The following is a 144,179-nucleotide window of genomic DNA, read 5'->3' as shown; positions in this document are numbered from 1 at the left end:
CGAATTTCAGGCACCGGGCCTCTAGAAAAAAAATAAATGATCAGAATGATTAAAAAGCAGGTACCTAAGTGGCAGAGACATATTTGTTTTGAACTATGTTTCACTCTTTACTATCTGTATAAACTTGGAGAGTCTATTATATTTTTAAGTATCATCTATAAAGTGGAGAAAATAATGGTTCTTGTTTAATAGGATTTTTATGAGAATTAGAGGAGACAGCTCAAATAATATGCGTAGGGCAGCAAGTGTTTATAAGACTTCAGTAAGTGCTGGTGGTTATCCCTGCCTCTGCACATCAGATATAACCTCAACCAAGTGAAATGAAGCATTATAATTTAAAATATTTTTCAATTATATTTTATCATATATTTTATATTTAACACAATATGGGCTATTCTGTATGACTAATTTTTAAATTTATTTGTTCAATTTCAGAATATGAACTTTTTATATAAATCATTATTCTTAACCCTTTGCACTCGCTTGCTTTTTTCTCGATTCCTTTATTCGAATGCTAACCATGTCGAGTCACACTCAACATTCGAGTGCAAAAGGTTAAAAATCATTTTTATGTCTCCTTTAAATTTAGATTTATTGGGAAGACACTGGTTAATAGGATCATATAGGTTTCAAGTGTACATTTCTATGATACAAGACCTATATATTGCACTATATCCCCAGCACCCAAAGTCAAACCATCTTCTGTCACCATATATTAGTCCCTCTTCCCCCTCTGCATCCCCCTTCTTCTTGGTAACCATCACATTACTGTCTGTGTTCATGAATTTCAGTTTTATAACCCACATATGAGTAAAATCATATGGTTCTTAGCTTTTTCTGACTTATTTCACTAACATAATATTCCCAAGGTCCATCCATGTTGTCACAGTGGCAGTATTTCATCCTTTCTTATGGCTGAGTAGTATTCCATTGTATATATATTCTACATCTTTATCCAATCCTCTATCAAAGGACACTTTAGTTAACTCCATATCTTGGCTACCATGAATAATGCTGCAATGTTTTCTCATTGATGCTTTCATTTGAATGATTCTAGTGAGTATAAACATTCTTATATACATATTAGCCATTTGAATTTTCTCTTTTGTAAAGAGTTCCTATAGGCAAGTAGGAGATCTTTGCTTATTTTCTATGCAAGAATTTATGTTTTCCTTATTGTTCTATAATAGTTATTAAATATAAAAAACATCTAGAGTTTACATTTAATTAATTTTATGCTGTTTATTAACATATTTTATTTCTAATATACCCAATCTATCAACATATTATTGAGGTTTTTCATCAATTGGTTTATAATTTTAATGTTCCCTTATATCCAAAAGCCTTTCAATTGAGCCTTCAACTGGTTGCCACATTAAATTATCTACATTTAAAATTATTTTAAGAAAGCAATTTATTTTTTGTGTTTTATTTAATACGGGGATCAACTTCAATTTTCCCTTTAGCCAACAAATTGTTCAACCCATTATTGGCTGAATGCTCATTTTTCTACTCTCTTATTTATGATAACACTTTCATAAATTAGAAATTAATTTTAAAACTATTTTCTTTAATCATATAAATTTGGTAAATACAGTTAGTAACAACAACAAAAAAATTAAAATAAGATTACCAGTCAAAACCCATAGGCCTATTTTGTTAAGAAATACCATATACAGGCAGTCCTCGGGTTACGTTGGACTCAACTTAAGTTGTTTCATGGTTACATTGACATTTCCCATTTATTTATTAAAAAAAGTTCCGTCATTTTGACGTATGTACATATGTACTTTATGTTTTTTATTATTTATTTACCACAAGTAAAGGTCAGGAATTGTTATCTTTCTTTTAAATTTTTTTTACTGTTTCACTTCATTACTGCGGTGTATGTGCTCCATGTGAGTGACGTAGGTGCTTATGTAGGTGGGTTCCGACTTACGGCGAAAATCGCGTTAGGTCGCACAGTAGGAATGGATCTCCGAAGTAACCCGAGGACCTACTGTAATATAGTAGATATTTAAGCCTTTCGTTTTTTATTGGACAAATATTTGTTTTTCTCCTAATCTGTGAGTTGGATCGCTACAAACTGAAAATTCAAGGCTTATCTCTATATATAAAACCTAACCCTAATCCTACCCCTAACCCTAACCCTAACTCTAACCCTTGGTAAATTTTAATTGTTATTGACAACTATGTATACATCCTAAGCTCACTTCAGTAGAATGGAGACTATGGAGGCAATTGCACACAGTAGAAATTTTCCCTATGGTTCACAATTATGGAAACACCTGCTCCCTCCTACCCCCCAAAAAAAAAACAAAAAAAACACACAAAAACACTTTCTGTTGATTCACTATGATAATTCATGAGACTCAAGGGCCCTCCACATATTTTCATCCTTGCCAGAAAATAGGGTAATGACTTTCAAGTGACTGCAGAGGGAAGCAGGAATGAACTCACTCAAAAAATACCTCTTACAATGATTGTTTAGAAAGAAACACTGCTTGTGGTGAACACCTGTGCCACTTGACTTTACAACAATGTTGTGTCCTACTGAAACACTGTCTTCAGGAGTTGCAAAGTGGAACTGTGAGCCTGCTAGGAGACTGAGAGCAGCTTCTGTGATTGAAATGGTTTTCTACGGTTCTAGGGAATTATTTTCTCTATAAGTGTACATACTGTTTTCTTATCACAAATCACAATGAAAAGTCCATGCTCAGATTATTTAATGTGACAACACAAGAAATAAAGTTTCACACGTTTATCAAAATCCCAAATATGTTAAACCCCATGAAAAATGCATCATAAGTTTTTGCTTATGTATATTAGGTTTCTGGACCATGAAAATTCTAATCTCAGGGATAAATAATCTTCAGAATTTAATAAAATATTGTTTGTATGTTGTTTATAGATGGGCTTTACCTCTATGAACAAGTTTGCTACTATTATTCCTAGTTTATTGAGAGGTTTCTCATGCACAGATGTGAAATTTTGTTAAATGATTTTTCTGCATTTATTGAAATAATCATGTGAATTTTCTCCTTTTTGTTAATAGGCGAATTATGCTTTTTCATTATCTAATGTTCAACCAACCTTGAATTCCTTCAGTACACCCTACACCCTCTTACATATACTGTATATTTATATTTGATTCAAAACACACACTTTTAAAAATAAAAATGTTTATCTCAGTCCATCTGTAATTAAACTGAAAATATTTGTGTCTCTAATCATGAGTAGTATTGATCTGTAATTCTATTTTTAATGTATCTTTATAATATCTTTGTCAGGTTTTTGGTATTATTGCTATGTTGGCCTTTTAATGCAATTGGTCAATAAATTTCATTTATTTATGAAAACAGCTCTACAGGATTGAATGCTATATTCTATATATGATTTATAAAATTCATCATGAAAAATACTTCAGCCTAGGATTTTATTTTGGGGAATGTTTTACTTAATAAATACAATGTGATTAATTGATAAAAGATATTATTATCTTTATTTCCCCTTTCTTTAAACTTTATTTTTATTGTTGACACTATTATAGATACCCCCATGTCCCTCCACTTTGCCCACTTCCACCCAGCCCCTAACCCCCCTTCCTCCTGGACATCACTTCCTGTTTTCTGTGTATATATGGGTTATGCATATATGTTCTTTGGTTAGTATCATGTCAGTTTTGATAAGCTGTATTTTCATATGTCTGTTTCACCTAATTTACCAAATTTATTAGTATATATTTTCTAATTGTATTTACTAATTATTTTTTTAATGTTGATATGATCTGGAGTTAGAATGCCATTTTCTCTCTGGAATCATGGTGATCTTTGTTTTTTCTTTCTCTCTTTTTTTCCCTTGGTGTGCCAGTCTAAAGAACTGTCATTTTTGTTAGACTTTGCACAGACCAATTTTTTCCTTTACTAATTTTATGTTTATTTGTTTTTTTGTACTTTACATTTTTACCATTCCACCACCCCCCTCATCCCCCCTCTCCCCCCCGCCCTTCTACCTACTTTGGATATCCTTTTCTTTTCTTTAGTCCAGCTTCTTCAGATCACTGATTTCAGATATTCTTATTTTTTAATATTATTATGTAAAGGATATATTTGCTTGTAAGTGTTGCTTTACAGCAGGGGTGGTGCAGGCCTTATCATTTAGTCTGGCCCTGCCAAGGCATTAGGGGTGAGTTAATTAAATATTTGACCAACAATAGCAGGCTAATTTTAAGTTGATAATTTTGTATGCCCACAAATCCCATAAATAAAGAAGTGATGTGCAAATTAACCCTCACACCCTCACAAGATGGCTGCCTATGACCAGGCTGGCAGGGGGGTTAGTGAGGAACAGCCAAACGACTGAACAAGCAGGCTGTGTGGGGTGACCACGCTGGCAGGGGGGTTAGTGAGGGATGACCAGACCGGCAGGGGGGCAGTTGGGGGCAACCAGGCCGGCAGCGGGGGGCGCAGTTAGGGGCTACCAGGCAGGCAGGCAGGTGAGTGATTAGGAGCCAGCAGTCCAGGATTGTGAGAGGGATGTCTGACTGCAGGTTTAGGCCCGATCCCAGTGATCAGGCCAAACCAGTAGTTGGAAGTCCCCCGAGGGGTCCTGGATTGGAGAGGGTGCAGGCTGGGCTGAGGGGACCCGCCCCCCCCCCCCATGCATGAATTTAATGCACCGGGCCTCTAGTGATGTTATAAATATCCAAATGGCCATTGGCAGAAAAAATGTTCCCCACCCCTACTTTACTGCAATGTACAACATTCTGATGAGTTTAATTTATTGTGATTCAGATCAACAAATTCTCTATTTTCTTTTGTGATCTTTATCTTTGACACATTATTTATTTCTACATATTTAGCATTTTCCCACCTATCTCATAATTATTGGATTCTAATTTTATTAAATTTTAGTAAGAGAATACATGCTTTATGACTTGGATTCTTTAGAATTTACTAGGACTTGACTTATGATTATAACATGGTCTGTCTTGGTGAATGTACTATACATATAAAAATAATGTATATTCATTAGTTGTATGTACAGTTCAATAAATATCAATTAGTTCATGAGATTGATTGTGCTGTTTAGATTTTTTATAGATTTTTTTGTCTAGTAATATCAATCAATTGCTATGATAAGGGTATTAAAATCTTCAACTATATTATGATTGTGGAATTGTCTATTTCTGCCTTTACTTTACTTTTGCTTCATGTACTTTTAGTCTCTATTAATTAGTTAATACACATTGGTAATTGTGATATATTCCTGATGAACTCCCCCTTTTGTTATTATGGAATGTCCATATTTGTCTATAGTAACACTCTGATATGAAGTTAGTTTAACTGCTATTAAAATAGGAACATCACCCTTCTCTTGCTTCCTCTTTTCAGGTTATAACTTTTTCCCCTCTAATAGGCTGAATTGTGTACCCCCAAAAATCCATATGTTGAAGTTCTAGCCTCCAATACCTAAAATATGACCTTATATTGAAAAAGGACTATTGAGGATATAATAAGTAGAGAGGAGGTCATGCTGGAGTAGTGTGGACCACTAATCCAGTAAGACTGGTGTCCTTATAAGGGGAGAATTTGGGCACAAGCAAGCATGTAGGGAGAATACAATGTGAACTTCAAGGTGGCTATCTATAAGCCAAGGTAAGAGGAGGTAAACAGATATTTCCCTCACAGCCCTTGAAAGAACCCAACTGCCAACACCGTGATTTTGTACTTCCAGCCACTAGAATTGTGAGACAATACATTTTTGTTGTTTTGCTACCCAGTACATGGTACATTGTTAAAGCAGCCCTAGTACACTAATACACCATCTTTGCCATCCAAAGTATCTACGTTTTATATTTAAAGCAAAGATCTCTCTTTTTTAAATCTATTCTTTCAATCTCCTGCTTTAATTTAACTGTTACAATACTCGGATTTGGTCTAACATACTTATTTCTATTGGTTCTCTCTGTGTTTTGCTTTTTTATTATGACTTTGTTTTCTGTTAGTTTTTCTATTATTTGGATATTTTTAATATCCCATTTTAATTTATTTTTTGGCTTTTGGGTTATATTTATTATTCAATTAGCTGTCGCTCTATGGATTTTAATATGCATTCCTAATTACCCACATTCTGGTCAGAGCTAATATTATACCACTTCATATAAAATTTAAAAAACTTAAAAAATGTAGGTCCCTCTATATCCTCTGCTAATCTTTGTTACTATTGTCACATGTCACATCTCATACACTGACAACTCCACCATAATAAAGTTTTTATTTGTGTTTAATCACGTATATTTTAAAGATTAGAAAACAAACAGATATCTGTATTAACCCAGCTATTTACAATTTCTGCTGTTCTTCCTGAACTGAAAAAGATTCAAGTCTCCTGATGTCACTTCCCTTCAGCCTGAACATTGCCTATGGAACAGGTATTGCCTATGGAACAGGTATTGCCTATGGAACAGGTATTGTAGCAACAATTTCTCTTTATTTTCCTCCATCTGAGAATGTCTTTATTTTTATTTCAAGCCTAAAGAATTTCATCTATTGTTTAAATTTTCCAATTAAATTATTTTCTTTCAGAATTTCAAAGATATCCTCTATAATTTCTCCCTAGTGTATAGGTTGTTTTTTAATAGGTATTTTATTTTACTTTTTTACCTTATTTTTATTGTTGACACTATTACAGATGTCCACATTTTCTCTCAATTTTCCCACCTCCACCCAGCCATCACTCCTCCTCCCATCCTGGCCATCACCTCACTGTTGTCTGTGTCTATGAGTTGTATTTTCAATAATTCCTTTTTAATTTTGATTTTCAGTAGTTTCATTACAATGTATTTAGGCATAGTCTTCTTTAAATTTATCCTGTCTGGTGTTTTTTGAGATTTACAAGCAGTGAAGCTTTGTTTTTCCCTGAAATTGAGATTTTTTGCCCATTATTCCCTTAAATACTTCTTTGACCCAATCTTCTTCCCCCCTCCTCTGATAACTCCCATTATTTATATCTAAAACTTTTGCTAATATCTAAAATTTTGGTAATTTTTCTCCTGTGTGAACATTTCAAAATGAATATTTCCCCTTTTTCTCTCTTCAAGTTCACTGATTTCGTCCCTTTGTCATCTCCATCTTCTTACTTTTCTATTAAGGGAGTTTTTAACCTCATATGTAATAGATATTTTTGTTCTAAAACTTTTACTTGGTTCTTTATGTAAATGATATGCACCACAGATGTCAAGTACTGTCAAAAGTTTTGAAAAGTGTTGATATTAGTTTTTATATGAAATCAACTCAATTCAATTCAGACCATAAACTTTATCTCAGTTCATAAATTAGTCTGCTCAAGATGACATACAGAACACCATGGACTGGGCAAATTAAACAACAGAAATTTCTTTCCTAGTTGCCTGGGAAGTCTAAAGTCAAGGTGCCGGCCAATTTGGTGTCTAGCATCATCGCTCTTTCTGGCTTGCAGATGGTTGCTTCCTCCCTAAGTTTTCATATGGCCTTTCCTAGGTCTAAGCACAGGGAGTGAGGGTGAGAGCAAACTTTTTGATGTCTGTTATTATTAGGGCACGAATACCATCTTAAAGTTTCCACTTCTGTGACCTCTTGTAACCCTAATTATTTCCCAAAAGTGTTGTCTCCAAATACCCCATTGGAGGTTTTGGGGGTATAACTAACACTTAGTCCATTCCATTCTATTCCTTTCCCAAAAAACCCATATACTTATCATGTAAAATAAATATTCATTCTATCCCAATAATCGCAAATTTTTTAATTCCTTCCAATATCATCTCTAAAGTGTAAAGTCCAAAGTTTCATTTAAATTCCATCTAAATCAGGTATGGGGAACCTTGAAGTATGATTCATCCTGAGGCTCAAAGTAAACAGGTGGAATGTTTTTTCATTAATTCTCAAGAGTTTAATTTGTGAACAAACAAACAAAAAAAGTACATGTGCTAGATAAAACATTGTCCTGGGGATGCCTTCATTATTCAAAAATTATAATTAAGCCTGTTATTTAAATGAGATAATGTGGGCATTTTTAATTTGACCGTAAGGGTCTAAATCAAAATAAATACTTCGTGAAACTTTTATAAATGCATCTTTAAGTATATATTTATAACATATATATGTATATATAAATATATGTGAATAATGCATAAGTAATTACTATGAAAGTATATTAAATAGTAGAAATTATGTAAATATATACAAATAATAGGAAGTAAAGAGATCAGTGCAGCCCTAGCAAACAGTTTGATTGCAACTCTGTGCAAGTACTTGCCCCAGAACCACTCAGTTAAGCTACTTCCAGATTTCTAACTCATAGAAACAGTAAGATTTTAAATATTTGTTGTTTTAAGCCATGAAATATGCTGTAATTTGTTACACAAGACAAAATAACCAGGATTTCCTCTATGTAATAAAGGACATTTATGAGAAGCATACAAGTAATAGCATGCCTACTGGAGAAAATTGAATGTTTCCCCCTACATGAGAAAAAAAGTAAGCCTGACTGGCTCTCACCATTTCTATTCAACTAGAGTTTACAATCAGTGCAATAAGGTATGGAAAAGAAGGAAGAAGTCAAACTATATTGGCAGTTTTAATTTTCTATGTAGAAAATGCTACAGAACATTTAAAGACACCAGTAGACTCAGTGAGTTTAACAAGGTTGAAGGATACAAGATCAATCTATAAAAGTAAGTTATATTTCTATTACTAGCAATGAACAAGTTTCAGTTGACATTTAAAAAATATATGAAATATTCAGGGATGAATGTGACACAAAATATGCATACTGGTCCACTGAAAACTACAAAATATTGCTGAGAGAATTTAAGTGGAGAGATATAGAGTGTTCAAGGATTGAAAAACTTAGTATTGTTACGATACTGATAAGTTGTTAATTCGCCCCAAATTAATCTATAAATGCAATGGTTTCCCAGTCAAAAATCCCAGCAGATTTGTTTTGTAGTGATTAAAATGCTGATTCTAAAAAAAGTCATATGTAAATGCAAAGAACCTAGAATATATAAAACAGCTTGGTAAAAGACGAATAATGCTGGAAGATTTCACTACGCAGCTCCAGAGCTACCAAATTGTGTGTAATGAAAGTTCTCCCCCATTGGCCCCTGTCCAAATCCCTAACACATAGAGTCCTGAGATAGAATAAAACAATTCCTGCTTTAAGAGACTAACTTTTGATGTAGGTTATTCAAATAGGTAATTGGGGGGAAAAAAGGCTTTCATTGAATTTGGCAAGAGAGAAAGAAGAAGAAAGTACTGATTTTTAATTTAGCAGGACACTGGAATTACTCTTATGTGGATACCTGTGTTCCACCCCCTAGTTTCTGATTTAATTGTTAAGCATAGCCTGGGCATCAAGAAGTTTAAAAGTATTTGCAATGATTCTACTAATTAGGCCAAATTTATAACCACTACTATAGAGCATATTAATTCCTCAACTTTAAAGCGAAATGAAAATGTAAATTTTATTATTTTATTTTGATAACCAGAGAATACAGATTACATGATATCCTGGAAAAACTAATTGGAGATATATTTGAAAATCACCAAAAAACATACTTTTTATAGAAAAGAGTAGAAAAGTAAGAAAGGAAAAAGCATAAATATGCAACTAAACTAAAATCAAATCTATCAGTTAAAACAAATAAAGTATTCTCAGAAAATGATTTTGTTTAACAATAAGGATTCTTGCAACAATGATTAAAAGGAAAATATATCAAAGAAATATCAGCATATATTTTTCTCAGGCAAATGAAGATAAACAGAAAAAAGTCAACATTAATTTTTAACAATCTAGAAAACTGACTAAACACCAAAAAGATTTATTTATAACAAGTTTATAAAAAAATGAAATATTGCTCACTAAATTATAAAGAATAAACAGACACCTGTATATGTCCCTGATATGTAGATAAAAATTAAATAAGAATAAATAATTTGAATATTAGGGCTATCAAGTTTAAATTCATAGATTAAACTTTAGATCCTGATTAATTCAATTTGCTCTCATAAATCTCATTCCAGATATGTTGAAGTCATTTTGAAACTTTAGTTATATTCCACATCCTATCAACCACCAAGTACAGTGAATTCTACAACCCGAGCATCTCTCAAAATCTCTCTTCACTTTACAATTATTTGGCCCTGTGTGCCCCCACCACAATCAGCTCTCCAGTGGAACCACTTACTTACTGCCTTTGTCTCCCTGGGCCCTCCACACTTTGACTTGCCCCTAAATGAAATACTCTCCTCAATGAAGCCAAGGTATTTTAAAAATGCAAGTCCTGCACTATCATTTCACTGCCATATTTCTGTGATGTAGTAAAAGACAGAAACATGCTTATAAGTACAATTTTTACAAATGTGGTTTTTAGTCTTGAAAAAAAATGGTTACATTTTCATGCAATTTTAAAAAATAGGCACCAGGAGATAATATAAAATCACGATGGGAAGCCCCTGAGGGCACCTCAAAGAAATAAGCAGTCATTCTCTAAAACAGCTTGTAGCATTGATTTGATATTGAGCTGATGCTGCACATTGTCTTGTCTGAATACACAACTCTAAGGTAGGAAGCAGCAAGTTTATGGTTCTGCCCAATGCATTGCATGTCTGTAAAAGTGTAAGATTTGAATGAGGGAAAATGTCTTCTACAAAAAACGTGAATAAACACTGATGTTTGAGCTTGAGTGTTTATCCATTTAACATACACACACACAATAAATGCATTAAATGTTCTGAACACCATTCTGTGGTGAATAAGATATTTGTTCTTGCCCTTATGGGATGTACAGTCTAGGGTTAAAGGTTGTATATAAATAATTATACTTAGGCTTTATTCTCAGCTATATTCTCTTCTAATGAAACTGCTACATAAGAAAACTTACTATTACTGTACTAGAGGCCCGGTGCACAAAATTCCATGCACTGTGTATTGGGGGAGAAGGGGTTCCCCCTCAGCCCAGCCTGTGCCCTTTGGCAGTCCAGGAGCCCTTGGGGGATGTCCGACTGACAGCTTAGGCCTGCTCCTGGAACAGCTGTCAGCCGGCTTGTGGCTGAGCAGAGCTCCCCCTGTGGGAGCGCACTGACCACCAGTGGGCAGCTCCTGTGTTGAGCATCTGCCCCCCAGTGGTCAGTGCATGTCATAGAGACCGGTCATTCCAGGTCTTTCCACCTTTAGGGTCAATTTGCATATTACCCTTTTATTATATAGGATTTGTTGATGATGGCTAGGTGGGGCCAAAGTATTCTGGACTTTTACAGAAAGATGATATAATCACCCCTTCCCTGGACTTAGTATAACTGTTATATTTCTACATTTGATCCTGTGGTGATGTGTCTCATGGTACCATTATAATGGAAAATATACTTAAATGTAAAATTACAAAAAAGCAAGCCTCATTTCAATTATTTCCAAAAGAAATTACACAGAAGTTTAGAATTAGGAGGGGTATCCATAAATTATGTTTTCCTACTTTCATGAAGAGAAGCCCAGAGAAGTAAAATTACTTGTCCAAGGTCACTCAGTATTTACTGAGCACCTACCAAGCAAGGGTCTCTATAGAAAGGTTACAAGCTCAATGAGACCCGTTCTGTGACTTCAGGGAGATTAAAATGCAGTTTAAAGGATAAATCAAGTAAACAAATCATTTTAACAAACTGGGGGTTGAATAATAAACACATAGCTTATTACCACTCTAAACATAGGACCTTTGTTATTCAGTGGGAGTATGACAATTACATAAGATAAACTACATAAAAGTGCCTGAAATAGTAGGTAATTATGAAATGTTTCCCATTAAAGTTATTAATTGCTATGTAGTCATTAAAAGATAAAAAACAACAACAATAAAGTCTTAGTAAAAGAGAGTACATCAAAGGAGCAGGTGCCTATACATTTTAAGTGAAATGCAGAGTTGAGTTTATTCTTCAGATAATTAAGTAGGGAAACATATAAATCTAAGTGACCTGGTCCATTTCCCTGCCTTTGAGGCCGTGGTTTCCTTCATAATGGAGCCTCAAAGCGCCAGCCTTCACTGTTTACTGATTCAGTGGATGGACAGCGCCTGAGCTGCCACAGTAATGCGCTGATTGCTATTTGCTTCTAGAAATAAATGTGGCTTAACTAGGCTTTATTTATTGATTAGCTGGAATGGGCCCAGACTGCCAATGAAATCTGTAGGAGAAAACCACGGAGGCCTGATTTCAGGAATGGGGTTTTTTAACAATGCCCCTCTCGGTGTATTAATGCTGAAATAAGTTGTCCAATGCTAGGAGTACCTTGTGATATTCCTTTCACTTTTGTTCAAACCACACAAGAAGAGAGCAAATAGTACTTGATGCTAAACAAATGCATGCAGCAAACCCTCCCACAACGTTGGAAGCATAGGAAATGATGCCGCCGATAGTAAATTGCCTGAGATGTACACAAACTGACAAGGGTTCCAACATCAGTGGTGATACTGAATCATTTTCTCTCTAATGCAGGATCTCCACCCCAGATCTTCACTTTGTATGGTTATTTGCTATAGGGCCACTGTCAGCTTTAGAGCAGGACTGCTTATAAAACTGCTGTGAGCCACGCAGCCACTGCTGCTTCCAAAACTGGAAAACATAATTGAGGAATTTTGTTCAGAGGAAGAACTGTAGCTTTGCTCAAAATAAAGAACAATCCAATGTCAGGAAACATGACAGCTCTCTCTATATATTAAACTCTCTTGAATGGGCCACAGACAAAACAATATTGATAATAATGTTTAATATCTGCTATATAATGAGAATTTTCTAAGTGTGAAAAGTTTATATCACTTATTTCTCATTCTTACTCAATGCTGTGAAGTAGGTACAATTATTCCAATGTTATACATGAGAAAACTAAGACATGTACGGAAGACAACCAATGGATGTCCTCTCTCACATCAATGTTTCTCTCTCTTGCTCCCTTCCCCTCTCTCTAAAAAAATCAATAAGCATACCCTTGGGTGAGAATTAAAAATTTATGAATATGCAACATGGATACATGTACATTTTTATGGATAGATGAATATGTAGAACTTACATGTGCTCATAAACATAGTCTCTCCCACTTCATGATGAAGAAAGTGAATTTAAGGTCTCAAATTTATCTCTACCATAAACACATTTTTTTTTAAATATAAGGTTTGTCATGTATACCATTCCATTTTTTTCTCCTGTAAAAGTCACCCATGATTAGGAAGTCTGAGACTAAAGCTGAAAAGCAAAATTTGCTTTTTTTTTAGAGGCAATTAAGTTAACACCTGGCTGTTAATCATAGCCCTAGGCTCACTTATTCTACTGAAAGATATTTCCTCTTCTTCAGATTTCCCATGTCACAAAGCAGGAATCAGGTTTGCTAAAATCCACAACTAATTCCAGAGCATAACAGAACTATTTTATCATAAAAGATATATAACATTGCCTAACACATAACAACAACAAAAACAACTTTTTTTCCCCAAACCTCACCCAAGAATATGTTTTTAATTGATTTTATAGAGAAAAGAAGGGTAGAGGGCAACAGAAAGAGAGAAACATCAGTGTGAGAGAGAGACATCAATCAGTTGCCTAGACCTGGGATTGAAGAGGGACCATTTGGTGCACAGTACGCCGCTCTTAACTAACTGAGCCACACCAGCCAGGACAACAAACTAACTCTTTACTTCCGCTTTAATGCAAAGATACATATAAATAATATTTATATTTGAAAGCTGTGATAAGCAATTACCTTACTTAAGCAAACTAAACTTGTATCTCAACTCTAGGCTTATGATTTTTAGCATTGCAAATCTTGGCTATTGTAAACAAAACTGCAATGAACATAGAAGTGCATGTATTTTTTTAAATTAGTTTCATATTGCCCCTGGGTCCGGGTGAGGCCATGTGTCCCTGGATCCAGGTGAGGCTGGGTCCCGGGTCCGGGTGAGGCCTCGCGCACCCAGGTCTGGGTGAGGCCACGCGCCCCTAGGTCTGGGAGAGGCCACGCGCCCCTGGGTCCGGGTGAGGCCATGTGTCCCTGGATCCGGGTGAGGCCTCGCGCACCTAGTCCCGGGTGAGGCCACGTGCCCCTGGGTCTGGGAGAGGCCACACGCCCCCGGGTCCGGGTGAGGCCATGTGTCCCTGGATCCAGGTGAGGCCTTGCGCACCTAGGTCCGGGTGAGGCCACGCGACCCTGGGTCTGGGAGAGGCCATGCGCCCCCGGGTCCAGGTGAGGCCATGTGTCCCTGGATCCGGGTGAGGCTGTGTCCCAGGTCCGGGTGAGGCCACGCGACCCTGGGTCTGGGAGAGGCCACGCGCCCCTGGGTCCGGGTGAGGCCATGTGTCCCTGGATCCGGTTGAGGCCTCGCGCACCTAGGTCCTGGTGAGGCCACGCGCCCCTGGGTCTGGGAGAGGCCACGCGCCCCTGTACCCGGGTGTGGCTGGGTCCCTGGGCCCGGGTGAGGCCACGCGCCCCTGGGTCCAGGTGAGGCCTTGCGCCCCTGGTCCCGGGTGAGGCTGGGTCCCTGGGCCCGGGTAAGGCCACGCGCCCCTGGGTCCGGATGAGACCACGCGCCACTGGACCCGGATGAGGCTGGGTCCCTGGGCCCGGGTGAGGCCATGTGCCCCTGGGTCCGGGTGAGGCCTTGCACCCCTGGGTACGGGTGAAGCCGGATCCTGGGTCCGGGTGAAGCCGTGTGCCCCTGGATCCATCCGGGTGAGGCTGGGTCCCGGGCCCGGGTGAGGCCACGCGCCCCTTGGGTCTGGGTGAGGCCACGTGCCCCTTAGTCCGGGTGAAGCCGTGCCCCTGGGTCCGGCCGAGACCAAACCAGAGGGAGTCGGACCTCTGTTACCACCATTTGTCCACCATCCAGAGCTGAGGGGTCAGCGCTGACATGTACACATAAGGAACTGGTGGACATTGAAATTGGGTCTCAAAAGAACTGTTGGTCCAGAAAGAAACTCACTACAGACTGATTCATTTGCCTGTCAGCATAACTATTATTGCTCGTCTCACATTCAGTTCTTATAAGTATATATCTAGTGACATATGATCTCGCTCATCTAGGGGAAATGATGAACAACATAGACTGAGGAACAAGAACAGAACCAGAAACAAGGAGGCATCGATCGGACTATCGGGCCTCAGAGGGAGGATAGGGGAGGTTGGGAGGAGGGGGGAGAGATCAACCAAAGGACTTGTGTGCATGCATATGAGCCTATCCAATGGTTAAGTTCAACAGGGGGTTGGGGCATCCGTGGGGAGGGGTGTGGGATGGGAATGGGGGGATGAGGACAAATATGTGACACCTTAATCAATAAAGAAATTTAAAAAAAAATAAAATAAAAAATAAAAAAAATAAATAAATAAATTAGTTTCATATTTCTCTGGTTATATTTCCAGAAGTGGAATCACTGGGTTATAAGGCAGTTTCTTTTTTAATTTTTTTGAGGTAACACCGTGCTGCTTTCCACAGTGGCTACACCAATCTGCATTCCCACCAACAGTGCGCAAGGGTGCCCTTTTCTTCACATCTTAGTCAGCACTTGTTTCCTGATTTATTGATGACAGCCATTCTGACAGGTGTTAGGCAATATCTCATTGTGGTTTTAATTTGCATTTCTCTGATGATTAGTGACATTGAGCATCTCTTCATATGTCTATTGACCATCTGTATGTCCTCTTTGGGAACGTGAAGAGGGGATAAATGGTGACAGAAGGAGACAATTTCAGGTGGTGAACATACAATATGCAGATGATGTAGAGTATTATAGAATTGTATGCCTGAAGCCTATATAATTTTATTAATCAATGTCACCCCAATAAATTAAACAAAAAATTTAAAAAATGTTAGCATTTCATTGACCCCAACATAGCACATGGTGATTTTTTTAATATAAAAATTTTGGATTTATAAATTTATAAAACTAGACTAGAAATATTGCTATGATTTCAGATTTTTCTCTCTCCTTTATTCTTCTATTCTTTCTGTCACAAAATCCAATAGTAAGGATTTCAATAACATACTAGTATATCACTTCTTTGCCTCAGAGCTAAAAGGAAATTTAGAAAAATATTACAATACAGACATCCTGGTTCAAAAACTTGGGATATTCCTGGGTGAAATCTAAAACCAGACCAAGGACACAGAGGGCATGGAAACATTGAATACAGAGGCAGGCCACTCTAGATTGGGAGGTGGTAGTCCTCAGCATGAACCAAGACAGGCTCTTTGTACAGAAAAGCTACTGGAAATGGCTTGGGTGGACCTAAAAGTTGGATGGGGTAGGGTCTCAGGAAATCACCAGGGTGGGGCAAACAATGTGAGCCTGCAGGTTGATGGAGACTCAGATATGGTGTCCACCTGTGCCTGCAGGGGAAGGCTTAGCAAAAGAACAATGGCTTCTTCCAGAAATTCTGTCTGGAGAAGCTGCCTTTCCAGTCCTCACTGGATAATTCCATTCCTCCCGTGTGTGTCTCTGGCACCTTTCGAGCTGCCACCCAGCAGTGGATTTAAGAGTGAATGAGTCCGAGTCTGTGTGAGGACCCTTTAAGAGGAATGCCTGGGACTCCAGTAGCCCTCCGCCACACTCAGCCACAATCCCTGCTGGCTTTTACAACCAGAAGTTATGGGGGCTTCTTTCACCAGCACTGGAACCCTGGGCTGGAGCTGGGACCCCTTCACTCCTCAGAGGGACCTCCACAGCCCAGATATCATTCCCAATTTTAACGGCCACCCATGGGTGTCGGACCAGGCCATTTTCTGAATTTCCATCCCTCCTACCAGTCTCTTCTTTATATCCTTAGTTATAGGACTTCTGTTCAGCTAAATTTTAGGTAGCTATGTATGATGGTTGTTCTGTAGTTTAGTTGTAATTTTAATGTGGTTGTGGTAGGAGGTGAGCACATCATTTACCTAATACACTATCTTGACTGGAAGCCCTAAAATCTCTCAAACAAGCAGCATCTGGCCTTTATATACCCCATACCTCTTGCTAAGTGGCCTCAGGCCGGGCACTAGTGCAGCCAACCTTGGTTTGCAACTTGGCCTATCCTGGGCATCTCCAAGCCCAGCACAAGTAGCAGAAATCTGAAAACTGCTCAGTAGTTCATGCTGGTTGGCTCCTGGAAGAACACAGGTGGTGGCTGACCTTGACCTGAACCTCCTGAGAGAAAAACTTCAGACCATATCAGAAGCATATGCTCAAGGGGCAGACTCAGCATGCATCAGAGCCCCTCTGAAGTAAGTCCTACTCCCTGGGGTCAGCTCCTGCACAGCAGGTCCTCCTAGGTGGCCTTGGCTAGTCTTTGCAGCTGATTGGCCTGGGGGAAAATACCTCCCTTTGATGTGCCAAAAGCAATCAAGGCTCAACTACAATAGGAGAGTACACAAAGCTGAACTGGGGAAGAGAAGTGCAGGGAGGAGCACCTAGAGAATCTAGATAAAGTGACTAAGGGGGTTGCACTACTGGGCCCTAGAGAACACCTACTACAAAACGCCACTCTACCAAGACTGGGAGGCATAGCAGCTCTACCAAATACACAAAAACAAACAGGGATACAGCAAAAAATAAAATAGAGAGAGAGAGAGAGAGAGAGAGAGAGAGAGAGAGAGAGAGAGAGAGAGAAACATATCCCAAATGAAGGAATAGGAACAAAACTCTAGTTAAAAAAAAATAACTTGACATAATTGAGACAAGCAATGTACAAGATGCAGAGTTCAAATGCTGGTTATAAGAATGCTCAATGAGCTCAATAAGAACTTCAACAAAGAGATAGAAATGATAAAAATGGAGTTAGAAAATATAAAAAAGAACCAGTCAGAAATGAAGAATACAATAACTGAAATGAAGACTACAATTGTAGGGAATCAACATTAAGAAAGATGAGGCAGAGAATAAAAGCAGTGATTTGGAAGATAAGGAAGCAGAAAACACCCAATCAGAACTGCAAAAAGTAAAAAAGAATTTTAAAAAATGAGGATAATATAAAGAGTCTCTGGGACAACTTCAAACATACCAACATACACATCATGGGGATGCCCGGCGGAACAGAGAGAGAGCAAGGAATTAAAAACCTCTTTGGGGAAAAAAAAAATGATGGAAAACGTCTCAGATTGGTAGGTGGTAGGTTTAACAAGCAAGGGAACTTTCAAAAAAGGCTTGTCTTAACTGGCTGCAAGACAAGTAGATCTCTGCACCTGCTTGCCAGAATTTTAAGTTTATAGAGTCCTTAATGAGGTTCAGTCATGTGCACAATCCAGGTGGTCTCAGCACACATTACTCTCTCAAGGCTGTGTCCTTGAAAATAGCTCCAACTATGGGAATGGTAGCTGGAAAGTTCATTCCAAGGACAGGGGAGGGGATGAGGACCTTCTGATTATCTAGGTTCAGCTTATTGTTCACCCGATGGTCACGTTCTCTTAATGACAAGACATAGTTTTTAAGATGAGCTAAGTGTCCAAGAAAACAAATGGCTTCCTCTAGAACACACTACCATGTCAGAGGAGAGCCAGGGCTCTAAGCCAAATAAATCTTCTGCTCCCAACTTATTCATATCGTGACGTCTCATACAGTCATGTTTCCTTCTCTACTTACAGCCATCATCTTAAACTAAAATAAATGCTTAAACCTCACTTTCAAACATCCAGATGGTCTGCCTAACTGCACACTATCCTTCCCTATACTTATTTCCCCCTATTATATTACTTCCTTACTATAGAATTGGCTTCTCTGTTTACAGTCTCAAGATTCTCTATAATCTTGCCCCAAACTTATTTCCCTCTATTCTCTAGTTTCCTCCATCTTGTACTAAATATTCTCTTACAAAAGAACTATATCATGTATGATTTCACATTGTATTGACTATCTTTTATCCCAAATTCTGGAAGTACTAGCCATTATTATAACATACAAGAGGCCTGGTGCACGACATTCGTGCACTGGGGGATGCGGAGTCCCTCAGCCCGGCCTGTGTCCTCTCGCAGTCCAGGACCCCTCGGGGGATGTCCGCCTGCTGGCTTACAGGAGTGGGCCTAAGCCGGCAGGCGAACATTCCCCAAGGGGTCCTTAGAGCTGCCACAGAGGTGAGAGAGGCTCCCGCCACTGCCCCTGCACTTGCCAGCCATGAGCCTGGCTTCTGGCTCAGCGGTGCTCCACCTGTGGGAGTGCACTGACCACCAGGGGGCAGCTCCTGCATTGAGCATCTGCCCCTGGTGGTCAGTGCATGTCATAGCAACCGGTCATTCTGCGGTTCGGTCTATTTGCACATTACATTAGCCTTTTATTATATAGGATGTTAATTCCTATTCCTTCTATATCTTCTATATTCAAGCTTTATTTATGTGGAAACTAACAAAGCAGAAAAAAAGGAGTTTCCAGAATATATAATACAACCAACAAACCTGAAGAGGAAGGAAGGAAGAAAGGAAGAGGGGAAGAAGAGAAGAAGGAAGGGAGGTGGGGAGGAGGTGAGGAAGGGAGGAAGAAAGGATGGAAGACCATGGTGAGTGTGTGAGTGTGTGTGTGTGTGTGTGTGTAAGAAAGAAAAAGAGAGACTTAGTCCCAACCAATAGAATTCCAGTCCCAGACAGTTCAAATATACTCTGCTCCTTGTTAATGTCAATGAAATTGTCTTGTTGATATAATAACTCAAATCTCCCTTAATCCATATTTAAGCAAGTTGCATTGGTTTATTTCCTTGCAACCCCAAACTGCTCATCTATATGCCTCTCTGTGCAATAAAAACTACATCTGAGGAGTATGATTTTCTGTCTTATATTCCTAGCTAATTCTGTTATTTAGATGGATGTCCAGTCCAATGACTCCTAACATTTCTTGGAAATATACTTGTTTACAGCTAGTCCACTACTCCATCCATCCTTTTTATCACACCTTACCTCTCTGTAGTTAATAAAAAGAAAATAAATAGAAAGGCAAGAAAAATATTACATAGCTTGGTATCCATTTTAATTTCTGAGAAAAATATTTTATATTATCCAAAATAATTAAATTATAATCACTGAAATAGTTTTTTAAAACAATAGAGGATTATTTCACATCAGTTGTTAAAGCATTTAAAATAGCAAGTTTAATTGCTGTGAACTCATGGATTTAGAAGCAGTATCCATCACATTAGATATTAGTCATTTTGGATGTTTCTTTATAAATACTACTAGAGGCCCGGTGCACGAAATTCATGCACGGGGGTGGGGGGGTGTCCCTCATCCCAGCCTGCATCATCTCCAATCTGGGACCCCTCGAGGGATGTCTGACTGCCCGTTTAGGCCCGATCCTGGTGGGATTGGGGCTAAACGGGCAGTCGGACAACCCTCTCACAATCTAGGACTGCTGGCTCCCAACTGCTCGCCTGCCTGCCTTCCTGATTGCCTCTAACTGCTTCTGCCTGCCAGCCTGATCACTCCCTAACCACTCCCATGCCAGCCTGATTGATGTCTAACTGCTCCCCTGCCAGCCTGTTTGCCCCCAATTTCCCTCCTCTGCTGGCCTGGTCACCCCTAACTGCCCTCCCCTGCAGGCTTGATTGCCCCCAACTGCCCTCCCTTGCAGGCCTGGTCCCTCCCAACTGCCCTCCTCTGCTGGCCATCTTGTGGTGGCCATCTTGTGTCCACATGGGGGCAGATCTTTGACCACATGGGGGCAGACATCTTGTGTGTTGGAGTGATGGTCAATCTGCATATTATTCTTTTATTAGATAGGATAGAGGCCTGGTGCATGGGTGGGGGCCAGCTGGTTTGCCCTGAAGGGTGTCCCAGATCAGGGTGGGGGTTCCCTTGGGGTGTGGGTTGGCCTGGGTGAGGGGCTTGTGGTGGTTTGCAGGCCGGCCACGCCCCCTGGTGACCCAAGCGGAGGTCCTGGTACCTGGAATTTATTTATCTTCTAGAATTGAAACTTTGTAGCCTGGAGCAGAGCCAAGCCTCCTGCTTGCTCGGTGGTGGCAGCCATTTCTGTTGGAATTTATGTATCTTCTACAATTGAAACTTTGTAGCCTTAAGTGGAGGCCTGGGCCAGTCAGGGTGTGCGGAAAGCTTAGCTTCCTCCATTGCCAGGGAAATCCAAGCCTCTCTCCTGCTCTCTGTGACCGCAGGCATCTTGGTTGGGGTTAATTTGCATACTTTCTCTGATTGGCTGGTGGGCGTGGCGTGGCTGGTGGGTGTAGCCGGAGTGATGGTTAATTTGCATATTACTCTTTTATTAGATAGTATGTCAGTGGTATAATAACACTAGTTTCCAGAATACTGTTATTAAAACTTGGCTCCAATAAATATGCCAATGTCATTTGAACAGAAAAAAAAAATCATGGAATGGAAAATTATATGAGAGACACTTGCAGATAACACATTGGATATCAGTCTGTGTGTGGGAGTGATGTTGATAGATGTAGATACACCTGTGTGTGTATGCATGTATAATGTGTGAGCATACACTTGTGCTCACATTCACAAACATACACACAATTTCATCGGCATTATGACTTCTTACTCCTATTATTTCAAAAAGGTTAGGCTCAATTCACAACTAAAAACAAATGCAAACCTCCAACTATGTCATCTTTTTATTAAAATTTGTTGTGTGAAGAAATGAACTTATTAGTGAAACTGTCAGTCCCCCTTCACCCAACTCTCAGATATCAGTGAAAGTTGCCTATCTGCTGATATGTCAAGGTGATATAAAATCATGTTCTATTGACAGCAGCTCTTTGGGGGATTTTAGCTAACAGATAAACAGTCTTTATTTCCCAATAAATTGATCATATGTAAGAGAATTCTTTTCTGCCATGAATCAAAGCAGATATGCTTTGTTTTCATCATCACAATCACCACCATTATCATCCTTATCATCAGTCACATATATAGATATAGCTCTCTATTCTTTAGAAAGGGTTTTCACCTATTTTTTTTTCAGAAGAGTGATATAACAATGCATTTACATGAAGCAGAAAGAACTAGAGCATTTTTCTTACAAATCCCTAGACAAAACTCCCATTTTGATTATAGACAGACTTACACCTGCACTTGTAATTACCTTGGGGATTTAAGATCCATCATATTTCTAAGAAATTGAATATACACAGAGTAAGCATAAAACAAACATTGATAGTGAACAACTTAATCCTCTTAAAAAGGAATTTAAACACATCTCCCTTTCTCGGTGCTCCTGCCATGGCATCTGCTATTCCCTGCACCTTGTTAGTCTGGAACATTTATTTAGTCACAGGCATCATTTACTCTATAAAGCCTTTACTGAGCTTAATTCTAGACTCATCCATGACTGTCCCCAGGGAAATAGAGCCTCCATTCATGTTCACAGTTCATGGTGAAGATGCAATTCCTATAGCACATATGACATTGTTTCTCAATAATTTATTTGCTTAACTGTCTCCCTTGCTAGTCAACGAGGATTCTTGAGGCGAGGGACTAAATGTTTTTAACCCCGGAATCTTCAGGCATGAAACACAGAACATGGCCCATGGTAAGACACTCTTAATGTTAATTTCCTTTCTTCTTAATTACTTGACAGTTGAGTTCTTAAAGGATATACCAATGATCCTAAAAGTAATTTCATCCCCTAGAAGCCTCCAGGAAACTCATTCAGAAGGACAGAGCAAGAACTGTGACATCATCATACTTTCAACTGGCATACAGCATTCTGGCTAAATCTCAGAGGCTAGAAACAGTGGTAAAGTGGAGGCTTTGCATCCACATCTGTATCCTGAGTCCTCAAGGTTTATGAACTGTGCACTGACCACTCCACCTGCCTGTTGAAATATTCTTGTCGTGTTAGATAAAGTGAACACAAGGTCAGCCCTTTAAACCAAGGTGTAGACGGCAAATATAGCTCTAAACTGGGAGCCAGTAAACCTGGGAACTAGTCCTGGCTTCATAGTTAACCAGCTTCATGACTCAAAGAAACTCATATTCCCTGCAACATTAAGTTCCTTCTTAGAATTAAAAAGGTTGTGAGCAGATCACCTCTGAAAATCCTTCCAGCTCTAAGCATTATTCAAGGGTCTATAAAGCCAGTGAGGTTGGTTAGACCAAAAGAGGCCTGAGCAAGTGGTTCACACTGGTTTAGATAATAGGGAGGCAGGAGTCCATGGGCAGACGCATGGCAGCTGCTATTTCAGACTCCTCCTGGCTTCTACAACCCCAGCTGTGCAAACCTCTGCAGTGTTAACCCTCCATTACTAGTGCTAGAGGCTTCATTGAAGTTTTTTTGGCTTTTGAGTTAATATCCATTCTCACTATGATAAGCCCAGTCTTCCTAACCAAAATATTGCCTCTTGATTTTAGTGTTTAATTTTTCTTTACTCAGACATTAAGATCGTTTAAGATTGCTGCCAAAGTACAAATACATAGTATGAAATATACCATTTTATTTTCCACATACCTAGTGTCATGATTATTCATAGACTAAGAGGAAATGTTTAACCTTATGTTTTCCATTTTTGTTCATATATATATAATATAAGCTTATGGTTTAAAACTAAGTGAGTCTACTTCCCATTAAGCCTTTTAAAGCCCCCATCACGTTCTCCTTCCCAAAACAACATTGTTGTCCATTTCTTGTATATCATTCCAAAGACTTTTGACACAAATAGTGGGGTTTTGTTTTTCACAAATTATATCATGCTATGTACATTATTATGCATTTGGCATAGTTTTACTAAACATTACATTTTAGACATCAGTACATATAGATATATCTTTGTAACAGCTATATAGTGTTTCACTGAGTAGCACTCTAGATGTGAAATTAGGATGTTTCTCATCTTTATCATTTAAAACATGCCATGATGATTAAGCTTCCTCTTATATCAGTTCTGACATGAGCCAGTATATTTATTAAATGTTACTAGAATAAGACTTGCTGAATGAAAATATATGTGCCTTTTAAATTTTGATAAATTTAGTATATTTCTCTCCATAAATTCATATCAATCTACACTTCAACAAGAAATATATGAATGGGGCTGTTTCTCCATCCCACATCAGAACTTGATGCTAGCAAACTTTCCAATCAATGTGCTTTCACTTGTAAATTTTCTTATTAGTGAAGTTGAACATTTTTCACATGTTCCAGAAATCTATTTATAAATCCATTTTTGTAAATTAGTTTTGTGCATACTTTGCTCATTTTTAATTGGGCAATTCATTTTATTCCTTACTCACATAGAGTTCTCTACAAATAAAAAAATAATGTGATAAAAATGTAGTGCTGCATTTTCTATATGGTTTTCTTGATCTGTTAGTCCATGTGCTAGTAACACACTGTTTTTATTATTATGGTTTTATAATTAGTTTAAATATATAGAAAGATCAATCTCTCACAAACTCTTTATTTTATATAATTTTAACTATACTTGTTTAATTACTTATTATGAATTATAGAAGCAGTTTGCTTTGACCTAAAATATATTCCTTTTTGTATTGTTAATAGAATCATACTAAATATGTGTTCCATCACTAAGTGGTACTGACTCATGTTCCCAGGAAAAGAAAATTAAGTTAGAATTCATCTAAAACTGCCAAAAGGAATGCAACAAATCATCCACTTAGTTCAAAGACACATGAGCCTTTTAATCAAAGAGAAGGATTGATTTGTGACAGAATTTCAATACTCACAAAACATGTACCTGTCATTATCTGGTTCAGAAATTCATCTGAACATGAGCTGCTGTGTTGATGTGCAGGCAGTAGTGTTCTTCTAATTATTATTTCTTACATGGGATCAAATTCTTTCTTTTTTATAATGACTTGATTTTGAGGAAGCATACATGAGGTTCACTCCTATGTATTTTTTTTTTTAACAGAAATGGGTCTTCAGCAAGCCAGAATAAACAGAGATATATTACTACCTCAACTCTAGGAAGTCACTCCCAAGTCACAAAAAGCTGCCCAAAAGCATTACTAGTAAGTACTCAAGGCAAGGCTGAGTTCCCAGCACTGACAGAGCCCTCAGTTAGGATACTGCATGATTCAGCTTACAGAATCCAGGTCAGTGCTGCTGTTCTCCAGGCTTCTCCGGCAGTGAGACTTTAAATATAGTACTTAAAACAGGTCTGTCTTTTCACTTAGATTTAAAGAGACTAAGCATAATGGTAAAAAAAATCAGGATCCGGGAAAAAACCTAATGCACAATCATTTTCTTTAGGAAAATTGTAGAAATTATTTAAATTAGTGTGGTTGAATTGTACTCTCCATGAGTTGCTATTAGGGAAGTGTGTATATGTGAAGGGCAATATTTAAAGATTTCTTAAAATGATAACAACTATTACTTTTTATTGGCTGTCTACCCTGTGAAAGAACCTGGGCTTTGAGTCAGTCAAATCTGCCTTGAAGATGAACTGTTCCTGCAGCTGGGTGGCTAAGGGCCATTTTCTGAATTTCTCTGAGATTTATTCTTTCTTAACAGGGCACAGTAATGCCTTTCTTGGCTGGTTATTGGGAGATCAAAGAGATAATGTATGCAGATCATGTATGTCTGACAGTACAAGGCATGTAGTAGGTACTCACTTTGTGCTCATTACTGACCCCCTCTTAGGTCCCATACTTATTCTATAATGGCTGTTTGTGTTCTTTTTGTATTCCTGCTAGACTTCAAGTTTTCTGAGACAAAGACTACATTTTTAATAATATTTCTTCCTCACCAGTTTGTAAGTGAACTTGGTAGGCAAAAGTAGATTTACAGTTGTTCATATGGCAAATTATACAATCTTATATAATAAAAGGCTAATATGCAAAGAGACTGAACAGTGGAACAACCAAACTGGTCGCTATGACATGTGCTGGCCACCACGGAGCATGCGCGGAACATGGCAGGTGTCGGCCGCAGCGGGTTAGTGTAGCAGGTGCGCGGGGGCACCAGACCAAGGCAGGGCACTGGTCACTGTCATCAGGGAGAATCTCTGGTGGTTACTGAAAATTCTTTGCTCCCACGCACTGTGGTCCCACCCAGTGCTCGCACCCACTGCCAGTGCCCGGCGCCAGCCCCGATTGCTCAGCGCCATCAGCAGGTACGAGCAGTAGCTGCCGGCTCCGATGGCCCCTCCAGGCTTCTCCACTTCCCCCTACTCCTGAGGGGAGATTGGGGCCGGCAGCCGCCACTTGCACCCACTGCCGGTGCCTGGCTCTGGTCCCGATCTCTTGGTGCCATCAGCGGGTGTGAGTGGCGGCTGCAGGCCCTGATTGCCTCTGAAGGCTTCTCCACCTCCCCCTGTTCCTGAGGGGTGATTGGGGCAGCAGCTGCTGCTCACACCCACTGCTGGCACTGACCCCAATTGCTCTGCGCCTTCAGCGGGTCTGAGTGGGGGGGGTTGGGGGGGGAAGAGCTGTTAGCATATGGGAGCAGCAGTGGTGGGAGCAGGGCTGCCAGAAGACAGGAGACCAGGGGCCGTGGCACGTGGCAGGAAGGGCCGGGCAGGGGCTCAGAGGATGGGCCGAGACCCGCCCCTGTGCCTACCGTAGCCTCGCGGCCCACAGTTCCTTTCAAGGTTCATGAATTTGTGCACTGGGCCCCTAGTTAATAAATAATAATGCAAGAATAAACTGTTTTGCATACTCACAACTGTAAATCTACTTTTGCCCACCCTGTATTTACTGGAAGGAAATGGGAAAGGCAAAATCTTCTGATTCACAGCTGCTGCTAAAGAACACTGACAAAGTGAGAATGGGCTTTAATCAGTAATTGCCCTTCATGGACAAAACTTAGTTGCACTGAGTACAGTAGAAAGCATAGATGTGAAGGGTACCTCATCAATATCCTTTTTTCAGATATGTTACCAGGATAACATGAAAAACCATTTGTAAAATGCCTACCTCGGTATTTGGCACATCATAGGCCCTTAATAATAGGTAAGTGTTTGTCTCTCTTCAGAGAAGGCATCATGTCTACCTCTACACCAGTGTCTTTGGTTCTATTTATCCATGGGAAATAAATATCACTCCCTCTTTCTAAAGTAGACCTTATATCACTTTCTGGAAACGGCTTTGCGAGGAGCTTTTTTTCCCCAAAAATTCCATCTCACTTAACTCCAGAGTATGGGCTGAGGTGTATCTGTGGTAAAAGGTCAACACTTTGAATCTCTGCCCCAGCCTGTTTGCTGTGTGACTTTAGATAAGTCCCTTTGTCTCCCTGTATCTCAGACAGGACACTTCTGCCTTCCCATACTCTAAAATCTGAAGTCTTATGGCGCTTGTGTTATTCATCATTTCATGCATGCTAATTTTGTTTCATGATTATTCTGCTTCTCCAATGTCAGTTTCTGGGTCATATTTACCGGAATGTGTCCTTCACAATGCCAAGCTGATGGACACTTCAAAAGTAGTAGTTGCTGATTGATTTAAGTGAGAAAAAGAGCAACTCTAACCAAGTTTGGCTTTGTGTGGAATGCAATACCTCTACTGGTTGCCTTGGGTTAGAGGTGTCAGTCCCAACATCATGAAAAATAAACCTGAATGGGGATCGTAGAGCCCAGAGAATCTTATGCATGGATAGTGAAGAACAGGCATTTGGAATCCTCATTCTGGGACTTCTAGGGAAAATAAGAGATGCAAAGAGAAGTCTTTTGGAACCTCTGGAAACTGGACTCCAAGAACAAGCTTTGCCTCAGCATTTCACTAGCTTCATGAGTTGATCAAGTCATATCACTTCCCTGATGCCCATATTCCATACACATAAAGGGCATAATTACGGGTCTTTTTGTTTGGCAACAATAAAAAAGAAAATGTGTAGAAAACATATCCTAAAGTTGTAAATTACAATATAAACTTAAGGTGTTATATGACTTCTCAGTCCAAGGTTAGTATTTACCCAGAACATGGGTACTGAAAATACCCACTAGGGTGAAAATTGCAACCCCAGTAATGATGTAGATATTAATATACCAAAATAAAAAAAAATAACTTTGCAGAAAGCACTTAATAAAACATGTATATTATATCATAAATATTTTAGGGTGAAATAATTTACCATACTATTTTATGGGGGAAAACATGCTTAATAGTTTGCAGCTGACATTGTGAAAGTGGATTTCAGGTTTAGCTAATGCTAATTACGGAAAAAATAACCAAATGAACTGCATTGTACATTTCCATGCTTGAGAGAAAGCCGCAAGAGCATTATTTCTTTTCAGAGTGACAGTTTCTTGGGACCTAAATGAACACACTTAAATACATATGAGCATCTGTATGTGCACACATGCACACATACACACACACACACACACACAAGCACAGAAAATTGAGCAATGTCAAGGAATTACAGACTTTCTAACTTTGAAGGTAAGAATGCCCTTAAAGTTTTCAAAAACAACCTCTGTATTTCTTTGGATAAAGAAAGCCCAAGCTTTGAGCAAAACTGTCACAATTAAGGAAAATCTGGGTATGAGGTGGGCTCTGCCTCAGTAATCTCCGGCTGGGAGGGGTTGTGGGCCAGGATTAAATGAAAACTTAGCACCCAGAAAATAAAACTTGTTGTTACAGAGTAGTGGAGCCTCGCTTACTGGGTCAGAAGCCTAGGTCGAGTACAAGTTCTTGTCTCTCTAGTAAGCAAAGCAAGTATCAATCTCCTATGCTCCAATCGAGGCAGAACAGTATTTTCAGGTGGTCTTTTTAATAACTATTCCATTCAACAAAGATTTATCAAGTGACGACAGCAGATAACATGGTGAAGAAAAAAAGACATAGCCTTGCTCTCAGTGGAAGAAATGAACACAAAATACATAATCACACAAACAAATGTGTAAATGCAAACAAGATAGTTTTCATGAAAGGAAGTTAATTCCATGACAACGTATGTGTATGTTGGGGCAGGATTCAGATAAGACTTTTAGAGGAAAACACTCCTAAGCGAAGCTCCTGAATTAGTGCCCACGAGGGAAGGAGCAGTGCTATTGCTGCAGGCGGGATATACAAGTGGGGGCCTCCACTGTTTGTGGAGTTTTTGGGGTGCAGCTGAAATAAGAATATTCTGAAGCCCCCATGGGAGGATGAGAGGTGGTAGAAGATTTTACTGATGTAGAGTTACATTCATCGGGTTGCAATGTCCCGTTTCCCTTGATGCCAGTCCTGAGAGAGAGGCAGCTGGCAGTTCAGCAAAGCCAGAAACGAGGCCAGTGTCCAGAGTTTCCATTCCATGTGGCTGCCAGGTCTGGTTCAGCATTCAGGCCACATCGAAGTCCACTAGCTCCTGCAACGGGAGTCCCAATAGGGCCTGGTGCCCTGGAGCCAAGAGAGAGGGGCTGCTTTGTCTATAAGTTTACATGTTTAGATTTCACTCTTGCAGTGGCCAGGCCCATCCTGGCCAAGTTTCCTGCTTCCAGGCATGGCTGATGGGCAACCATTTTCCCATGTCACTCAGACCTTACTAGGCATGTGTCTAAATTGCCTTTGTCCAGCCTCTTCCCCCATCAATGAGCGGGGGAACAGACTTGGACAGTGTTGAAATGTAGCTTTTTGGCAAAGCTGTATAAGTGGCATGTCTATATCCCTTTTAGTCCGTTCCCGTTAAATAATAAGCAGGTTATTACAACGGTATCACTAATACAAATATTAGTGGCCAACCTTACATAAAGTCATTACAGATATTCCTGTGTAGGAAGCCTTTTTCATCTTACCTAAGCACTTAGCATGCACTGTGGTTCTACCTCTGCAGTATAGGTGCATCGGCAAAAGTAGCACACATTTCTTTTTCCCTCTTCATAATATCATTATGAAGATTCATTCTTGCCTTAAATCTTAGCCACCTCAGCATACAATTTTTTTTTTCTTTCCTTAGTAAATCAAGAACTTCAGCTGTTCCCTTTAAGGAAGCACTTTATGGCTCTTCTTCGGCATATCCAAATGGCCAGGATCACTACTCTTGCACTTTGGGGCCATTATTAAGTAAAAAAGCGTTTCTTGGCATAAGCACTGTGATACCACAACAGTCAGTCTAATAACCATGATGGCTACTAACTGACTAATGGGCAGGTAGTGTATACAGCTTGGATACGCTGGATAAAGGACTGATTCGTGCCCAGGGTGGGACAGAGCAGGATGTTGAAGGATTTCATCATTATAGTCAGAACAAATATGCAATTTAAAACTTTTGAATTGTTTATTTCTTAAACTCTTCATTTAATATTTTCGGATGAGGTTGGCTCTGGTAACTGAAAGTACAGACAGTGAATCTGAGGATAAAGTGGGGAATGGTGTATTTGGTCTTCATCCCCATTTCTGGCACAGAGTTAACGACCCCTGAAATTTTCTAAGTGATTCAAGTTATAAAGGTGTCTTTTTTTTTTAAAATCCTCACATGAGGATATTTTTTCCATTGCTTTTCAGAGAGAGTAGAAGGGAGGGAGGGAGGGAGGGAGGAGGGAGGGAGGGAGGGAGGGAGGAACATGGATGTGAGAGAGACAGATGGACTGGTTGCCTCTCACAGGCTCCTTAGCATAATACTCTCCAGGTCCCTCCATGCTATCTTAAAGGGTAAGAGTTCCTTTTTACTGTAGCATAATATTTCATGGTATAAATATACCACAGATTTTTTATCCATTCATCTATTGAGGGGCACTTGGGCTGTTTCCAGAGCTTGGCTATTGTAAATTGTGCTGCTCTGAACATAAGGATGTATATATTCTTTCTGTTTGGTGTTTTGGGATTCTAAGGATATATTCCTAGAAGTGGAATCACTGGGTCAAACGGCAGTTCCAATTTTAAGTGTTTTTTAACCTTATTTTATAACTGATTTTATCCAAAGTATATATACCTACATTTCTAAGTTTAAAAATTTCATATGTGATATTTAGGTTCTTTGTACATCTGGGGTTTGCCTTTGCAAATAAATGGGTCTATTTATAACAATGGAGTGACTGAGATCTAATTTAACCTTTTTTCCCATTTTTATAATCATTTTTAGTTTAATTCATTGAAAAATATTTCCTTTCTATACTAATCTTCCAAGCCATCTCTCTCTTCCACCAAACTGAATGATATGTGAGTCTGGTTTTGGACTTACCTTTTCTTTGGTCACTTTTTTCTATTCTTCTGCTTATCTTCAGAAATATCCCAGGTAGTCTTAAACTTTAATCTCCATATAAATTTTATCATCATCTCATCAAGGTCCATGAAACACCCAGTTAGGGCAAAATCAATTTGGGAAAAACTGGAATCTTTATGATTCTAGATATTTTATTCAATGAACATGTATATTTCCTCATTTATTTAGGTATCTGTTAATATCTCAATAAAAGTTTATATGTTTTCCTGTAGAAATCTTGAATATCTTGTTAAATTTGTTCTCATATATTTGATATTCAAAGAAGTCTTGGTATATGTTTAATCCTGTAATTAACATGGAGTGCAGATATCTCTTTGACATAGTGGATTTCATTTCCTTCAGGTATATGCACAATAGTGGAATTGCTGGATCATATAGTTCTATTTTTAATTTTTTGAGGAAACTTCCTAATGGCTGTGCTAATTTACAATTCCACCAACATTACATAAAAATTCCCTTTTCTCCACATCCTAGCCAACACTTGGTTTCTGTCTTTTTATGATAACTACTAGAGGCCCGGTGCACAAAAATTCATGCACTGGGGAGGGGAGGATCCCTCAGCCTGGCCTGCCCCCTCTCACAGTCCTGGAGCCCTCAGGAAATGTCCTATTGATGGCTTAGGCCTGCTCCCCTCTGCGGGAGGCGACCAGACAGATCAGGGGAAGGCGCCACCCCCATCACCCCGCTGCTGCTGCCACTGCCAGCCCCTGCAGCTGCTGGCCCTCCTCAGCTCTAGCAGCCACGGCAGCTTTGTCCAGAAGGACATCAGGAAGACTTCCAGTCTATCCAGTCTAATTAGCATATTACCCTTTTACTAGTATAGATTCTAAGAGGCAGAAGGTGATAGCTCAGTGTGGTTTTGATTTGCATTTCCCTAAAGATTAGTGATGTTAAGCACCTTTACATGCACCTGTTGGCCATTAGTATGTCTTTTTTGGAAAAATGTCCATGCAGGTCCTTTGTCCATTTTCAAATTGGATTATTCATTTATTTTTGCTATCAAGTTGTATGAATTCTTTATATGTTTTGGATATTAGCTCCTTATGGGATATATGATTTTTTCCCCATCCTGTAGATTGTATTTTTATTTTATTGGTGGTTTCCTTTGCTGTGGCAAAGCCTTTTAATTTGATGTAGTCCCACTCGTTTTTTTGTTTGTTTGTTTTGTTTTGTTTTTTACTGCTTGTGCTCTAGGTATCATATCCAAAAATTCATTGTGAAGATCCTTGTCAAAGAGATGTTTTTCTGTTTTCTTCTGGGAGTTTTATGGTTTTAGGTCTTACATTTAAGCCTTTAATCCATTTCAAGCTAATTTTTCTTAGTGATGTAAGATAGGGATATAGTTTTATTTTTTTACATTTGAATATCTAATTTTCCCAGTATCATTTATTGAAGAGACAGCCTTTTCCGTATTGAGTATTCTTATCTCTTTTGGCAAATATTTCCTCATTTATTTACTTACTTTTCCTGTTATTTTGAGAATAATAATTACTCTTTAAGAACAAGGTCCTTGATGTGATTTTCACTTTTTTAGTCTCAGCATCAATGTAGAAAGAGCTTAATCATATTGTTGAATGAATGAATGATATATCCAACCACTAGAAGGCTTCCCAGGTAACTCAAATCAAACTAGCACTGCTCTCATAACACTCTTTCTTTTTAATTATCTAACATCATATTTGCTAAATTACATTGAGATTATCTGTTGCTGTAAATATATATCTTACTAGACTGTACATATATTGAATATAAGGCCAAGTCTTAGTCACCCATATCTCCAAAACACCTATTCATTCATTGGTTTATTTAACAAACACTTCTTGGGTTCCTATTATGTGCCTAACAATTCTCATGGCAAAATAATGCAACCATGAAGTCTAATTATAATTGCTCTCATGCAACTTACATTTTCTAATGGAGAAAAACAAGTTATCTAAGCAAGAAATTTAAAAACCACAATAAGAATATTTTTTACTTCATTTGCCGAAACCGGTTTGGCTCAGTGGATAGAGCGTCGGCCTGCGGACTGAGGGGACCCAGGTTCGATTCCGGTCAAGGGCATGTGCCTTGGTTGCGGGCACATCCCCAGTCAGGGGGTGTGCAGGAGGCAGCTGATCGATGTTTCTCTCTCATTGATGTTTCTGACTCTCTGTTCCTCTCCCTTCCTCTCTGTAAAAAAAACAAACAAAAAAAAGAATATTTTTTACCTCATTCATGTCACTTAGAGAACACTGAGTATAAGTCTGTCAAACTTCTTAAACCCTAAAGAACTGGGGAAGTAAGGAATTGGCCAAAGCTATGGAGGTTATATAACGAATCTCCCTTAAGTATTTACAGTGGTCATCAATTGACCAGTTAAAGACGAAGGGAAGTGAGATTGTTAAGGACTAGGAATGAGGTCATCTAAGAACTAAGGATAAAACAAAAGATAAAAGTAAAAGCTCAGTCAAAATGCACAATAGAATGTGATCCTTTCAGGGGACTCAGCAAAGGTCAAAGTGTAAAGAGATGAGGAATATAACCTGGCTTTAAAGTAGTGACTCTGCCTTTAAAGAGAGACAAAGGAGTAAGTCAAACAATAAAGTGTAGATAGAAGACAAAGTTGGGTTCCCTGAACCTGGGGAAGATAACTCTAGAGGACAGGGAAAATAAATACATGGAACATAAAAGCAGATAGAAGAAAATATACGGGAGGCCAGGAGCAGTGTGAGTAGGCAATATAAATCTGCCGTTTTGAGAATTCTGGTGGGGACTCAAGTGAAGAATCAGTGTGGTTTCTGTGGCTTTTCTGAGATGGAATCTTGAAAATATTGCCGAAGGACAAAGAAAAAGCAAGTAAAACATGGTTAATTGGCATAAAACAACACTGCAGAGTAAATTTCCAGTCTGTCACTAATTTTTCACAGGACTCTAACAACCAAAATCTTCTTTAATCAGAAATCATACCACTAAAATCCAATGACCAATGTTATCACTATGCAACTGGAAAAGTTAAGTTAGTCTGTCAAAGATCATTTATCAGCTCAGTATTTCCCAGAATATTTGTTCATTTATTGGTGACTTTCTGTATCCTCTTTCCACTTGAAAAACATAACATGGTTTTACATTAAATATAATTTACAACAAAATCAACTAATTTAATTAAGAAAGAAATACAAAAATAAGCAATTATAGAAAAAAAAAGAAAATATATTAGATCAAAAATTCTAGACTAAGGGAGCTACTGAAAATTACAGTTGGTTGGAATAGGAGGGATAAAATGCACCATAAGAAGAAAAATTACCAAGTCAAAATTAACCTTGAAAATCTCTTAAATTACTCCCAGATGACTACAACCTGGATTCTTGGAAGCTCAAGTGCAGTCTTTATTTTTGTCTTCCTTAGCCTCTGATTTCATTGACCATCTTAGCTCAAAATCCTTTTCTTATAACCCACTTACATCATCTACTCACGTCAATAATTATACAAACACCAATAGCTCCTTTACATTCAGCCCCTTTCTCACCTCCTTTACTCTGATCCTGCCATTCATGTCCTCACTTCCATTCTTACACAATTAGATTCTGCAATTCATTTTATAATCACTCCCTGAGAAAATAAAATATAGCACTTATTCTATGCACATATGTTCTACTATTACATCAATGTGTATATGTGTATGTTTGCTTTGGAATATACAATTTGGGACATACATGTTATTATTATCACTATGACCAAGCACATAAAATGACCATTGGCCTCCCTATCTGAGTCCTGCTCTTCATTTCTAGGTGATTTTAATTGTTTTTGAACTTCTAACCATTATATTTTTCAGAACTAGATATCTTTAGAGCTCTTAGATATTTTTCCCCTTTTATCATACCTCAAAATGAAGAGGGAAAATAGGGCATGATTTTTAAATAAGCATTTCAATTTGAGGAAACAATTAGGAAAGTTCACAGAAGCATGAGGACTAAGGTGTATTGAGGAAATTAATGACACAGTGATATACGTGGCCACATCAATTCCTTTATGTAGGGATCCACATCCTCTGGTTCTATTCAGAGTTTGGCATTAAGTCATACAGATTCATTTTATCTCATAAAATAGACTTAAGGACTAACTGATTATTATTATTGTAAATGAACTTAAATTTCACTCAATAATAGGAAAACAATTAAAATACTTGCTAACCAAATAATGTATCCTATTAAGTGACAAAAGTGTCTGCCTCACATACTCCCTTAATATAGCCTTAATGATTTAAGGAGAAATGTATCAAGAAAATAGAAACAAGAAAGAAATGAGTTGGAGAATAAAATGAGTAATAAGAATTGTTATTCCTTTACTAGAATTGTGAATTCTTTAACTATCATTCACCTTCAGTGATATTTAATTCTTTTCAGATCAAATAATAAATTGGTAAAATCAGTTCTGTTTAATTAATTTTCCCTCTGGTTTTAATTTCAGTTAAAATTGAACAGCATTTAATTGTTTATTCTACTTAATCATTGACATTTCAGTAAATCACCAATTGGAGTATGAAGACACAGTCCAAGGAGCAATGAATAGCTCTCTCCCAGTAGGTGAGTTTTGAATCTAAAAAACAGAGATTGACTCACAAATCAGTTATATTTTTACATATATGCACCTAGTGCTATTTAAGAAAGACTATAACTCCTTCAGTAATTATTTAAAGCATCATGCATCAAAAAAAGGAAGCCAAGTTATTTATTCTACAAAAATACTTCTGGTAAACACAAAACTGTAAAACTACGAGCTGTTCATTCCCTCATTAAATCATGATATAGTCTGGCATTTTTGTTTTTCAAGTTGCAAAGTTGATATCACTTGCCAATGCCTCTGTCAGTGAGACATTTCTAACAGCTCTCACTTTTATTTCAGAAATTCATCCTTCTAATTTATATCATAAACTGCTCTCTTCAGTATATAAACCCTACTACCTGCCCTTTTTAGTATATAACTAACTCCAACAGCCATATATTTTCGTTGATCATATTTTTAAACCCTGTGCTTTGAAATCCTTTGGTTTATATTTCAACTATTAAAATTCATAATAAAAATAAATTAGAACAATAGAAACAAAATAAACCTTCGCACTGCTCCTTCCCTCAATACTCCACCTAACACAGAGGATTTTTATGGTCTTTAAAGAAATGTTCCTAAATTTAAAAATCAGCAGCAATAATAAGAAATTTTCAAGCGCTTTTAAAATTCTTTAAGATTGGGCACACAATATATTGTAAAGGTATAGCTTTTCTTGATGTAGATAACCAGAAACATAGTAAATTGATTCAGATTATTTTGGAGTTATGTTGAACTTTTCGATATACTAGAGTGAACTAAAACTAAAAATTATGTTAAAGCCAACATATTTTAGAAAACCTTAACATAGTCTCTTGTTCTTAAGAGGTTCATATCTTCTCCTTGCTCTCAGTGTATGTATCATCTAAAGTCGTATTTCGATATACCAACGTAGTGTTTTGTTTTAATGAGTTACGATTTTCTATCAAGAAATTTTGCATAAAAATCTGGATTTTAAATATCTTTTTAAATATAATAAATTTGATCACATGGGTTCTGCATTCCTATGTGATAACAACTGAGGACTCTGACGGGCAGCTGTTCCCTTTAGAAAAGCCAAGTACTGTCCTGAACCCACTCTGCCCACAGACCCGACACTTTCACTTACTTGACTTGCCATCCCAGGCATTCACACTGTGACCCCATAATAAGGCTTTTAGTCCAGATAGGAATGCTCTCTGCTTTCCTTCTCTCTCCAGGTTGTGAGGTGGCTTTCAAGCATCTCTGTCTGCCTTAGAAAGAACTGGCATGGGCAAATTAGGGATAACTTCTCAGTAGATTCTAGGGATACAATCTTCTCTCTCTCTCTCTCTCTCTCTCTCTCTCTCTCTCTCTCTCTCTCTCTCTCTCTCTCTCTCTCTCTCTCTCTCTCTCTCTCTCCCCTCCCATACATTTCAAAATATTTGCCTTTAGTTGCCATTGAAGCCATTGAAATCAGATATAGGTGTAGACTTGGGGAAAAATTCTAAGCATGATCTGGTTCAATATAATTCATACTATGTTTTGGAGAGGAAATCTTCATTATATGGAGTGTGTGTTTTTTTCTAGCCTTGATCTCTATATATGTATGGTATATCTTTTCTAGGATGACATATAGATGATGGTAGAACAAGATTCAGATTCTATGTCCAAGCCAAACAGCACCATTCCAATGAAATTTAAAGTAATTAAAGTCAGGCAATTTATGTAGATATATGCAAGTAATAATTATACATATGACTTATGGTGATAATTAAAATTGTACATTATTAATATACACTCCTTTATCAGAATACTAAAAGAGAGACTTTGTTCTTTCAACCTTTCTTAAGAGAATAGTAAGTCAGTATGCAAATACCGTAAGTGCTGAGTGGAATAGAATATCATTTTCATCTTAGACATTGAGTAAGTAACCAAGATTTATACTAAAACAAAAAAGAAGAATACAAAAGTTCTACGGCAGAGCATTTGAAAGTAATGCTGAGAAAAGGTTAATTTAAAGAGGGAAAAGAACTGGCATATGATGTGCTACACAGTTCCATGGTTCACATCTCATTTAATCACCACACTACACCTAAGAGGGAACATATGGTCTCTGTTGTAGAGATGCACAGAAAGATTCAGTGATTAATCTATGGTAATACAGCCAGTAAGTCGGAAAATGAAATGCAAACATGACTATGTGACTCAACTGCGCTCTTTTTCCCATTACTATACTACAATGGAGTAATTAAGTGGCATCATTACGAGAGGTTTTTCTTAAAATTGAGTGAACTTAGGAAAGCTGCACATGAATTACTTTATTTACTCGTGTTTTCTCTCATTTATATGACAACAGACATTATTTTTAATTTTTAAAGTGCACTGAATAAACTTGAGAAAATGCATATATACTCTAATAGCCTTGAGGAAATTGGTCTATTTCTGCTTACCTGACACTCAGAAAAGAAGAATGACATACTGCTAACAGAACAAAAATGGGAACTTAAGTTCTCAGATTTGCTTTGAAAAGTACTTTCCATTAAATTGTTATCTTTGAAATCATGAGCACATTTTATGTTTTGATTAGAAGCTATCCCAGAAAGATCAGACTAGGTATAGTTAGAATGAAAAGATTGTCCAGGAAAAGATGAGTTTTTACAAAGACTCAAAATTGTTTTCTGTAATTAAACATATAAATATTGGAACAATTTGTTATATTGATTGTTTCATATTGTAATTCTGAACAATGTAGCTCCTTAAGAGGAACTTATTTGAAATCTGAGAGCTTTTGTTTGTGAAAAAAGATTATTAATTGAAGCCTTGATTACTAATCTAAGTTATAGATATAATTCACTAGTTTTAGAATCAAACAAAATATTTTAGGCAAGGAGAAAAAATATGAAATAATAAAATAAATGTGTATGTAGGCAAAGGAGAAATGGGAAGGATTACTAAGAGATTCATGGATAATTACTCCAGGCACTAAGGCATAGTAAAGGGAAAGATAGCGTGCATTTAAAGAAGAAAGAGAAAAGCTGTCATCCCAAATTAGAAAATAAACTTGATATTTTTCTCCATTTTTACATTGTTAAAACATAGGTTTTCTCTTTCTCCTTACAGCAATGAAAACAGAGAAGAGAATGGCTGTGCCATTAAAAAACTATCCAAAATTTGGAAATAGGGTAAAATCAGATGTGCCCTTTCAAGTGTTATCTAACTCTACCCAAAGGTCATAGTGCTTTGTAGAAAAGGGTAACTTTACTTGACTTACTGTGTACTGTTTAAGGCCCAGACACTATAGCATAAGATATTTGACTTTAGAAGATTGGTTAATTGCAGGTAATTTTTATCTGATACAGGTATAAATGATTTATATCTGATAAAAGATACCCCCCACACACATTTTAATATATTGCCTGGAGGATACTGATCTAATGCTCTCATATTAGAAGTGTCTCCAACTTCCTTCTCGTACTGTCCTCTTCATGAACCCTTATGTAAAATTCTGCTAAAACCCATCTTATTTAGACCAAAACAATTTTTTAAATATATTTTATTGATTTTTTACAGAGAGGAAGGGAGAGAGAGAGATAGTTAGAAACATCAATGAGAGAAAAACATTGATCAGCTGCCGCCTGCACACCTCCTACTGGGGTTGTGCCCACATCCCAGGTGCATGCCCTTGACCAGAATCGAACCTGGGACCTTTCAGTCCACAGTCTGATGCTCTATCCACTGAGCCAAACTGGTTTGAGCTAGACCAAAACAATTTTTTAATTTTTTTTATTATTAAGAAACCCAATCTCCAATTTTTAGAGAAAGCAGGTATTGCTTCTTGCAGATGTTGGACTTTTTGCAAGGTGATAGGATTGTGAGCTAAGCTGAGCTTTCAGACTTTAAGGAGGAAACCAATTGAAAGATCAAATAAAAACTATAGATACAACTATACAAGAAGACTATGCGGCAAGCACAGAAAAGGGCATATATCAATGAAGCTTGACTATTCCAAAAGTGGTGATATCTTACTTGTCTACTGAAGAAGGAGTAGAAATTAGCCAAGCACTCAGAATTCTAGGCTGTGGAAAGATGGTGAAGAAAATAGTACCAGAACTACTTACTCGTCCAGAGAACAGAGCATAGAAAAGGATGCCTTGAAAATGCTTGGAGTAGCTGAGATGAGAAAGACAGTGCAGCATCAAATTCTAAAGAGCTGTACGTCCCAAGTAAAGACATGGAACTGTGAAGCTCACAGAGGATCTCACACAGCCACCTGTTGTGAACACGTCTTGATTTCAGAATGTGCACTCTGAAAGGCCAGATACGAGGATAAAGTATTATAGGAAAGTGAGAGTAGAGGTCAGGAGACCAATGAGGAGACGGCCACAGTATTTCAAGAGAAATGAAGGAGCCTGACCTGGAAGATTGTGGACAGTTGCTTCAAAGATATTTATGAATTATAAACAGGAGTTCCACTGCCAATTGGAGAAATTAAGGGAAGTACTAGCTGACTCATATGCTTCTGTAGGTACACTTACCAAGTTAAAAAGTATACAAGGTAAAGAATGCTTGGTGTGCTAATTTTCCATTGCTGTGCAAAAAAAAAATTAGTACTGTTTAGGACCTGAACACAGCCCAAATGCATTAGCTCACAGTTTCCGTGGGGCAGGAATCTGGCCTATGTACCTGGGCCCTCTGCTCAGGACCTCACAAGGCTAACCTTAAAGTGCCTGCTAGCTGTATCCTCATCCTGAAGCCTGACTAGGAAAGAATCCACTTATAATCTCCCTCAGGTTGTTGGCAGAATTCCTTCTCTCGTGGCCCCATGACGGAGGTCTCAGTGTCCTGGCTAGCCCACAGCGGAAGGGTGCTCTGAGCAGGTGGAGCAGTTTAAAGTCAGCAAGAGGGCGTCTGCTGCTGCTGAGGCCTTGAACCCCTCACTCCTTCTAACATGCAATGAAGTCAGGCTCACCCAGAATAGTCTCCTCGTGATTAACTCAATTGATTATGGAACTAAATTATATGTGCAAAACGCCTTCTACAATACAAAGTAACACGATTACAGGACTGATATTTCATAATATTCACACACTCCACTCATCCTGAAAAGGAGGGGATCTTGCAGGATATTAACACCAAAAGGCAGGAATCTTGGAAGGCATCTCAAAATTCTGCCTCTTTCATTGGGGAGGAAGACTGAGTGGTAATTAAAGCCTTATCAGAAGATGTAATTGCCCAGGAAGAAAGAAAATAAGAAATGCGGCACAGACAGGTTTGAACATAGGGAGAGAAGAATTCATGTTAGGGAGAGACGTAATTTCATCAGTCCAAAGGCACGTTTTGAGCATTCATCATATAAAATTTGCATCCATAGGAACTTTCTATTCTATCCATCTTTATAAAAATAATGTAAGTCTCAAGGAAGATGTCTAACAAAGACAATATAAAAAGAAAATAAAGTGCTATCCTCATTTCAAATTGCAAGGGCCCTTACACTTTTCACTTTAAAGGAGGCTCTTTGCTAACACTCTCATCATTGTTTTTACATTCTGCTGGAGCTGCTCCAAGCTTCCCACATTGAGCTGAAGTCGTGAGACCCACAACTGTCATAACAGTACAATACGGGCCGGCCTGATGGCTGCTAAGTATAGAGAATCGTCTCACAGTTTCCACGGACAATTCTATTTATACAGCCTGGCATCTCAATCTCATTTTAAACCACAGTAACAAATTGCATTTATTAACCTGCCTTCCCTGCTTTTCTAAACGTCTCTTCACCATTATTTTTATAATAATCCCATTGCTTCCATCAGCATTTCCATTACTGAAAATATTTACTGAAGCAGTGGCTCTGAAATTACACTTCACAGGGGTCAATTCCTTATGGGACCATTGGACTAAGAAAGATCTCAGAGGTCATATCGAGCATCCTCTTGTGTCCAAGCAACCCCCCTACACAAAGAAAACTATCCTACTCCAGAAGTCTCTCCCAGAAAGGAAATTCCGCAGTCCTTCTTTCAGCAACTTATTTCTGTGTCTAATTACCCCTGCAATTAGGGACTTCTTGTTCTAGTCTCTCTGGACATGTAGAACAGCTGGTAACCACACTCCTTATAATGGCTGTTAATAAATCTGCCCACTTTTCTTAAGTCACCTTCATTATCTCTCTTCCAGAACAAATGCATTCTATATTTAGTAGTCAATTTCATATACCTTCAACATTCAAGGGGCAGGCTTTTAGCAAATTTAGAAATGATGCCAAATTTCCTAATTTCCTGTACATTTAAAGGAAAGAAACACATTTATAAGACAAATTAAGACAACACAAAGACTGTGCAAACCAATTGTTTGCCTAATTGTGTCTTTCTAGAGCTCAAGTACATAAGGTCATATTCACAAACCATGCAAGGAAAACAATAAATAGATAATTACTGGTTCCCATCAGCTCCTCATCTCAGATGCTAACTATGTTCACTTCTTTTTTAGAGTCCACCACCTTCAAAGGATCTGGATTGCAGACAAATATGGTCAATGTGACACTGGAACTTAGTAATTCTCTTCTGCTTCATTTAGTCTTCTGATTGAATAAGTTGAAATGTTACTATCTCAAGCTGGTCTAGAAAATATATATTTGAATCACTATACTTTCATAACACTCCTCTGTCTACTGTCAATTTCCATCATTTTTATGCTCTCAATTTCTATCAATATTGCAACTTTTCCCATACAATACATATTATAGCCTATGACACCAAGTCTCCATACAAGCTGTTAAATTGATAGCAACATCTGAGTATGAACTTCTTACTATTTTTTGGTTTGTTATCAACACTGTCCAATTGATTTTTTTTTCTTTCAACTAATTCTAAGCAAGATAGTGAACTACTAAAGTTCAGTCCCCCATGGTTCTAATTATCTAATCAGAGACTGACTATTTTCATCAATATTGAGACAGAGAACAAAACTCAGTATAAATAATATTGTGCTTAGATACAGGCACTGGAATGGGATCAGGTTTCTAAGTTTCAAATACTTCTTTAAAAATAGAAAGTTACATATTTTGAAGCAGGCCATATATTTAGAGGTAAGTTGTTTTAGTTGCCCTTTTCTTTTCGTTGTTTTTTTTTCCATTATTTTGCACATCCCTGAATAGTAATGTGTGAACAGTGAACTCCACTTAATTTTACTCTCCTTTGAATTGTTTATTAAAATATTAGCCTATTTTCTTGAGTTATTGCTCATCTGATTAACTTATAAGAGCTTTATGTGTGTGCCATCTACTGTATATGGCAATTATGTTTCCAAACTCTTTCAATTGTCCATGATTATGTTTATGGCATCTTGTCCCATACAAACTTTAAATCTTATACTACCAAACATGTATATTTTTCTTACAGACTTTGAAAGTCTATTTGGTTAAGAAATATCATTTCATTAGTAGGTGGTGCACGCAGTTCTTTAGATTTTCTTCCAACTTAGTCATTATATTAGGAGAAAATATATATCTCTTCAGAATTTAGGTTTGAACATGGAGTGAAATAGGGACATAATTTTATTTTTCCAATGGATACTCATTTCTTAAATAAGCCATCATTGACCCATTTATTTGAAATATTATCTACATCATGCATAAAATATTCAAAGATATCAAACTTATTTCTGAAGTCTCTATTGTGCTGCATAATTTTGGGTTTTGTTGTTTGTTTTTGTTGCTATTACTGATTCCCATGCCAATATATCATTAATGTGTCTATGGTGCCTTTATCAAATTTTCCTATATTAGGCAAAGCAAATCCCCTCCCATTTCTTCTTTTTGATTTGTGTAAGTTTCTTGGTTGTTCCTGAGTGTTCTTCCATGTGAATTTTAAAATCATTCTATCCATGTCAAAGATGACACATATCCCACAGAGAATCTTATGTTTATTAATTGGCAGGTAACTAAATTTATATGTTACTTTTTAAGAGAATTGAGATTTAAAAATCCCCAACATTGTTTTATTGTTTTTCAATAAAATTATTTCATTTCATTCTTGTATCCTTTTCATTTCATTTATCCTTAAATTTATGTAGTCTTTGTTACTATTATAAATAGATTTTTTTTTCTCATCTCCTTTTTCTTGTTTTTTTTTTGTTTTTTGTTTTTTGTTTTTTTTTACTTAATTGAAAAAAACAGCCTTAATTTTTATATATTCTTGTTGTGCCTCATCATACTAGAAATTTCTTTCTTTCTCTCCTTCTCCTTCTCCTTCCCCTTCTCCTTCTCCTTCTCCTTCTCCTTCCCCTTCTCCTTCTCCTTCTCCTTCTCCTTCTCCTTCTCCTTCTCCTTCTCCTTCTCCTTCTCCTTCTCCTTCTCCTTCTCCTTCTCCTTCTTTTTTTTTGTTAATCCTCACATGAGGATATTTTTGATACATGCTCTTGACTGGAATCAAACCCACAACCCTTCGGTGTGCAGGCTGGCACTCTAACCACTTAGCAATAACAGCCAGGGCTGGAAAGTTCTTTATTAACTCAAAATTATTTTAAACTAGACTCTCTTGGATTTTCTAGGTATAAAATATATCAGGAAAAGAGATCACTTTACTTTGTCTCAGTTTTTCTTCCTTAAAATGGGGGTAATGGGGGAATAAAGTACATAAAACATTTGGAAAATGGCCTTGTATACTAGTCCTTAATAACTTTTAGCTATTAATGGTAATACTAGGCATTCCTTAATTATTTTAGTTAAAATGGCTTAAGTGTATTTCTGTATACAAGGATATTTCTATTGCCATTTGCTTTTCTCCTTTTTAGCTAGATGCAGAAAGCCTGTACTCTTTTCTTTTAAACTTGTTTTGCATGTCAGTGTCCTAAAGAAGAAGGAAAGCAATTGTCTAGAGTTGAGATATAGTTTCAAATAATAATTTAATATCCCTACAATTTTGTGCAACTTAAGCTCCAAACCATAAGCTTTTCTTTCATGAATACAAAATGGGGCTAACTGCACCTCCTAATCCTGAATCATGTGTAGATTAAATTAGATCATGACCACACAGTACTAAGTACCATTTCTGGTATAAAGTAGATGTTCAGTTAATATAAGCCTTCCTTTTCCCCTCATTTACACATTTTCACTATCTCAAGAAAGTCTTTTATACATGACCTTCAAATGACCAATAGAAATACTGTGTTGTCTTTTATTACCAGCACTTAACTGTCACTATCAACCTTTATTAGACTGATTTTTAAAAATATATTTTTATTGATTTCAGAGAGGAAGGAAGAGGAAGAGAGATATATAAACATCAATGATGAGAGAGAATCATTGATAGGCTGCCTCCTGCATGCCCCCTACTGGGGATCAAGCCCACAATCCGGGCATGTTCCCTTGACTGGATTCGAACCTGAGACCCTTCAGTCCATAGGTCGATGCTCTATCCACTGAGCAAACTAGCTAGGGCTATCTGTCTGATTGAAAACAAACAAGACCCTTGTGTTCTATTACCTTAATGTGTCCCTATATGTAGTTCCTGTAACAGGTCACAAAAATATGAACAGGGCTTTTACAGATCATTTAGAATGAAAATATCTATTCAAAAATATAATAGCTAAGATTTGGAAACAGCCTAAGTGCCCATCAGATGAGTGGATTAAAAAACTGTGGTACATCTACACAATGGAATAGTTCTGCTATAAAAAAGAAAGAACTCTTAGCATTCACAACAGCATGGATGGACCTGGAGAGCATTAGGCTAAGCGAAATAAGCCAGTTACTGTAGAGAAAGATAAATATCACATGATCTCACTCATTTGTGGAATATAATGAACAACATAAAGTGATGAACAAAAATAGATCCAGAGACAGAGAAACATTGAACAGACCATCAAACCTCAGAGGGAAGGCAGGGGAGGGGGGATAAAAGATCAACCAAAGGACTTGTATGCATACATGTAAGCATAGCCAATGGACACAGACACTAGGGGGGTGAGGGTATGTGCTTGGCGGGGGCCGCTAGCCCGGGAGAAGTTAATGGGGGGAAAAGGAGACATATGTAATACTATATACAATACTTTAAACCAGTGATGGCGAACCTATGACACACATGTCAGCACTGACACGTGTAGCCATTTCTGATGACACGTGGCCGCTGAGGCAGCCGCATGCCGAGGATGAAACATTTGCTGCTCCTGAGGACGAAACATTTGCGAAATAATGTTTTTCCCTCAAAGTGACACACTACCCAAGTTATGCTCAGTTTTATGGCGAAGTTTGACACACCAAGCTCAAAAGGTTGCCCATCACTGCTTTAAACAATAAAGAATTTAAAAAAACTTTTAACAATGGTGGTACCAATATTTTTGTAATAAAATGATTTCAGCATTTAATATTCAAGTTTCCAAGATCTCATGTTTGCCCATTTAGGATGAATACTTACATAATTTATTTTTTTAATTATGTATATTATATAAAATTGTTCATTCATCAAAAGCTCAAAGGTAAATGGAAACCAGAGTGTCAGAGTTAGCATTTTTTAACTAAGCATCTCTACCCCATACATAGAGTAGGATTACTATCACTAAATCATCCTGACTCTGGAACATGTATGAACTGCAAACTAAGGAGGTAAGCAACTTTGGTTAATTAGAATCAATAGTATCATCCTTTAAGCAAACAATATTGATTGCATAACACTCAGGGCAGCCTTTTGAAATAATATGTTCTTTAAGTTTTTCCCTTGAAAAAAGTATGGCAGGGGCAAGTATACTTTGACAAGGGTGATTCCCTTTCTACTCCTCCCAATATAGTAGCATTTTACATTTCTAAAGTCAGAACTGGAGAGATTTCCAAACACTTGCTCTATGACTTTTGGTAACACAATATATGTGGTTAAAGTTTCTTTTAAACTGACACAGAAGCCTCTTCATGGGGAAGAGAAAAAGAGCATTGGCTTGTCATGAAAAGCTTTAATTATTCTGGCTAAAGCTGAAAAATACGATGAAGATAATCCATTATTACAGAACTCAATATTTTTAGTAAAATTTTTCTTCAATTATCTAAAATTTTTATTAAAAACTATTATTTCCATCAGAATGTCCCACTATATTATAAGCTCCATGAAGGTAGGAACTGAGTCCACCTTCCTCACTATGGTTTACCTTTTGCTGAACACATGCTTGAGACAAAGTAGGCATGCAACAAATATTAGTGGGATAACGAGTGTCCCATCGGACTTATGTGGACAGCCATAGGAGCCAAGAATCACGTGTCAACAAAAATGTTTAATGTCCTGCTGCCCATGCCCACATTTTACTTGACTACACAGAATTTATAAGAATCACACCTATTGCTTTATCAGTCTACCTTTACCAGTCTACCTTTTCAGCATTCTCACCTTCAGAAAATCTTTCCTTACATATAATCCCAATGTCGTATGGTATAGTTTTACGTTTATCTCATTCTGTTGTGTAAGCAATGGAACTGGACAATAGCTTGGCATTAAACCCATATCTATTTGAAGACCATTAATATAAAATTACCTTAGAGAAGAAGTTACTAAGAGGTGTTCAATATGTTATATTTCTTTGAAATACTAGGTGTATTGGTTAATAATAGCGGATTTTGTAATCAAAGAAAACACGATAATTTCAAGAGAAACATCAAAAGTGCTTTATTCAACGTAATGCCCATCGCTAGCTACAAATTTCCCCATCTTTCAGGTAATTTGTGGATACTGTCCCAATAGGATTTTTCTTGTTTTGAGGTAAAACATTCAGAAACCTGATTTTCCACTTCTTCATATGTTTTGAAGTGCTGCTCAGAAAGTGCATGCGCCAACGATCAGAACAAGTGGTAATCTGAAGGAGCAAGGTCTGGTGAATACAGCAGGTGGGTTAATACTTCCCAGGCAAGATCTTTTAACGTGTCTTTAATTGGTTTTGAAGTGTGTGATAATGCCTCATCATGAAGCAAAATTACTTTGCAGTGTCTTCTGGAACATTCTGGTCATTTCATGATGAAAGCAAGGTTCAGATAGATTATTTGTTGTTGGTAGTGATCAGTATTAATGGTTTCACCTGGTTTTAGAAGCTCATAATACACCACACCTTCCTGAACCCACCAAACGCAGAGCATTGTCTTCTTTCTGAAGCGATTTGGCCTTGCAGTCGATGTTGATGGTTGACTTGGATCAACCCATGATTTTGTGCGTTTGGGATTCTCAGAATAAATCCACTTTTCATTGCCAGTCACAATTCAATGCAAAAAAGACTTTCTTGCGTGCCATTGAAGCAACATTTTACTGATGACTTTTTGGTTTTCCATTTGTCTTTCCTTCAGTTGATGAGGCACCCATTTTCCTTCCTTTAAAATCGTTCCCATTGCTTGTAAACGATCAGAAATTGTTTGCTGAGCAACATTCAACCTCTCTGCAAGTTGCTTTTGAGTTTGACACGCATCTTCATCCAATAATGCTTGTAATTGTTGGTCCTCAAACTTTTTTCGGTTGACCTGGACATCTTTGTCTTTCACATCGAAATAATCACTTTTAAAGCATTTAAACCAGTGTTCACAGGTATCTTGAGATGAAACATGTTCACCATAAGCTTCCTGAAGTATTCAGGAGCACTTTTCTTCAAAATAATGAATTAAAACTTCCCGCAAATGCTCTTTTTTTCTGGCATGAAATTCGACATCTTTAAGTGTAAAAATATCTATGATGTTAACACCATCAGAAAATTTGACACATGAAGTTTCGAAGCTTGTTGTCAATACAACAAAATAGTATACATATCAAATAGCATATATATATATATATATATATATATATATATATATATATATGTATATATGTATGTGTGTGTGTGTGTGTGTGTGTGTGTGTGTAAGTCCATATATTGAAAACAATTTGCATTATTAACTAGTATACCTAGTAAATGAGAAATTATAAGTGTATAAAAAATGCAAGAACATTTTAAGAGCACATGTTCTTTTTAATGGATAAAATTATTCCAGATCCTTTATCATTTCCATGGCAATTGTTTGAAATAAGCCTTCAATTGATTGTAATTGAATGCTAGTTTTGAATTGACTCTGGAACATGTACTGTGAGAAAATTCAAAGAAATAGAAGATAAGTAGCAAAGTCCAGCAGTTACAGGATTTCAGGGTCAAACAAACCAAGACAACCTAACAAACTTTGATAATTGCAAAGTATATGACTTTGGGCAAGACATTTGACTTCACCAAGGTTTGTATTCTTCATTTATAAAATGAAGATGCTGAGAGCATACACATCACTGGTCTGTTGTAAGGATTAATTGGGATAGTATATTAACAGTGGTTAGAATAATGCTGGTGTATTGTAAATCTTAGCTACTTTTTATTCACTCTGCTTCTCCTCGAAAAGCTTGAGGACAGAACCCTGGTATACTGCTCCTCAGATCACTGATGTTTCTATTACAACTCTGAGGTTATTATGCAACCACTCATTCCATTCTATTCCATAAAACTACTACTAGCAATTCTTTTGAATGGTAGCTTATCATATATTAGCAGGGAAACACATGTGAGAGCTATTTGTGGCACTTTACGTTAAAGTGACCAGTTCAGTACCAAAGTAAGCAGATGTAGCTGGGAATTGGGGCTGTGCCAGGCTTGGAGTTCTGATATTATAGGTAGGTGGCTGGTTAGTGGATACAGCATACGCAACACTGCACACCTAGGTTGTTTGGGCCCTCAGCTGCCTTCAGAGTGCAAGAGGTACAGGTAGCAGTATCATGAGATCTTCTTTACCCTCCAACTTGACAAATGAGAAAGCAATGCGTATACATCATCTCTTAATACTAAGGGAATTGGGTAAGAAACCATAGCATGGTATGGTAAGTGCAGGAGTTTACAAGACACCGTGCTAAGGTCTTTGCCGGAATTAGGCCTCCAGACAAAATTATTCCATTTGAACTACTGAACCAAGATCCCAAATTCCAAGATCTAATAGACCCATTAATCCCACATGGATTTAGGATGAAGGACATTGCCTTTGGTTACTCTCCAAATAAAGGCATCGTCAGGAGCTGAACAGAGATAATCAATGATGCCAGAAAGCATAGTACCATGCCCCTGCTGCAAACAAGACAAGGGAAGTGGCAGGACTTGACATGGTATTTGTAGCAGAAATCAAGGCTCCCTTGAGATTACTCCTGTAAAAGAGTGTATTTTTTAATCAAAGAGAGATATACCTGCTATTTTGTGGGGAAGAAAGAATGCAGAAAACTCGCACTCCAGCACTATTTCATGTTTACTCATGAAAAAAATGCTTTTCTTGCCCATAAAACGAGATTCATATCTAACAATGCAATATTCAAAAGCCAAGTCATACCTCAGCTCAATAAACTGAGACTTCGGTATCCTGGATTTTATTTCTGAGATCTTCCTACTAGGTAATTTTCTATGCCTCTTCTCAAGTGTCCATACTAATAATAGTTCTAGAAAGCTGAATTTTATGATTGCAAAACCAAAGGTTGAAATGCTAGTATTCTAGCATTCTGATGACAAAAGTATTCTGATTTTTAGTGATGTATGTTGATATATGCTTTGAAACTATATTCAAAAAGTTTTATGATTTGTGGCATCTGATTTTTATTGGGATCCCTACAACAGGAAATGCTCACAGAGAAGGAGAGTTTCAGCTCATAGAACATTGAGTTCATAACACATCCATAGAAAACTCTACCTAGCATGCAACCCAGGAAAGAAAGCCAGTCTATGCCCTCACAAAAAGTGTCCTTCCCCACCACCATGGCAGTCCCGGTTTCAGACCTGCCAAATGGCAAGTTCTCAAGATTACAGTGAACACAGCATGGTGTCCCAAGTTTCAGACCCTTCTCATCACTGATGGATTTATACCATTGTAAATGCCATAAAAGAAAAAGCTTTGAACTCTTGTTATTGCAGAAGAGAACAAAAGAGCCACTGAAGACTATTCAAAGATAAAGTGTTTTCTGAATTCTCTCTCAAGGACCACAAATCTTTCTAAGAAGCAGATCTATATACAGTGAGCATCACAGGAACAATAAAGGAAAAACATGATCAGCAGTAATCTCTACTAATGTCCTAGTCTGCATCTGGTTGAAGGCCTGTTAACCTGGAGATAAAGGTTTTTGCCTTTATTTTCAGAAGTGAAATATTGTTCAAGAATTGCTTCCTGTTTACTTTGTACAGGCATCATTCAAGGTGTGGTGGAGGTATGGAGGAGACCTACCAAGTAGGAACTGTAAGTGATTAGATTGAGGCTGTTACAATCTGGAGGTCAATTTATTTAGGAAGTATTTCTTTATTTGGGCTCAGTATATTCACATATGCCATCATCAGGTATATACAAAAATAACATTTTAGAGCCAGGTAAGTTGATAGAGATCCTGGGAATGTTTTCACTTCGTAGAGTCAAGGATCTCCAAATAAAGGCCTCCTTTTAAAGGTAGTTTATTTCCATGGTCAATAGTTACCTAAAATCTATAATAATAAAAGCATAATATGCTAATTAGACTGGACAGTTGAACAACCTTCTGAACGTCCTTCCGGACGAAGCCAGGCCTGCAAGGGCCGAGGCAAGCTGCCGCGGCTGTGAAGGCCGAGCCCCTTGCACAAATTTTGTGCATTGGGCCTCTAGTTTCTTAATCTGTTACATTTCTTTGGAAGTAAATAGGAAGCTATGGATATATACAGAGGACAAAACAATATGAAAATATTTTAAGAGCAGGTCTTCTCTAACTACACAAAATTATCCTACATCCTTTCTTACTTTCTCATAGGCTTCATTTTGCAATTATGTGAAAAGAGTCTTCCACAGATACAATTCAATTGATAGTGCCTGGATGGCAGCTTTGAATTGGTTCCAAGTCATGTACTGTGAGGAAATCCAAAGTAATGGAAAGGAAGCAGTAAAGTCTAGCAGATATTGGCATAGGAGATTAGTCCCCAAAGTAGATGATGCCTAGTGCACCTTCACTAATAACTAGAGTGAAGTTGTTCGAATGTAGACACAACCACTATATTTTAATTTTTAGAAATTAATTGGCTCATAGGAATATCCTTTAGAAAGATTTACAGACTACATATGCATGGCAAAGAGGGCCCATCTATAATTGCTGACAGATCCCAAAAGAGTTATCACTACATTAAAATTTCTTCCCATGGTCCCTGGGATATTTTGAAGATATCAGGCATGTGCTTTGGTTTATGCTAAAAACTACAAAAAAATGTCTATCTTTTCCTTGAATGGACAAGGTGGCAGATCTTACCATGAGGACAATGGCAAACCCCTTCTCCATGCACTGCACTTCACCAGGAACAATAACATCTACGTATAACTCAAACTCTGCCTGGGCTATAGATGCCCGCCTTCCTCCCAGCTACATGGGAGGTAATTTTTTAGTTTTACTTATATCTACTCATATGAGTGGAGAGGTGGAAATTTTCTTCAAGACCTAACTCTAGAACTCTAGATAATCTGAAATTTGGATAAATTAAATGATCAACTAAATTGTAAACTGAATATAAAATGAAAACATATTAGTTATTTCATAATGCTATATTATGGCTACCAATGACAAAACAAAAACTACTGTTAGGTGTGTTTCTGTAAATGAGATACATGGTCTTTTCTAACTCACTGAAACATCTGCAGTGTTTTAATGGATCAAGGAAACAATGAAATAAGTACATTATTTTAATGACTGAATTATGCTTTTCATAAAGAGAATAGAAAATGTATACAGGACATGTGTGTGTTGGAGCTATATGAAGCACAAGTAAGTAATTATATCATTTTTTTTAAATCTGGGAATAAAACACACCATTTAAAATCTGGGAATAAAACACACCATCTTCTTGGAGCTTTAATTCCTTTTCCCTTTATAGATGATGAGGAAATTCTGCCAACATGTTATTTATCTCTCTGACTTCAACTTGTCTCCCTTTGCAAACTGATCTTAATAGGACATTGAGTTTCAATATCAGTCACCATTTCTTGAGCATCAATAGCATTAGCAAAATGTAGGCTGAAAACAACAAGCAGATCATTCAGTCTTCAATGTTTTGAAAATTGCAGGATAAGATTAAAAACATACACAAAAGAAGCTGGAGATTTAATTCGGATTTCTCACTGATTATATTTGTTATGACTGTACTATAATTTTCACATTGTTGTTGCTGTTGAATCCATATTACAAGCTACCATGTATGGATATTCAAAGCAGGAATTACTTCTGATGGGTTTATGTGAAAGCCCAGCACCTAGGACAGGAGGTCACCTGCAGAAGGTGCTCCGAAATGGCTCTCTGATGAGTGCTGTGTATAATATAAGTGAGGGTCGTTAAGTTAGTTTCAGATAATAAGAACATAGATATAAGCCTCATTAATATTAAAATAAATATTTTAAAGACAGATGTGAACACTATACATTATGTGTACATTTAAATTATGAGTTAAAACTACAGTCCAATATTTCAGACAAATAAGAACCATTAACATCTCTGTTTCCATTAATTGCATGGGTAACCTTATTTTCATTAAGAGTGCATGCATTGATTAAATCTGCTCATGGCTAGCAGCAAATTAAACTGTTTGGCTTTTTACAAGTTTATTTGAATTTCATTTGGCACAAACCCAACCATGTAGCCTATCCTTTTTTCTTTCTGTATGGAACATATATACTGAAGGACAAGACCCTTCATAAGAAATGTATAATCAGAATCATGCTTACACTATTAATTATTCTTTCGTGAAACAACTAGAATCCAGTATTCATCTGGACTAGACTCAATTATATGTACAATTATTAAGAGCCGGCAATGGGAAAATCAGGGACCAGAGTTGAGAAAAAAATGATTCCCAACTGCTCGGAGTTTACCACCTAATGAATTAAACTTTTACACACATACACACACAGATACACAAGATGAATGCATGTCGATATTTACTCGCATGTGAAACTTAGGATTTGCCCTGGCTGGTGTGGCTCAGTTGGTTGAGCATCATCCCATGCACCCAAAGGTTGCTGGTTCAATTTCTGGATGGGGCACATGCCCGGGTTGCTTGATCGATTCCTAGTAGAGGGCATGTAGGAGGCAGCCTATTGATGTTTCCCTCTCACGTGAATATCTCTCTCTCTCTCCTCCCCTCCCCCCCTTCTTCTCTAAAATCAATTATAAAATCTTAAACACACACACACACACACACACACACACACACACACACAACTTAGGGTTTGACCATTATTCTTAAAGTAAAGAAGGGGAACTCATCAGCTTATATTTAACATTCAATTGGTGAAATTTTTATGTCATAGAAGAACTGCTTAAAATGTGCTATTTACTGTGATATTTAAATCACAGTTTTCTTCACTTTTGTGCTCTCTTGCTCTTACTCTCAATGTCACTCCCTCTTTTTCAAACTCAACTGTCATTCACACAATGGCAAGACTAAGAAGACACCTCCTGAGTATGAATATTAATATAGAGAGGCAGAGCCACCGGTTAAGAAGCCTCAGGGGGAAAGTGACTGAAGACTGAAGTAAAACAATAGATATGCATGTGACACGAAGTGTTTTGTCTAACTCTTCACTTTCTGTTACTTTCTTTGTTTCCCAGTTACCTCTTACTGAGCATGCTTTTTTTTCCCCTCGTTGTGCTAACCTGGAGGAAATTTTTTGTGCAAGTTAAGCAACAGCTTTACTGAAATGTGTGTACCTTGCATTAAAAATTTTAGAATACTTCTTAATTCAGAAAATGTGTAGGATTTACAGTTTTAAGAAATAATTTGCTAAATGAATTGACATGCACTCAGTTTTATAATTATGTTCATGGAAAAATTGCTTGTAAATTAGATGATTTTCCATTGGGTTCATTTTGTGATTGGTCTCTTGAAAACACAGTACTTTCTGTTATTACTCTCTATCTTCATTATACATTTTTCTGCATCATTTCCCACAATCTCCATCATAAAAGTAATTGTGGAACTTTTAGCATTAGAGGCCCTATAGAGATCATCCTGTCCCCAAACTGATAGTCTTTTCACCAGCAAAAACTCCTCACAATAACTGCATCTATGAAAATGACTTCTCAAAGAATTCTTCCCAACAAGCAATGCATTAATAATAATTTTCATATTTTTATTAAAGACATTTGAAATAAAAAACGAGTACAGTACATGTAAACTGACTAATATCATGTCACACAGTAATAAATAAATGTTTTGGGGTAGGCTGTGTAGGATCAAAAGTGTTTACATATGCCCCACCAGTGTGGGTCAGTGGTTGAGCATTGACCTATGAACCAGGAGGTCATGATTCAATTCCCAGTCAGGGCACATGGCTGGGTTAGGGGCTTAATCCTGAGTGGAGGTGTGTGCAAAAGGCAGCTAATCAATGATTCTCTCTCATCACTGATGTTTCTCATTCTCTCTCTCCCTCTCCCTTCCTCTCTGAAATAAATAAAAATATTTATTTAAAAGTGTTGATATGTATTTTTTATTAGGTTTTCCAAAGGGTTGTTAATATTTTGCATTCCTTCATTAATTTTCCAAAGGGAACTCTTGGTATATCTGAAATCTTAGCTATAGTACTTCTGATCGAGCTAGCCAGCTCATCTGTCTATGAATGTGAAATTAAATGTGTCTGGCAACTCAAATAAATGGCACAATGTAGAGAATGCCCTTGCAAAACAAAGTTTTGTTATATTTTAAAAATATTTATACAAAATGCAAGAATATAAGCCAATGAATTGAGAAAGAATTAAAGATTTTTATAAATAATATCTATCATCAAGAAACAGAACATTTCCAGTACTCCAACTGTGCCCCATCTAATCACTCCCTCACCCAGGAACAAAAGGCATCTATAATCTCTACTTTAGTAGATAATGAAAATCTCCCAAAATTACAGCACCCACTTAAACTTCCACAGAATATTACAATTACATTTGCACGAAATCTTCTCTGATACCTGCTACTGTGGGTCTTTTTAATTTTAATATTGAGTAAGAGCTCATTATAATTTAATATTTATTTCTCACATTACAAATAAATTTTGTAACTTTTCATATGTTAAGTGGGCATTTTTGAAATTCCACTACTAGATATATAACCCACAGAAATGTGTTTACCTACACAAGAAAACAGATGTAGAAGAATGTTAATATAAATATTATTAACCCACACTGGAAATTACTCAAATATCTATCAGCATTAGGATGAACAAATTATGGGGAATCCATACAACAGAAAATCAGAGAAATAAGATGAACTTAATTTAGCAAAAGAAGACCATTCTGGCTCCTTTTGTATTGGACTGTCTCCTTTACTTATTGACTTGTGAGTATTCTTTAAGTATTGTGAATGCGAGCTCTTTGTCAGTTTACATGTTATAAATATACTAGAGCCGTGGTTGGCAAACTGCAGCTCGCGAGCCACATGCGGCTCTTTGGCCCCTTGAGTGTGGCTCTTCCACAAAATACCACGGCCTGGATGAGTCTATTTTGAAGAAGTGGTGTTAGAAGAAGTTTAAGTTTAAAAAATTTGGCTCTCAAAAGAAATTTCAATTGTTGTACTGTTGATATTTGGCTCTGTTGACTAATGAGTTTGTCGACCACTGTTCAGAGGCCTGTTGCACGAAGAGATTTGTGCAATAGGCTTTCCTTCCCTTGGCTTCCAGCACCAGTTTTCCTCTTGCACCCGGGACCCAGGCCTTCGCTCCAGCCAGAGTCTGCCTTCTCCATCTTTGCTGCAGACTCAGGCCAGAGTCTGCCATTTTCGCTAAGACTCCGGCTAGAGTCTGTCATCTTCCCTGCAGACTCCGGCTGGAGTCTGCTATCTTCATCTTCGCTGCAGACTCCAGAGTCTGCAGTCTTCTTCTTTGCTGCAGCACTCTGCTCCTGTAGATCCCTTCGCCCGCCCCACACCCCTGCCCTTCCTTCTAATTTTCATATTCCTCCTGATTGGCTGGTGGGAATAGTGGAGTGATGGTTATTTGCATGTTTCTCTTTTATTAGTGTAGATTTTCCCACTGTGTGGCTTCATTGTACTTTCATTAATGACATCTTCTGATGGACATAAATTCCTAATTTTAATATAGTCCAATTAATCAATTTTTCTTTGTGGCTATAGCACCTTCAGTCTATTTTAAAAACCTCTCTATCCCCAGATCTCCCATGTTGTCACAAAGTTTTATTATCTTGCCGGCTCTGCCAACCTGCTTTCCTTAGCTACCTCCGCAAAGTAACCAACAGCTCCCACCTCTGAGGCCAAGGCTCCACACTGCCACTCTAGTGCTGACAAATGCATGCAATACATTACCAGCCTCTGCCTTGCCATTCAGGTGGCCTTAGAATTGTACTCTGCCATGCCCGAAACAGGTACATCTGTCACACGCCCTCCTTTCACACTGCATCCGTTCCTTGAAAGCAGCGTTGAACTGATGCCATTTCTTCTTATACCTTTGCACATGCTATTTCCTTTATTTAGAATTCTTTGTTCTCTATTATCCAATTGGAAATATTAATATTATTAGCTCCCTCTCTGTCCTCAGTCCAATAGTCCTAAATAAATAGATTTTTGTTCACTGGCCCTCAAATATATTAACAGCATATAATACATTTTTTAAAAATATATTTTATTGATTCTTTACAGAGAGGAAGAGAGAGGGATAGAGAGTTAGAAACATCGATGAGAGAGAAACATCGATCAGCTGCCTCTTGCACACCCCCTACTGGGGATGTGCCTGCAACCAAGGTACATGCCCTTGACCGGAATCGAACCTGGGACCTTTCAGTCCACAGGCAGACGCTCTATCCACTGAACCAAACCGGTTTCAGCATATAATACATTTTTACAGATGAAATAGTATTTTAAAAATCATGTTATGCCTCTGCTTAAAAACCTCTCTATGATTTCCCATTACCATTTTAAAAATCTAAAACATCACTCAATTTATAATGCTCTCCTGATCTGGCCCATAGCTACTTCACCAACTTAAAGTATTGCTACTTCATTATTTCTACTGTAGCTAGACTGGGCTTCTTTCTGTTCTCCAAACATATTAAATGCCCTCTCACATCCTGTTTGTTAAGCCTGGGTTTTCTTCTGTCTGGTATGTTCCCTCAACCAAACCTGACTCAATTTGCTTAACAAGAAATCATCGTTAGGTTAATTCCTTCTGGACTCTTTCCATGACCATGCCAGCCTCATTCTCCTAAGACTACAACAGATCCCCTATTCTACCTTCTTACAAGACCCTGTGCTTCCATTTTTATTTTACTCTTTACTTCTATCATTAGTTATTAAATATCCATGGTCCCTGATTATCTGAACCTTATTAATCCTTGGTAGCAATATTATTATTAATAGGGTTATGGTGAATATAATGAAATAACATATACTAAAAGTGATCTGTAATCTGTAAAAATTGTCCTGCAAATGTTATGAGAATATTCTCTATTGTTAGCTGCATCAAGTCCTCAAGAACAGAACTATCTTGTGCTTTTGTTTTATTACTCTCAGTGACTAACATAATAAATATTCAGTAACAAATTGTTAACGGCCTGATTTTTCACATGGCAATATTAAATAGTTAACTGTCTGGAGAGTCTCAAAATGGAATAAACAGCCTGCATTCTCTCTCATACTACCCATTAAAAGAAAGGAAGGGAAGAAAGAAGGGAAGGAGGGGCTAGGGGATATTGCAACTATAGATTGCTAGGCTTTTTCAGTCACTTGTTGCAGACATCAAAAGAGCCAGGCAAAAACAGAAAACAGCATGCTGATTGAGTATGTTGCCTATTTTCTAGTTCACAAGCATTAAAATAGATGGCCTGGTCATCATATTCCTGTGCCTCCATTTACATTCAGGAAACCCAAGTCTTTTAGTGCGCCATTAGAGAGACGTGGGTCTCACATGGTATAGGAAGTAGAGTCTCCAGGTCAGAGCTTATATAGGCTGGAATGTGGCTCATTTTTTAGACTTGAAAGCAGACTCCATGACCAAGCAACTACCTTTCCCCTCAGCTTTATCTAAATCTGAATGATAATAAACAACCTTCTCACAGTAATAGGATACTCACAACCTGAATATGATCTCTGAGCACTGCAATAATGAGGGAGGAGGGGAAGTATTATTATCTTAATCTTACAAATCTGAGGCTCAAAGAAGTTATTTACATAGCCAAGAACACATAGCTGGTAAATGCTAAGATAATCTTGGTTGACTTTAAAATCACTATTTGCTGCAGAATATCATGGCAATAATTTTGGGTTTCTATGGCTTTATCTGTAATTTTATTTAATTATTAATTTATCTGTAATTTTATTTAATTATTTTTACAAAAGCATGAAACTAGTCCTCCTAAATTCAACAGATATTATCAAAGCTTAGGAAATAAGTTTTAAAATAATTCTTTTCCAAGCAGCCAGAAGAAAGCAAAGATTGGCAATAATAGGGTCAATGCTCACTGAGTGCCTAGTTATTGTTCTAAGTAACTGAGAAACACTGTCTCCTTGAATCCTCTTAACCCTCTGATAGATATTATTATAACTCCCACTTTGCATATGAGTCCCATTCTGTGCAGATGTGTTTGAATCTGCGCAAAGACTCAACTGCTTCACCTAAGTCCCACAATGAATAAGTGATGGAACCAGAATATAAACCCTGGCCAAATGACTTATCCCTTCCCCTGGGAGGCTCTACCACAACCCATATCGAACTTGCATCTGGCTCCAGACACATAATCAGAACAGAGCTCACAGTCATATGAAGAATTACTTTTCAAGAACCTTAGTAAGTTGTGACATTCCCAAAGCTTGCAAGACTATGCCCGACAGATTTTCAACATGAGGGCAACCCCTGGTCACTTCAATTTTATTAGATTTATTACCCCTGGTTCTTTTCTCTCTCAAACTCACAATTTCTCCTAACAACAAAGACAAGGAAAATCAAATTATGGGCCACATATCAGGAAAAATTTGTTTTGGAATAAGTGAGTTTAAAGAAGTAGCTCTGGTTTACTTTAGCCTCTATCATACTTACATCATGGGGTTATGAGGATTTATTCTCAGCCCTTAAAGCAAAGTGGCCATGTGAACAATAGTCATGTAGACAACTGAGAGCAGACAACAGCACAGAGGAGTGGAACAAGCATTTGGCACTGAGTAAATGGCACCAATTAAAGTTATCTCAATTTCCCATCATGAAAATGGAGATAAGATCTACTCTATTTGCCTGACACAGTTGTTGTGAGAATCAAGTTAATTAAAGCACTATATAAACAATGGGTGTAGTCGTATTTGAAGGATCAAAACTGCAGGCATATGAAAAGAGGACTCAGATTCATATGAAATAATCATGGACCAAATCATCATAATATATTCAGATTGTTAATATAACTAACCTGACAGCTGGACTCAGATATCATAGGTAAGTGTTTCACACAGCTGTGCTGAGTGGAAGGAACACATGAACCTCTGACTGACTCTCTCTCTCTCTCTCTCTCTCTCTCTCTCTCTCTCTCTCTCTCTCTCTCCTGCACATATATCATTAGCAATCATGGACAAACAGACATGAACTGCCAATGGAAGACAGACATCAACACTCCAGAATTCCACTCATATTACAGTGTTTGTCTGGGTGTAAGGGCTCACCCTTCCCACAAAGTCTAGTTCTCTGGTATCTACTCTCCTAGTTTGAGACTCTCTGGAAAGACAAGCTGCATCTGCAGCTGAGGCAGGGCTGGGATAGTGGCAGTCATGGCAGCAACAGCCAAAGAACATAATTCATACTCGATAAGAAAGGGGAAGTAATATGCCTATGTTTTAATTTCCCCAGTGTCTGCTGACTGCCAATTTATTTCCATGCCTAAGAGAACATTACACAGAGAGCTTGAAATTATTCTCACCATCCCAGGAATGCAAATGCTACCACATGTTTCCATGCCATCATCTTGAGCTCCCAAAGTTTCAAAGCTCACCCAAGATCATTCATACATTCTTTTTAGAACCTAGGCTGGTGACTCTCTACAGGAAAAATATCATATCCAAGAAATTAGCTCCTCCTGGCCAAGAAAATCTTATTATAAAGGAAAAAATATATTTTTCTTCACAATTACTGTTTTCCTCACATCTATAAAACTGGTTTACTTTGTATCTTGATTTTTTTTTCTTTCACCTGCCTTTCTAACCTTAAAGAGGGCCAACTCTTGGTTATTTGGGAAGATAACATCGTACTGAATATTACATGTGCATGGAGGCTGAGGTAGCCCATCCCCTGCAGAATGGAGCAATGCCATTATACATATCTCGTTTGTTCAACATCAAACTGTGGTGTCTATTGCCTTTCTAACCCTAGTTATAATAATACTCACCACTGGGTATGAATACATAGAGCAGGGATGGGGAAAGTCTAGCCCTGGAAATTATTTGGTCTGGCTCTGCCAAGATATTAGGTGTGACTTAATTAAATGTTGATCAAATATAGCAGGCTAATTTTTAAGTTGATAATTTTATATGGCCCTCAAATCATGTTATAAATATCCAAATAGCCCTTGGCAGAAAAAATGGCCCTTCGCCACCCCTGATCTAGAGAGATACAGAAATTCAAGGATAGGACATCAAAGAAATCCATGTACCATCAGAGGAAAACTGAGAAGAAAATAGAATCAGGAGTTGGGTAGAAAGAAAATTATCAGTCTTGAGTTAAACCACTATTTCTTATTATGGTCATTCTGACAGGCATGTTGTGATAGCTCATTGTGGTTGTAATTTTCATTTTCTTAATGGTTAATGATGTTGAACACATTTCCATGTGCTTACTTGTCATTGTATATGCTCTTCAATAAAATGCCATTTCATTCTCTGCCCACTTTCTAAATGGATATTTTGTTTTTTTATTGTTAAGTTTGAAATATTTCATATATTCTAGATATAAATTGTTTGTTAAATATGTTTTTAATTTCATTGGTTTCTACTCTTACCTTTATTCTTTCCTTCCTTCTGCTTACTATGGACATTTTGTTCCTTTTCTAGATTACTGAGATGGGAGTATATATTACTGGTTTAGATTTTCTTCTTTTCTAATATATGAATTTAGTGCCATAAATTTCCCTCTCATCACTTTTTTAGCAGTTTCCCACAAATCATGATATGCTATATTTGCATTTTTATTCTTTTTTAGTGTATACTTTTTTATTTCCCTTGAAACTTCCTATTTGACTCGTGGATTATTTGGATGTTAGCTACTTAGTTTACAAACATTTTAGATTTACTCATCTCTCTGTTATTGAATTCTACTTAGATTCTATTGTAGTCAAAGAACACCTTTTACTCATTTTTAGGCATTTAGTTTTTATTTTTAATTGAAGTATGATTTCCAAAGAGCAAAGTGAACATATCCTATTTGTGCAGCTCAATAAATTCCCATAAACTGAAACATTTGTGTTATAAGAACCCATATTGAAAAATCAGCCTTTCCTAAGCTATTCCTTACTCTTTTCTCTTTAATGCTTTCAAAGGGCAACTACATTCCTTACTTTAAATGCTGTATGTATTTTGTAGATACTTTTTATCAGCCTAATGCAGTGAGTACCATTTTATTACTAGTTTTTAGTTTACTTTTTAACTGATAAAATATAAATAGTATAAAATTATAATTTTAACAACTATTTATAATTGTAATTTGTTGTGTTTGAAGTCCAGATAATATATTCTGTCAATCTTGATACATGATCCATACGCACTTGAAATTAATATGTATGTATTATGTTATTAGGTGACATGTTCCCTGTATGTTTACTAAATCCTTTTAATTAATGTTGTTTAGTCCTTCTATATCATTGATGACTGTCTAGTTGTTCTATCAGTCCTTGAGGAAGGATTTTGCAGGTTCTACCTATAGTTTTGATTTGTCTATTTCCCCTTCCAGCACTATCAGTTTTCATTTTATTCATATTTCAGCTCTGTTGTTTATTTCATATATGGATTGCTATGTCTTTTTGGTGGATCAATCTCCTTATCATATACATAATGTCACACTCTGTCTCTGATTTGTCATCACTCTGAAGTCTACTTTATCTAATACAAATGTCGGTGTTCCTGCTTTCCTTTGATTAAAATGTGCATGATATATCTTTGTACATTCTTTTATTTTCAACCTACCTAACCTTCATATTTGAAGAGAATTTTTTATAGACAGCATATAGTTTTGTCACATCTTTCAATCCACTCTGATAATCTCTGTCTTATAAGTGGCTTATTTAGAAAATTTATATGTAATGTGATTATTTCTATATTTGGGCTTAAGTCTGATATTTTATAGTTTGGTTTTTGTTTGTTCTCTCTGCTTTTGTTTTCCTGTTGTATTATTTTGCCTGACATTGTCTGGGATACTTGAAGAATTTTTATAATTTGATTCTGATTTATTAATTGTGTTTTGAGTCTACATCATTGAATAGTGCTTTAGTGGCTGCTCTAGGTATCACATTATATATACATAACTGGTCAGGTGAAATATCTTCTACCTTACCTCCTTTTATTTTCCTTTACTCTCCCCCATTTATATTGTAATTGTGTTAGATACCTCTTCTGCATTCATTTAAAACCACTCATACTTGTAATAATTTTTGCTTCAACTGTCACACAGAATTTAGAAAATGCAACAGGAGAAGGAAAGCCTATTGTATTTTCCCATATTTTGGTATCATATTCTTTCTTCTTTTGTCGTTCCAAAGCCCATACTTCTTCCATTTCCTTTCTGATTACAGAACTTCCTGGAGCCATTCTTTTATAGCAGGACTGTCAGTAACAAGTTCTCTTAGCTTTTCTTCATCTGAAAATGTCTCCATACCCTTTCATTCCTGAGGTTATTTTCAGTCAGTACAAGAACTGGGTTGGCAGTTCTTTCCCTTTAGCTTTTGAAAAATATTGTGCCTCTTCCTCCGGCTTCCAGTTTCTGATGAAAAATTCACTGTCACTCAAATTGCTTTCACCTATAAATAAGATGTTCTTTGCCTTTGGCTGATCTTAAGACTTTTTTTTTCTCTATTTTCAGTTTTTACAAGTTTAAATTTGACAGGTCTTGGCAGGGCTATCTTTGAGTTTATATTGTTTAGGTTCACTCAACTTTCTGTTCTTTAAGTGTAATTATTTTAAGGTATACACTATGATGTTTTCATATGCATATTCATTGGGAAATGATTACCAAAATCCAGTTAAGTAAGTATTCATCACCTCAAGTAGTTACAACTTCGTGTGGTGAGAACATTTATGCAGTTTTACTAACTAGAATCACCATGCTGTACAGTAGATTCCCAGAACGTATTCATCTCATACCTGTAAGTTTGTACCCTTTGAGCAACATCTCTCCATTTCTCATACCACTACTCCCCACCTAGCTGCTGGCAAGCACCATTCTCTTTCCAGCATTAGTTTGACTGTTTTTAGATTCCACATACGAATGAGAGCACATAGTATGCGTCCTTCTCCGGATTATTCACTGAGGTCCTTGTACCAGTAGGTTTATATGTCTTGCTAAATTTGGGAGGTTTTTCAGTCAGTTTCTTTTCCAACCTCTCCTGGGATTCCAATTACACAGATATTAGATTTTTGCTATAGTCCCACGGATCCCCGTGACTTTGTTCATTTTTTCTTCTTCTACTTTCTCTCTGTTGTTCAGATTGTACTCTCTCCCAGTTCATTTATTCTCTCCTCTGCTTCCTCCATTACATAGTGAGCCCATCCACTGAGCTTTTTCATTCTGGTTATTATAGTTTCTGATTCCAAAATGTTTACTTGTTCTTCTTTACATCTTTCATTCCTCTGCTGAGACTTTTCTGATTTTTTTTTTCTGAGGCTTTCACTTGTGTCAAGCTTTTTCATACTTGCTCACTGAAGCACTTTTATCACGGATGCCTAATGTTATTTTCCAGATAATTCTAATATTTCTGTCTTTTCAGTGTTGGGAATCTATTGTCTTTTATCATTCAGTTTGAGGTCTTCCTGTTCTTGATATAACAATTGATTTGCAATGAAAACATGGGCATTTTCACATTATGGTTTGAGACTGGATCGTATTTAAACTTTTTTATTTAACTGGCTTTCTCGGATGCTGCTCAGTCAGGAGAAGGAAGAGCCCATTCTTATTACAACCAGGTGACCATAAAAGGCAGGATCCCCCATCAGCATTCACTGACACTTGGGCAGTCTCCTTGTTATGGCTGGGTGGGGGTTCTGGTTCCCGTAGGCCTAGGGCCTTCCCTACCATCGCACTGGCAGTGGCCTCATTACCTCTGGGCCTCCTCTGACACCATCCCAGCAGGGAGGAGGAGAAATGCCTCATTATTGCAAAGTAGGGGGAGAAATTTAGGCTCTCCATGTGAACTCCACAGGCACAGGGGCCGGGCAGGGGGGGAGGCAGATGAGGGGAAGCTTGTTCTGGCTAGCAGGGATGCAAGTCCCCTCTCCCTACATGGAGTTCTCCGACAACATCCAGTAAGGCTGAGTAGCACCTTGCTACACCTCACTGGAGTCAAGTCTAGGTTCCCACTGCCTTTGCTGGCATAAGCAGGAGTGGGGCTGGAGCTTTTCTGTGGTGTTTGGCTAAAGAGGAGCAGTTGTTGTCTAGATGTTTTCTGTCTTGCTAGGTTGTCCCTTTCCCAGTCCTTTGACTAAAAAGAGCAGACTTTGTTGGCTTTTATTGGTGTTGCTGGCTTCCTCAGCTCCAGGTCAGGGATATATAAAGCAAAGAGAAAGCTCAGGGGCACCATGGGTCAGTCCCTTAGGCCCAATATCCCTAGTCAATCTGATTCTTTACTAACCTCTTCAGACTCTTCTTATGTTTGTTTTATGTATAACGTCCAACATTTTTGGCTGTACTTAGCAGAAGGAATAGGAAAAAGTACTATTTCCCAGAAGTGAAGTTCCTTTGTTTTACTGAGGATGGCATTTTATAAATATACTTTATTGGTATTTGAATTTCCTTATTCATCTTTATTTTCATTTGTACTTTAATAGGATTGCTTAAAAGCATAGTTAACGTAGTTTAAAAATATTGTTTTGTCATTATACTTTCCTGTTTTTCTCTATATGGTTACCATCTCTTCCAGAAAAAAAAAAAAAAACTCCACTGGTTTTTAATTAATGACAGTACTGTGATGGGAGTTATAATTTAACAATAATAAAAAAGAACGTTTTTATGAATCACACTTGATGTGTAAGTCCTACATGAGAATATAGCAAAAATCATGAAGTTCTAACTCGAATTACAGACTTAAAAAGCAGTGAACTCCTTGAAGATCCTTTCTTCTGCCTGTGGTTTAACTGTCTGCGTGTCAGTAGGTTTATTGAACAACTTGAACTTGCTCCCCTATTGTAGGCCTCGGTGTATTTAACCTTAGTTCGGCTACTTCAGCCTCAACATGCAGAGGCCTAATATGCCAGAAAATCCCACAATCAATGGAGAAATGCTTTTCATTTTATTGCCAACAATGCCAGTACGCGATGTGTCCCTTGATAATATGTTTGTGCACAGTTTCTGATTTTCACTCTCTGGGGGTGTCTGCAGTTCTGAAACAATTTAGTTCAATCTGGCACATAAACTGAAACATGTCTTGCAAACATGAGGTACATGTGGTGATCACAGTAAAACTACACATTGATTTCTGACCTAAGGCCCTCCAAGGAGTGTCCCTAATCTCCCAAGGGTGATGTTTTGTGAGGGAATCTTTGATTAAACTGTAAGATTAAAGAAAATGTAAGTGGCTGGACAGCTCCCCATTCGCTGCATGTTTGAGACGTCTTGAGAACATGTGTTATGCTTTTCCAAGTTGGTTGTAAATCAGACTCTCTAAATTGCTTCCAGATCAGTCTTTTCAGGCAAAGCATTAAAATGATGGTTCTATCAGCCAAAACGCTAATTTCTGCTCCGATTGCACACACTATTTTAAATTCCCCTTACCTAACAACATAGAAGAAGGAGATGCCAATCCAAGCAGTCATTCCTTCTCTAGGTCAGCAGATGTACTGTCTGGATGAGAAGCTGCTGTCAGCAATTTGGTCACACAATTCAGCTCAGATATTTTAAGAGATCACTTGTGTGTCTCTGTGAAAAGATTTTGGCTTAAATTCCAAGAATATTTTTCCTCAGAGCACTGAACGTAGTCTCACATGAAAGTAGAGTATTCAATTTGAACAGAAGTAGCCTTTCTGACAGAAAAATATTTTATAGTTCTTCAGATTTGGAAAAATTAAGTGTTTAGTTATCCTCCTTCAAATATATACAATACTCATTCTCATCTTCCCCTTTAGCTTTTCCTAGTCAAAACTTCCATTTTAATTAGACTTTCATGACTATTTAAAAGTAATGTAGATCATAAGAGAGATTAACTGATTTCTACATGTGAACTCCAGTGCATCTGTGAGGTTCTTAAATTTCTGTGCTTTTTTTTTTTTTTCTGGCAAAGGAGTCTATAACCTACATTATATTCTCAAAGATGTGCATTAATTAAAACTTCACAACTATTTTATCTTAGTAGTAGGCCCAGTGCTTTAAAATATTTAAAGAAAGATAAAAATAAAATGTGGACCAACATTTATCAAATGTATACATACTAGAGACCCAGTGCACGAAATTCATGTGGGGGGCGGGGCAGGAGCGGTGTCCCTCAGCCTGACCTGCACCCTCTCCAATCCGGGAGCCCTCGGGAAATGTCCAACTGCCGGTTTAGGCTCAATCCCGGGCATCGGGCCTAAACCAACAGTCGGACATCCCTTTCACAATCCGGGACCTCTGGCTCCTAACCACTCACTTGCCTGCCTGCTCTAACCATCTACCTGCCTGCCTGATCTCCCTAACTGCCCTCCCCTGCCAGCCTGGTTGCCCCTATTAACTTTTTTTTTTTTTTTAATCTTATCCCCTCACACACAATTGTATTTGACTTCCTTATTGGCTTCTCCCTCACACACAATTTTTCTCTCTCCTTTATGTAATACTTTTTCCTACTGACTCATCATTTGTAAACTTTTCTTTCCTCCTTATTTCCTATTTCTGTTCCATCATTCTTCTTCCCATCTTTCTCCTACCCTCCCTCCCTCCCCACATTCCTTCTTTCCTTTGTCTTTATCCCTTCCCTCCCTCCCCTTTTCCTTCCTTCCCACCTTAATTTTTTTCTTCACTTCCTCCCTCAGACCTGCTTTGCTCCCTCCCCCATTTCTTCCTTCTTCCCATTCTCCTTTTAAGCTCTACCTTCTCCCCTTTAAAACATTTCTTCCCTCCCTCTTTCTCTCTCATCCTACCTTTTCCATACATTCTTCTCTACTTACTTTCACTGTTTTAATATCTATCTATCTACCAGCCTAATTATTCACTATCATTTATCTTTTTTTTTTCTTTTCTGACTCCTAGTTTTAAAATCTGTCCCCAGTACACAACTATACTTGATTTTCATTATAGCTCCTACAGTTCACTCATACATCCTCTTTCCTTCTTTAACTCTGCTCTCTACTGACTCCTTTATAAAGTTCTTCCCTCCCTCCCTTCTTAAAGCTTCTGTTGGGGGGGGGGGGCATTAACCCCCAGCACAGGGCTCAGGCCCAGCCAGGTGTTTGCTACCCCACCCCCTTCCCCAGCCTCCCTGCTGCCATCCTGCTCCCATTCCTGCGAGGGTGGTCGAGGCCCGCATGGCCCGGGCGCTGCTGCTGCTGCCGTGAAGCAGGAGCGCCTCTGCCCAGAAGGCCTTGGACCATCCACCACTCCATCCCAGACCCATGGGTGCCTCCCTGCCAACAGCCCATACAGGGGGCACCACCCTCCTCCCACGTCTGGGTGGGGCTCCCACCCCGCTCCTCACCGGGCATACCTGCTTCCCCTGCCCCGTGGTCAACACCCCTCCCATGTGCAGCCCCACATATACTTCCCTTTTCCATTCCTGCATCTTTTTCTCGTTCCCTTTCTGTATTTCTGTTTCTCCTCTCAGCCTGTCTACATGCAGGCCTTCCTTCCTCTCCCTCTCCTTTCTTATCCTCTCTTACCGTATCCTATCCTACCCCAGGCCTTGCAGCTGCCTGAGCAGAGGGCGGGGACACAGCCTGCTGATCCAGTCATGATGTGACACTGTAATGGACAATTTGCATATTTCTCTAGTATTAGTATAGATATATTCACATTTAAAAAGAGAAAAATGACTTATTGTTTACAACTAAAATTTAAATACACTAATATTACCAGGCCAAGCTTGAGTGTGCAATTTTGTAACATTGATTACTTGTGCCATTCAGAAACAACTTAAGACAGTACAAAAGAAATGTATAGCTTCCAAAATATCAGCAGGTAACTTTCAATTTTCTGAGACCAGACCTTGCTTAAGGCCCTTTGAAAGAGTCTTCTACTGATAGTGGACACCAGTGATTCCACATAACCATGCCTGTAGACATGAAAGTTCTCCACAACTCCCCCAAGGAGAAGGGTAAACCTGGTGAATGATAACAGATATTTAAAAACAGCATGTGAGGTTCCAATGTTGGGTAAGATGGAACAGCACACTTCACTCTGTCTTTGCCCCTGAATGCAGCTAGGAAACCTAGATGCAATGCATGAAGTAGACCTTTGAGTTCTCTGGGAAGAAGGGAATAGCAGGCAGGTTGGGGATGAAAACCAGAACTGAGAGCACCACCAATCCATTTTCTACCAAGATGTCCTTCCAGCAACCTGGACCTGCTGCCGTGCCACCTGAAACCTGAGAATGGGCACAGAGAGCATTCTAGGAGATCCCTTGAGTTCTGACTTAGCGAACAGGAAAAGGAACAATTGATGTTCAGATTCACTGAAGAAACCCCCTTTCTGTATTTTTCTCCATTCTTTTACACTCGAGCCCCCAAACAATATTTCAGAAAGGGCAACGGGAGTTGTACCAGGAACATTCAGGAGCCAGAACTCTGAAGGAAGTAAATCTTCAACCCTGTCAGTGGAGCTGTGGTCACCAAGAAGGTGGGGTGACCCTTTGCTGCTTTTCTCCCTCACTTTGTCCTGTCTCTGATTTGTATGGGAGTATTTGTGAAGGGGCACAGGAGAAAGGAGTAACTAAAGCCCTAGCTTTATAGCCATATAACCCAAAATGGGAGCTCTGAGGCCCAGAAACTTCCAGAGAGACTGCAGAAAGGAAGGAGGTTGGGAAAGCATTAATTTACAATAATTTATGAACTTCTCAGCTCATTCTTCTGCATATGTGTGAATCTAATAGTAATAAAAAAATCAAACAATTTTAGTTTAAGAACTAAACTAACAGACAGGACACCTCCAGGTGGGAGACAGATCCAAACAAAATAAACATTCCATGGGATTTAAACAAGACTCATACACTCATAATGTACACTCATAATATAATATTTTAAATGTCCAGGAAAGAATTAAAAATTACTCGGCATGCAAAGAACCTCAGTTCTCATGGTAAAATTCAATCAATGAACATCGATACCAACGTGACACAGTATTAAAATGACCTGAGAAAGGCTTTAGAATGGCTACTAGAAAATTACTGCAACAAGTACTTATAAACATGATTGAAATAAACAGAAAAATAAAAGTCACAGCCAATGAAGGATGGGGGGAATTAATAAAAAAAAAAAATCATTGATGTAGAAAACAGAGGAAGTAGTAAACTTGAAAGTAGATCAATAGAAGTTATCCAACATATACTTACCATATGTCTCATCAATCTTTAAACTATTACCTTAGGGAAATAAAAACGTATGTTTACCAAAAAAAACTGTACATGAATATTTATATCACCATCCCCCAAAACTGAAAACAACCCAAGTATCTTTCAACAGGTGAGTGGATAAAGAAACTGATAGATTCAAACAAAAGACTCCTACTCGGGAATAAGAAAGGAACAGACTGTTGATATGTACAAGAACAGGAATGACTCTCAAATGCAAAATACTGAAGGAGCCAAGAGTCTCAAAATTTTGCATACTTGGCGATTCAGCCTAGATGACATTTTCAAAGCCAGAAAACCATGGTGACGCAGAACAGATCTGTGGTTCCCAGGGGTGAGGAGGCAGGGAGAATGAAGTTATATCATGAGGCAGATTTTTGAGGGTGATGGGATTGTTCTATTTAATCACTAAGCTGGTGGTTACACTGATCTAGACCTGCTAAGATTTGCTGAACTCTAAACCAAAAAAGTCTATCTTACTATATGGCAAAATAAAAATAATAATCTAAAATTGTACAAGAAGGCTGGTGCAGTCATTATGAAAAACAGTATGGAGATTCCTCAAAAAATTAAATATGGAACTGCTATTTGACCTAGTGATCCCACTTCGAGGAACATATCCTAAGAAACCCAAAATACCATTAAGAAATAATGCATGCACCCCTATATTCATAGCAGCACAATTTACAATAGCTACTAGTAAGATCTGGAAACAGCCCAGTATCCCATTAGTAAATGAGTAGATAAAAAAGCTGTGGTACATTTATACCATGGAATACTATGCAGCAGTAAAAAAGAATATGTTACCCTTTGAGACAGCAGGAGGGACCTGGAGAGTAGCATGTTAAGTGAAATAAGTCAGTCAAAGAAAGATAAGTATCACATGATCTCACTCATATGTGGAACATAAATAACAAAATAAACTGATGAATGGAATGGATCCAGAGACATGGAAGCATGGAACAGAGTACGGAATCTCGGAGGGAAGGTGGAGGAGGGTGGGTGGGAGGTAATCAACCTAGGACCTTATATGCATATATGCATGGCCCATGGATACAGAAAATGGGGTGGTGAGGGCCTGGGGTGAGGGTTGGGAGTGGACTGGAGGGGGCCAATGGGGGAAAAAGGAGGACATATGTCATACTTTCAATAATAAAGAATTATTAAAAATAAATTAAAAATAAATGAATAAATTAAAATAAATAAAATAAAATTGTGCATGATAATTTGACAAATAATAAAATGAACAAAGTATTTGTTCAATGTAAAATATATTCTCCTTCATGGGTAGTTTGTTTTATTGGGAACTTAATTAAGATTGATTTTTCATCCCATACAGGTTATGCCATATCTATTTAATGACCTACTAAGCTGTTAAGACTCAGTGAATGCAATGGTTCCACCCTGAAGCTTCTCTTAAATCTTGGGTAAATTTGTCCAACCCCCTTTTTAGGTCACCTCTTTGCTCTATACATTCTTTTCCTATAATACTAGAAGATTTGTGCAAGAATAGGCCTTCCTTCCCCTGGCTGCTGGCACCCGGGACCCGGGCCTTTGCCCTGGCCGCCACCTTCGCCTTCACGCGCTGCCCAGAGGCCTGAAGTGGCCGGGGCAGGGTGACGACGCAAGTGTCCGGCACGGTCGCTGCCATCATTGTTGCGTCAATTTGCATATTCCCTCCTTATTGGCTGTGGGTGCCACCATCTTTGTCACAAAGTGATGGTCAATTTGCATATTCCATCTTTATTAGATAGGATTCATACCAATATTTCTCTATTAACCTATAAATTTCACACAAAAAAGGGACAATTCACTTTTCAGCCTCATTTCCTAGCAAAGAGTTTGGCATACACTACACACAGAATAAAAGTTTCTTAAATGAAGTGTCTAATGTTACACATTATTTAAGTTGCAACCTAAAAAAGAGTATTTCATGCCTTCTATGTTAAGGTTGCAATCTATATTTATTTTCAGACCAAAAAAACAATATCATCTTCATGAAATCAACCACTGGTCCTGGTTTGTTGCCTGTTACTATAAATACACTCCTCTACATTTGTTATACATGTGTGAAATTCATGTATGCTCCATACGCCAATACTACACTAATGGAAACATTCTTCCTTTAATTTTCTTACATACCAATTAGCATGCAAGAGGTATGTAAGATAGGTATGCAGATAGGTTCCCATGTGATCAGAACCACCGTATCTCATTGTTCTGAGATGGAGGCCATGGAAACATTTACTCTGCTGGTGTGTAGAATATGTCATTCTTTTGACAATGAAACATTATGCCTGAAGTTTGCAATATTCTTACTGTGTAACATTTAAGGGGAAGTGCCATCTTGGCATGAGCAGACACTAGGGCAATCACAATGTTTCTAAGATCATACACTGATACGTAGCCTACATCAATTGCCAATAAAAATAGAAAGATATAGAAAAAGTAAGTAGTATTAAGATTTGGAATCAATAGTGCATGATTTAATAATAGAAGTTCATCACTAGAACAAGAGCTCATCAGCCATCCGGACAAGCCCATCAATTCTATGGAGGTGGGTGGGTGTGTATAAACACTCTACATATGACTGACAGACCCCTCTGATCTTGAACATCATCACATTCATACAGGTGGAAATTCATGTTCCTGGTATGATTCATGGACCTACTTTGGACAAGTAATTATAAGAACCTTATCTCTCACAGAATCAGGGAAAATGCTGTCTGCTTCCCAAACAATAAAAAACACTTACAATCTCATCTGTGTAGAGGAAATGATGATAGATGAGGAGAGAGAGAAGCAATTGAAAGAGTGGTTATAGTAAAACTAAAAAACAGGATCCCTGGTACTTTAAGAAGATTATTAAAAGAAGTTTCTGGGCAAGTGAACTGAACTGCACCAAGTGAATCAACAAGATAGTTACGGGGCATTGCAACCAAGCAGAGCCTGGGAGGTCCCTGGCACTAAGATCATCAGCAGGGCAGAATGCCTGGGCTGTGACTATGTGAGAGTATCTGGAGACCACAATTACTCTGTCCCCAATCACGACCTGGTGAGAAAGACAACAAGGTGTGATAACATTTATTGACAGCTTTCTTCTGCTCCCTGAGAAAGGGGCAAATAGAGATGAATGACTAACGAAGCCATTTCTAATGCTGTTCCCTATACAGATATTTTAGGGAACCAAATGTGATTGTGTGTTCCATGCTACTGAACTGCATGTATTTTCTTAAAGGTATAATAAGGCAATGCCTTGCACATAATAAGTGCTCAAATATTTGTTTGAATGAGTAAATGAATGATGAATGTTCTCCTTAAGTCATGTGCCACGGAAGACAGACCACGCAGAGAGCCAGGTCAGAGAGAACACACAAAACCACAAAATGCTCATGAAGACTATTCATTTACTATAACGCCATCATTATACAGTTGTTGAATGAAAGCTCAGACAGGATCAGTTTTCTGTCCAGCATCCCAGAACTAGTACATGATACTATAAACCAAGACCTGAACATAGGTTCCTACTCTTTCCAAACCTATAGCTACACTCACATAGTTTGAAGACGTTGTACAAGGTTTCACGGATTGCTTCTTTTCTGGCAGGAGAAAAACTCCAACAATTCAAACTAAAGGTCTTTCCTCTCCAAGTCAGCCCATCACCAGAAGATGACTGCCTAAAATTAAGGGAATTCTGCTCTCTAGGGAGGAGTTGGTGAAGCTGCCCCGAGTATAAACTTTCTAAGGCAGGCGTCCTCAAACTACGGCCCGCGGGCCACATGCAGGTGTTTTTGCCGTTTAGTTTTTTTACTTCAAAATAAGATATGTGCAGTGTGCATAGGAATTTGTTCATAGTTTTTTTTTTTTAAACTATAGTCCAACCCTCCAACGGTCTGAGGGACAGTGAACTGGCCCCCTGTTTAAAAAGTTTGAGAACCCCTGTTCTAAGGGATGAAAAACAGACAGAAAAGAAAAGAAAAAGGCAAAATTTCCTGCACTTGTCCTTCTGTGCTGAGTGATCCCTGAAATACCCCCTAGACATCCCTAAGGATGCGAGGGGAATACTAACACTGGAATGCCAACACCCTCTGGTAAGTGAGGGCATCTTCACCTCCACTTCCCTTCCCTGTGTTGTCCATGTAGCTCATCCTTCTACTAGCCCACGTCCTGGGCTCTGCACTAACTCTATCCTACCTTACAACGTCTTGAAGTCACTGTCAAAATAATTGTAGGAACTCTAAAGTTCTGTGACACTAGCCTTATTTTTTCCAGCTGTTAAAACGAAAACAAGAAAATAGTTTTTGCTTTGCTTACGATTACCTCTTAAATTGTCATCTCAGAAAGAAGTGACACCCTTGGAATGTGTCCCCTGCATTGATACACTAGAAACTTCATTGCAGGCAGAAAATAAAAAAACATTGGAGGAATAAAAACCTGGAGCTAAAAGTCAATTTTCAATTTGAAAGGAGTATGATTTGTGGCCAAGTCTGATGAGGCAGACCCAATAATGTCAGAGAGAGGAGAACGAAACACACTCGAGCGTATGGCAATTCTGTGCCTGGAAAGGAATGGAACACAGAGGAGGAGGAAGCATAGCACAAATGAGGAAGTGAAATAGCCTGTGGAGGAGCAGAAGCCTCCCGGGACACAGACGGAAAATGCTACTTCACACTCACGGAAACTTTAAGGGTGAAAACAGTACATACACTATGAAGTACAGCTCAGGTATAACTTCAAACTTGAACCCCACTCTGACAATTCGATTAGAGTTTACATCTGTTACCATAAAAAAAAAAAAAAGACAAATGTGGTCAGTAAACACTGAACCCCAGGTACCTACATTGCTTAGAATATCTTCAAACCAAGCACTCCCCATATCTTACATTAAAGCAGTCTTGAAAATAAAACAGAATTTATTTTATTGAAGAATATGTCAATTCATCAGCAGCTATTAATTGAGTACCTACTAAGTACAGCACACTTGCCCACTGGTACTTAAAATTTGAGTGTTTTATAAGGATGTCAGTAGAATCCATTATGGGTTAATAAAATATAATTCAGAGTTTGTTTCTCCAGTAGACTATAATACAGTGTGTACCCACAGCTAATGTTCCAGCAGTGTGGGTTCAGCTACTCTTGGTAAGACCTGAGTAGGATATAACTGACAGGCTAAGTGGTGGAGTGGGGAAATACCAAGTGACATGGTTTGCCCCTGAACGATTATCATAAAATCATAAATAATTTATATAACCTTGAGGAAGAGCTGACCTATTTAACTTCAGTTACAGGAAATAGTAATTTTAACATATAATACAACTTAAGTTACTTGACTGCCTACTATGTGCTATTCATTTGATGTTTTCTAAGGCACAACATAATTTATTAAACAGTTTAAAACACTATGTAATGATTTTCTTATTCATGCATGCAACCTACTAACAGATGCTGAGATCTGGGCCCTGTAATAAATGCAGTAGACGTCTTCAGTAGAGATTAGGTTGGAGCTCCAGCATGTTAGGGTTTGTCCGTCTGAGTGCCAGGTTGGGCCCTCCAAGAACTGGTTTCTAGACATGCTTGTCAAAGGCCTGATCAGAGAAGAGGAGGTTTCTCACACAGCACCACGGTCATCTCAGATGTGGGAAACGAGCATCTTCAGCTGCCCACTGTTAGCCACCCTTGGGAATGGAGCTACAAACAGAAAAGGGCAGTCCCGGAGTAGCAATTTCTGTGGAGAATCTTGTGCTTATAGTTAAATTATGAATGAAGTATATTACCTATCTTCAGACTTCATCTTCAGAGATGAAGCATACAAATATGTACAGAAATGTTTACCAGAGATCAAGAGCTTGAGCCCTATAAACTGAATTTATTTATAAATATTTGCTCAACTCTCTAGTACAGAACCTTACAAATGAAAAGAATGACAACGCTTCCGAAAGAATTTACATGCTTTTTCTAGTTTGTCAGAGCTACCCCCTCCTCCTACTGCTTTACACCTACCTGCTACCCTTGTTTATGTTACCTGTTGGTCCCTGAATAATCATCTGAACCTTTTAGTACTTTGTGACCTCTCGTTTAGACAAATTAATCAAGGACATAGTTTTAATGGCTAAAACCAGCGATCAAAAAGAATTTGCAATCACAACTCTCCCAACCCTCCCTTCTTGACTTTCCATGTTTATCTGCTTTAACTCTACTTATACTCCCCCCCCCCCCCCACCCAACATGCACTCATTTCTCTAACTGCGGTCACACAGTCATCCATTCAGGTGCCACCACCACTTCACCAACCAACCTGTGGCTCTCCTGAGCGAGGACTGAACACATCTCTTTTTCCCAGAGACCAGCTAGGAACAGACAGTAACTTTTCAATAACATTTACTAAGAAATTAACTTATAAAACAAAGAGAAAGATAGAGGCCAGAAGAAATAGTGGCAACAAAGAACAAATTCCCTCTCCTAAAATATTTCCTTATTAAATAACTGGCTCATTCTACATCCTTTATTAAACAATAAGTCTTGGCACTATGTGTTATCCTGGGAGTTGTTTAAATAGTTGAGGAAGAAGATACATAAATAATCTTTCACAGAGTGATGTGCTAGAGGAGTTCACCAGGGTCTGGACATAGTTTGTCTTGACCGGCCCAGATTTAACTCTTGCACAGTCACGATTTCTACCTTAGCATCAACTCTGCCCAAAGAATTCATTCCAAAGCCCTTTAACCTCCATGCGTCCTATTTCTGGGAGAGGCTAGGTCTGTCATAATCAGGTTACCCTGTAAGATGAACTATAGGTAGTGGATGGGAAAAGAATTATACTTCTCATGGGTTTAGGAGTACCAACATAAACACAAAGAAGGCATCTGGTCTCCCACCCTGTCAACCACACCAATGCCTATCCAAGGACAAAGTATTTCATCTCATGGACATTTCTAAAAAAAGTTATGGGCAACCAAAATGCATTCTAAATTTCTTTATATTCTTTCATTGGGTTGGTAGTGTGCCACCTTCTACACATTTAGCACTTTTCCAGGTGCTGCAGATGCAACATAAAAGACGATTTTTAGTGCTTGATAGTCTTACAATTAAATATCCAAGACCAATAAGCAAGAGCTGTTCTAAAGATAACCATTATTTGCTACAGAATTCAAAGGAAGGGTGCTTGAGAAAAACTGGAGGAAAATAAATGGGTTGCTAGAATAGTGGCATGATCTGGGTGTTAGAGAATGAGCTGGATTAACAAGGTAGAGACATAAGTGTGTTCTGGAAAACTTTCCCATAGAATATTCCATGATAACAATGGCAGAAACAGAACTCTAGGAGATGGTCAGGGTTAAAGGGTGGCACCTGTGACCTTTTTGGTATGCCAAGTTAAGCAGTCAATGACAAAGCAATTTGATATACCATTAAATATGTGGATATCCAACAATCAGCTCCCACATGCCAACCTTCTTAAGATAAATGGCATATCTGAATCCTGAATTTTGGTTGCTCTAAGTTGGCTAAGAATCATCTAAGAAATTGTAAGTGCTTTAAAAAAAATAAAGACAAGATTGGTTGCCTCCCACATGACCTGACAGTGGTAGAGATCGAACCTACAACCCAAGTATGTGCCCTTGAATGCAGAGCAAACCCGAGACCCCTCAGTCTGTGGGCCTACCCTTTAACCATTGAGAAACACCAGTCAGGGCTGTTTTCTGCTTTTAAAATCCCCAATACATCTTAAAAATATAGACTGAAACTGTTTGCTTAGCCTAGTGGTAAATTTTAATTAAAATTCTATTTGATTTTTCATGAAAAATAATCAGATAGATAAAACTTTTTTAAAAATCTTACTTCACATTTCTATACAAAGATATAGTTAAAATGGCCTTTAAAATAATCTAACAGTATCTTGGATTCATACACTTGCATATGTAATCTGATAAAAGAAACAACAGGCTAGCATTTCTATTTGGAGAAATCTGTATTTTTTGTAGGTTTTTGTTTGTTTTGTTTGTTGTTTGTCTTTTAGATGAGTCAGATACTATACTATATTTTGTATACAGAATTGTGTCTCCAAAATCTAAGGTGTAGGTTCAAAAGTTAGGAATACTTTTTTAAACTAGCCAATTTTATACTTAGCTATTAAAAGTCAGGCAGTGGTGCAATGAGGAACTAATCCAGGAGGATGCATGTCCATCTACTACCAAACCTGGACTTGGCCTAGAAGAGCTGCAGTCCTAATCAGTTTGCATATTGAGACCATGCAAACTATTACACCTCTAGAAAAATTTCACTCCAAAAAAAGGAGCTTGAAATGTCACTGGTAAAAAAAAAAAAAATCAGTTTTGCCTGTTTCTTTTTCTTTTCTCAAAGGTTCAAGGCAGGGGAAGGGATATCTCAATTTGAGCATATATGTAATAGGAAACCATTTTAAATAAATGTTACTCATAGAACCATTAAAAATATAGTTAGATAATGTAATGTATTGGTCTTCCAAGATAATGACAAGTTATCTACCTTTTTTTCCCCCAGTGTTATCTTTTATTCTAAAAAAATCTTTATTGTTGAAAGTATTACATATATCTCTTCTTTTTCCCCATTGATCCTTTCTAGCCGGCACCTGCCCCCCATCCCTGGCCTTCACCACACTATTGTCTGTTCATAGGTTATGCATATATGCATACAAGCTTTTTGGTTTGTCTCTTCCCAGTCACCCATCTCCACCTTCTCTCTGAGATTCAATAGTCTGTTCCATGCTTCTATGTCTCTGGATCTATTTTGTTCCTTATTTTGTTCATTAGATTCCACATATGAGTGAGATCATGTGATACTTGTCTTTCTCTGACTGGGTTATTTCACTTAGCATAGTACGCTCCAGGTCCCTCCATGCTATCTCAAAGTGTAAGAGATCCTTCTTTTTTACTGCTGCATAGTATTCCATGTGTAAATATACCACAGCTCTTTTATCCACTCATCTACTGAGGGGCACTTGGGCTGTTTCCAGATCTTGGCTATTGTAAATTGTGCTGCTCTGAACATAGGGGTGCATATATTCTTTCTGATTGGTGTTTCGGGTTTCTTAGAATATATTCCTAAAGGTAGGATCACTGAGAGAAATGGAAGTTCTATATTTAATTATTTGAGGAAACTTCATACTGTCTTCCATAATGGCTGGGCCAGTCTGCATTCCCACCAGCAGTGTACTAGGGTTCCCTTTTCTCCACATTCTCACCAGCACTTGTCATTTGTTGATTTGTTGTTTATCTACCCCTTTTAAATGTACCTTTTCTTAGAAATACCCCAGCAAAACTAACAAGTAAACTAGGCATTAAAGAAAGGAAGTATGCCCTGGCTGGTGTTTCTCAGTGGTTATAGCATCAGCCTGCACACCAAAGGGTCAAGAGTGGATTCCCTCCCGGTCAAGGGTATGTACCTGGGTTGTGGGTTCCCTCCCAGCCCTTGGTTGGGGAGCATGAGGGAGGCAACCAACTGATGTGTTTCTCTCACATAAGTGTTCCCCCCCACCTCCCCGCCCTTCCACTCTTTCTGAAAAAGCAATGGGAAATATATCCTCAGGTGACGATTAACAACAAAAGAAAAAAAAAGTGAAGAGAAGAGACGAGAAACCAAAAGAAGAGGAAAGAAAAGAAGCATTGTGTCTGAGAAATAGTGAAACCATCTCAGGAGAGATTAAAAGAGAAGTCCCTGGAAGGAGCTCACAAATAAGGGTACTTTTGAACCCTTGCATTTCCATCTCCTCTAGAGTAGAGAAGAGTGCAAATTGCTCTTATCTTATAGATACTCACTAGCCTTTCAAATTACTTTCCGGGCTGTGATCAGAAAATAGAGCTTTCCCCAAGAGACCATTTGTCTTCCAATAAATATCTACACTAAATTGCAAAGATGTCTTTTCCATTTACCTACTTTCTTATCTAATGCAACTTGTCAGCAGAAACTCAGAAATGTTGACATATTTTGTGGTTAAGTTTTGGGTATACTAATGTTGTGGTTGCTGAAATGGATGTTGTTGCCTTTTTAACCTTTACCACTTTTATTCTTGTCAAAATAATATTTTTGCATTTATGCAATCAAGTTGCCTTTAGAGGTTCATAATGAAAAGCAGCAGTCCAGTGATCTGCCCACTGCCCCCTTCGGGAAGGAGTCCAGCTCACCAGCGAGAATTGCTTAGGCTCTTCTGGTCTTTACCTTCTCTTCTCTAAGAAGTGTACTCATTTCTTGACTTTTTCTTAATTATAGAAATTACTAGAGGCCTGATGAATGAAATTCATGCAAGGGGCTTGGCCCTCACTGCCTGGCTGCCTCATGGCCCCCGCTGCCTTGCGGCCCCACGGCCCTACCCACTGGTCATTCCGGAAGGTCGTTCTGCTGTCCAGTTTAATTAGCATATTAGCTCTTTATTATATAGGATTAGTAACCTATTTTATCAAGTATAAGGATTTCTTTTATATTCCATATACCCAATGCAGGTAGCTTGCTATTTTTAGAGATATCAATAGTCAATGTCTATATGAAGATTATTATAAAGTATTATTCATAGCAATTCCATATGATAATAAATGTCTATATGAATAACTTCTATGCCCATCAGATAGCATTAGCCTCTGTCCTGACCCCTTTTTGTAACAAAATTCTCTATATCAAGTTGTCTATTGTGTCCCCTTTTTCCTCTTGAACACTTTTCCCCAGAACTTTGTATCTACCCGCTCCCTAAACTCTTTCCACTGACTTCTCTTTAAATCTCTCCTGAGATATTTTACTATTTCTCAGACACCCTGCTTCCTTTCTTTGCTCCCTAGTTTACTTGCTGGTTTTGCTGGGGCATTTCTAAGAAAAGTTGCCTAAGAAGGAAACTTTTTGTGATCTTACATGAATATAACATCATTTGTGCTTATACCTGGCTGATGGCTTTTTTGCGTATGGAATCCTGTTAAAGATAGCTTTCTCTCAAAAAGTTAAAGATATATTATCTTTATCTTCTGTTTTATTTTTTATCTGTCATATTAATAATTTTTTTAGCTTTCTGGGCGGCTCTTCTAGGTCTACTCTTTATCTTGTATTTTCTCAAACATTGTTCTCTAGGTTTATACTCTAAGTTATTAAGTTATTTCCTTGATTTCATCTTCCAAACTTTCCATTGATTTTTTTTTACAATTGTATTTTTAATTTCGAGGTGTGTGTGTGTGTGTGTGTGTGTGTGTGTGTGTGTGTGTGTGTGTGTGTGTGTTTGGGGAGGGGAGAGATTGCAGTAGTTTTCTCTATCTCTCTCAGGCTCATTGTAGCAGGGATTTTAACTGAGGAGTTTGAGGGTGTCCTGAAGAGGGGCAGGCCATTTTCCAAAGAATCCTAAATAGCTATACATGGAGATACTTTCCCTAGCACTGTTTCGTTCCTCCAGAGAAATAAGTCCCATCTTTGCCTGATGATTTGTTGCATAGCTGCCTGTGTTTTACACACAGACTGGGGAAAGCAGACTTCCCAACAAACATATCCCTGTCCAGCACCCAAGCTTCCACCTGGTGGGAAGAACGAAATGTATCACCTTACACGGAGAAAGGGTTCTAGCAATTCACAAAGATAAACCAGATATCATCTATCTTGGTGGGCATTCCTGGAACAATCTCAATTGGAGACTTGGGGACTCCATTTTTCATGAGACTTTCTTTGGACACCAACCTGTTCCCTCAATTAGAAAAGCTTACAATCTGGCTGGTGCAATGAAGTCATAGGGCAGCAACTTGTTTTTAGAATCTATTGCTGTGTGTGAAATGAGCAAATGGGATAGGATTTAAACTACTATCTGCCTGGATAGCCCAGCCATTGCCTGCACCCAGTTGTCTCTATTAATAGAAAGCTCCTAATAAGCACCTTTTGGGGACAGTCTGAGGCAACAGGACACACACACACAACCCATGCTGCTTGTATTATCCCCATGAAAGCCCTGTGGGAAGGGTTGTTCCTTTCCTGGAGTAGAACAGCCATCTTATAATGGTGAGGTGATCAGGAAGAAGAGATCGGCACAGAAAGAATTAAAAAGCAGACAGAGCATTTCTGCCCTGGAGTGCCTATCCTATCAGATGGTGAGACAAAAATTAGTTTCTATATTTCTTTCATAGGAAACTTAAACTTTCACTAATACATAATCTATCACCACTTAATATACATTATTATAATATTGCAACAAATTATAATATTATAATAAAGCACTACCCTGACCAGTTTGGGGAACAAAATATGAAAAATAACTGATAGAATATGCTGACTTTAAGGACCATATGATACGGGGGAGGAGACAGATGTAAAAACTTGATTATGATAAAAGGTCTTTTAATAGCATTTAGGATTAAACACTCACATACTTTTTTGTAGGTTTGGCCACTAGAAATTCTGAGTGATCACAGACTATTCTGGGTCCCTGGGGAGGTTTTAATGATGCTATGTGCCTGCCACTCCTGGAGAGGGACACAGATTTCTCTTGTGACCAACACTAATCCACAAGCACATAACAGAGGAAACACTTAAAATGTCATTTCAACTTACAGAAGTTGACACAGCACAGAACCACTTTCCAGTGAGTAAGCAATAGATCTGGGATTCAGCAGAGGCACTCTGCCTCCAAAGCTGGAACTATACTGTATTTCTTCTCACATGAACATCACAAGAAAGGAAACTTTCCCTAATTTGATAGTTAAGGTGTCATCTTATTTTTCATACAAACTATTGCTGGAAGCTATCCATTGTCTACACTATCATGAAAGTGCAAACAGGGAACCCAGAAGGCTGATGGACCTTGAGCTTTGGCAAGGGCTAAGAGCTATGCACCAATTGTTCTGTTGAGACAATGGTGGCTCAAGCAATTTCCTGACCTAATAGTTTCAAAGTGAATCTTTACTAATATTTACTGACCTTTAAGACAGTTTGCTACCAGAATTGCCTGCCTGACTAAGGGCAAGATGTGTATTCTAAAATTGAATAAAAGCTAACAGGGCCTGGGCTCCAGTGAAGCCTTTCCACTAGAGAAAGACTCTCTGCCTACCCCCCATGATTTCCAAATTCATATTTCTTGTCTAGTGTATTCATTTGTGCAAGGCCCTTCTCCAGATCCTGGACCCTAGCCATGCAGGCTGCGGCTTTCACAAATTCTCAGTATTCTATGTCCATCTGCTCATGAGCAGGGCACAGTTTGCTAATGGAAACACTTATATTCTCTGTTTTCACTCCTAGGATGTAACTGAGGTTCTCTCCCATGTCCAACATGAGCAGATCAAATGAATAGCCAATTTACAAAAACTCCGATGTATTGAAGGGGAAAGATGAAGGTAACATAGTTTAAGATAAAAGTGAGCACAGATGATCACCCTGATAAGTAGATAATGAAATGCAGGAATATAGGGAGCTGATATGAGGCCTAATGCTACAGACTAAAATATTCAATAAACCCAATTTGACTTCAAACACTTGCTAGTTCCGTGGTCGGCAAACTGTGGCTCACGAGCCACATGCGGCTCTTTGACCCCTTGAGTGTGGCTCTTCCCCAAAATACCCTGGCCTGGGCGAGTCTATTTTGAAGAAGAGGCATTAGAAGTAGTTTAAGTTTAAAAAATTTGGCTCTCAAAAGAAATTTAAATCATTGTACTGTTGATATTTGGCTCTGTTGACTAATGAGTTTGCCGACCACTGTGCTAGTTCATCATAATTTCCAGAATAATTTCCTAAATTCTGGTTGAGGCCCCCTTAACACAAAATGGAAATTAAAAGTTTGCCATAATCAGGGTATAAGCTGTAGAACATGGAAAAGGAAGTAACTGATCCCTAATGGGGAGTCAGTTTCAAGGAGAAGAGGGCATCTGAGTCTAGCATTTGATGACTAGTAAGATTTAAACAGAAAGATATACCTGGGAAGGCAGTTAAAAGACACAATGGCCTTGAGGCATTCAGTAAGACATTTACACTTTCTATGTGCCCTTCGCTGTGCTAGGAATAAGATTAGTATTGCAGAAAAGGCAAAACCAGTTCACAAAACAAATGATACTTTGATATATCCGGAATGTAGGGAGGGTAGTGTGAAATAGAAGCAGATGAGTTTAGAAAGGTAGAATGACAACAGATTATGGTTAATGGAATTTCTATTCAAAGTAAACATTTTTCATTTTGTGGATGGAATTCAAAAGACGCAATGTATAAACATTTTTGAAAGTTCACTATAAACAGAATAACACTGTATAAAAGAAGAAAATTGCCACAACCCAGTTCTTTCTCTCTTTAGAAATGTACCTGAATGCGTTTATAATATAAACTATTTCTATTTCCTTTGAGAAGATGAGAGAAGAGCCACCTTTTATAAAATTTATGGAGTTTAAAATTCAATAAGTACAATGTTTACAACGTTACATGTTCTTTGTTAGCCAAAAACCAATGTCATTCGTAGGGCTCTCTGAAAGATTAACTTACATTTTATTTATTGGAAAACACATAGACTCCCCCCATTCACAAACTTCTATGGTGCTCAAATACTATTCACTTCATTGTTTAATCTTTTGGGAGACTTTTCTGTTTTCTTTTCCTACACATTTCATTTACTTATGGAATTTTACTTTTATAAAATTACAGTAAGAATTTCCTGTTGATTGCATTCTGGACTTCCATTGCTGCATTTCAGGGGTCCCTATGACATAGTCCATACAGCCTATGGCTTATTGTTGCTCTAAGAACCCAGGACTAACTGTGTTCTGTGTGCCTTGGACTGAGGTATGGTTGACAGAAGGAATGAATGAACAGTGAGTGTAACCAAAGCACTTGAGAGACATACTTAGCAACATCAATTACTGCCTTGAGTTGCCTATCTCATTGATACAGAGAGAAAAACAGGGTTTCTGAAATAAATACTGGCTAACAGAGTTACTTTATTTCAATCTTGAAGCCTCTTGTCCCAAAAGGAGAAAGATGGAGAAAGCATACAGGGGCAGAGAAGGAGAATGAGTCAGAAATTCTATATGCTTCTTATACATGCCATAACAAACATGGTTCTATAAATTAATGTCAGTTAAGTTTCATATTTAGAGCTATTCTTTTGAACAAAAACAATATGCATAGTATGCAATTATGTTATACTAGAGGCCCAGTGCACAAATTCATCACAGGTGGGGTTGGGCCGCCCTGCCCCCATGGGAGCCGATCAGGCTGGGCCAGAGGGGGGGAGGGGATGTGGGAGGTTGGCCAGCTAGCCCACCCCCAATCAGGGTGGGGAGGGCCAATCGGGAGCAGGGCCGGCTGGGGGGAGGTGCCGCGAGAGGTTGAGGGGGGTGACAGGGCCCCAATCAGGCTAGTTGGCCACCACCGTGCACATCATAGTGACCGGTCATTTTGGTCATTCTGTCATTCCAATTGCTGGGCATATATATATATATATATATATATATATATATATATATATATATATAAAATAACAGGGTTACACTTGTATTTATTAGAACACTAGAGGCCCAATGCATGAAATTCATGGGGGGGGGGGGGTGGGGCAGGGAGTGTCTTCAGCCTGGTCTGCACCCTTCTGTAATCCAGGACCCCTCAAGGGAAGTCAGACTGCTGGTTTAGGCCCGATCCCACAGGGAGGGATCAGGCCTCAACCAGCAGTCGGACATCCCTCTAGCAATCTTGAACCACTGGCTCCTAACTATTGGCCTGCCTGCCTGTTTGATCGCCCCTAACCTCTCTGCTTGCCTGCCTGATCACCCCTAACCACTTGCCTGCCTGCCTGATCATCCCTTACCACTCTGCCTGCCTGCCTGACCACCCCTAACCACTCGCCTGCATGCCTGATTGCCCCTAAATGCCTCTGCCTTGGCCCCTGCTGCCGCAGGTTCATACAGAAGGACGTCCAGAATGACGTCCAAAAGGTCGTTAGGCTGTCCAGTCTAATTAGCATATTATGCTTTTATTATTATAGATATCCCTTTATTCAACTAAGAGCATAAGAACTTAAAAAGAAAATATTAGAAGTTTTGATTGGGGCATGGGAGATGGTAAGGAAAGGTGTATACCAGGGGATCTGAATAAAAAGGAGTCAAACTTGAGATCCTCCATAAATAGGATTTGTAAGAATTTTTGAAGAATTAGCAAGATCAGAGAAATAACTGTGGAGTTGATGTTTTGCTCTTCTTCTATAGTCTGAGAGTATAATGGTACTACAGACAGTCCTCAGGTTACTTCGGGCTCGACGTACATCGTTTCATGGTTGCATCACCATCTCCCATTTATTTATAAAAAAAAAAATGTTCCATCATTTCGACGTATGTACATATGTGCTTTATGTTTTTTATTATTTATTTACCACAAGTAAAGGTCAGGAATTATCTTTCTTTTAATTTTTTTATTTATTTATTTTTACTGTTTCACTTCATTACTGCTGTGTCTGTGCTCCATGTGAGTGACGTAGGTGCTTATGTAGGTGGGTTCCGACTTATGGCAAAAATCACTTTATGTCACACTGTAGGAACAGATCTCCGACATAACCCGAGGACCTACTGTAGTAAATGACATATTTTTGGAGTGATATTTGGTTCAGTGTCTAGTTTTTGGAATCCACCAATATCTGTGTGGCTGGTGGACAGACCCCATAATCTCCACTGCCTGGTATCCATGTCTTATGCAATCCCCTCCCTTTTTGTGTGGGAGGGACTGTGGTTTGCTTCCAATCAATATAACATAGCAAAGGTGATAGCATTTCATAAGACTGTAACCCATCTTGCTAGGAGAATAACTTTCCCACTTTTGAGGATGAAAGAGTTCAGAAGTGACAAGGAATTAAGGGTGGCCTCTGGCTGACAACCAGCAAGAACATGATCCCTTGAACTACCTACCCACAAAGAACCGAATGGTGACAACACAAACTTGGAAGGGGATCCTGCTTAAGTTGTAGCTCTCAGGAGACTGCAGCACCTGCTGACACCTTGACTTCAGACAGGTGCGATGGGAAGCAGAGGGTCTACTAAGACATGTCCTAAATTTTGACCCACAGAAATCATGTGTTTCAGCTACTAAGTACATGTTAATTTTTAAGTGCAGCAATAGAAAACTAATACACCAAGCTTTGGACTTCTTACCTAACTTCTCCAGACTTAAACTTTTAAAAAAATATCTTTCTTGTATTGTCCCTTATTGTAGGCTACCTGTATAACATCAAAGTAAGACCCATTAAAAAGAATTCTAGTCCTAGTCGGTTTGGCTCAGTGGATAGAGCATCAGCCTGCAGACCAAAGGGTCCCGGGTTTGATTCAGGTCAAGGGCAGGTACCTCTGTTGCAGGCTCTTCCCTGGGTCCTTATTAGGGTGCATGCAGGAGGCAACCAATGGGCGTGTTCCTCTCACATGGATATTTCTCTCTGTCTTTCCCTCTATCTTCCATTCTCTCTAAATATCAATGGAAAAATACCCTCAGGGGAGGATTTAAAAAAAAAGAATTCTACAGAGCACTGATGCCAGGAGATTTCAGGATGCAGATCTCCGAAAGTTTCACAAAGAAAATGTGCACCTGTTCAGGCAGCATTTCTGCAAGTGTTCCTCAGAATAATAATTTTACTGGATGTTACTGTGAAAAGTGTGGCCAATGAAAAAATAAGTCTGAGAAAAGCGAGTGAACTAAAGTCATCGGATTGCCCTACTTCAACTTTTCAGATGCTCAATTACACTGTGAATCTCTAAATAGGGCTGAACACTAAGAAGCTTGACCACAAGTAGCCTGAGGAAGTACCTGAGGAGAAAATGAGAATTCCTAGGAAAACCACTTGGAATCTGTTTCAAAACGAAGACAAATGGGTGACCTAGGTCCGCTAAGGCTTACAACATAGAACGCACCTATAGAAAGTTCAGCCAGGATTTATTTTCATGATTATTACCAAATAGCTGTATCAGCAATTAAAACAAATGCATAAACTGCCAGCCTTCATCAGAATGTAAGCTCCCCTGGTCATGCAGGTATTGTCTGCCATAATTTGGGACATTTGAGTGGAAAATTTTGAGAACTGTAACATTAGGATGCTTTTAGCTAATGCCTTAGCTCAGTGGTCGGCAAACTCATTAGTCAACAGAGCCAAATATCAACAGTACAACAATTGAAATTTCTTTGGAGAGCCAAATTTTTTAAACTTAAACTTCTTCTAACACCACTTCTTCAAAATAGACTCACCCAGGCCGTGGTATTTTGTGGAAGAGCCACACTCAAGGGGCCAAAGAGCCACATGTGGCTCACGAGCAGTGGTTTGCTGACCACTGCCTTAGCTGAACTTGGCGATGATGGGTGGTCTAACGCCTCAGGGAGCTGGGAGTTCAGGACAGAAGGCTGGGGTGTGGCAGTGGAGCCTGGTGTGGGGTGGGGGTGAGGAGGTCACTAAGGCAGAGGGAAGAGGCCAGCAGGATTTCAATATTTCCCTATCTTCCAGCTTGCAGATCCCACTTAGTTCCCACTGTGTCCAGAAAAGTGCTAAAGGCTGCTTTCTGGAAATGATAACCTTTAGAAGGAACTGCTTTTTATTTTTATTTTTTAAATATTTTTTTTATTGATTTTAGAGAGAGAGGAGAGGAGAGGGGGAGAGAGAAAAACATCAAAAGGCTGCCTCATGCATGCCCCCTACTGAGGATCTAGCTAACAACCCAGGCATGTGCCCTGACTGGGAATCAAACCAAGGACCTTTTGATCCACAGGACTCTCTTGTTGCATCAGATGAAGCTCAATCAACTGAACCACACCAGCCAGGGAAGGAATTGCTATTTTTAAAGAAAACCTGTCAAGGAGAACTCCAGCTTCCAGGCACAACAGACCACTTCCCAGTGGAGAAACAACAGCTGCCAGGAGCACGCTGCCTACCATGAGAACCTAAAGCGGAATGAAGGCTTGAAAAGAACATTTTTTCCCTAAAAGCCTTTTCATCCCCCAAATAGACATATTCTGGACACTGAAATGCTTTCTTTATTTATTTTTACCTTTTGGCTGCATACACACAAGAGGTAAAGAAAGTTGAAGAAGTTATCCTGGCTAACAAAATCCCCTTTGTGGGGAAAAAAATTAGGTAATTGGACACAAAACCATATTTTTTTTTGTTTTATTTCACTTTAGTGATCAGCATAACTAAAATTATTATAGGGAAGATTTATTCGAGGAAACAGAACCACTAAGTTTAAATTTCTCTGTAAATCTGACAACACGTATTTAAGGACATTTTTTAGAAAGGGTATTAACCTTTCCCGTGTTTGATGTTTAAAAGGAGGTTAATGATGATGATTTCACAAACATGACACAGAAGACCCCATTTCTCCTCTACACACCGTCAGCACGGACTTGGCGAGCTGATTTGTACCCAGCTAATAGCTGTGACGTTTATTATGTGTCTGTTGACTTCTCATGGACACCGGCCGTTGAAGATGGGGCACAGGGCTTCTGAACTATAGAGTTACTGAATGAATGCTAACAAGATGTCAAAGTGGGTAAATTATTTTTTACTATTTTATTCTTATTTTTAATGACTTCCGTTTCTAAAAAGAGAACTTAATGTTTTATAGCGTTTCTCAATTTTTTCTATTTAACCAAGTTAATGTAGTGAAGATACTATAGATATGTAGATAGATATATATATATATACATTTTCTCCTTTTATTAGACATACAGGATTTCAATGAACTTTTATCATTCTTACTTATATCTGTACCTATCTCTGAATATTCTCCTAAAATCACTTCCTACACATAACATTAACAGATCAATACAAAACAGCATTATAAAAATGTTTGGTACAGTTTACAAATTAATGACCAGAAAAGCTGTCTCAATGTAGATTCTCATCAGTTATAGACTAATGATTTATATCAGTGCAATCTTGGCATCGTTCCTTTTCTTTTATAAGTTAGATTTGGCTTGTAAATGTTTTTATTTTCAAATTCAGAATGGTTCGTTGAGATATAGCAATGAAAACTTATGACTATTAGATGTGATAATCCTAAGCTAAAAAATATACTAAGTAGAATTACTATGTATATAAACTTTAAATATGTATAAATATAGCAATGTAAAAAGATAGGTACAATATATGAATCATTTTAATGTATTTTCCAGGCTTAAAATTCTATGCCACATGATCTACTAAGGAAGAAGGATAAACTATTTATATGTGGTAAACACCTATGCAACATTAATTCTTGACAAAGCCCAAGATTTAAGTGAAGCCAGGCACAGTCAGATCGTTCATTTTAAAGAAAGATGAACTCTCCATGAAGAAAGGTGATTCCTCAGCAGACCTTAATGGATTTAGTTTTATTTATCTTCCTCAGAGGAAAACACAGCACTTCAACTATTGGCAGAAACCAGATGAAGAGAGGAAGTAGCCACACACATTCATGAAGGAACAGAGGTAGCTAAAGGATCTGGGATTTTATCCATCTGGAATAGAAAAATAAGGGCTTTGGAGAGAGAATATATTTTGATGGAGAATTCATTTTAACAATGCCAACAGTATATTACTGTTGTTATCCCTATTATTATTAGTCCTCAAAACCTCACCAATTCTCATCCTTTCTAGTCTTAAGAGCTCTTATCAAATCAATGATTCTGATGACTATGGTAAGCTGTCATTCACTGCCGATTTGAGGAATCTTATCTTGCCCTGCTTACAGATGACTCACACACAAATATCAACATACATCACATCAGAACAGCATCCATTATTGTGCCAAAGCCCACAAATTCCCCTATCCTTTTTTTAATTTTTTTAATTGAGGTATTATATGTGTACATATCTTACCATTGCCCTCCCACCCCACTCCCATACATGCCCTCACCCCCCAATGTTTTTCATCCATTGGTTATGCTTATATGCTTGCATACAAGTCCTTTGGTTGATCTCTTATCTTCCCCACCTCTCCCTAACCTTCCTGCTGTAATTTGACAGACTGTTTGATGCTTTACTTCCTTTGTATCTATCTTTTTGTTCATCAGTTTATAATGTTCTTTATTATCCATAAATGAGTGAGATTATGTGGTATTTTTCTTTCATTGACTGGCTTATTTCACTCAGCATAATGTTCTCCAATTCCATCCAGGTTGCTGCAAATGGTAAGAATTCCTTCTTTTTTATGGCGGCATAGTATTCCATTGTGTAGATGTACCACAGTTTTCTGATCCAGTCATCTGCTGATGGGCACCTAGGCTGTTTCCAGATCTTAGCTATTGTAAATTGTGCTGCTATGAACATAGGGTTGCATATATCCTTTCTTATTGGTGTTCCCAGTTTCTTAGGATATATTCCTAGGAGTGGGATTACTGGGTCAAATGGGAGTTCCATTTTCAGTTTTTTGAGGAAACTCCATACTGTTCTCCACAGTGGCTGCACCAGTCTGCATTCCCACCAGCAGTGCACGAGGGTTCCTTTTTCTCTGCATCCTTGCCAATACTTGTCGTTTGTTGATTTGTTGATGATAGCCATTCTGACAAGTGTGAGATGGTACCGCATTGTTGTTTTGATTTGCATCTCTAGGATAATTAGTGACGTTGAGCATGTTTTTATGTGTCTCTTGGCCTTCCTTCTGTCTTCTTTTGAAAAGATTCTATTTAGGTCCGTTGCCCATTTTTTTATTGAATCATTTATCTTCCTTTTATTAAGTTATATAAGCTGCCTGTAGTTGTTGGAGATTAAACCTTTATCAGTGATACCATTTGCAAATATGTTCTCCCATACAGTGGGCTTTCTTGTTGTTTTGTTGATAGTTTCTTGTCTGTTCTTGTGCTAGTACCAGGTTGTTTTGTTGATAGTTTCTTTTGCTGTAAAAAAGCTTTTTATTTTGATGTAGTCCCATTTGTTAATTTTCTCTTTAGCTTCCATTGCCCTAGGGGCAGTATCGGTGAAGAAGTTCTTTTGGCATATGTCTGAGATTTTGCTGCCTGTGGATTCCTCTAATATTTTTATGGTTTCCCGTCTCATGTTTAAGTCCTGTATTCATTTTGAGTTTATTTTTGTGTATGGTGTAAGTTGGTGATCTAGCTTCATTTTTTTGCATGTATCTGTCCAATTTTCCCAACACCATTTATTGAAGAGACTGTCTTGACTCCATTGTATGTTCATGCCTCCTTTGTCAAATATTAATTGAGCATAGTGGTTTGGGTCAATATCTGGATTCTCTATTCTATTCCATTGATCTATATGTCTGTTCTTGTGCTAGTACCAGGCTGTTTTGAGAATAGTGGCTTTGTAATACAGCTTGAAATCTGGTATTGAGATCCCTCCTATTTTATTCTTCTTTCTTAGGATTGGTGTGGCTATTCGGGGTCTTTTTTTATTCCAGATGAATTTTTGGAGAGTTCTTTCAAAGTCTGTGAAATATGCCATTGGTATTTTAATGGGGAGTGCATTGAATCTATAGATTGCTTTGGGTAGTATGAACATTTTAATGATGTTGATTCTACCAATCCATGAACATGGTATGTTCTTCCATCTGTTTACGTCTTCCTCTATCTCTTTTTTCAGTGTCCTGTAGTTTTCTGTGTATAGGTCTTTTACCTCCTTAGTTAGGTTTATTACTAGGTATCTTAATTTTTTTGGTGTGATGGTAAATGGGATTGCCTTTTTAGTCTCTCTTTCTGTAAGTTCACTATTGGTGTATAGAAAAGCCATAGATTTCTTGGGTTAATTTTGTATCCTGCTACATTGCCGAATTCATTTATTAAGTCTATTAGTTTTTTGACAGAGTCTTTCGCATATTTTATGTACAATATCATGTCATCTGCAAATAAAGACAGCTTTACTTGCTCTTTTCCAAGTTGGATGCCTTTTATTTCTTCTTCTTGTCTAATTGCAATGGCTAATACTTCCAGTACTATGTCAAACAGGAGTGGTGAGAGTGGGTATCCCTGTCTTGTTCCTGTTCTTAGGGGAAATGTTTTTAGTTTTTGTCCATTGAGTATGATGTTTGCTGTGGGTTTATCATTATATCACTTTTATTATGTTGAGGTATGAGCCTTCTATTCCCACCTTGTTGAGAGTTTTTATCAAAAAAGGGTGTTGGATTTTGTCAAATGCTTTTTCTGCATCAATTGATATGACTATGTGATTTTTATCTCTCAATTTATGTGACGTATCCCATTTATTGATTTGCGGATATTGTACCATTCTTGCATTCCTGGGATAAATCCTACTTGGTCATGGTGTATGATCTTTCTGATGTACTGCTGGAGCCGATTTGCTAGAATTTTGTTGAGGATTTTGGCATATATGTTCATGAGGGATATTGGTCTATAATTCTCTTTCATTGTGTTGTCTTTATCTGGTTTTGGTATTAGGGTGATGCTGGGAAGGAGCTTGGAAGTGTTCCTTCCTCTTGAATTTTTTTGAATAGTCTGAGGAGGATAGGTATTAGTTCTTCCTTGAATGTTTGGTAAAACTCTCCTGTGAAGCCATCAGGCCCCGGGCTTTTGTTTGTCGGAAGCTTTTTGATGACTGCTTCAATTTCGTCCATAGTTACTGGCCTATTGAGCTGTTTAGATTCTTCCTGATTGATTTTTGGAAGGTTATATTTTTCTAGGAATATGTCCATTTCCTCCAGGTTGTCCAGTTTGTTGGAATAGAGTTGTTCGTAGTATTTTTTAACAATCCTTTGTATCTCAGCGGGGTCTGTTGTTATTTCACCTCTTTCATTTCTGATTTTGTTTATTTGGGTCCTCTCTCTTTGCTTCTTGGTGAGCCTGGCTAGAGGTCCATCAATCTTGTTTATCCTCTCAAAGAACCAGCTCTTGGTTTTGTTGATCTTTTGTATTGTTTCTTTGGTCTCTATGTCGTTTATCTCCGCTCTGATCTTTGTTATTTCCTTCCTTCTGGTTACACTGGGCTTTTCTTGCTGCTCTTTTTCTAACTCTTTGAGTTGTAGGGTTAGGTAATTTATTACCATTGTTTCTTGTTTTTTGCAATAGGCTTGTAGAGCTATGAACTTCCCTCTCAAGACTGCTTTCGCTGTGTCCCATAGATTTTGGATTGTTGTGTTTTCATTGTCATTTGTTGCCATGATGTTTTTTATTTCTTCCTTGATCTCTCTGGTGACCCATTCCTTGTTTAATAGCATAATGTTTAGTCTCCATGTGTTTGATTTCTTTGGATTGTATTTATTGTAGTTGATTTCCAGTTTTATGCCACTGTGATCTGAGAAAATGCTTGATATAATTTCTATCTTCTTGAATTTGAAGAGACTTTGCCTGTGACCCAGCATATGGTCTATCTTTGAAAATGACCCATGTGCACTTGAGAAGAATGTATATTCTGTGGCTTTGGGGTGAAATGTTCTGAAGATGTCAATTAATTCCATCTGGTCTAGTGAGTCATTTAGGATTGATGTTTCTTTGCTGATTTTTTGTTTAGAGGATTTGTCCAATGGTGATAGTGGGGTACTAAAGTCTCCTACTATGATTGTATTGCTATTAATCTCTCCCTTGATATCCTCCAGGAGTTTTTTTTATGTATTTGGGTGCTCCTATATTGGGTGCGTATATGTTTACCAGAATTATTTCTTCTTGTTGAATTTCTCCCTTTAGTATTATGAAGTAGCCTTCCTTATCTCTTGTTATGGCATTTACTTTGAGGTCTATTTTTTCAGATATAAGTATTGCTACCCCAGCTTTTTTTTCATTTCCATTTGCCTGAAAGATATTTTTCCATCCCTTCACTTTCAATCTGTGTGAGTCTCTTGTTCTGAGGTAGGTCTCTTGTAGACAGCATATATATGGGTCATTTTTTTTATCCATTCAGCCACTCGATGTCTTTTGATTGGAGCATTTAGTCCATTTACATTTAAAGTTATTACTGAAAGGTATTTGTTTGTAGTCATATCTATTTTTGTGTCTGTGTTCCTTCTTACCTATTTATTTCTTCTTTTTACAGTATTTAGCATTTCTTGCATTGCTGGTTTGGTGGTGATAAACTCCTTGAGCCTTTTTTTTTGTCTTCAAAGCACCTGATTTCCCCTTCAATTTTGATTGATAGCCTTGCTGGATATAGTATTCTTGGATTCAGTCCTTTGCTTTGCAGCACTTTGTATACCTCCTTCCATTCTCTTCTAGCTTGTTGTGTTTCTGTTGAGTAATCATTTGACAATCTGATGGGTGTTCCTTTGTAGGTAACTCTCTGTCTCTCTCTTGCCACCTTTAAGATTCTCTCTTTATCATTTATATTTGCCATTGAAATTATGACATGTCTTGGTGTGGGTCTTTTGGGGTTGATCCTGCTTAGGATTCTCTGTACTTGTGTAACTTTTATATTTCCCATATCCGGGAAGTTTTCTGTCATTATTTCTTCAAATATATTTTCTAGTCCCTGCTGCTCTTCTTATCCTTCTGGCAGCCCTATTATACGCATGTTACTTCGTTTCATGTTGTCCCGAAGCTCCCTTAGGCTTTCCTTCTGCTTTTTAATTTTTTTCTCCAATTGCTGTTCAGATTGAGCTTGTTTCTGTACCTGATCTTCTAACTCACTGATTCGGTCCTCTGCTTCTTGTAGTCTACTGTTGAAATTTTCCATGGTGTTTTTGATTGTAGCTATATCACTTTTCATTTCTTCCTGATTCTTGCATAAGTTGTTGATTTTCTCATCCATCCGATATATAAATTCCACGACCATTACTCTGAACTCTTTTTCAGTCATGTTGCAAGCTTCAGTTTCACTAATTTCCTTTCTTGGCGACTCCTCATTTTCTTTCTTCTGTGAAATGTTTCGTCTCCCCATTCTGACTATCACCAGAAAGCTCAAGCTTCAGTTTGCGTGAACTTGGGCCGTGTGCTGTGGGGACTTCGCTCCACCCGAGTTTCACTGAAGTGCTCTGACACTAGGACGTGTGGCTGCTGTTGGTTGGTGGGAACCAGGCTTGCCCAGGGTCAGTGTCCCCGTTGTTCCGTGTGGTCTCGTGTTCACGCTTAGATTCAGGGGCCCTGTCTGCACCACACTGTTGGTATGTGCTGAAAATGAGATCCTTAGCATATGCCAGGAGTCAGAGTTTCCCTGTGTCTGCACCAAGAATCGAATGTCAGAGTCTCTGTTGCCTCGTGCAGTTTCTCGTTGAGAATCAGGGTCCCTGTGTGTGCATGCACTAACAATTGGAGTCACTGGCTCTTAGTGTGAATGCGCTGTGAGTCAGGGATCCCAGGCAGCTGTGTCCAGCATGCCAAATTCCCTGAAGTGGAGCTGCGTCCTATGTGTGCTCTCTCTACTGAGCCAAACCAGCTAGGGCTTCTCACACTCTCAAATTCCTAAAGGGGAGCTGCCTCCGTGCACTCTACCAGAATCCCCAAAGGGGGGCAGAGTCCATCCTGTGCGCCAAATTCCCCAAAGGGGAGCCCCTCTGTGTGCACTAAGATTCCCCGAAGGGGAGCTGTGTCCCGCAAGACAAATTCCCCCAAATTCCCCAAAGGGGAGCCCTCTGTGCGCGCTGTCAGATTTCCCCGAAGGGGAGCTGTGTCTGTCCTGCGCACCAAATTCCCTAAAGGGGAGCGCGTCCCTGCGCGGGTGCTCTGCAGCTTGGGCGAGGGGCGGGTCTATCAGTTACTATGGCACTATCCACGAGTCTGTGGGGAGGGGGATAGGCTCTTTGACTCACGGAAATCTGCTGCCGGGAAGTCTGGATTCTTGTTGTCTGTTGGTCTGAAGCTGTGATAGCAGTTCTCTGTCCCCATTGGCTGCAGGGTCCTGGTTTGTGTCTGAAGCCAGGATCCTAGTCTCAGGTAGCTCTGTTTCTCAAGATGGCGTGGTCTCCGTGTCTGCACCAGCCGCCGAGAAGTGTCCGCTTTGTGCGCGGGGCTCCGCCGTCTAGGACTGCCCGGTTAGGCAGCCCCTTGGAAGACCTGCAGAATCTAACTGACCCTAGCTCATAAACACACACACCACAGATGTCTACACTCTCCTCTATGGGTTCCTCACTCACACTCTTTCTCTCCCTACCTTCCTGCTGGTCGCCATCTTTTTCTCTTCCAAATTCCCCTATCTTTCACAGCTTCTTTTAATAAACACTTGTTTTTAAAAGGCTGTAACTTAATATGAGATTATTATGTAACTAGAGGCCCGGTGCAAGAATTTGTGCACCAGTGGGTTCCTCAGCCTGGCCTGCGGGATCAGGCTGAAACTGACTCTCTGACATCCCCTAGGGTCCCAGATTGTGAGAGGGTGCAGGCCAGGCTGAGGGACCCCACCGGTGCATGATTTGGGCCTGAGGAGGGAGGCAGAAGGTTGACCAGCCAAGGAGGGATCGCGGGAGGGTTCCAGGGAATGTCCAGCCCTTCTCGTTCAGTCCCGATGGGCCGGACCCCAGCAGCAAGCTAACCTACCAGTCAGAGCGTCTGCCCCCTGGTGGTCAGTGCACATCATAGTAACTGGTCGACCATTCCGACTATCTGCCCCTTGGTGGTCAGTGCATGTCATAGGGAGCGGTTGAGCGGCCTTAGCATATCATTAGCATATTATTCTTTGATTAGGACGACTGGACACTTAGCATATTAGGCTTTTATTATATAGGATGGACATATAAAAAGGGCTCAATAAGTGTATAAATAGTTTGTGGTTATTATTATCCCCATTTTATACATGTTATCTGATAATTGAATAAGGACATTATGTATGAGTTTTAATAAATTGAGAAGGTAGGATGGGGTCATAACATAGAAGTAAAATTACGTGTTCTTGGTTACACAGCTAGTAGAATTATATATTCGATTCCAGAGATGTCTGATTCTCCAATACTTAGTCTTTATCTTCACATGAAAGCCAAAGGCTCTCAGAAGCAGTGATGGCCTGATAGAACTTTCTTCTTCCACTCTGCCCACCACTACTGCATAGTAGGATACAATGCATATCTCCTTCTGGGCTAAAGGCAAATGAGCTCCCACTCAATTATCCACTTTGTGAGTTCTGATGCTAATGGAATTTGAAATTTGGCATTTCAAGTAAGGAAATTTAGAAATCATTTTAGGGTAAAAAGCAGAATTACAACTTTTAGGAGGAAAGCTGTACCTGAACTTAACTAAATAAAAAAACCTCAATTTAATTTTGTCACTGTCAAGTTTTATATATTTTTGTATTTTGTGTTTTGAATTTGAACAAGGTACTTGATTATCTGAAAATTATGTAAATTCATGAGTCATTAAATCAGGCACATCATTTATTCACAGGTATATCCAAGACTATTAAACCATGTGTAAATGCAATTATATGCAAAACAATATGCCACGTGCTATGGAAATCACAAAGTTAAAAAAATATATAAACCTTGATCTCAAGGAATCTAAAATCTACTGGTAGAGATAATCTCCAGTTGTCCAATGTGTAGTTGACTGAAAAACACACTTGCATTTAGGGATTACTTGCTGTTCCCTGCACAGTGTTTCCTCTGCCTCCCAAACAAAGTATTTGCACCTGGAAATATTTCCTAAATTGTTGGGTGCTGGCCAATGTACACAGTATATAGAATTACCCTTGTCCTTGGGATTTTACAATTTTAATAAGGCAACAACTCACAGAAATATACTAGGATAAAAGGTAAAAAATAATAAAGAATTCAGTAAATATGATTGTGAGTATTGAGATGTAGTTCTGATTTTATTACAATTCCTTATTCTGCTCTACCAACCGCCCTTGCTCTCTATGGGGAAGAAATGCCAGATAAGCACACAAGCACGAGTGCAATGGAAAGCAGAATAGTACTCCCAGACTAGACTAGAAGTGCCGAACATTTCCTTGCACCCCCAAACCTAAACTTGATTCTTATATTCTCAAGTTTAGCACATGGGAGAAAATATATCAAAGAGAGGAGTGCCCCAGAAAGATAACCAGGAAGGAGCAGGCCCCAGCCCAACTCTGGCCTGGAGCTTGGTGCATGTGACCACGGGGTGCCAGCTGTGATCCAATCAGGACTCTGGGATACGACCAATCCACCCATCCTCACCTCCACTGAGTGCTGGGAAATGGATGGTATGGCAGGGCATGAGGAGAGGGAGGAAACTTTAAGGCTTCACCAGTAAATCCTGACAGTGATTTGTATGTGGCAATTTTGTCTGAAAGCGTAAAAGACATTTGCATAGAAAAAGATGTTCTGAGATTCACCTTGCAGGATGAGTAGAATGTAGATTAAATCAAGCAAACGAAAGGATAACAGATAGGAGAATACACACAGTGTATCTGAGTTCATGCTCAGGTTGCTGTAACAAAACACCATACACTGGGTGGCTTAAGGCAACAGAAATTCATTTCTCATAGTTCTGGAGGCTGGGAGGTACTGGCTCAATGTGCCAACCGATTCAATTCCTGGTGACAGTTCTCTTCTCAGCTTACAGATGGCCACCTTCTTTTTTTCTTTTAATATATTTTTATTGATTTCAGAGAGGAAGGGTATGGGGGGGAGAGATAGGGGGAGAGAGAGGGAGGGAGGGAGGGAGAGAGAGAGAGAGAAAGAGAGAGAGAGACATCAATAATGAGAGAGAATCATGGATTGGCTGCCTACTGGGGATCGAGCCTACAACCTGGATAAGTGCCCTGACCTGGAATCCAACCTTGGTTCATAGGTCAATGTTCAACCACTGAGCCACCAAGCCTGTTTGGATAGAAACAAAATTAAGTCTTCCCATGAAAAACAATTGCTAACAGACTTCATTATATTTGTATAGATAATGTCACAAGTGAAATCTCATTTTCAAAATTTACAACTACCTTGACAGGAAAAGCCAACACAAATAAGATCCAAACTGAAAAAGAAAAGAACAGAATTCAAACTCAAATATTGAAAATATATGAAATATACTTCAATATTGGCAATAGTGGATATAAAATAAATATTTCAATATAATTCTAGATTCAAAGAAAGAATTAAAATTAACCAAACAATATAAAATTATCCATGTTTATTTGATAAAGTAACAAATGCATGTAGAACTGAAAAATATAATTGTTGAAATTAAAAGCTAAATTATTATCCATCCTTAGGTGTGTATTTTTTTCTTTTTAAAATATATTTTTATTTATTTCAGAGAGATAGGGAGAGAGAGATAGAAATATCAATGATCCAGCCACAACCCAGCCATATGCCCTAACTGAGAATCGAGCCTTCTGGTTCATAGTTCAACATTCAACCACAGAGCAACACTGGTCAGGGCATTCTTAGGTGTTTACATAAGAGAAATGGAAAGTGTGTCCCCCAAAGACTAGTACTTAAATGTCCATTTCTGAAAACTGGACAATCACTAAGCAAATTGTGGTAGTAGAGGAAAAAATAGAATACAATTCAAGAAAATAAAGTATTAAACCACTGATACATGTAATAATATGGTCAAAATCCAAAAGCATTGTGTTGAGAAAAAACCAGACACAAAAGTATACATATTGTATAATTCCATTCATAGGAAGACCAAAAACAGGCAAATTATTCTGTCATAATGGAAATCAGATCAGTGGTCAACAAATTTGGGGAGGCATAATTTAAAAACAGTAGGATGAGAGAACTTTCTGGGGACCATTCTTTCTAAATTTAAACTATGGATATATGTAATTGTCAATACTCCTCTACATATTTTGTTGTATTTAAATTATATCTCAAAAAACATTTGGGGTTTATTTAAAATATATATATTATTTCAGAGAGGAAGGGAGAAGGAGAGAGAGATAGAAACATCAATGATGAGAGAGAATCATTGATCAGCTGCCTCCTGCATGCCCTACTGGGGATTGAGCCGAAACCTAGGCATGTACCCTGACCTGAAATTGAACCGTGACCTCCTGGTTCATAGGTTGATGCTCAAACACTGAACCATGCTGGGGGTCATTTTTTGCACAACTGAAGACAGAAATAGTGAATTTATAATAATTAATATTTATAGAATGGTGAGTGTACATGAACTGCCAATCTAATGAAGTAGGGGACATTTTCATTCCCAATTTTTCCTATGAGGAAACTGAAGCACATAAAAGTTAAGTACCTATTTGTGCAAACTTTTATAGTTAGCAAGTAAATGAGTGTGGATTCTAACCTAAGAAAGCAGAACTCCTGCCTTACACTTGGAGATGCATCAGATACTGATTCCCAGCCATTTCCAAACTTAATAAATCAAAAACTCTGAGGTGAGGTCTGAGTCAGCCATGAAAACAACTGCCCTAGGGAAACTTGCAGATTTGCACCCTGGAATATTTACAAAACACTTTGTAGCATTTATTTTTTGGGTGTTAGCACATAAATGAAAGCAACTGAAAACAAGAGAGATGAATAATATTGGATTCTATTTATGTAATGTAAGACTATTTAGTAGTGAAAATAAATGCCCTTCAGCTACTCTCATGGATGGACAGCACAAAAAATAATGTGGAATGAAAACAGCAAGTCGGAGATTATGTGCAATATGAGGTCATTAATATTCATTTCATAAACATTTAATCTAATCCATATATTGATTAGGCAGAATAAAACCACAAAGAAAAGCAGCTTTCTTTAAAATGGTGGATCCTTCAGGGAGTGGGAGTAGAGAAATAAAAATAATAAGTACACAAGGAATTTCAACTATAATAAGAATATTTTATTGCCTAAAGTTGGTCCTAATTATAGCTGGGTTCTTTACATTATTATTTATACACACATTATTTTGTTGTTATTAAATATTTACATAAAAAGTAAAAAACAATTGTACTAACACCCAGACAACACTAGTTATTTTTTGTAAAACTGAACTTATGCTATATATGCAGATTATAAGGAATAGATAACACATTACAAGTCATATGTTCTAGACTAAGTTTTATACCAGTTAAAGATTGATCATGCCACTCATTCATTATCTATAGTTTAAAATGATGAACATTTAAAAATTGTTTTGAGGAATTAACATTTTTACTCAAGTTCTTAGGAATCCAAAGTGCCACAATGTTGCTTCATTCAACATCAGTTTGCGGGAGGTTTAAAACATAACTCTTTTTTTAAAAAAAATCTTTATTGTTTGAAGTATTACATATAGTATTACATATGTCTCCTTTTCTCCCACTGACCTCTCCTCAACCACTCCCACCTCCCAGCACATGCCCCTACCCGCCTAGTGTCTGTGTCCATTGGTTATGCTTATATGCATGCATATAAGTCCTTTGGTTGATCTCTTGCCGCCCCCCCCAACCCCCGCCCACCCTCCCTCAATACAATTGCTACTACACAGATGGAGAAAGCAGACAATAAGAGAGGAACAAAAGGCCTTACTATGTACTTTTAAGCAGGTAGACTCATGTTTATAAATTACACTTCTTAATAAAGTGATATAATTCTTATGAATAGAAATTACTTTCAGATTCTGACAATGAGTTAATTGTCTAGGTAACAATTAAGTTTTTTAAGTTTTCATCTACCTGAGTCCATGGATTTATTCTAGTGTAAAATTTAGAGATATTGTACAAAAAAGCTGTTATCCAAATAGCATTGATTTCCTGCTGGCCCCATTATTACGAGATTTATGTAATAGTATTCCCTGTGCCTAGCCACTTCATATCCATATTGTTCAACTGCATAGTAGGTTACAGCTTGTCTATTCTTTCAGATCTGACAATTACTGAAGAAAGATGATGTTGTTGTTGTTGTTGTTGTCATGGATGTGCTGTTTTTTGTGTTGTTACAGAATTGAGATTGGAATACGTTAGTCAGGACAATTTTTGTAAATAGACATAGGGGCATTAAAGGGTCATTTAATCTACTTTATGTCCAATTGATTTCATTTTCAGAGAAAAAATCTTAACTAAGAGTAGAATAAATAAAAGTATCTCATCACATGTTCTAAGCAAATATCAGTTTCCTTTTCTTTCATCCCTTGGGTGCTTGTCTAAGCTAATGGGCCTTGCAGTACATTATAAAGACTCTCTGGTGCCATTTTTATAACCTGGACATTTCATGAATAGAAATTCATATTACTGAGTTCATTCCTGTGTTCCTTTATAAAATAAAAGCCTACTTGGAATAAATCATTTTATTATGTCATTATCAATGAATGCAATTCATCTCAATGGATGTATTCTATAGATAGCTTAGAGCAGAGAACCAAAGGTAGTCGTGTTCCATTCCTCTGAGGGTGTGAGAAGGGTTAGGGAGAAAGAAACCCAAAATCCCAGAAGAGAATGTTACTACCAGTTTCCATGGAAGGAGACCTAGAGGTAACTAAAGGACAACAATTCTGTCAACAAAACCACCAGTTTGCCAAGGGCTGCTCATGTGTCACCTAAACCATTAGAGAGCTTCCAAACAACAGCTGGTCCCAGGACCCCATCACACATCTCACCCTCACAAGGTTCTCTTTGCCCATTAATATACATCTACCATATTAAAAGCTACATCTCTACCCCTTCTTTTCTGAGCTTGAGTTGAGACAAAAAGCAAGTTTCCAACATCCATAAAAAGAAATATCACGTTCTTCTAGGTAGGATGCAGGGTTCACGGAATCACAGAAGCTTGTCTCACGTCTACAGAGTGGGGAAAACCATCTCTGGCCAAGAGAGACGAGGCAGCAGTTCTCAGGGTGGCCATGCCAGAGCTGCCAGTGACACGTGGAGTAATGGTGGGGATATTGCTGACCCTGAAAAGAGTGGACCTGTACTCACCATCCTGAAGAACTGTTAATTGGATCTCTGAACAAAACATCTTGAAGAACAGCTAATTGGATCACTGCTCTGTCTTGACTTCTTACTTTGATTTGTATTGTGTTTTATACTCTCTAAAGCAAAGCTTTTAGAAAGTTTTTTTAATGACCTTGCTAACGTTATTAGCTACTTAAATGTGTTCCTGTATAGGAACAACGTGTCCTCCTATAAAGTGAAGATGTTCCTAAGATGTTGCACTGAGCACACACAGCTTTGAAGAAAATTGGCTGATTCTGAAGAGTTCCACATTTTGTCTGAATCTGAAAGCAGCTCTTAGTTAACTAATTAAAGAGCCAACTTGCTTCAGGGTACAAAGTTGCAACCATGTTTGATAACTAAGATAACTAAGTCCTGGAGACCTAATGCACAGCGCTGTGATTATACTGCATTATAAACTCCAAAGTTGCCAAAAGACTAGATCTTACTTGTTCTTACCACAAAAGAAAATAAATAACAATTATGTGACATGATAGAGATGTTACCTAACACTAAAATGATAATCACATTACAACGTATAAATGCATTAAATCAACAAATTGTATACTTTAAACCAGGGGTCCTCAAACTTTTTAAACAGGGGGCCAGTTCACTGTCCCTCAGACCGTTGGAGGGCCGGACTATCGTTTAAAAAAGACTATGAACAAATTCCTATGCACACTGCACATATCTTATTTTGAAGTAAAAAAACAAAACGGCAAAAACACCCGCATGTGGCCCGTGGGCCGTAGTTTGAGGACGCCTGCTTTAAACCTATAGAATGTTATGTCAATTATATTTCAATAAAAAATAAAACACAGAGAAGCTTTCACAATAAATGCCAAGGTTTATAATAACAGATTTGTCATTACAACTAATCAACCTATTTCAGAATTTACCAAGATACATATTTAGCCAAAAGCTTTATAGGGAAACAACAACGACAAAAATTCACTGGGAGGAAAGCATGATTTAAAATTAAAATTTCTATAAAAAAGAAAATTTGCACCTCTCACTTACAGGAAAAGGGCCTGGAAAGTATCCGACAGGAAAGTACTGTGTTTGGCCCTTGAAATCTCTACTTGGGTCTTCAAGAAACATTCCAGAGTTTATATGAAAAACCATACCCCCAATTTTCTTTGGAGAATTCCACATACAAAGTATACTGTAAATACGATAAACAAGAATTTATACTGTGCAGTAATATTCTATTTTTCCAAAATAAGAAATGTATCATTTAAGAAATCAAAAAATTGTTTATCCAAATATGGAGATGGACCTATCTCTGCTTTATTTTTCACCCATGAGAATTTGTAGTTGGAATTGAACTAGAGTTATTAAATACTAGAGGCCTGGTGCAAGAAATTCATACACAGGGGTTGGGGGGAGAGGGAGGGGAGAGGAGGGCGGAGAGAGGCTCCCTCAGCCCAGCCTGCACCCTCTCATAATCCGGGAGCGCTGGCTCCTAACCACTTGCCTGCCTCCCTGCCTGATCACCCCTAATCACTCGCCTGCCTGCCTGATCGCCTGTTACCACCTCTGCCTCGGCCCCTGCCACCCTGCCTTCGTCCAGAATGATATCCAAAAGGTTGTTCAGCTGTCTGGTCTAATTAGCATATTATGCTTTTATTATTATAGATAATCAGTTGACTGTGTGCTAGCCACATAGGTCCTAGGGATTAAAAATACAGCAGTGAGCCCGGCCGGCATGGCTCAGTGGTTGAATGTCAACCTATGAACCGGGAGGTCATGGTTTGATTCCTGATTGGGGCATATGCCTGGATTGTGGGCTCAATCCCCAGTGTGGGACATGAAGGAAGCAGCCAATCAATGATTATCTCTCATCATTGATGTTTCCCTCTCTCTTCTCTCTCTCTCCCTCTCCCTTCCTCTCTGAAATCACTAAACATATATTTAAAAAAATACAGCAGTGAGCAAGAGAGATAAAGATCCTGGTCTCAATCACTTCTCAGACTTTTGGCTAGGATCAGGTGTAAGACCCTGCTCTCATAGTTTACAGCCTATAGACAAGAGTAGCTGAGAAAGTTTAGATACTAAAGTACTGTAAACATTTAGGTGGTAAAGTACTATAAAGAAACAGAAATGGGCAACATGACAGAGAGTGACTGGGACTTCCTTATGTTGATGGTCTTGGAAGGCCTCTTGGAGGATGTGGTATTTCTCTGGGATCTGAATGAGTAGGAACAAGCCATGTACAGTTAGATGCAAAAGATCATTCCAGAAAGAAACAAGTTAAAGGACTTATGGCAGAGACCATTTCAAACATTCTTAGGATCAGAAAGACCTATTTCTGTGACTCAGTGAGAAGGGTGAGGCTGGTATTTGAAGTGATCAGAGGGCCTCGATGGTGGTGTTCTGGAATATGTTTCACAAGCAGCGTAACTGCTTTGCAGCACTCACCAATTTTCCATTTCTGTGATGCACATATTCCTCTCCACGAATGATTTCATGCTGTCAGAAGGTTCAAAGCTGGCTCACAAAATCCCTGAAAATTTAGCAATCCAGCATGAGCCAGTCCAGCAGAGTAAGGACACTGGGATGCATTGGTTCAGGGGAAAACCCAAACAGCATGTTCCTTGGGTCTTACCCTCTGGCTTCCATTGAAGGGAGAGAAGGGAGAGCATCCATCCCAGTTCTCAGCAAATACAAACATGCAGGAACAATGCCATCTTTCCTCTGCCCCCAGCAGAGGGAGGAGGTGTGACTTAACCTGATTAGTTAATTTAGGAGCAGGAACTTAGCATACCAGGTGGTGACCCTTGCAGGCACTCTCTTGCTCAGATCTGCTCAACCACAGGCAGGAGACTGCTAACCTGTTCACACATGCAAGAACACATGGGAGGCAGCTTCACCTGGGCAGAGGGAAACCTACAATTCTGGAGAGTGAGTACAGTTCAGGGAGAAGTCGCTGGTCCCATGTGGCCTCACAACTAAGCAGGTTCCCCAATATCATCACCACCAGGGGTGACACTGGGATCTCCTTTTCTCTTGGCTCTCGTGCGGACTTCTCAATTCTAAACTCAGTGGGGAAATTAATGGGTAGCATATTTTCTTTATCCTTACAGCCCACCATTATTATGAGAGGAAAAATGGATGTTAGCAGGAGAATGATCTGATCTGAGTAATGTTTTATATAAACAGAATACTGTGTCGGAGAATAACAGAGAGAAGGTGGTAAGAAACGCCCTCTCTAAGAAGTTAGAAGTTAGCAGAGAATGTAGGATAAAAAGAAACCAGAATCAAAAATATCAGGGAACACTGTTTCTGGCAGAGAACAAAGATCATCCACTGGGAAAGAGCTTGGTAAGTTCTAGAAACTGACAGGGGCCAACGTGACTGGAATAAAATGAGTGAGGGAGAGATTAGTGCCTAATGAGGTAAGAGTGAGGCAGGGCCAGACCTTGCTGGGCCTTGTCAGGGCTGTTAGCACATTTGGCACCTTGGTGCAAATTGGAAAAACATACCTCCTCAGAGCAGATAAATTAGAAAAAGAGTCTGTATGGGCAGGGAAATTAGAGCAAAGTGCTCCATCCCCTCTATTGACGTAACCCTAAGCCTGGGACAGAGTGTGGGCAGCCGCAAGCTGGCAGAAGAAATCCAAGCTGCACAACAAATCATATGGGAAGGAGTGGGATTTAATTATAGGGCTGGAGAGAGTGACCGAAGAGTTTGAGCAAGGGATTGAAACAGCGGAGCATACAATAAGGGCACCACGCTGCTAGAACTTCACTTTTCGCTCCTCTACATGGGCTAGGTACGAACATTCTATGGGGCATATGCCTGGGTTGTGGGCTCAATCCCCAGTGTGGGGCATGAAGGAGGCAGCCAATCAATGATTCTCTCTCATTATTGATGTTTCTCTCTCTCTCTCTCTCTCCCTCTCCCTCCCTCTCTCTTCCTCTCTGAAATCACTAAAAATATATTTCTTAAAAAATACAGCAGTGCCAAAACCGGTTTGGCTCAGTGGATAGAGTGTCTGCCTGCGGACTGAAGGGTTCCAGGTTCGATTCCGGTCAAGGGCATGTACCTTGGTTGTGGGCACATCCCCAGTGGGGGGTGTGCAGGAGGCAGCTGATCAATGTTTCTCTCTCATCGATGATTCTGACTATCCCTCTCCCTTCCTCTCTGTAAAAAATCACTAAAAATATATTTTAAAAAAAATACAGCAGTGAGCAAGAGAGATAAAGATCCTGGTCTCATCACTTCTCAGACTTTTGCCTCCATTTCCCTATCTATAAAACAGGGCCTTGCTGGCCAGTGTGGCTCAGTTGATTGGGTGTTGCCCCATGCACCTAAAAGTTGCTAGTTCAATTCCTGGTTAGAGCACATGCCCAGATAGCAGGCTTGATACCCAGTAGGGGATGTGCAGTAGGCAGTAGATAGATGTTTCATTGTCACATTGATGTTTCTCTCTCTCGCCCTCTCGCCCTCTTTCCCTCCCCTCCCTCTTCCTTCCTCACTCTCTAAAAATCTATAAAAATAAAAGTGTAATATGCTAATTAGACCAGACAGCTGAAGGACCTTCCGGACTACCTTCCGGACGAAGCCGGGGCTACAAGGGCCAAGGCAAGCCTCCACCGCTGTGAGGGCCGAGCCCCTTGCATGAATTTCGTGCATCAGACCTCTAGTCAATAAATAATTTTAAAAATATATAGGGCCAACTTCATGGGATTGCTCTGAATCACAGATGAATAATATATGAAATGCACTTAGAAGAGTGCCTGACACAGAGTGTGTGCTTCATAAATGTTTGCTAAGATTATTATCTGAATTATATGTTTAAAAGGTCATCTGGATGATACATTGAAGATAAACTCTAAGAGACAAAGAGAAGGAGTGGGGAGACCAAGGAGAAATCCATTGTATTATTGCAAGTAATGGATGAGAGTGGTATTAATGAAAATATAATTATGTTCTATATGATAATCAAATATAGTAGCTGACATAATCTACAACAAGTTATCCATGACTATTTCATATTTATCTCAAAATAATAAGGAATCTTTTTAAACATAGATACAATACCACTATTACATCTTGAAATATTAATTTCTTCCTGTTATCAAGGCAGCAGTCCAATATTCTACATTATTTCATCATTTTTACAGTTGGCTCAATTAAAGATGAAAATAAAACAACTACTTCATTTTGGCTTATTCTCAAAGCACAGGAAAAATAATGTGTGGTTCCCTCATGTATGGCTTGTGTGACTGTCCTTTAACAAGTTTGGGATCCAATAGGACTTTATTTTTGCCTTAGAAGTCATTCAACACATTGTCTATCTCTCCCTAACCTGGACCCCACTCAACCAAAACTCAATGGACTTGATTGCCAGAAGTAGTGAATATTAGTTATTTGCTGTCTCCTAAATCTTTTTATAGATATCCTCCAACCAATCTCTCTCTCTCTCTCTCTCTCTCTCTCTCTCTCTCTCTCTCTCTCTCTCTCCTCCTCCTCCTCCTCCTCCTCCTCCTCCTCCTCCTCCTCTTTCTCTTTCTCTCTCCCTTTCTCAATCCCACTGTCATCCTTTAACTTTCAATAGAACTTCATATACATAATTCCACGGCCTTCCTTTCTGGTTCTGATGGTTCTGGGAGCTGAGTTTTCTTCTACTCTCATTCGGAGCTGTGGGCCTCATTATCTTTCTTAGTTTCACAGCCCTGAAGCACCCTCTCCTATTATGTCTATTAAATATTCAAAAACATGACCTTTGCCTTTCCTAAAATCTGTGTCTGCTGCTCCCTCCCTGACTTTTATCTTTTCTTTAACTCTTTCTGATTGTCCTTGTTCAACTTAATATGGGTTCTGCTCCAGCAGTTTCTCCTCAGTTTGCAATGTTGTCCTGGAAAGTTGCTTGGGCTTTTGGGTCTAGGCTGCTCCAGGGCTTTCTGATGCTCACTCTCACCAATGAGTCTGAACCAGCTACCTTTCTTCCAGGTTTGCTGCTGTTCTCACATTGGTCTGCACACATTCCAGTAAGAATCTGTGGGAAATTTAGGGGTTCTCTGACTTTCAGATTTTGTCACACTCCCTTTGCATTTCATCTGTTACTACACACATGATTACTGGTAACTTGTTGGTTTTCACTGCTGTGAGTGGGTCCTTAGTTTTCCCACTGCTTATCTACTTACTAGAGGCCCAATGCATGAAATTCATGCACTCGGAGGGGGGGGAGGGGGTCCCTCTGCCTGGCCTGCGCCCTCTCACAGTCCAGGAGCCCTCAGGGGATGTCCGACTGACGGCTTAGGTGAGTGGGCCTAAACTGTCAGTCAGATATCCTTAGCACTGCCGCGGAGGTGGGAGGGTCTCCTGCCACTGCCGCTGTGCTCTCCAGCAGTGAGCTGGGCTTAGGGCTTCTGGCTAAGCCGCACTCCCCCTGTGGGAGTGCACTGACCTCCAGTGGGCAGCTCCTGCATTGAGCATCTGCCCCCTGGTGGTCAGTGCATGTCATAGTGACTGGTTGTTCCACAGTTTGGTCGATTTGCATATTACCCTTTTATTATATAGGATAATCGGGGGGGGGGGGCTTTCAGAGGTACCTTATATGCGGGAAATTTGGGAGAACTTTGATACCTATGCCACAATCACATAATCTCTCCTGCAGTCATTTCCAATCCTCACAACCATTCACAAAAGCTAGAAGAAAGCTTTATTAAACTCATTGTATATACGGAGAAACTAAAGCGATCTAAGAAAATAAAAAAATTCTCAAAAACACAAAGAGGCAAACACAATATTTGAATCCAGGTCTGACACCCAAACACATGTACTTTCCACTACAAAAATAATTCTCCTCTTTTCAGTTGGAGCAGACCGGTGCTTGAGTTCTCCATTTATTATGAGGAACAGAAACAAAGATGGCTAAAAAGAGATATGCTGAGAAATGGGCAGGGGTGGGTGATAGACAAGGTCTTAAATGCTGTGACTCTTCCCTAAGTCACGATGGCTGACCTAAACTTTCTTGGATGCAAAGGGGCTTTAAACACAAGTTCTTTAATCCCCAGCTGAAAAAACAAACATTGAAAAATGTTTAAAAATTTGTTTAAATTATTCCATTTATCTTATTAAAATAGATTGCCATCTGGGATGGTTCGCACATGGTCTTGTGCAGAGCTGGGGGTGCAATGCATGACCTCTTCGTGTTTCCTCTAGGATTGGTATTCTGTAATTAAGCAAACTCACTACTTGTAGCAATCAAGTCCATTGAGTTTTGGCTGAGTGGGGTCCTGGTTAGGGAGAGATAGACAATGTGTTGAATGACTTCTAAGACAAAAATAAATGTCCTATTGGATCCCAAACTTATCTAAGGACCATCACACAAGCCATACATGAAAGAACCACACAGTATTTTTCCTGTGCTTTGAGAATAAGCCAAAATGAAGTAGTGGTTCAGAATATCAGTTACTCTGCTAAGAGAGAAACAGGTGAACAACTAGGTCACGGGACTGATTCCTGAGTCAGGAGAAAATTCACTATGCACAAAGGCACCAAACAGCAGTCATGGGTTTTATCTGGAAAATTGATTAAATATAGGAAGTCCACCAAGTCACACATTGTAAGCATGCACCCATATTATTTTGCTCAATTTCTTCCTTTTTAAAAATATGGTTTAATTGTTTTCAGAGAGAGGAAGGGAGAAAAGAGATAGATCAATGATGAGAGAGAATCATTCACTGGCTGCCTCCTGCACGCCTCCTCCTGGGATTGAGTCCGTAACCTGGGCATGTGCCCTGACCAAGAATCAAAATGTGACCTCCTGGTTCATAGGTCTACACTCAACCACTGAGCCACACAAGTGGGGCTCAATTTCTTTTTAGCTAAAACAAAAAAGATCCTGGAATGTATTTTGACCACTTTAATCCATTTCCATTAATATTAGGTTAGTTATTTATATTTAATTTGTTAGAAGTTCAATGTTTAATTTTTTAAAAAAAAAACCAATGTATTGGTAACATTTTATTTAATAAATAATATGTAACAACTATTAAAGATCACTCAAAATGTACATGTGATTAATTTTATAGCACAACTCTTTTGTGAGTTCATAAACAGAAAAAAAAATGTTGTAAGAAAACTCAAAACTCTGACACATTCACAACATAATAGTGTCCTCAGCTCTTCCTGCAGAGTTAGTGTTAAAAGCACAACCAAAGGACTTGTATGCATGCATATAAGCACAACCAATAGTCACAAGACACTGGGGGGGGGCTGAAGGGGGGGCGGTGAGGGCAAGTGCGGGGTGGGGTAGGGGAGGCCAGAAGGAGGTCAATGGGGGAAAAAAAGGAGACATATTTACTACTATTTGTAATACCTTAAACAATAAAATAATTTTTTTTTAAAAAGCACACTGGCACCTCCTTAGAATCTGTGACTCAAAAGAAACACCTAGAGGAAGGTCAGCCCAATTTCTAAGGGAAGAAACAGTATTCCACTCCCACAAACACATCTTAGTCCCAAGAGAAGTTTGGGGCAACTATACGGAATAATTAACAATTAGTTATAAGTATCACAAATTAGTAAGCACTACATCTTCCACAACTTTTCTAGTTATTCCCTTCTCATATTTCCCTATAGGATCAACTGTGCAACAAGCTGACCTTGCATCAGACTTAGAAGTAGGGAAAAAAATCAATACTAAATTAACACTAGCTTATAATAAAAATGGAACTTTTTATTAGATAAGGAAGAACTAGGATACATATAGACATGCATTATTATTCTAACAGTTTGTCAACATATAAAGTGAATCTGAACAAAACTTAAAATTCAGAACGAGTGGCTTACATACAGCCCCACAACACTTCACCCAAAATAGCCCCCACCTGCCTTCCGAGCACTACGTCCTGTCTCCTCCAGCACCACTAAGTTTCTATTATGCACCTACTCTGTGTTATTCCTGCATGTCCTGCCTCTTTAGCCATGTTTTTTTCCCTTGCTTTTTCTTTCTACCATTCTTTTCCCACACTACTTTGTGAACAAATCCTTCCCCTAAAGACCCAACCCAAATATAACCCTTTACTAAGCAAAAATAATTCCCTCTCTGCTTCCACACCCATGGAGTGTCTGGCAGATACCTCCTTCATAGCAATTAACAAGTTATACTGTCCTTATTTACATACTAGAGGCCCGTTGCATGAAGGGATTCGTGCAATAGGCCTTCCTTCCCTTGGCTTCTAGCACCGGTTTTCCTCCGGCACTCAGGACCCAGGCCTTCACTCCAGCCAGAGTCTGCCTTCTTCATCTTTGCTGCAGGCTCTGGCCAGAGTCTGCTGTCTTTGTCTTTGCTGCAGACTCCAGAGTTTGCAGTCTTCGTCTTCGCTGTGGCCGGAGTGCTGCTCCTGTAGATCCCTTCGCCCCCTGCCCTCCCTCTCATAGCAGGCATCCTGCCCCGTCCGGCCACTCTGACCTGGGTGGCTGCCATCTTTGACCTTCTAATTTGCATATTCCCTCCTGATTGGCTGGTGGGCATAGCGGAGTGATGGTCAATTTGCATGTTTCTCTTTTATTTGTGTAGATATCTCCCTCTAATGAGCGCTTCTCCAAAAGTAACCTGTTCTAATCACTGCTCTGTCCCTGGTACCCTATGTAAGTCATGGCACAAGAAAGGCATTCACTTCTACTTGCCATCCTTTCTATTTATCTCATTAAGGGAAAAAGGTTTGGGGTACTTTTATTCATTGATCGAGCTGTCCATTTGACATCTTTACTTGAATGTCCTATTAGATGCCTCACAAAAGCATAATCCTCTCCTCACCTCTCCTGTCCAACCTGGTAATTTGAAATTTAATAAGTGGCATCACACTCCTTAGAAATCTGGGGATTATGCTTAGTCCTTTTCTTTCTTCAACCCAGCACCTAATCTTTCAGCAAATTTAATAGGTTCTGACATCAAAATAAACTTTGAACTCATAGCTACCAATATCACGCTAGTCTAAGCTATTATCATCTTTCCCATGGATTACTGCCATAGCCTCTTAAGTGATCCCTTTACATCTTTCATCTCCTTCTCCTCTATTCTCCTCAAGCCACCAGAAAAAATTCTTTTTAAAATGCAAATAAGATAATATCCTCTTTCGTAAGATTCTTTCTTAAAATAGTAGCTTTCCATATCACTTATGTTAAAATCTACCAAGTATCATGAATTATAAATAGAGCTGTCAAGTGTAGCAAATAATAATACAGAATACCCAGTTAAATTTAAATTTCAGGCAAACAATGAATTTATTTAGCATAAGTATGTCCCATGCAATATTTGAGATTATACAAAAAAGGCATTAGTTGTTTATCTAAAATTCAAATTTAACTGAGCACCCTGTATTTCATCTGGCAGTGCTAGCTTTAAGGCCCAGTAAAATCTGGCCTCTGACTTTCTCACTTTATTTGGTATGACTCTGTCCCTTTTTCACTATGCACAATTCACAGTAACATTCTGACAGTTCCTAGAATATGCTAAATTCCTTTCCATCACAGTGGTTCTGCGCTTTTTGTTTTCTCCTTCAACATTTTCCTGGTCTTCTTGATGCCTGGCTCCTTCTGATCACTCAAGTAACAACTTAAAAGTCATCCTCACAGAAGCCTCCCTCTGACCACCTTGTAGAATATCAGACCACTCCATTTAATTTGTTTATAGTACTTACTACAAAAGTCTTTTTGTTTGCTTATTTATCTGTGTTTTCACTATTTTTATTAACGTTTTTTTTAACCATAACTTACCTTCATGAAGGCAGGAAACTTGTCTATTTCATTTAGGATAAGTTGAATATTTCTTGAATGAATGAAAAAAGGCGGGGGGCGGGATTCAACCCCAATAGATTTTGATTTGAAGACTAGCATGAGCACCTGGTTAGAGCTTAAAGCAAAGACTGATTCTGACTGTCAGGGTTCAAAATCCCAGCTCTTGTAGTTTGAGTAACTGTGAGCAAGTTATATAATTTTAAATGCATTATTTCTTCACGAGAGGCCTAATGCATGACATTCATGCAAGAGTAGGCCTTCCTTCCCCCAGCTGCTGGCACCGGCTTCCCTCTGACACCTGGGACCTAGGCTTCCCTCTCAGCCCCAGCTTCATCCAGTCTAACTAGCATATTATGCTTTTATTATTATAGATTATTAAATTTAAGATAATAGTAGTATCATATCTATAAGACTCAAGAGTTAATTTTTCATACCCAGCATACAGAACATATCCAATAAATGTTAGTGATTAATACCCCTATTGCTGTTGCTATTGTATGAGCAATCCAATTTACCATTCAGTCTTTTAGACATAATCCAGATCCACATCACAATCAGCAAAGATTCCATTTGAGAAGAATAATGAAAAATAAACATCTTTAATAAGGAGTAGTTTGAAAAGGAGGTTAATATAGAGGAAGGCTATAACCATTTCCCTCAATAACCTTCTGGGTAGGCAAGGAACAAGTTAATACTATCTAATAAAAGAGTAATATCCAAATTAACCATCATTCCATGCCCACCAGCCACGCCCAACAGCCAATCAGAGTGAGTATGCAAATTAACCCAAACCAAGATGGCTGCACCCACAGAGCGATCAGGAGGGAGGTTTGGGTTTCCCTGGCGATGGAGGAAGCCAAGCTTTCCACACACCCTGGCATACCCAGGCCTCCATTCAAGGGTACAAAATTTCAATTATAGAAGATAAATAAATTCCAACAGAAATGGTGGCAGCCACAGAGCTGCAGAGAGCAGGAGGCTAGGGTTGCCCCCGGCAATGGAGGAAGCCAAGCTTCTGCAGCTCTGGCCAGCCCAGGCCTCCACTTAAGGCTACAAAGTTTCAATTATAGAAGATAAATAAATTCCAACAGAAATGGCGGCAGCCACAGAGTGAGCAGGAGGCTTGGCTCCACTCCAGGCTACAAAGTTTCAATTATATAAGATAAATAAACCCAAGATACCAGGGTCTCCACTTGGGTTCCTGGGGGGCGTGGTCTGCCTGAAAACCACCACAGGCCCCTCGCCCAAGCTGCCCCATGCCCCAAGGGAACCCCCACCCTGATCTGGGACACCCCTCAGGGCAAACCAGCTGGCCCCCACCCATGCACCAGGCCTCTATCCTATCTAATAAAAGAGTAATATGCAGATTGACCATCACTCCAACACACAAGATGGCTGCCCCCATATGGTCAAAGATCCTGCCCCCATGTGGACACAAGATGGCCACCACAAGATGGCCAGCAGGGGAGGGCAGTTGGGAGGGACCAGGCCTGCAAGGGAGGGCAGTTGGGGGTGATCAAGCCTGCAGGGGAGGGCAGTTAGGGGTGACCAGGCCGGCAGGGAAGGAAGTGACCAGGGGTGACCAGGCCGGCAGAGGAGGGAAGGAAGTGACCAGGGGTGACCAGGCCTGCAGGGGTGACCAGGCCGGCAGAGGAGGGAAGTTGGGGGTGACCAGGCCTGCAGGGGAGGGCAGTTAGGGGCAAACAGGCTGGCAGGGAGCAGTTAGGCATCAATCAGGTTGGCAGGGGAGTGGTTAGGGTGTGATCAGGCTGGCAGGCAGAAGCAGTTAGGGGCAATTAGGAAGGCAGGCAGGCGAGCAGTTGGGAGCCAGCAGTCCTGGATTGTGAGAGGGATGTCCGACTGCCCATTTAGACCCGATCCCGGTGGGATCGGGTCTAAATGGGCAGTTAGACATCCCCTGAGGGGTCCCAGATTGGAGAGGGTGCAGGCTGGGCTGAGGGACAACCCCCCCCGGTGCATGAATTTTGTGCACCAGGCCTCTAGTAATAAATAAGATAGGACTATTTGCCTGAGGCCTTAACTTTTATATTCTCACGGGGTTGCAAAAAAAAAAAAGAAAAATGATTATCCTATTTTCTACCTCTTTTAGCTTTATGCTCTAATTCATTTCTGAGACTGTAGTTGGTAGGGCTGAATAAAAATAAAAAACAAGCAAAAAAAGTGGGGAGTAATAGGATGACTTAGTGTATGAACAGCCAAACATTCCAAGGCCACCAATATCTGGGCACCTGATTGCTACTAACTCATGGGAAGATGTCAGGATAACCTTTGTGACATAGAGCATCTGAGATTTAGCAAATATCTGTGTTAAAGAAATCAGAACTACTTTAGAATAAAATCAAAAGGAAAGGCCCTACATTAAGTAAATCCAAGGGATTTTAAAAGATGGTCTACTTTCTCAACTCTCTTCAAAAAGGATAAACCCCAGAATCCAGATGCTTTTATATGGTTTCAAAGTTAAATAAATTGCCTTTGCAGATACATAGTTACTGATTTTAAGAGTCATCTTCCAGTAGACCAGAGTACGTAGGAAAAAAGAATAAAGTATGCCATTATATATTGCTCATTGTTAGAGGAATTTAGATTTTGAAAATCAATCATTCCTTCCCAGAATGGAAAGAGAAGAAAAACTTTAACATTCCAAACAATTGTGTCCTCTCAAACCAAAATACAAAGAGGCTTGTTCATCTTTAATTGAATTAAAAATAAAGTTGTAGGAATTAGGAACACTATATCAACTTTCTATTCAAAATGCATATTTTTAGCATTAGATGCAGTGTAATAAACGTGATGCCATTGTAACTAAAATCAAGCTTTGGATACTCTGCCAAATGCATGTTTTTCAGTCATGAAACTAGTGTCCTTTTTTAAAACATGTATTTATAACTTAGGCTAAAAAAATTGTTCAAAAGGATTCCTTTGTTCTTTTTTAGGTCCACTGTTTACATAATCAGGTCATTTAAGGAATATTATTGAGTTAAACATAAATGTGGCTTTCATTTGACTAGCCACTATCAATTACACTACAAATTCCAAAGGTTGATCTCTACCACACTACCAAACAAATTTACCTGGGAGAGAAGCGGGACAACATCAAAGGGGAGATTTGGCATGAATTATTTAAACACCATTTACTTGTTTCCAAATCTCTCATAATCAGACATTTAAGTGCAGTTATACCATAGAAGGAGAAAGATAGTACAGAGTGAACTTCAAAACAGCAGTTAGAAAGATAGACATTCTGTCCTTTGTTAACTGAATATCTGAGGATACAATACTTCCCACACACTCTTTTCAAATTATAGTCCTAGTGTTTATGGAAGATAGTCATAGTTGCTAGGAAAGTCAATCAAGACTATCCAGTTAGATAATACCCATAATCATGTGGCTTGGAAATATTTTTAGTGGTGTAGGTTTATAATCAAATTATAGCTATCATAGCTGGCATTGTAGGAATAATTCATACATCAATATATCTATTAATTATTTGTTCATAACTAAAGGGGCTATTTTTAAGGCAGCCATTAACCAATGAACATAAAGAATTTGGTAACTATCAGAATATAATTAGAAAATGCTAAAATATATATATATTTTTCTCTTAAAGTTAATGTATATATATACACATATACAAATATATATGTGTGTATATATATACATATATGTACATATATCCTATCTAATAAAACAGTAATATGCAAATTAACCACCACTCCACTACACCCACAATCCACGCCCACCAGCCAATCAGGAGCGATTATGCAAATTAACCCCAACCAAGATGGCTGCAGCCACAGATCAAGCAGGAAAGAGGCTTGGGTTTCCCCGGCGACAGAGGAAGCCAAGCTTTCCGCACACCCTGGATGGCCAAGGCTTCCACTACAGGCTACAAAGTTTCAATTATAGAAGATAAATCCCAACAGAAATGGCGGCAGCCACAGAGCCAGAGAGAGCAGGAAGCTAGGGTTGCCCCCAGCGATGGAGGAAGCCAAGCTTTCCGCACACCATGGCCGGCCCAGGCCTCTGCTTAAGGCTACAAAGTTTCAATTAGAGAAGATAAATAAATTCCAACAGAAATGGCTGCCCTCACGAAGCAAGCAGGAGGCTTGGCTTCGCTCCAGGCTACAAAATACCAGGGCCTCCTCTTGAGTTGCGGGGAGGCATGGCCGGCCTGCAAACCACCACAGGCCCCTCGCCCAGGCCACCCCACGCCCCAAGAGAACCCCCACCCTGATCTTGGACACCCCTCAGGGAAAACCAGCCGGCCCCCACCCATGCACCAGGCCTCTATCCTATCTAATAAAAGAGTAATATGCAGATTGACCATCACTGCAACACACAAGATGGCTGCCACCATGCGGACACAAGATGGCGCCACAAGATGGCCAGCAGGGGAGAGCAGTTGGGAGGGACCAGGCCTACAAGGGAGGGCAGTTGTGGGTGATCAGGCCAGCAGGGGAGGACAGTTGGGAGGGACCAGGCCTGTAAGGGAGGGCAGTTGAGGACAATCAAGCCTGCAGGGGAGGGCAGTTAGGGGTGACCAAGCCGGCAGAGGAGGGAATTTGGGGGCGACCAGGCCTGCACGCAAGGGCAGTTGGGAGGGACCCAGGCCTGCAGGGCTGAGCAGTTGGAGGGGACCAGGCCTGCAGGGGAGGGCAGTTAGGGGTGATCAGTACTGCAGTGGAGGGCAGTTAGGGGCAAACAGGCTGGCAAGGGAGCAGTTAGGCATCAATCAGGCTGGCAGAGGAGTGGTTAGGATATGATCAGGCAGAATTGATTAGGGGCAATCAGAAAGGCAGGCAGGCGAGCAGATTGTGAGAGGGATCGGGCCTAAACGGGCAGTCAGACATCCCTCGAGGTGTCCCAGATTGGCGAGGGTGCAGGCTGGGCTGAGGGACAGCAACCCCCACCCCTGTGCATGAATTTCGTGCACCGGGCCTCTAGTATATATACAATCTTGTAGGCATATTCATATGCATCTAACCATGCATTACAGTAGCAGCACAGCAAAATGTTTTAATTTGCAGTCATAAACATCATCTATTAGCATATCATTAAAACTGTTTATTTTACATAAATAATGGTTCACAGTTTAAGTTATTTTAATGGCCTAAAACACACACTAGTGACTTGAATAAATTAGAATATCCAATCATATCTAATACACAAAAGAAAAGTATGAGGTCATCATATAAATACCTTAAACCATATTATAAAGTAAAACAGCGTTAACTATGCTTTACCTTGTAATGAAAGAATGACTGACAAACCTCTTCCCAATAGCCATATAAAATGAGCTTTATTTAATATATATCATACTGAACTGAGGCTTTCCTGGCTTCACAGCCAGGCTCCTCCATGCATGGGCAATGAAACACAGGAACCTGAGCCCGTGATTCAGCTTCCCTGTGCCTCAAGGAACTCCTGTGTAAAGAACAACAACTTGCCTCCGGGAATTTTCTCGAGGAAGAAATGTGGTAACAAGTAAATACTCTGGCATTTAATTCATGCTCAATACGTGTCCGTTTCCTTTTACATCTTTAGAATGAAGCAAAGACGTTAACCTTCACAAAATGAGTTGTTTTACTTCTGCGAGACACTGCCAGCTTGAATCTACATGTGGTGTGGCTCTGATTGCCATCCCAGACACTTCCAAGGCAAGCAACTATCCTTGCTTCCCAATTAGAATGCTCCCGGGGCAGAAGTAAAGGCTACGAGTCTGAACTGAGACTGAGCAGATAAGACTTAAACTTCCTTAATAAACCTTCTTTATAGGTTGAAAATACCTTGACCAAGTGCCTTGGACACGACTTTTGAGGTACAGAAAAGCCACATACCAATTGCTTTTCCTCACAATCTACCTCCTTACACTATGATTGCTCTGTTCCATGGCATCAGCTGACCAGCAACCTGTTTAGTCAATAAATAAACCCTAATCTACAATTAAAAGTCTCTATGCTATAAAATACATTTCTCTTGTGTTCCTGACTAAAGCGAGACTCCTCCAGTGGTCAGATTCACCTTTTCAGATTTTCCATTCCGTAGCCCAGAAACCCTGAAACCGCAAGGTGGGAGAAGATTATGCTGCTGTCAATGTATTTTAAATGTTTATATAATGACTAGAGGCCCGGTGCACGAAATTCGTGCACTGGGGGAGGGTGTCCCTCAGCCCAACCTGCACAGTCTCCAATCTGGGACCCCTCGGGGGATGTCTGACTGCCTCTTTAGGCCCGACAGGGATCGGGCCTAAAGAGGCAGTCAGACATCCCTTTCACAATCCGGGACTGCTGGCTCCCAACTGCTCGCCTGCCTGCCTGATTGCCCCTAACCACTTCTGCCTGCCAGCCTGATCACCCCCTAACCCAGTGATGGGCAACCTTTAGAGCTTAGTGTGTCAAACTTCGCCAAAAAACTGAGCATAACTCGGGTAGCGTGTCACTTTGAGGAAAAAACTAACTCCAAGACTCTAGTCGCAAATGTTTCATCCTCAGGAGCAGCAAATGTTTCATCCTCGACATGCTGCCGCATGTCATCAGAAATGGCTACGTGTGTCAGTGCTGACACGCGTGTCATAGGTTCGCCATCACTGCCCTAACCACTCCCCTGCCAGCCTGATCGACGCCTAACTGCTCCCCTGCCAGCCAGATCATCTCCAACTGTTTTCCCCTGACAGCCCGGTCACCCCCAAATGCCCTCCCCTGCATATTCTCTCTTTATTAGATAGGGTTTTTTCTTTAACATATTGGACTGCTCTAACTGGTTTGGCTCAGTGGATGGAGTGTCGGCCTGCAGACTCAGGGTCCCGGGTTCGATTCTGGTCAAGGGCATGTACCTTGGTTGGGGGCACATACTGCAGGAGGCAGCTGATCGATGTTTCTCTCTCATAGATGTTTCTAGTCTCTATCCTTTTCCCTTCCTCTCTGTAAAAAATCAATAAAATTTATTTTAAAAAAACATATTGGACAGTGTACCTGCTGTGGTCTTGACAAAACAGTAAAAATGTAAACCCAGACTAAAAGAATCATAAAATAAACTCCTTCAACAGGAATTTCATGAGACTTGGAAAGGTGATATCCTGTGGTTGTTTCTTCCTTTTTTTCTTCTCTTTCTTTTTCTTGATGTTTCATCTTTTGTCCTTTCTTACTTTTCTCCTTCTATTCCTTTTCTATCCTCTCTTTCTCTAAACTTTTCCTTTGGAAGAATCATCAGTACTTGACTCGCTCCCTGGGGGGCGCGGGTGCCTCCCAGCCAGATACCTAGGGCTGCCTCTGGGAGGGGTTGGCGGGGTGGGGTTGAGGGCGCCTCCCATCCAGACACCCCGGGCTGCCTCTGGGAGGGGATGGCAGTGTGGGGTCTTGGGCGCCTCCTATCCAGACACCCTGTGCTGCCTCTGGGAGGGGATGGCAGTGTGGGATCATGGGCGCCTCCCATCCAGACACCCCGGGTTGCCTCCAGGAGGGGATGGCAGTGTGGGGTCCTGGGCGCCTCCTATCCAGACACCCCATGCTGCCTCTGGGAGGGGATGGCAGCGTGGGGTCCTGGGCGCCTCCTATCAGGACACCCCAGGCTGCCTATGGGAGGCTTTGGAGGCGTGGGGTCGTGAAGCCTCCCAGCCGGACACCCCTGGCGGCCTCCCGGAGGGGTTGGCGGCGTGGGGGCGCGGACGCCTCCCATCTGGACACCCCGGGCGGCCTCCCGGAGGGGTTAGCGGCTTGGGGGCGCGGACGCCTCCCATCCGGACACCCCGGGCGGCCTCCCGGAGGGGTTAGCGGCTTGGGGCGCGGACGCCTCCCATCCGGACACCCTGGGCGGCCTCCCGGAGGGGTTAGCGGCTTGGGGGCGCGGACGCCTCCCATCCGGACACCCCGGGCGGCCTCCGGGTGGCGATGGCGGCGTGGGGGCGCGGACGCCTCCCAGCCGGACACCCCGGGCGGCCTCCCGGAGGGGTTGGCGGCTTGGGGGCGTGGACGCCTCCCATCCGGACACCCCGGGCGGCCTCCCGGAGGGGTTGGCGGCGTGGGGGCGCGGACGCCTCCCATCCGGACACCCCGGGCGGTCTCCGGGCGGCGATGGCGGCGTGGGGGCGCGGACGCCTCCCAGCCGGACACCCCGGGCGGCCTCCCGGAGGGGTTGGCGGCGTGGGGGCGCGGACGCCTCCCATCCGGACACCCCGGGCGGCCTCCCGGAGGGGTTAGCGGCTTGGGGGCGCGGACGCCTCCCAGCCGGACACCCCGGGCGGCCTCCCGGAGGGGTTAGCGGCTTGGGGGCGCGGACGCCTCCCATCCGGACACCCCGGGCGGCCTCCGGGAGGGGTTGGCGGCTTGGGGGCGTGGACGCCTCCCATCCGGACACCCCGGGCGGCCTCCCGGAGGGGTTAGCGGCTTGGGGGCGCGAACGCCTCCCATCCGGACACCCCGGGCGGCCTCCCGGAAGGGTTGGCGGCGTGGGGGCTTGGACGCCTACCATCCGGACACCCCGGGCGGCCTGCCGGAGGGGTTGGCGGCTTGGGGGCGCGGACGCCTCCCATCCGGACACCCCGGGCGGCCTCCGGGTGGCGATGGCGGCTTGGGGGCGCGGGCGCCTCCCATCCGGACACCCCGGGCGGCCTCCCGGAGGGGTTAGCGGCTTGGGGGCGCGGACGCCTCCCATCCGGACACCCCGGGCGGCCTCCTGGAGGGGTTGGCGGCGTGGGGGCGCGGACGCCTCCCATCCGGACACCCCGGGCGGCCTCCCGGAGGGGTTGGTGGCTTGGGGGCGCGGACGCCTCCCAGCCGGACACCCCGGGCGGCCTCCTGGAGGGGTTGGCGGCGTGGGGGCGCGGACGCCTCCCAGCCGGACACCCCGGGCGGCCTCCCGGAGGGGTTGGCGGCTTGGGGGCGTGGACGCCTCCCATCCGGACACCCCGGGCGGTCTCCGGGCGGCGATGGCGGCGTGGGGGCGCGGACGCCTCCCAGCCGGACACCCCGGGCGGTCTCCGGTCGGCCTCCTGGAGGGGTTGGCGGCGTGGGGGCTTGGTCGCCTCCCATCCGGACACCCCGGGCGGCCTCCCGGAGGGGTTAGCGGCTTGGGGGCGCGGACGCCTCCCATCCGGACACCCCGGGCGGCCTCCCGGAGGGGTTAGCGGCTTGGGGGCGCGGACGCCTCCCAGCCGGACACCCCGGGCGGCCTCCCGGAGGGGTTAGCGGCTTGGGGGCGCGGACGCCTCCCATCCGGACACCCCGGGCGGTCTCCGGGCAGCGATGGCGGCGTGGGGGCTTGGACGCCTCCCAGCCGGACACCCCGGGCGGCCTCCGGGCGGCGATGGCGGCTTGGGGCACGGACGCCTCCCATCCGGACACCCCGGGCGGTCTCCGGGCAGCGATGGCGGCATGGGGGCGCGGACGCCTCCCATCCGGACACCCCGGGCGGCCTCCGGGCAGCGATGGCGGCTTGGGGGCGCGGACGCCTCCCAGCCGGACACCCCGGGCGGCCTCCCGGAGGGGTTGGCGGCGTGGGGGCGCGGACGCCTCCCAACCAGACACCCCGGGCGGTCTCCGGGCGGCGATGGCGGCATGGGGGCGTGGACACCTCCCAGCCGGACACCCCGAGCTGCTCGGCTCTCAGCAGCAGTCCTCCCTGGAACTGGGGAACTCCGGCGGGATGAGCGTACTGGTCGCCGCCATCTTGTGGCTATGGGGGCCGCCATTTTTGTCGCGGAGGTACGGTTAATTTGCATACTACTCTATTATTAGATAGGATAGCTTCATATTAACATTTTTCTCTTAAAGTTAATATGGTACTTGACTTAAAGTAAACCGTTTTAGTTAAATGCTCATGTATTAATGGTTTTGTTCTTAACACTCTTTCTATTAAAATGCAAACATTCTAAGACGTTTTCTATCTGCTCAAGAGTTATTCCACAGTTTTGCTGTTTTTAGTTCTAAACTGATTCTATCTTCTCACAAGGCCCATGTTAAAAGGAAGATAGGAATTCATAGCAGGTATTATAATTCAGAGTCACATTAAGAAAGCACAAAAAGAACTTCCCTCTCAGTTTCAAGAGGCCATTTATGTAAGTTTTTATCTGTTGAAATGTCAAGAATGACCAAATTATCTTGCAATTTAGTTGACCCAAGGCAGCATGAGAATTTGTGTTTTTTCACTGTGAGGCCCAGCTCTTTTACAGCCAGTTTTACATATTCCATCTGGTTCTGAAATCCAAAACAACCTTCTATATTCAAACACAGGAACCTTGCATTGAAACCATTCCCTCTTAAGACCATGTGAGGATCAAGACTAAAGTCTATCAGGCCCACTCACTAGTAACAGCCTATACACAAAAATGGTGGAGGAGTCAAGAGAAGGTGATTCAACTCAGCTCTAAAATAATTCAGAAAACTTATCAAAGTAAATTAAAACTTAGGGATTTTAATGTTTGCTTTCTTTGGTTTTAACAGAGCACAACACTACCATAGGAATCTATAATTTCACAGAATTTAAAAACATCACTGTGGGTTATAAGTAAGAAAATGCTTTCTGTTAAGTAAGTGAGGGATATTCCTCTGGAACTGACAAGTTTAGTCTGTCTGACTCAAGGGGGTATGAAGTTAAAAAAGAGAAAAAGCAACCTCTGAAAAAAATTCCTGAAGTCCCTTGAGAAAACATTCTTTGGTTATGTGGTTATGTGTAGATATCCACGGAGATCTTCTTACTAGTTGTGTTGAATATAATCTAGCAGTGACCCTACAAACCCCTTCTTTCGTGCTCCCAGATCTGTGGTTTCAACTGTAAAAGAAATTATATAGCTGACCAAAATAGCCCAGTGAGTGGAATCTGGCATATTTCTTTATAAACAACTTTATTTACTTATTTATTTTTTTGAGTCATGGTTTAAGCTAGGCAAAGCTAACTGTTGGTTGCCTAGGACCCAACTACTATGAACTTCAGATTAACATTGGTTTAACCTTCTCAATGCCTAAATCCTTTGTTTGCTACCATGGAAATTGTGTCTATTACTACTTTTATACAACTACCATTCGCAGAAAACTTAGAACACCTGTGTATCTATGCAAAGGTAAGTTCTTGGTAACTATTAAATTTCCCACCCTGATTCTCTTGAAGCATTCATAAAAGACCTTCCACAGGGCTGCAATCTTCAACTTGAAAGGCAGTGTCATCCATCTACCTCTAGGGGGCAGTAGTAAACTCATTAGGAAATCCTTACCACTCTGGGGCCATTGCTGCTTTCTGGGCCCATAGTTCCTGGTACATTCTTTAAAGCATCCTTCTGTTATTTTCTTCTATGCCTTTACCTTCCCCACCTCCTTCTCTTAATTGCATTATTATCTCCTCTTTTTTTTTTTTTTTTTTACCACCTTTTAGATTTCAAAACCAAACCTCTCGCCTACCCCTACCGTTAATATGGCACACAAAAATGCTTGAGCCCCATACGTCTTAGTTTATAAAACAGCTTCTTCATTAGCTCTGGTAGAGTGCCTACTGGCTTTTGCTAGCTGTTGAGTCTAATTATGTGGTAGTTTACTGGCTTTTATTGAGTGCACTTAGTTAACCTTCTTTTAGCTTTATTAGGTAGTAAATTTGTTTATTTGGCACAACCTTTTGCTTTCTTGGCTTGGCATCCTGGGTTAAGAATTACTTCCCTATAATCAATGAATTTACTCATTTACTAATAAATACTCCTTTACCCACCTAATTGTAGATCTTCATCTTTATTTAAAAGCCAATTTAAGAAAAATGGCTTCTTGGCCTGCTTACATTTGGACACTTAGTAGGAAATTGCATTTCCTTCATCTAATAAGCATTATTAAGTGTTTAGGTTGGTTTTAGCATTCTGCTAAGTACTATGGAGGAAACAAAGTAACCTCAGACTCAATCTGTCTTCAAGGAAAACCTGAAGCTCCCATTTCAATTGCTTTCTTTGTACTGTGCCCTGTATGTGAAGTGAGCTGCGCTCTCCATAGTGCCTACTTGCTCAACCTGGCAGACACATCAATTTATGTCCCGTGGCCTCAAGGTGCAATTTCATATCCTGTTGCTGGTGTTCTCTACCCTGCAACCCAGGGAAGGCCAAATTAATTTTCTCTCATCAAGTGTGTTCCCAAACCATTTTAATAGACAAATATGCAAATTGACCGCACCTTCTCTACACCTAAGCCACGCCCACCAACCAATCAAGCGTGTATGCAAATTACCCCAACAAAGATGGCGGCTAATTTGCATATCAAGACAGCGTCGAAAGAAGCCAAGAGCTGCAGAAGGGAGTAAAGCTTCGAAGAAGGAAGCAAGCAAGCTGCGGTGGGGGGAGGAGAAGGAAGGAGAGAAGTCAGGGCCGGGGCGAAGGGGAAAGCAGGCGGGCTGGAGGAGAAGGCGGGGTGGGTGACAAGGGCGGAGCGGAGGCGGGGCCGGGGGCGAACGGAAACGCGGACGGGCTGGAGAAGGCAGGGCGGGCGACAAGGGAGGAGTGGAGGTGGGGCCGAAGGGAAACGCAGGTGGGCTGGCAGAGAAGGCGGGGCGGGTGACAAGGGCGGGGCAGAGGCGGGGTGGGGGTGAAGGGAAACGCAGGTGGGCTGGAGGAGAAGGCGGGGGGGGGGCGGTACAAAGGGAGGAACGGAGGTGGGAGGCGGGGTAGAGTGCAGCAGGAAATCTATTGCAGGATTTATCCTGCAACGGGAACGCTAGTATTGAATAAAAGCTATGCATTATGAATAGGTCTTTATATAAATTTCAGCTTTCCCAAGGCTTAGCTCAGAGTAGATGCATGCCTCCTTTAGTCAGAATTCCAGAGATTACAACTTCAGTTTCACAAAATCTACAGTAAAGCTTCTACTACATGAGAGAGGGGCAAAAAGCATAATCATTGGGCTTCATAACAGTCCCTGGTAGCACAGAGCCTACTCTGAATAATGTTGCTTCGATTTTTAAATATCAGCCAAAGAAAACTGGGCTAGGAGGTAACAGAGGTCCGGGCCGGCCACTCTAGGACAATGTGACCAGGACAGGTTATTAAACTTCCCTGGGTGTTAGTTTCCTTATTAATATCGCAAAGGTGGTAGAATTACTTGTTAAGGGGAGTTTGTGATTCCATCACATGAGACTGGTAAAGTATACAAACATTTATGTAACAAGTCTTAGCAAATACCAAAATTTTCTGGTTTAGATCTCATGCATTAGATAAATTTAGAGGAGAAAGACTCTGGGACACTTGGGCCAAAAAGTCAATTACAGTTATTATAAAATGATTTAGATGATCCAAAGTGACAGACCATGAGCATAAACTGCATGAAACGTGAACAGGGAAAAGTCATTAGCCTTTGCCTAGCAGACAGGTCTCCTGGTGTATTAACACTAACACATGTGAGCCTGAAATGAATGCTTACATCAGCTGTTATTCCTAGAACATCCCTAGATAGACATTGCCAGGTGTGTTGACTTCAAAGTAACTGGATATTACATTTCGTCAGACTGAGCAGGAGTAAAATCAGGTTGATGGTAAGGATATAGCATATGATCCTCTTTTCTCCATAAGGTTTTTCTAGAAAAGAAAAATAAACACTACAGGCAGATCACTTATGAAGGTTGTTCTAATATAAAATTACAGTTGGTGAGAAAAGTAGTGAGAAGTGAGTCATGGTGTTGAAGGAAAAAGCAAGACACTTTTAGATGAACTAGGAGGCCAACTCATCCACAAGGAATTAGTTACACAGGCAAATGCACAAATCAATGTTCTCCATTTAGAATGCCAGATATTGAGATTTAGAAGCCAGCATCAGAGTAAAACCAGACTAATACTCTGGGAAGGCAAACAGCTTTACAAATGTGATTCAGAAGACATCCTGAAAGAAATGGTGGTAACATTTGGTCTCTATAGTTCAGGTGGGTCTCCATAAAATAGCTATATGAGAGAAGAATTCATCCTTCAAATAAATAGTAGTCTAAGCTGACTCTGCCTTGTTCTCTGCTGGGTGCTGAGTATAGACCAGTGGTTCTCATCCGGAGCCATTTTGCATTTCAGGAGATATTCAGCAATGTCTAGAGATATGTTTGCTTGGGACAACAGGGAAACAGACCAGATTGCAGAGGTAGGTGGAATACTGCTGGCATCTAGTGGGTAAGGCCAGAGATCCTGCTAAACACCCTACAATGCGCAGCACAAGTGTACACAGCAAAGACTAATCTGGCCAAAAATGTCACTGATGCCAAGATTGAGAAATCTCAGTATAGACCGAGGAACAAGCCCTTATGCTCTTTTCCCTTAATAAATGAATAATAGTTTATTTAAGGTGGATTTTAAATAAGCATACATATAAATGTATAACCAAATATTGCCAAAAGCGACTTGAAGAAAAGAACAAGAATTAGTAGGACATGTTGGTAACACTGGAACTAGTTGCTCATTTGATCAACAAAGAAAGAACAGGGTCAACAGATGACAGGTACTCAAATTGTTAAATCAATAAAATTCCTTCTATCACCTACTAACTTTAACAGCCTGTAATTTAAAGGTCTTTTCTTTCAACTCTTTTTAACCCCCTCGCTCTTCGAATAATATCCGCTTAAGTGAAAGTGGTACAACCAAAATGTTTTTCAACTTTATGCCATCGCCTATGGCAGCCATTCCTCCAAAGCCTTCCCAGCCTTGCCATATGTGTCTTCTCTTCTGTCTAAATGGGGCTTCAGCCGAAACCGGTTTGGCTCAGTGGATAGAGCGTCGGCCTGCGGACTCAAGGGTCCCAGGTTCGATTCCGGTCAAGGGCATGTACCTTGGTTGCAGGCACATCCCCAGTAGGGGGTGTGCAGGAGGCAGCTGATCGATGTTTCTCTCTCATGTTTCTATCTCTCTATCCCTCTCTCTTCCTCTCTGTAAAAAATCAATAAAATATACTTTTTAAAAAAATAAATAAATAAATAAATAAATAAATAAATGGGGCTTCAGCTACTTAACCTGGTCTTTTCAGAGTCAAGGTCGGTGGCTGGGAGGGGGTGAGTGAGATTTCCTCTGAAGACATTAAGATGGAAGATGCAGTTATTACAGAAGCTCTAGTAGAAGAGGCAGTCAATCCTGTGGTAGGCCTTCCTCCTCAAATGAGGGCCTTCAGCACCCACAGATGCCCCTTCAGCATCCGGTCACACTTTTTCTGGTTGGAGCCCCACCATCTTCCTAGGGAGGAACCACTTCTTCACCGTGGTTCAACACTTTCCAGCTTAAGGGAAGGGCCTCAGCAACCAGTGCCAATGTTACTCAAGTATAGACATTGGTTGAAAATAGTTGAAAAAGAGGCATTTTTATTTTCATTGTGATTGCTGACAGAAAAATATAGATTTGTTGACAATTGCCTTACCAAAAGAAAAAAAAAAGTGCTTTCCTGAAAACAGAGCCAATCCAGATGGGACAAAAGCAGGGTAATGTACTCATGATACCATTTGAGTTCCAGGGTCCAACAATGCCTGATGCCAGACAACCTGGGTGAATGTGTCAGTTTGATCTAAACCACACTATGAAACTAAGTGAAATTGAACATATGTGTGATCCTATGCTAAACTCCAATGGATCTCACAGATAAATAAGGCATGGTCCTGCCATTAAGAATTTCACATTTATTAGAGGAAACAATTTTACTTGTGAGCATCTACCATGTTTTAGTTGCTAAACCTAGACACTGCATAGGTAAAAATGAAGTAAGATCTAAATTAGCTTCATTTTACTAGACATGCGCATAGTATATTCCCCAAAGGCAGAGAACAAATGACCATTCAGATTTTTAACCCAACTCTTGCTGATTCTACAGCTCCTATATTTGTTCCATATTATGTCGCCTCTCTGCATTACCATACAAAAATAACTTGATTGCAATAATATTCAAAGAAAGTTCTACTAGTGTACAGACAAAAATATAACTGTGATAATGTTTCATAGACCAAGTTTTGAAAGTATAGGATATGGAAAGGAGAAAAAAGAAAAAGGGTCTTACAAGGAGACTAATTTTTACTGGCACTTTGGGTCAAGAGGTGGACATCCCCTGAGGGGTCCCAGACTACAAGAGGGCACAGGCCGGGCTGAGGGACCCCCCCCCAACCCCAAGTGCATGAATTTTCATGCACCAGGCCTCTAGTATATATATAACATATTATGTTTGCTTTCACTAATCACTCAAAAAAATATAAGCAAGAATCTTAAATGGAATCCTATGCAGTCATTAAAACAAATGTATATCTGTATGTGTTGAACCAGAAAGATATCTTACCTAATATTAGAGAAACATGTAAATTGACAATACCTCTGCTACACCCACAGCCAATCAGAGTGAATATGCAAATTAACCAAACAAAGATGGCAGTTAATTTGCATCCATACCTGGGTCCCGGGAACCTCCTCGGCATCCAGGTCACTCCAAACCGGCCACTGGAGGGGTAGGGGGACCCCCTTCCAAAGCCTAAAGCCTCGGGCGGAGGTTTTAGGCTTGGGAAGGGGCCGAGCCTGTGATCGGAGGGGCAGGGGGACCCCCTTCCCAAGCCTAAAGCCTGGGTGGCCCAAGCAGGCGATCAGAGGGGTGTGGGGGGGGGCCTGCCCAAGCCTAAAGCCTCGGGCGGAGGTTTTAGGCTTGGGCAGGGGCCGAGCCTGCGATCAAAGGGAAGGGGAAAAAATCAATGGAAGCATATCCTCAGGTGAGGATAAAAATAAAAATAAAAAAAGAAATGTCATATCATATGAAAGACACATCTTGAAAATGCCTAAAGAAAGTTGTAATTTTTTTCATGGTGAAGGGACTGGAGTCCGTGTTGATGAAAATACCTTGGCAGCTGCAATGACTGGCAGTGGCTGCAGCAGTGGGTTGATGGGGCTGGCGCCTTCCCCTGATCAGCCCAGTCACCTCCCACAAAGGGAGACCAGATTGCAGCTTAGGTCCACTCCCAATGGGGAGTGGGCCTAAGCCATCAGTAGGACATCCCCTGAGGGCTCCCAGTATGTGAGAGAGGGCAGGCTGGGCTGAGGAACCCCTTGCCGGTGCACGAATTTTGTGCACCGGGCCCCTAGTCTATAATATAATCATGAAGGGGAAAAATTATGGAATAGAAGATATATTGTATAAATCCATTTATATAATAGTCTATACATAAATATTTATAGGATATAGCAATATCTAGAAAAACACTATTTCTAAAATGTCAGAAGTGAATGAATATTTTTGAATATTATAACTTTTTAAATATATTTTTCATTGATTTCAGAGAGCAAGGGGGAGAGAAAGAGGGAGATAGAAATATCATTGATGAGAGAGACTCGTCAATTGGCTTCCTCCTACACATCCCATACTGGGGATTGAACTGCAATCCGGGCATCCTGACCAGGAATTGAACCGTGACCTTGTGGTTCATAGGTTGATGCTCAACAACTGAGCCATGCCAGCTGGGTATGAATATTATAATTTGAGGTAATTCCTACATCGTTATACTTTTCTTAATTTTTTTTTTTTTTACATTGAGCATTTTTACTTGGTAAATATAAAACTCCCTTTTCACGGTACAGAACTTTACTATTTATCATATCAAACTAAAGTCATACTATATTGATTCTGATTCAGAGAGAAAATAAAAACTATCTGTTAAGTTGTTGTTCCATCTTTAAACATTTAATGTGCTATCTCAGATGTCCTTCACATCAGTATTCTGTGAGAAATAGGACCATAATTATAGTTAAAATGAGAAAACTGACTCTAAGAGACATTAAGTAGTTTAGTCAAGTTTACGTAGCTAGTGCACAGGTAAAGAATCACCATTCAAACCCAAGCCCCAGTTCTCATTTCCTTTTCAGTGAAGCACACAGAGAAGAAAATATAAAGCAAACCTTACCATAAGTTTTTGTTGCTTCCATTTCCAGATTTATGTTTATTTAATTCAATTTACTGATTATTTTAAAAGAATATTAAAAACTCTTGTGGTTACTTTCAGTAATGATATTTCATATCATATGCAATAATAATAATAACCAGCATTTATTGAACCAGATTCATTTCAGAGGACTGCCATGGATTACCTCATCTAATTTCTACATCCAGTCTATGGATTAGTTGCAGTTATTAGGAGAGTCACATAATGAAGAACTGTGACACAGAGGGATTAAGTAACTTCCCCCAGGTAACACAGAAAATAATTGGTGGAGCCAAGGACTCCATCTGAGGCAGTCCAACCGCAAAGACTGCATTCACAACCACCACGCAGCGCTCAGTTTATACAACCAGGTTAAGTTCTGACCCTCTAAAGGTGCTCATCTCTGGAAGCTAGTTGTTTATCTCATTAAGCCTCTATTGTTCAGTATATTTAAAATGTCTCTTTGGACAATGCTCAGGGGCATTTTACTGGCTGCACAATGTCTCCTGGTCATATACAAGCACTTCTTTTTTTAAATTGGTAGTTTGGGATACCTTTTTCTCTTCTTCCTCTTTATTTTTATACAGCTCATTTGTACACACAGGCCTCTTCCCTCTGACCTAATAGATAAAAGTGAAAGGAGTTTTAGGGGTAAAAAAAGACAGGTTTAGGGATTTTTAGAAATAAACAGGGTCCACAGGGGAGGAAGGCTTGGCGCCCAAAGGTGAGGGCTTGGAGCCGCCAAAAGGCATATATTCACAGAGAAAACAAGAGGTACCACAGGATAAGGGGAGGGGAAGGCATCCATTCACAGAAGATAGGGAAAGGCCACAGGGTATGGGGAGAAAAAGGAAACAAACTTTCATAGAGGATAGAGAAATACTGACAAATGAGAAAAAGAGGAAAACAGATTTTCACAGGAGATGCAGAATTCTACCGCTGAAGGGGGAGGAAAAAAGAGGGGGCACCGCATGGGTTTTGGGCTTTGAAGTTGATATTCTACAAAAGAGTGACCAATAAGAAGGGAGTGTGAAGAAACAAAGAACTGCAGCCTTTATAAACCTCAGGAAAAAGGCGTTTAGTGGGTCACCCCCTTTGGAACCTCCTCCCTGTGTGGGAGTCTGTACTTGCTTCCAATAAATTTCCACCTTTTTCATATGGACCACCTTTTCTCCGTGTTCCATCCAGACAAGGACCCAGGAAAGAATCCACCCTTGCACTCTGCTCAGGAAAAACCACCCAACTCAAAAATGAAAGAACCATCGTGGAGCTAATCTACTGTTGCCCTTGGCTCTTAGCTGCTACTCCTAAACGGAACATGGGAGAGGACCCTCACATGGACAGTCAGGAAACCACCAGCCTGGAAGTCAGCTTATCTGCACACAGCCTGCTGGCCAACTGAGTCCTAAGATGATGACCTGGAAAGACAGAACTGCAGAATGTCACAAACTGAAGCTACCTGTGTCCCATCTGAAAGTGCCAATTTACACATGAAAGGATAATCCTCTGTTTACATTTCAAAATAAGGCAGCCATTGCTCTTCCAAAGACAGGCAGTTAGGGGCTATTAACAGCCATTATTAAACTAGAGGTCTGGTGCACGAAATCTGTGCACAGGTAGGGTCCCTAAGCCTGGCCAGCAATCAGGGCCAATCAGGTTCCTACCTCCCTGCCTCCCCACCTCCTCCTTCCCTCGCTCCCTCAGCGCCCTGCCGCCACTGCTGGTCATCCAACATGTTCCGTGCCACCCCCTGGTGCTCAGTGCACATCATAGCGAGTGATCGAACTCCCGTTGTCCTGGTCAAACTCCTGAGGGGACACTTTGCATATTAGCCTTTTATATATATATTAGAGGCCCAGTGCACAAAATTCATGCACGGGAGGGGGAGGGTCCCCTCAGCCCAGCCTGCACCCTCTCCAATCCAGACCTCTTGAGGGATCGGGCCTAAACTGGCAATTGGACATCCCTCTCACAATCCTGAACCGCTGGCTCCTAACCGCCTCTGCCTGCTGGCCTGATAGCCCCTAACTGCCCCCCCTGCCAACCTGATCACCCCTAACTGCCTCTGCCTGCCAGCTTGATCACCCCCAACTGCCCTCCCCCCTCCCTGGCCAGCCTGGTTGACCCTAACTGCTCCCCCTGCCAGCCTGATCACCCCTAACTGCCCGTCCCACCAGCCTGGTCAACACCTAACTGCCCCCCTCTACCGGCCTGGTTGCCCCTAAATGTCCCACTCTGCCAGCCTGGTTACCCTAACTGCCCCCCACTGCCAACCTGGTCGCCCCACACAGCCTGCTGCTCAGTCATTTGGTCGCACCACACTAACCCTCCTGCTGGCCTGGTTGCCCCATGCAGCCTGCTGCTCAGTCATTTTGTCGTCCCTCACTAACCCCCCTGCCGACCTGGTCACCCCATGCAGCCTGTTCAGTCATCCGTTCGGTTGTTTCGATTGCAACGGTCACTTAGCCTTTTATATATATAGACTAGAGGCCCGGTGCATGAAATTCCTGCACGGGGAGGGGTGTTCCTCAACCTGGCCTGCACCCTGTCCAATCTGGGACCCCTTGGGGGAATGTCCAACTGCCGGCAGTCGGACATTCCTCTCGCAATCTGGGACCACTGGCTCCTAACCGCTAACCTGCCTGCCTGCCTAATCACCCCTAACCACTCTGCCTGCCTGCTTGATCACCCCTAACTGCTTACTAGGAGGCGGGGCCAACCCTGCAAGGGGCAGTCTGCCTACCTGATCACCCCTAACCACTTGTTTGGGGGCGGGACCAGCCCGGTGAGGGTCTGTGGTGGTTCTTGTCTAACGGTCATTATGCTCGTGACGCCGTTACAGTCTCTGTCCTTTTATTATATAGGATAGATAACAACTTCTTATATTTCTCCTATACATTGAAATTTCATACCAGGAAGCACTCTTCAAATGAATGCACGTCTGACCTTAATATTTATTAGTTTAAAATCAGAATTTAAACTAATAAATATTAAGATTGTGGATCTTTGAATAAATGTAAAAAAGATTTTAGTACATGTGCTGTTTGAATTCTGTGTAAATATGCTCCATGTGTTAAAGTTATAAAAAGTTAAAAAAAAACACATTTTAAATTTATGAATAAGAAAATTTGAATATATCTCGAAAGAATTGTCAAATAATTTTTGATGTTTTCCTATAATAGGAACACTGAATTCTGTAATAGAAATTATCTAGGCATTGTCATAGCCACAAAAGGACACATACCCAGAAAGAAGTCTATCAGAGAAATGCATTCCCATGTACATTTCACATTCCTATTATTAATCAAGTGAGTACTCATGGTTCCCTGGTGTGCCTACTAGCCTTGAATCCTGGGCTGGTTTCTCTAGGGGAACCCCAAGAACTATGAGCAATTCCCGACACACAGTAGGAGGCCATGGGATTCAAACTGCCAGAAGCTTACCTAAGGATGCAAAAATTAAAATGAATGAAGCAATTATAGAGCTACAGAAAAGTGTATAATTAATCTTAATACTCCTTCTCTCAGTTTCAGCTATTCCCAAATGGTTAGTCAGATTGAGCTAATGTTACCCTTAGACAGAAACACTGAATCTATCAATCCTATAGCATGATCAAAAACCTAATTTAATTTTTTCTTAAAGGCATCACAATTCATTTTTTAATGGTTCTTTAAAGGGGGATGCAAAGGAATTTGCCAAACTCACTAACTTCTAATGAACTGACCAGTATAAATTTATCAGATTAGAGAGAAAAAAAGTCAAATGATTTAATTTATCATCTGTTTTGTATATAAGGCTTACTTAAATAATGATAGATGATAGACAGATAGGATAAATAGATCATATATATACACACACATACTGAGTGGCCAGATTATTATGATCTCTGAATGCATAATAATCTGGCCATTCAGTATGTGTGTATGTGTGTGTCTGTATGTATGTATATATCTATATCTATATCTATATCTATATCTATATCTATATATGTGTGTATGTGTGTATATATCTATATATGTGTGTATGTGTGTGTGTTTGTGTGTGTGTGTGTGTGTGTGTGTGTGTGTGTGTGTGTATATATATATATATATATTCATGCATGGGTGGGATTCAGCCAGCCTGGCCAGGGGAAGGGGACATGGGCAGTTGGCCGGCCTGCCTTCTGGTCGAACTCCTGGTCGAGGGGACAATTTGCATATTAGCCTTTTATTATATAGGATATACACTGAGTGGCCAGATTATTATGTGTTCAGAGATCATAATAATCTGCCACCGCATAGCTGGAGGCGAGCTTGGGTCACTAGCTGGTTTCCTCTAGGCCTCACTTGCTAACCCTGGATAGCAGGTCTGAGCAAGCCATGCCTAACTGCAAGCAATAAAAATCAACACAATGATGCAAATTAAAAAAAAAAATAAGTAAAGGCTATTAGGTACTTTACAGGATCACCCAGAGGAACCAGATGAGAAAAAGAACAAAAGAGAAAATACTACGACACTGAAAGTACAGCCCAAACAAAGCCCCAGAATCTGCTCCACTACTGCTCCTGGGAGTCCACACCTTGTGCTACTGCAGGGCCTTCAGTGGACCAGGCAGTGATGCTGGGCCTGGAGGCACGAGGGCGCCACAGATGCTCCCGCTGCCGAAAGAGCTTCTCCACTAGCCCACCCTCTATGAGATGGAGCCCAGGGGCCCAGCCTGGGCCAGAAGCCACAGCCCAGCTCCAAATAAAGACATGGAGGTTATGCAATGGGAAGTGTACAGCTCCTTCCACACCTAGCCACAAACGTAAAAACTGGGGATTCTCCAAACACAAAAGAAGGTTCTTACGCTGGGTAGAAAAAAATTCAATTTTATTCAAACATGAAGAACCCACCTTTAAAGTCTCACACTTGCCCGCACGAAGGACAGCATTCAGCTACGGTGAAGTTTTAGAGCCAAATTTAAGTGAATGTTGAGGACAAAGGCATACTTTCAACATAGTGCAGTCTGATCCTTCCTTTGCTCCCTCAGAACACTGAGCACAGAACACTATATTCATAATTTCCTCATGAACACATATTACATTTTAATGTGGTTAGTGATGGGGTCTGCCCTCCCCAACAAGACGGCATGCTGTGTGGGCCTTTTTCTGTCTTTGTACTCTTGGCACATTTCAGGGATGAAATAAAGATTTCACTTTGTGTGGCTTTATTTGTAGGAGCTCATAGAAAATAAAAACACATGTGATGATCAACGGTTAATTTTGTTAATGAGTATTCATTAAATCAATAAGAAAATTACTAACACTTCAATAGATGCTATTACAGAGAACAATTTATCAGAAATGTTGCTACACAAAAAGTGTGCAAATTCCAATGATATAAAAAATAGAAAAGAATATGAAATAGCATTTTTATTTATCTAATTTGAAAGGATTTTTCCAAATTATAATAGGTAGTATATACAATACAACATAGCAGGTTAGTCAAAGATTCCGTGAAATGGACGGATTCATATATTTTCAGAGGGGCACAAATCAATTACATTTAAGATGAACAATTTATAATATGTATCGTGAGTTACAAAATTTTGATTCCCATTGATTCAGCAAAAATTATTCTAATTATCTACATAAGAAAAAATGCAGGGGGGGGGAAAAACATAGAAATCTTCAGTGGATTATAAATGTTGATGTATAATAACAAAACATTAGGTAAAAGCATAGATTTCACCACATTTTAAAATGGTCAGGTATATGATGAAATACTCACTTAAAAGAGATTACGCCACCATTGAAAATGATGTTTATGAAATATTGATACTGACATAGAAAAATGTTGCCATATGTATCTGGTACAGACAGGCATTACAACTAATCACACCCCAGGGCAATTGCTCCCTTACATGTCTGGTCTCTTATGAAACCAGGATGTCTTCAAAGTCTAGTATCTTGTCTTATTCATCTTTTTATCACTAGTCACTAGCACATTATATAATTTGAGCTCAATATATTGTTGAAGAATGAAATTAGTGAGTGAATAAGTAAGCAAATAAATAGACATACATTTTCAGATTGTTGTTTCCCGGAATACTATGTCAGTTACTTTATGTATTTTGCGACATAGCATGGTGCAACAGACGACAATCAATATTATGCAAAACCTGAGCTCAAAATCCCCTTTGGAAATTCAATGCCTCATCTGGGTCAAAAGCATTTTTCTATCCCTTTTATTTTGTTCAGAAGGTATAAAGCTAGATATGATGAGTTTCTGATAATCCACAAGACTGACTGGATTTTCAAAAAGCCTCCATAATATAAATGAGGAGATAATTTCCAAAGACCTTGAACATATGATAAAAGTTACACACACACACACACACACACACACACACACACACATGCACACGCACGCACATGTGTGACTTGTCAGGCTATCAGTGCCTGCCTCTCATGCCCTCCTGGCTCATCCTACCAGCCCTGAATATTGCCTGCAAAGGATGCCAGAGTGAAGAACTGTCAAGCTCATGACTGAGCACTGACAATCTCATGACTTTCAGATTTAATGGAATGTTGAATGGTACCCACCGGAATTACATTCACATGTGCTGTACCAGTTGTTTAATCCTCAGATCAGGCAGAGTATAACCGTCCCACCAAACTAGGTCAATTGCCAGACATAGGCATGTGCCTCTAAGACTGCATAATGACTAGGACACACGTGCCTGGATCAAGGAATTTTCATTGAAAAATTAATCTTGGACTCTCAAAAAATAACTAAAATATGCTGACCCCATAGATAGCATGGGGATTTACCTACATATCAATTATTCATGAAATGTTTTATGCATAAAGAGCTCCTTCCAAGGTTATTTATAGATGCAAATAGAAAAACGGCATAGAAATGAAAAACATAATGTTCACATATCTACACAATTCTACAACAAGGTTCTTATGTCCCATACATGGGTCCTAAAAGGTGACTAACTCATAATTTTAATGTCACCTAAGTTCACAAAGGAAATGGAGGCAGAGCTAGAGAGCTGGGCCCTGTTAATAAAGCACAGGCTTTATAATCAGACATCGAGGCTCAGCGCCTCGCACGGCACTTCTTAGCTGGGTGTCTGCAGTTCCCCCACCACTCGCCCTAGTGTTCCCACACCTATAAATGGAAATAATAATAATAACAACAACAACACCTACTCAGAGATTCATTATGAGAATTAAATAAGCTCACAAAGCCCTTAGCACAGTTCATGGCTCACACCAGACAGTAATAATAATATTTAGTTGGCCAAAAGTATAAGACCCCATGTGACTCAACTGATTAAATAAATAATTCCTGACCATAACTGAAAAGTCTTGCCTATCGGAAAAGTGGCATGGATTTTTTTTTTTTTCCTGAGGCCTCAGTAAGAGATCAGGCAGCTTTAACACAAATGACCAGCAGGTTGAAGTTAAGCATAGTAAAGACTAAAATCCTCAGGATTGTCTTTAAAAACACTTATAAGCATGAAAACATCTCAATTTAAGTAAAAGAGTGGTATCTTTCTAGGGGCCACTCTCAGGTCTGGTTTCATGCTTGGCACCGGGAGGGAGGGGGAGGAAAGGGCAGCAGTTTAGGTACAGAAGTTCAAGTGGCCCTGCTGTCCTAGTGATTTGCAGTCACTTCACTGCAGTCCCAGGAAGGACGCTGCCCAGGAGAGGAAAGGAGAAGCAGGGCCTAGCTGTAGAAGGCCTTTAAAAGAGAAAACAGGATCCTTAATAACATGACCCAGCAAGGAAATGGTGAATTTATTCCCTACATAGTTTGTTTTACCTACAATCCTCTAGCTAACTAAGCATTCTAACTAGAATTGCAAATATTGCTATAATAAATCTCAGGAAATATAAATGTTAAAATCATCACTTACATTTTCTGCTAACGAAAGACATCTCAAAAGTTTTTAGGAACTTTACAAACATTAAAACAAGCCTTTCTGATGTTCAGGTCCAATTTCTCTAAGCATTGCACTTTAAAAGGGGCTATAGCTGTAAACATTATTTTCTTCAAATGTTTTGGTTCCCCCTTTATTTTTTTCTTTATCCTTTTTTTAAAAGCATTTTTAATTTACTTTAGAGAAGAGGAGAGAGAGAGAGAGAGAGAGAGAGAGAGAGAGAGAGAGAGAGAGAGAGAGAGAGAGAGAGAGACATCCATGTGGACTGGCTGCCTTCAGCACCTACCCCAACTGGGGATCAAACCCCCAATCTGGGCATGTCCCATGACCAGGAATCAACCCCACCCCCCACCCCCCCACCCCCGCATCTTTCAGTGTACAGGGCAATGCTCCAGCCAACTGAACCACACCAGCCAGGGCTTCTTTATTCCTTTTTACAGGACACCTGGAAGGGAGGCAATGAGTAAGTCAGTACTCAATATTGTGGTGTTTTGTCACATTTTCTGCAATAATTGCTAAGGTAGATGCTTACTTTTCCTGAAAGATCACTTTTTTAAAAAAATAATGCAATCAGTTAAAAGAAGAAAGAAAATTTTATTAACATTATAGTTAGGACCTATGAGTAGGTGGATGGGAGAGACTAAACAGCATACAGATGATTAGTTTCTTAACTTTTCTGTATGTCAGCTTCCTTGTCTGCACAATAGGAATAAAGCAGAGCCTATTTATACATCAGAGGATGTTCTGGGCCCTATAAATAAATTACCTTATTCGCATAACTGCCCTATAAGGAAAATAATATCATCACCCCCATTTTACAGATGAGGCAACAAGATACAAAGAGAAGATATCATGCTTGGTAAGGGGTAGAGACCAAATTCAAATCCAGGATCCCTAACCCTGCTTCTTTAGCCACCATGCCATATTTTGGAGTATAAAGAAAGAAGTCATCAAAAGACCATGGTGCATACAGAGGCACATAAACCTTTCCTGAAGATCAAAACAATTTAAAACGACTCTAGAATTAGGCCTTTCAAATTCCTTCATTCCCTCATCCAAGAAAGACTCCCAATAGAAATCATCACTGTGTTTCATAACTCGGCAATATTCTCCTGGGCTTTGAAAGAATCTGAGATGGAAATGAGTACTGACATAAGGATTTGTGACCAGATCAATATGTAATTATGTTTTGGGTATCAAATTCTCCTGGGGAAAACTGCATTTAAATCCTCCTAAGAGACTGAGCTCACGCTTAAAGATGATCAGTGATAAGTCACATTAGAAAGAGAGAAGAATTAGTGACGAGAGACGGCAGCCCCTAGAAGCATCTCTCCGAAGAATGCCGGCCCCGCCCAACATGGCGGGAAGCCCAGGTCAAGAGGAGGGTCAGCACTGCTTTCTCCTTTGCTGGTGACTGAACCACTTGAGCGTAAGTCTGTAAGAAGCTGTTCTGAGGAATGTCCCTGTGTTTTCTTTTGTTCCAGATAAGAGTAGATGGCTTCATGAAAATGATGCTTCAACATTTATTCAATCTCTACCTTCTACCTCAGAGGACACCTGTTTTAAAGTACAGGTAAGAACAGGTTTAGTTTTCAATGAGAAATATAAACAACACAGGAATTAAGAGAAGGCATAATCATTTAACAGTAATCATCATAGCTGCCTCAGGGGCCCTCACTACATTGCACAACCCCAAGCTCACCAATCACTGTGACCAGCTACACTGTAAATGGTGGCTCTAAGACTGTGCCACACTCGGCCCTAGTATCAGATACTGTTCTGAGCATTTTTTTATGTTAACTTAACCCTCACACAACTCTATGAAGGAGTGACTACTATGTCCGCATTTCATAAATTACAAGGTGAATGCTTCCTCTACACAGTAAGCGATGGAACCAATAGAAGCAGCTGGCTTATGGTGGGGTGCACATCAGATTTTTGTGGATGACCTGCTGCTGTCCCATACTGTCGGCAGTCTTGGAATAAACGCTCATATATGATTCAACCCTGTCTCTGCTTAATTGGCTCAAGTAGTGACAGGAAGCATGGATCCATTGATTGCCTGGTTACAGGTATAGATTCTGCAAAGCATAAAGCTGGAAGAAGATCCCTTGATTCTGTGTATGAACCGACACAAGTCCCAGAATCATCCTGAACTGTGTGTGTGCATGGAGGAGACACAAAGAAGCATAGCAAAGACTATGAAAACTAAACAATGATATAACTTACCACCCAATTCCCAATCTAAGGCCTGGGAGTCATAGGAAGAGACCAAACCTAAAACAGAATAGCAAAGGATTTGAAAACTAACGTTGAAGGTTCGATAGAGCTTGCTGTTTGAATCTAATTTTAATGACTGACTGCTACAACACACACACACACACACACACACACACACACACACACACACATTTTTCAGAGGATTTTAACAGGACTCAGAACTTGACAGGCAGTGTTAAAATGTCTTGTATATGATTAAAAATGAATTTATATACAAAGAACCAGGAATATGTGACCAATTAAAAAAGTTAATTAAGAGTTGCCAATCCTGAGATTATCTAAATAGGACTTTAAGTCAGCTATTAAAAGCATACTGTGTGAGATAAAAATAAATACTCTAGAAATTAATTTGAAACACAGAAGTTCTCACCAGAGAAATAAAAACTATAAAAAGTGAACAAATAGAAAATTTAGAACTTGAGAAACACCATATTTGATACTCTAAATATCCACTGAATGAGATCAACAGAATAATGAAGAGGTGAGAAAAAATAATAAAAGATAGAATAATGGAAAGAATCCAATCTAAAAGTCAATAAGAAAAACCTAATTTTATAAAAAGAGAACAGAACCTCAGGAACCTGTGGGAAGAAAGAAGTTTGATGCATTAAAATATATTTATCTGTAATATTTACTATATATATACATATATATGTATATGTATATATGTATACACACACACACACACACACCTCAGAGGACAACTGTTTTAAAGTATAGGTAAGAACATCTTTAGTTTTCAATGATAAATATAAACAATATATTTCTTTATAACTTTAGTAAAACAATATATTTCATTATAGAAACAATATTTCAAATGTATGTGTATTTCTCAACAAAAACTACAGAGACCTGGAGAGAGTGAAACAATACCTTTAAAGTGCAAGTAAAGAACTATCAACCTAGAATTCTATGTTCGATAAAAGTGTCTCCCATGGAATAAAGGCAAAAAGAAAAATCTAAATGAAGAAAAACTAAGATAATGTGTTGCCGTAAGGCTTTTCCCAAATGAAATGCTAAAGGAAGGTTTTCAGGCAGAAGTGACATGACATCCGAGGGAAACTTAAAATTTTAGGAATGAAAGGAGAGCAACAGACATGGTAAAAATGTGGACAAATGTAAGATGACTGTTTTCCCCTTCCGGTTTCTTTAAAATATGAATGACTACAGAAAGCAAACATAATACTATTGTCTGGTTACTAGTTCAAAGATCATAGGTGTATTACATATGACAATTACAAAATAAAGAGGTTAAAGGAACATGGTTATAAGGCTTCTATACTTTTTCTTAGGTGATAAAATCAAAGTAAACAGTAAAAACTAAGATATGTATATTTTAATCCCTAGAATAA

The sequence above is a fragment of the Eptesicus fuscus genome, chromosome 13 (genome assembly GCF_027574615.1).
Source record: "Eptesicus fuscus isolate TK198812 chromosome 13, DD_ASM_mEF_20220401, whole genome shotgun sequence".
Taxonomy (NCBI): domain Eukaryota; kingdom Metazoa; phylum Chordata; class Mammalia; order Chiroptera; family Vespertilionidae; genus Eptesicus; species Eptesicus fuscus.
The sequence above is the reverse complement of the archived record's forward strand: the minus strand, read 5'-3'. Positions refer to the sequence as shown.